This window comes from Globicephala melas, unplaced genomic scaffold (assembly GCF_963455315.2).
Source record: "Globicephala melas unplaced genomic scaffold, mGloMel1.2 SCAFFOLD_75, whole genome shotgun sequence".
In the NCBI taxonomy this organism is placed as follows: Eukaryota; Metazoa; Chordata; class Mammalia; order Artiodactyla; family Delphinidae; genus Globicephala; species Globicephala melas.
This window is the reverse complement of record NW_027207251.1, coordinates 424,290-568,468: the sequence shown is the minus strand read 5'-3', so window position 1 is coordinate 568,468 and position 144,179 is coordinate 424,290. Positions and strand designations below refer to the sequence as shown.

At 43.0% G+C, this 144,179-nt stretch overlaps 2 long non-coding RNA genes and 1 pseudogene across 4 annotated transcripts; all 3 read right to left on the bottom strand.

Annotated features, from left to right (window-relative positions):
• Window positions 1-33,330: 33,330 nt before the first annotated feature.
• Window positions 33,331-86,844, bottom strand: LOC138842533 (uncharacterized). 3 transcript variants are annotated; one of them, XR_011377184.1, is made up of 4 exons: window positions 86,674-86,844; window positions 36,884-36,970; window positions 36,486-36,620; window positions 33,331-33,787 (listed from the first exon to the last, which is right to left on the bottom strand). It is a non-coding gene; the product is annotated as an uncharacterized lncRNA (long non-coding RNA). The 3 variants fall into 3 exon arrangements; XR_011377182.1 differs by lacking the exon at window positions 36,486-36,620; XR_011377183.1 differs by lacking the exon at window positions 33,331-33,787 and having other exon boundaries at window positions 36,058-36,620.
• LOC132595325 (NOP protein chaperone 1 pseudogene) lies at window positions 63,258-64,078 on the bottom strand (annotated as a pseudogene).
• On the bottom strand, window positions 65,667-86,663 carry LOC138842534 (uncharacterized). The gene is made up of 3 exons (XR_011377185.1): window positions 86,285-86,663; window positions 66,518-66,654; window positions 65,667-65,842 (listed from the first exon to the last, which is right to left on the bottom strand). It is a non-coding gene; the product is annotated as an uncharacterized lncRNA (long non-coding RNA).
• Window positions 86,845-144,179: the final 57,335 nt, after the last annotated feature.

Here is a 144,179-nt window from a genome sequence, read left to right as displayed (position 1 = left end):
GGCCGTCAGGTAAATCTGAGACTGAAAAGCAAGAGGAAGAGAGACAGAGGAGGAGATGAGAATCGGTGATGGGGAGAAGCAGGGGCGTCCACGTTCAATTCCAGGCTGAGAGTCTGGGTTAGTCTCCAGAGATGCTAAGGACCACCAGGGTCTGGCCCCACTGGCCTTGTCACCTGGTGTAGGGACTGGGGACAGCCAAACCCCCATGGACACTCTCAGAGAAATCAGGGAGGTGGGAGGGCACCCCTGAGAGCCAGATGGAAAATGGTCATGCTGTGAAATAATAAGATGCCCTTTCAGAAAAGTGAAGACTGTCCCCTTTGTTCTCAAAGACTTGCAAATACTCTGTGTCCATCTGGAGGCATGCTGAAACCTTCAGCCTTTGAGGGCAGTAATGGGAGTGCATCTGGGCTCAAAACGATCCAGCACTCACTCTCTGAGGGTGCTGAGGATGACCCGTGTCCACCCCTCGGGTGCTGTGGGGCCTGAAATCCCCTGATCATCGAGGACGGGAGGGGCTGCACAGAGACTCCCCTGGACCACCGGGGGCTTGGCTGCTGGGCTACAGTCCTTTATCAGATACATGGTTTGCAAACATCTTGGGCCATTTTGGATGGTGGATTATCTTATTCCTTGCTCCTTTTATACACAACTGTTTTTCACTTTGAGGAAGTCCAATTCATCTATTTTGTCTTTTGTTCCTTGTGCTTTTGGTAGATCTAACAAAACATGACCAAATCCAAGGTCATGAAGATTTATTCTCATGTTTTCTTCTAAGAGTTTTATAATTTTGGTACTTGCATCTGGGCCTTTGGTCCATTTTGCGTTGATTCTTTATATGGGGTGGGGGGAGGTAAGGGTCCAACTTTCCTCTTCTGCATGTGGGTATCCAGTTGTTCCAGAACCTGTGCTCACTGTTTGGGAAAAAATACCTGCAAATGACGTGACCAACAAGGGCTTAATTCTAAAATATACAAACACCTCATACAACTCAAAAAAGAAAAAACATCAAAAAATAGGCAGAAGGTCTAAATAGACATTTCTCCAAAGACATACAGATAGCCAAGAGGCACCTGAAAAGACGTTCCACATCACTAATTATTAGAGAATGCAAATCAAAACTACAGTGAGTTATCACCTCGTAGTGGTCAGAATGGCCATCATTAAAATGTCTAGAAATAAATGCTGGAAGGGGTGTGGAGAAAAGGGCACCCTCCTACACTACTGGTGGGAATGTAAATTGATGCAGCCACTATGGAATACAGTATGGAGGTTCCTCAAAAACTAAAAATAGAATTACCATATGAACCAGCAATCCCACTCCTGGGCACACATCCAGACAAAACTATAATTCGAAAAGATACGTGCACCCCAGCTTTCACAGCAGCACTCTTCACGATAGCCAAGACACGGAAGCAACCTGAATGTCCCTCAACAGATGAATGGATATAGAAGATGTGGTACATATATACAATGGAATATTACTCAGCCATAAAACAGAATGAAATAATGCCATTTGCAGCTACATGGATGGACCTAGAGATTATCATACAAAGTGAAGTAAGTCAGACAGAGAACAACAAATACCATATAATATCACTTATATGTGGATTATAAAATGAGACCCAAATGAATCTAACTACAGAACAAAAACACACTCACAAATATAGAAAACAGACTTGTGGTTGTCAAGGGGAAGACAGGGGAGAGGGATGGATTGGGAGTTTGGGATTAGTAGATGCAAATTATTATATATAGGATGGATAGACAAGGTCTTCCTGCACAGTACAGGGAAATGTATTCAATACCCTGTAATTAACCATAATGGAAAAGAATATGAAAAATATGTGTATATGTATGTATGTATATATGAATCACTTTACTGTACAGTAGAAATTAACACAACATTGTAGGTCAACTATACTTCAGTATTAATTAGTTTGAAGGCACTTTTATAAATCAGGTCTTATTTTTCCTGTCCTTTCATCCTGGGACAAATGTATAACAGAAACTAACCTGGATTACTCCGGGATGAACTCACATCACACAGAGCTTTAATTGTTGAACAAACCATGAATACGAGTTACACCATGGGATGTCCTGACCCGATATGAAGTTTGTAAACCTTGTATCAAGCCTGCAGAATCCAGTAAATTTGGAAATTCAAACTGAAATGAAGCCACCTACCCCATGACTCCTCCACAACTAGTTAAACAACATCAATTGGAAACCATATACAATCAAATGAATGTAGACAAACAACTATAGCCTTCCTTTTTTTGCCTTTTAGATGAAGACGGTATTTAAGGTGATGTCTTGGGCCGTTTCAGGGTGTTACTCAATTTCCTGGGTATCTGCCATGCACACAGGAGGTACACATGTTACTTAACTTGTTTGTGCAACTATATAAAGGTAGTTAATACCACAAAACTGTATGCGTAAAGTGAATTAAATGCTAAAGTCGTGTTTTGTATTTTTAATGACAATGAAAAAAAAGTGCAGCACTGATATTTGTTACAAAAATGAACATTAAAAACATTCTTACTGAAAAAAGCCATACAGAAAAGGCCACCTAGATCCCATACTCATCTTGTCTGCTTCAAATCCATCAAGGATGTCCAAATGAGGGAGAAACGCAGTAATGGTTCCAGAAAAAGAAAACTGGATCAGGATGGAAAAAGACATTTTCATACAGTTGGGACAGTAGGTGAAAGTTGAAGTGGGGCTGAGTATTAAATTATAATGTGGACATCAGGATTTCTTCATTTAGGGGTTATGTGCTGGTTCCTTGGGCAAAACACACTGAGCATTTTGTGTGAAGTGGCAAACGTGAGTACTTTTTCCCATTATTGCAACTTTTCGGTACATTTTAAATTACTGGAAACTAAATTACTTTTCTAGACAACCATGTCAATATCATGCCAGAAAATCAGAGAAGGGAGACATCAAATTTTGTGATAGAGGCCAAGACTTACCCAGACCACGTTCAACCAAAGTTGTGATACTTATTTCCCTTGTAGGAGTCCGCATGGTATGAAGAGGCACCGTGGGAAGAGTACATTAGTAGCTACCATCTCTTGGGTCCTGTGGGTTACCTGGGGTGCAGCAGAAACTGTGAGATTTTAGTATTGCAATTTTTCACATTACTTCAAAAAATATGCTAAAAAATAAATTCAGTAAAGTTGCAAAATATGGAATCAATATACACAAGTCAGTTTTGTTTCTATACACTAATAATGAACCACCAGCAAGAAAAATTAAGAAAACAATCCCATTTACAATTCCATCAAAAAGAACGAACTATTTAGCAATAAATTTAACCAAGGACATGAAAGACCTATACTCAGAAAACTATAAAGCATTGATAAAGAAACTGAAGACACAATCGAAAACAGTATTCCATGCTCATGCATCAGAAAAATTACTATTATTAAAATGTTTGGGAGAGAGGGAAGATGGCGGAAGACTAAGACTCGGAGATCACCTTCCTCCCCACAGATACACCAGAAATACATGTACACGTGGAACAACTCCTACAGAACATCTACTGAATGCTGACAGAAGACCTCAGACCTCCCGAAAGGCAAGAAACTCCCCACGTACCTGGGTAGGACAAAGAAAAAAAAAAAAGAATAAACAGAGACAAAAGAATAGGGATGGATCCTGCACCAGTGGGAGGGAGCTGTGAAGGGGGAAAGGTTTCCACACTCTAGGAAGCCCCTTCTCGGGTGGAGACTGTGGGTGGCAGAGGGAGAAAGCTTCAGGGCCGCGGAGAAGAGAGCAGCCACAGGGGTGCGGAGGGCAAAGTGGAAAGATTTACGCACAGAGGATCAGTACCGCCCGGGAATCACCAGCCCGAGAGGCTTGTCTGCTCCCCTGCCGGGGTGGGCGGGGCTGGGAGCGGAGGCTCGGGCTTTGGTCGGAACGCAGGGAGAGGACTGGGGTTGGTGGCCTGAACACAGCCTGCAGGGGTTTAGTGTGCCACGGCTGGCCGGGAAGGAGTCCGGGGAAAAGTCTGGACCTGCCGAAGAGACAAGAGACATTTTCTTCGTTCTTTGTTTCCTGGTGCGTGAGGAGAGAGGATTCAGAGCGCTGCTTAAAGGAGCTGCAGAGACGGGCGCGAGCCGCGGCTAACAGCGTGGACCCCAGAGACGGGCATGAGATGCTAAGGCTTTTGCTGCCGCCAGCAAGAAGCCTGTGTGCGAGCACAGGTCACTATCCACACCCCCTTCCGGGGAGCCTGTGCAGCCCGCCACTGCCAGGGTCCCAGGATCCAGGGACAACTTCCCCGGGAGAACTCACGGTGCTCCTCAGGCTGGTGCAACGTCATGGTGGCCTCTGCCGCCACAGGCCTGCCCCGCACTCTGTGACCCTCCCTTCCCCGCGGCCTGAGTGAGCCTAGCCCCCCAATCACCAGCTCCTTTAACCTCGTCCTGTCTGAGCGAAGAACAGATGCCCTCTGGCGACCTACACGCAGAGGCGGGGCCAAATCCAAAGCTAAGCCCCGGGAGCTGTGCGAACAAAGAAGAGAAAGGGAAATCTCTCCCAGCAGTCTCAGAAGCAGCGGATTAAAGCTCCATGATCAACTTGATGTACCCTGCATCTGTGGAATAATTGAATAAATGACGAATCATCCCAAATTGAGGAGGTGGAGTTTGAGAGCAAAATTTATGATTTTTTCCCCTTTTCCTCTTTTTGTGTGTATGTGTATGCTTCTGTGTGAGATTTTGTCTGCATAGCTTTGTTTTCACCTTTTGTCCCAGGGTTCTATCTGTCCTTTTTGTTTGTTTTTTCTACTTAAAAATTTTTTTTCTTAATTATTATTTTTTACTTTAATAACTATTACATTTTACCTTACTTTATTTTATTTTCTATTGTCCTCTTTCTTTCTTTCTTTCTACTTCTTCTCCCTTTTATTCTGAGCCGTGTGGATGAAAGACTCTTGGTGCTGCAGCCAGGAGTCAGTGCTGTGCCTCTGAGGTGGGAGAGCCAACTTCAGGACACTGGTCCACAAGAGATCTCCCAGCTCCACGTAATATCAAACGGTGAAAATCTCCCAGAGATCTCCATCTCAAAACCAACACCCAGCTTCACTCAACGACCAGCAAGCTACAGCTGGACACCCTATGCAAAACAACTAGCAAGACAGGAACACAACCCCACCCATTAGCAGAGATGCTGCCTAAAATCATAAGTCCACAGACACCCCAAAACACACCACCAGACGTGGACCTGCCCACTGGAAACACAAGACCCAGGCTCATTCACCAGAACACAGGCACTAGTCCCCTCCACCAGGAAGCCTACACAACCCACTGAACCAACTTTAGCCACTTGGGACAGACACCAAAAACAATGGGAACTACGAACCTGCAGGCTGCAAAATGAAGACCCCAAACACAGTAAGATAAGCAAAATGAGAAGACAGAAAAACACACAGCAGATGAAGGAGCAAGATAAAAACCCACCAGACCTAGCAAATGAAGAGAAAATAGGCAGTTTACCTGAAAAAGAATTCAGAATAATGATAGTAAAGATGATCCAAAATCATGGAAATAGAATAGAGAAAATGCAAGAAACATTTAACAAGGACCTAGAAGAACTAAAGAGGAAACAAACAACGATGAACAACACAATAAATGAAATTACAAATACTCTAGATGGGATCAATAGAAGAATAACTGGGGCAGAAGAACGGATAAGTGACTTGAAAGATAAAATAGTGGAAATAACTACTGCAGAGCAGAATAAAGAAAAAAGAATGAAAAGAACTGAGGACAGTCTCAGAGACCTCTGGGACAACATTAGACACACCAACATTTGAATTATAGGGGTTCCAGAAGAAGAAGAGAAAAAAGAAAGGGACTGAGAAAATATTTGAAGAGATTACAGTTGAAAACTTCCCTAATATGGGAAAGGAAATAATTAATCAAGTCCAGGAAGCACAGAGTCCCATACAGAATAAATTCAAGGAGAAACACACCAAGACACATATTAATCAAACCGTCAAAAATTAAATACAAAGAGAACATATTAAAAGCAGCAAGGGAAAAACAACAAATAACACACAAGGGAATCCCCATAAGGTTAACAGCTGATCTTTCAGCAAAAACTCTGAAAGCCAGAAGGGACTGGCAGAACATATTTAAAGTGATGAAGGAGAAAAACCTACAACCATGATTACTCTACCCAGCAAGGATCTCATTCAGATTTGATGGAGAAATTAAAACCCTTACAGACAAGCAAAAGCTGAGAGAGTTCAGCACCACCAAACCAGCTTTACAGCAAATGCTAAAGGATCCTCTCTAGGCCTGAAACAAAAGAGAAGGAAAAGACCAATAATAACAAACACAAAACAATTAAGAAAATGGGAATAGGAACATACATATCGATAATTACCTTAAATGTAAATGGATTAAATGCACCCACCAAAAGACACAGAATGGATGAATGGATACAAAAACAAGACCCATATAAATGCTGTCTACAAGACACCCACTTCACACCTAGAGACACATACAGACAGAAAGTGAGGGGATGGAAAAAGATATTCCATGCAAATGGAAACCAAGAAAGAAAAGAAAGCTGGAGTAGCAATTCTCATATCAGACAAAATAGACTTTAAAATAAAGACTATTAGAAGAGACAAAGAAGGACACTACATAATGATCAAGGGATCGATCCAAGAAGAAGATATAACAATTTTAAATATTTATGCACCCAACATAGGAGCACCTCAATACAGAAGGCAAATACTAACAGCCATAAAACGGGAAATTGACAGTAACACATTCATAGTAGGGGACTTTAACACCCCACTTTCACCCATGGACAGATCATCCAAAATGAAAATAAATAAGGAAACACAAGCTTTAAATGATACATTAAACAAGATGGATTTAATTGATATTTATAGGACACTCCATCCAAAAACAACAGAATATACATTTTTCTCAAGTGCTCATGGAACATTCTCCAGGATAGATCATATCTTAGGTCACAAATCAAGCCTTGGTAAACTTAAGAAAACTGAAACTGTATCAAGTATCTTTTCCAACCACAAAACCATGAGACTAGATATCAATTACAGTAAAAGATCTGTGAAAAATACAAACACATGGAGGCTAAACAATACACTACTTAATGATGAAGTGATCACTGAAGAAATCAAACAGGAAATCAAAAAATACCTAGAAACAAATGACAATGGAGACACAACGACCCAAAACCTATGGGATGCAGCAAAAGCAGTTCTAAGGGGGAAGTTTATAGCAATACAAGCCCATCTTAAGAAGCAGGAAACATCTTGAATAAACAACCTAAACTTGCACCTCAAGCAATTAGAGAAAGAAGAACAAAAAAAACCCCAAGTTAGCCGAAGGAAAGAAATCATAAAAATCAGATCCGAAATAAATGAAAAAGAAATGAAGGAAACAATAGCAAAGATCAATAAAACTAAAAGCTGGTTCTTTGAGAAGATAAAATAGATAAATCATTAGCCAGACTCATCAAGAAAAAAAGGGAGAAGACTCAAATCAATAGAATTAGAAATGAAAAAGGAGAAGTAACAACTGACACTGCAGAAATACAAAAGATCATGAGACATTACTACAAGCAACTCTATGCCAATAAAATGGACAATCTGGAAGAAATGGACAAATTCTTAGAAATGCACAACCTGCCAAGACTGAATCAGGAAGAAACAGAAAATATGAACAGACCAATCACAAGCACTGAAATTGAAAATGTGATTAAAAATCTTCCAACAAACAAAAGCCCAGGACCAGACGGCTTCACAGGCGAATTCTATCAAACATTAAGAGAAGAGCTAACACCTATCCTTCTCAAACTCTTCAAAATATAGCAGAGGGAGGAACACTCCCAAATGCCTTCTATGAGGCCACCATCACACTGATACCAAAACCAGACAAGGATGTCACAAAGAAAGGAAACTACAGGCCAATATCACTGATGAACATAGATGCAAAAATCCTCAACAAAATACTAGCAAACAGAATCCAACAGCACAATAAAAGGATCATACACCATGATGAAGTGGGGTTTATTCCAGGAATGCAAGGATTCTTCAATATATGTAAATCAATCAATGTGATACACCATATTAACTAATTGAAGTAGAAAAACCATATGGTCATCTCAATAGATGCAGACAAAGCTTTCGACAAAATTCAACACCGATTTATGATAAAAAGCCTGCAGAAAGTAGGCATAGAGAGAACTTTCCTCAACATAATAAAGTCCATATATGACAAACCCACAGCCAACGTCGTCCTCAATGGTGAAAAACTGAAAGCATTTCCACTAAGATCAGGAACAAGACAAGGTTGCCCACTCTCACCACTCTTATTCAACATAGTTTTGGAAGTTTTAGCCACTGCAATCAGAGAAGAAAAAGAAATAAAAGGAATCCAAATCGGAAAAGAAGTAAAGCTGTCACTGTTTGCAGATGACATGATACTATCCACAGACAATCCTAAAGATGCTACCAGAAAACCACTAGAGCTAATCAATGAATTTGGTAAAGTAGCAGGATACAAAATTAATGCACAGAAGTCTCTGGCATTCCTATACACTAATGATGAAAACATCTGAAAGTGAAATCAAGAAAACACTCCCATTTACCATTGCAACAAAAAGAATAAAATATCTAGGAATAAACCTAAGGAGACAAAAGACCTCTATGCAGAAAATTATAAGACACTGATGAAAGAAATTAAGGATGATACAAAGAGATGGAGAGATATACCATGTTCTTGGATTGGAAGAATCAACATTGTGAAAATGACTCTACTACCCAAAGCAATCTACAGATTCAATGCAATCCCTATCAAACTACCACGCATTTTTCACAAAACTAGAACAAAAAATTTCACAATTTGTATGGAAACACAAAAGACCCCGAATAGCCAAAGCAATCTTGAGAACGAAAAACGGAGCTGGAGGAATCAGGCTCCCTGACTTCAGACTATACTACAAAGCTACAGTAATCAAGACAGTATGGTACTGGCACAAAAACAGAAAGATAGAGCAATGGAAAAGGATAGAAAGCCCAGAGATAAACCCACGCACATATGGTCACCTTATCTTTGATAAAGGAGGCAGGAATGTACTGTGGAGAAAGGACAGCCTCTTCAATAAGTGGTGCTGGGAAAACTGGACAGGTACATGTAAAAGTATGAGATTACATCACTCCCTAACACCATACACAAAAATAAGCTCAAAATGGATGAAAGACCTAAATGTAAGGCCAGAAACTATCAAACTCTTAGAGGAAAACATAGGCAGGACACTCTATGACATAAATCACAGCAAGATCCTTTTTGACCCACCTCCTAGAGAAATGGAAATAAAAACAAAAATAAACAAATGGGGCCTAATGAAACTGCAAAGCTTTGGCACAGCAAAGAAAACCATAAACAAGACCAAAAGACAACTCTCGGAATGGGAGAAAATATTTGCAAATGAAGCAACTGACAAAGGATTAATCTCCAAAATTTACAAGCAACTCATGCAGCTCAATAACAAAAAAACAAACAACCCAATCCAAAAATGGGCAGAAGACCTAAATAGACATTTCTCCAAAGAAGATATACAGACTGCCAACAAACACATGAAAGAATGCTCAACATCATTAATCATTAGAGAAATGCAAATCAAAACTAGAATGATGTACCATCTCACACCAGCCAGAATGGCCATCACCAACATATCTAGAAACAATAAATGCTGGAGAGGGTGTGGAGAAAAGGGAACACTCTTGCACTGCCAGTGGGAATGTGATTTGGTACAGCCACTATGGAGAACAGTATGGAGGTTCCTTAAAAAACTACAAATAGAACTACCATATGACCCAGCAATCCCACTACTGGGCATATACCCTGAGAAAACCATAATTCAAAGAGTTATGTACCAAAATGTTCATTGCAGCTCTATTTTCAATAGCCAGGAGATGGAAACAACCTAATTGTCCATCATCGGATATATGGATAAAGAAGATGTGGCACATATATACAATGGAATATTACTCAACCATAAAAAGAAATGAAATTCAGCGATTTGTAATGAGGTGGATGGACCTAGAGTCTGTCATACAGAGTGCACTAAGTCAGAAGGAGAAAGACAAATACCGTATGCTGACACATATATATGGAACTTAAGGAAAAATAATGTCATGAAGAACCTAGGGGTAAGACAAGAATAAAGACACAGACCTACTAGAGAATGGACTTGAGGATATGGGGAGGGGGAAGGGTAAGCTGTGACAAAGTGAGAGAGTGGCATGGACATATATACACTACCAAGCGTAAAATAGATAGCTAGTGGGAAGAAGCTGCATAGCACAGGGAGATCAGCTCGGTGCTTTGTGACCACCTGGAGGGGTGGGATAGGGAGGGTGGGAGGGAGGGAGACGCAAGAGGGAAGAGATATGGGAACATATGTATATGTATAACTGATTCACTTTGTTATAAAGCAGAAACTAACACATCATTGTAAAGCAATTATACTCCAATAAAGGTGTAAAAAAAAATGTTTATTCTACCTAAAGCCATCAACAGACAGTGCCAGGAAAACTAGACACCAGTCTCCAAAGAACGGCACTGGTCACCATCTACACTGCACATAAATCTAACTAAAGTTCACAGTATTCCACATTAAACCCTTTCTCTCCTGAATCCCCTGAAGATGCACCCCACCCACCCAGCAGTCAGCTGCACAGGAAGATTCTCCACACTTGCTCATTTTTTCCTCTTGTGGAGTCTCCTCACCAGTGGTTCCTGAGAAAACCCAGCTCCTGTCAGTGTGGACAATGCCTCATGGTCCAGAAACCTAGGCCCTGACAGGAGACAAAGCTCCTGTCTGCTTGTCACAGAGCAAAGTCTGTGGGCAGGGTGCACCTGTGCCCCTAGGGTCACACAGGTGGGTTCGGCACCCCCTGTGGGATGTGAGAAAAGTGCCAGGGGTGCCACACTCACAAACCCAGAGGCCTTGTCTGGGAGGCAGTTCTGCTGTATATGCTAAGTTTGGAAATCCAAACTGAAATGGAGCCAAGTATCTCACTGTATCTTCTCAAAAGATGGTTAAGGAGCAATTAATTACAAACCATAGGTAATTAAATGAATGTAGACACAAACTTTACGACTTAACCCAAAATTCACTCAAAATACCCACAGACAAATTTTAATTACCAAACTATAAAAATCCTAGGGAAAAAAAAAAGGTAATCTACATGACTTTGGGTCTGGTGACCTTATTCAGAAAACCGGAAGAGAAACCACAAACTGCAAGAAACTATTTCCAAAACACATATCTGATAAAGGATTTGTACTCAAATTATGCCAACAATGCCATTAAAATCTGGTAAAGATTGAAACACACACCTGGCCCAAGAAGATAAACAGGCAGTAAATAAGCATACAAGAAGAAACTCAAGATGCTGGTGGAATGCATGTACAACCAACTTTGAAAGACAGTTTGACAGATTTTTCCAAATCAAAAAGTCTCACCTTAGGATCCAAGAAGTGTACCTCTTGTATTTAGACAACTGCTTTGAAAAACTGTGTTCAAACCAAAACTAGCATCAAGCAATGCACAGCAGCTCTATTCATAACGGCTAAAAACTTAAAGATAGCAGTATGTTCTTCTGTAGATGAATTCATAAGCAAATTAGGGCACATACATGTCAAGGGGAGCAGAATACACCACCCCAAAATATGCCCATTTGACAAGAGGATTATTTTGGACTGATTAATTTAAGAAACAGCAGACCCAGGAGAATCTTTCAAAACTAAGCAGAAAATGCCCTTTTAGGAGGTAAATTTACATTTATTAAGGATATCTCCATTCGTAAGGGTATGTCCCTCTCTGGACCAGGAATTGAATGATGACTAAATACCAAGAAAAGCTTGTTGGGACTTCCCTGCTGGTCCAGTGGTTAAGACTCCATGCTCCCAATGCATGGGACCAGGGTTCAATCCCTGCTCAGGGAACTAGATTCCGCATACTGCAATTAAGAGCCCGCATGCTGCAACTAAAGATTTCACAGGCTGCAACTAAGACCCGGTGCAGCCAAATAAATAAATGTTAAAAAAAAAAGCTTGTCAATGAAATAGGCCTGGATGTAAACCTGTGTAACAACCATACCCTTGTTTACTGGGCTTTGCCTAATAACATCCCTTAAATGGCTGCCTCCATTCCCTAACATCTTTTTTTGTTCTCAGCAGAAGCATTTAAGGTAACGGCTTGGGCCATTTCAGGGAGTGACTCAGTTTTCCTGGGTATCTTTCAAGTATACAGGAGGTACGCATGGTATATATTAAACTTCTGATTGTTTTCTCCAGTTCTTCTCTTTTTCATTACAAGGGGGATCTCTATAAAGAACACAGAAGTGTAGAGGGAAAATTATTTTTCCTCTCATATACATGCAGTGCGATAGTATTCAGAGATATAAAGGAATGGATCATCAACCCGTGCCAAAAAAAAAAAAAAAAAAGATGCATCTAACACTTACATTGCTAAGTGAAAGAATCCAGTCTGAAGTGCTACACACTGTATGACCTCCTTTATATGACATTCTAGAAAAGGCAAAACTGACACGGTAAACAGTTTACGGAATATGTGGTTGAAATAGTCCATATGATACTTTAGTGGTGAATACCTGTCACTATGCATTTGGCTACACCCACAGATTTTTACAACCCAACAAGTAAGTTACAATCTATTCAAACTTAGCTACTTAGGATATGGGAGTGTCAAAGACTGGGATACAGAATGTAACAAAGAAGCTAACTGATTCAGAAATGTATGAAAAAACTCACTGTTGGTAGTGGGACAAATGGGCTGACCTAAGTTAACTTTGGAAATGTACAGAATCTGTAGGCCAAAGACAAAATGTGCCGTACACACACAGGGGACTCTATGTTCTTTCCCAGGAGGGGCAGCAGCTAACAGTACTGAAACTACGATATCAGTCATCAAATGGAAAAAGCACTGAATTTCATAAATGACAAATGGTAGAAGCCAGGTTTCTTACCACTGGAGTTGGATGTTACAGTCAAACAAAGGGAGAAGGTTACAATATCCATGTCATAACAGATCCCCTTGGAGATATCAGTATAAACTATCTTTAGCCTACACATAGTTCCACATGGAAACCTTTATAATTCTGTGTATATGCATAGGCTGGGATACATGCGTATATTTCGATGTACTGTCAGCTGAGCATATTTAGCTCCCACATGTAAGTTTTTAATACCATTCTCTAATAAAATGAACAAGGGCTCTTTGAAGAAAGGGCTGCTGCTAGGACTGAGACAGTAAATCTATGAAGCAGGATAATCTTAAAATATCAGAAAGTAAAGAAGTACCAAAAATTTTTTAAACCCACAAAAGAAAAAATATGTAAAATGAAAACAAGAGCAAATGGAAGAAGCTCTCAACAGCCAAAGCAAGAATTAACTAAGCAGTCTAATAATGTAGTGCTGGATTATAACCAAAAGATTACAATAATTATTCACGTGTCCAAACTGGTATAAATAAATTACATAGTTTTTGATGAATGGTGTTAAACAGAAATCTCCTATGCAGAAAGCTTCTAAACAATGTATATAGCCACTCAGCTGTCCATCAAGGATGTGAAGCTAACCCCTCTCTCCTCAAGTGTGGCTTCTGCATTATGACTGCCTCCTACAGACACACAGGATGGACATGGGAAAAAATTAACCTCACTGTGGGAAAACCTGACAAACATTACCTCAGCTAGGTGGCCAAAATTAAGAATATAAGGGAGAAGTTCCCTTAAGAGCCTGTCCTCTTGATATATAGTGAAGAGGAAGCACTTCACATCTGTGGTCTGCTTTTTCAAAGCCAAGTCTAACCACGACAAAACCACCAAGCAAATCCCAGTGCCCGGCAGTCTATACAATACCTGAGCAACCCTCCTCCATGCTGTCAAGGTCATGGAAACAAGGAGAATCTGAGCAACTGTCAGAGCCCAGAAGAGACTAAACAGACATGATGACCCCATGTCCTCTGAGACCCTGGAACAAGGAAAGGTATAACAAAGGGAACGTGAATAGGGACTTCAGTTAATAGTAAAGTATCAGTATTTTGTTCATTATTTGTCATGATTCTGTAGAAAATTAGACAGGAAAAATTAAACGTCAAATAAGAGAAACCTACAGTAACAAACTGGAAATCTAGAGGGAAAGGGGGATTTCTTTGTAAAAACGCATTACCAAAATGGACCCTAAATGAAGGAAAACACAAAAAGACCAATTAACAACTGAGGAACCTCTTCCCCTACTGGCTATCCTATCACTGTTCCAGGCTTTCCCTCTCCCGGGACAGGGAAGGAGCAGGGACAGAGCTGTTTGCCAGCTCCCCTAGTATATGACCCCACCCAGTGTCTTCACCTACCCCAGCCATGCCTACCCAGTGAGGACACCTGAGGAAGGGTCAGGGCTTATTGACTCAGATGTATAAACGAGGACTTTTTCTTTTCCCACTGACTGGACACACTTACGGAAGTAAAATAAATTAGTATTTATTGTAAGGGTAGAAATACATTAATACTTGCAAGTGGCAAGTTGAAGAATGGGTTTGGACCTGGCAGGACAAGGGGCTCACACTGTCTCAGTGTGACCTTGTTTCTCTCCAAACCTTTGTCCCGCTCAGTGCCTTTGGGGGACCCCATTCACAGGCACAGGCTCTCTCACTGCACTTGGGCCAACAGCAGTTCTAGGCTGACAACCACTCACCATCCATTTTCCGAGAAAGAGTTTCTCCTTTTCTTGGATTCCAAGAAACTCATGGTTTTAAATGCCTTTGGTCTTGCTTGGGCTGCATTCTCATCCTTGACCCATCACCAGAAGATGGAAAATGGGACTGGCTAGATGTGGGTTGTAAACCCATCTTCGGGTTGGGTGGAACATGGGGTCATCCTTCTGCAACTGTTCGGACTGGAAGCAGGTGACATGTAATTCCCAAAGGAAAACTGAGGCACCTGGGCCTGAGAACAGATGCTGGCTGGGAGAAAGCAACAGATTCTATGTCAATGACAGCTCACTGCACAGCACAGAATCTGACACAAAAGGAAGAAAGGGGTTCACTTAGGGTCAGGGGCTGCAGCGACTCATCCATTGCTCTTACTGTCCCTCCCAAGACTGCAAGAAGTTCTTTCACTTGCTGAAAAGTCAGGATCATTGGTGGTGGTAAACTCAAGTCTCTTTCCTTGGGCTACAGGTCCTCATATCTCAGAGGCTGGCCCAGAACAGTCCATGTGCCCTCAGAAGACACACACACCTCATTCCTGCCCCTGAGAGGAGGGAGCCCTGAGTTATGTCATCTCCCTGGCCATATTAATTGCCCATCCCTGAAAAACAATACTGCTCCTTTTCCAGTTTCTTCTCTCTCCTTTACTAAGAGGAAGAAACCAAATGCTAGGGTGGTAAGGACACTTGTGCAATGAAGTAACGGGAGGCTCGAGAATTATTCCATACCATGGAACCCAAAATTGGCAGCCTTTCCAGAGGCCACATGGATGCATATGGCTCTCCAAGACAATGGCAGTGGCAGTGTAAACCTCACACTGGGAGGTCCAGTTGCTCCCATATCTTTGATTCTTAATGAATATGCATGTGAAAAGTTACTAACGACCGAAAGGACAGAGGATTGCAGGGCCATGGTCTGCTGCATGGGTGTTGTGTCAGGGCCACACTCCAATGTCTACAGGATTACTACCTCTCTTGGCACCCTATGAGGCCGTGAGCGGGAGGCCTTTTTCTCAGCCACATGCATGTTGGTAGTTGAAACTTTTCAAAGGAATGTCTACACTGCCCAGGTAACTCTTAAATTGCCCGGCATCATGGTCAGCTCCGTAGCTGTACATGAGGGCCTGACAGTGCCCAGGCTGGACTGAGCTAGAGGACCACAGATGCCTGCCTGGATAGTCAGAGGTCGAGGGTTGTCCTGCCTGAGACTTGATTATCTATTCATGCCCACTCAAATGGGACAAAGGATGCCTCCAGTGCCAGGAGGGCCCCAGCAGCCCTCAAGAAGGCAGCATCTGGGGGCTGGAAGGTCACTGCACCCAGTCCTGTATAAATCCACACATGTCCACTGAGTGCCCTCCTGTCTGGGCTGTGCTGAAACCTGGGGCTGCCCAGGCAGAGTAGGGCCAGCATCACCCTTCCCAGGTAGGAGGGCAGAAGGAAACCACGCATGATTTCTGACACCCTCCCCAATCCTTGACAGAGGTTGAGTTGGATAAGAAACAGTCCGAGACAAGAACAGATATTTCATTCTTCTCTCAGAGCCCAGGACTGGGGGAAGGCAGGCCAGAAAAACAGTTATTCACCTCAGCTCCCTGACTCCTGTTTGACCCTGGGCAAGTCCTATCCATTCTGGAGGCTTCACAGAGAAGGAGAGGGGAGGGCAATGAGGGCCAATTGTGCTTAAACCTAACTCTAACCTTGACCCTAAGAACCCTAACCTCTAACCGTAACCCCCTAACAACCCTAGCCCCAGACCCCTAGACCCTCACCACTGACCTTTAAACTCTAATCCCTGACCCTTTAACCAAAACCCTCTACCATGACTCTCCAACGATGACCCATAACCCTAAACCGTGACCACTGAACCCTCACACTGACTCAGCCCCAGGCCTAAAGCCTAGCCTAGTGGGCGCCGAGGGATGACTGAATGAACTCCCAAATAAACCAAGGAATTAAATCTTCCTGACCATGAATTTAGCAATGGTTTCTTAGGTTTGACAGTAAAGCATAAAAAATGAAAGAAAAAAATAGATACATTGGATTTCCTCAAAATTACAAACCTTTGTGCATCAAACGAGGCTATCCAGAAAGTAAAAAGACAGCCCACAGAACGGAAGACAATATTGGCACATTATATATCTCATAAGGCTCTTTACCTAGAACGTACCCAGGACTTTTCCAACTCATCAACAAAATGACAAACAACACAATTTTTGAAACAGACAAATAACTTGCATGGACTGCTCACCAGGCAAGACATACAAATCATCAACAAGGACATGAAAAGATGTCAAACGTCAGGAGTCATGATGAAAATGCAAATTAAAGCCACAGTGTGATGCCCCTTCACACACACTAGAATAAAAATAAATTTTAAAATAAATTTTAAAATATGTAAATAAAAATAACAAATGTTGGCAAAAATACAGAGAAATTGGAACCCTTAAAAGTTACTTGTGGATATGTACAATGGTGCAGTCTATGTGTACAAACCTTTAGCATTTACTCAAAAATATAAAATATAATTAACATGTGGTTCAACAACTCCACTCTTAGTTATATACCAAAAAAAATGGAAAACAGGCGTTCAAACAAAAACTTGTACACCAGTTATTCATAGCAACACTGTTCACAATAGCCCAGGGTAGGAAGGATTTAAATGTCCATCAGCAGGTAAACGGATAAGCAAAATAAGGTAGATCCATAAGCTGCATTATTCTGTCATATAAAGGAATAAAGTAAAATTATACAGCCGCTGTGTAAAACTGTATGGTGGCTCCTCAAAAACATGGAAAATGTATGATCCCTTCATTCCACTCCAGGCTGTACACCCAGAATATTAGAAAGCAAGGACTGGAACAGATATCTGTACCCCATATTCATAGCAACATTATTCACAATAGCCAAAAGGTGGAAGCAACACAACACATCCTTCAACAGATGAATGGATAAGTACAGTGTAGTATATATGCAATGGAATATGATTCAACCTTTAAAACTAAGGTAATTCTCACACATGCTACAATGTGGATGAACCTTGAAGTCATTATGCTAAGTGAAACCAGCCAGACACGAAAAGGACAAACGTTCTATGATTCCACTAGTATGAGGTATGCAGATAAGTCAAATCCAAAGACAAAGTAGAATAAGGTTGCCAGGGGTTGAGGTTAGTTAGCGTTTAATGGCTACGGTTTCACATGGGGAAAATAAAGTTCTGGAGATGGATGGTGAGGATATTTTTAAAACAATGTGAATGTACTCAAGGCCATAGAACTGGATACTTACAAATGGTTTAAATAGGGCTCTCCCCATGGCACAGTGGTTAAGAATCCGCCTGCCAATTGCAGGACACACGGGTTCAAGCACTGGTCCTGGAAGATTCTGCATGCCGCAGAGCAACTAAGCTCGCGAGCCACAGCTACTGAGCCCTCGTGCCACAACTACTGAAACCCGTGCGCCTAGAGCCCATGCTCCGTAACGAGAAAAGCCACTGCAATGAGAAGCCTTCACACGGCAACGAAAAGTAGCCCCCGCTTGCCGCAACTAGAGAAAGTCTCCGTGCAGCAGCAAAGACCCGACACAGCCAAAAAATAGAAAATAAAATAAAATATTTTTTAAAAAAGGTTTTAAAAAATGGTTTAAATGACAAATGTTATGTGTTTTTAATCACAATGGAAAAAATGAATGAAATAATTATCAATGTTACAATGTGGATAAACAGTGAAAACATCCTAAGTGAAAGAAGCCATACAGAAAACCCACCCAGATCATGCTCATCTTGTACACTTTCAATCCAGCCAGGTTTTTAAAGTGAGGAAAAGCCCCAGTGATGGTTCCAAGAAGAGAAAACTGGATTCGAATAGAAAAATACATTTCCACAAAGCTGGGGCAGCTGGTGAAAGTTGAAGCGGGTCTGTGGATAGGATTATAATGTGGAAACCTTAATTATTCCTCACTTTGGGGTTATGTGCTGGTTCCCTGGGAGAGTGGCCCTCCCACTCTCACAGGGTAAAACAAACTGGAGTATTTTGTGAAGGTGGAAAACTTTATACTGTTATTTAAAGTCTTTTATACACTTGAAATTTACTAGAAAATAAAGTACTTATCTAAACAACCATGTCATACCATGCCAGAAATACAGACATCACACTCTGTTATAGAGGCCGAGCCCTACCCAGATCCAGTTCACCCACAGTGGGGATGTTAATCACCCTTGTAGGAGTCCACATACTACAAGAGGCACCATGGGAAGATTACATTCAGAGCCACTATGTCTTGGGTGCTGTGGATGCCTGGATGTAGATGAAACAGTGGGATTTCTGAAATCTAGTTTTTCACATTCAACCACCAAAAAATTGTTACAACTGAAAAATGAATTCAGTAAAGCTGCAGGATACAAAAAGAAAAAAAGAAAAATCAATGCACAAAAATCATTTGTGATTCTATACACTGATAATGAACCATCAGAAAAAGAATTTTAAAAAAAATCCCACTTACAGTTGCATCCAAAAAGATAACTAGGAGTAAATTTAACCAAGGACGTGAGGGACCGGCACACTGAAAACTGGAAGACACTGATAGAGGACACTGAACAGACGAAAATAAATGGAGGGGCTTCCCTGGTGGCGCAGTGGTTGAGAGTCCGCCTGCAGATGCAGGGGACGCAGCTTCAAGCCTCGGTCCGGGAAGATCCCACATGCCGCAGAGGGGCTTGGGCCCTGAGCCATGGCCGCTGAGTCTGCGCTCTGCAACAGGAGAGGCTACAAGAGTGAGAGGCCCACATACCGCAAAAAGAAAAAAATAGGGCTTCCCTGGTGGGGCAGTGGTTGAGAGTCCGCCTGCCGATGCAGGGGACATGGGTTCGTGGCCCAGTCCGGGAGGATCCCACATGCCGCGGAGCAGGTGGGCCTTTGAGCCATGGCCACTGAGCTGGCGCGTCCGGAGTCTGTGCTCCACAACGGGAGAGGCCACAACGGTGAGAGGCCCACGTACCGCAAATAGAAAAAAAAAGAATAATACAGTGAAAATATGAAAAATTATAAGGTGGGACTTCCCTGGCCGCCCAGGGGTTGGGCCTCTGAGCTCCCACTGCAGGGGGCGTGGGTTCGATAATTGGTTGGGGAACTAAGATCCCGCATCATGCATGCTACATGGTGTGACCCAAATTTTTGTTTAATTTAAAACAAATATACAGTCTAGCCAAATTAATGTACACATTCAATGCAATCCTTCCCAAAAGTCCAATGACATGTTCCATAGAAACAGAACAAATAATCTTAAGTTGTGTGTGGAACCACAAAGGACCCAGAAGAGCCAAAGCGACCCTGAGGAAGGAGAACGGGCTGGAGGCATCTCCTTCCCTGATTTCACACTACATTACGAAGCTACAGTCCCCAAAAAGTGTGGAATTGGCACAAAAACAGGCACACAGACCAGAGGAACAGAGCAGAGAACCCAGGAATCAACCTACAGGTATGTGGTCAGTTAATTCACAAGAAAGGAGCCAAGAACATACACCAGGGAAAGGGCAGTCCCCTCAATAAACGGTGCTGGGAAAACCAGATGTCCCACGGCAAAGAGCAACACTGCTCTCTGTCTACACCACACACAAAAGGGGCCAAAAACCCAGTTTTCCACATCAAGCCCTTCCTCTCCTGGGTCCTCTGAAGACAGACACCCTCAGCGGTCAGCCACGCACAGGAACCTTCTGCCCACTTTTGCTCACCTTCTCCCTCAGCGGCATCACCTCCCGGCAGGTCCTGAGGAGACCAGGCTCCTGTCAGCATGAACTGGACCCCACAGTGTCCCAAAGCTGAAGGCTCAGCGGGTCGTGAGGAGAACCGGCTTCTGTTAGCGTGGACTCGACCCCGGCTTGTCCCGAAGCCCGCCCACCAGCGTGGACTCAGCTCTGCGTCTTCCAGAAGCCAAAGCCCCAGCAGGTCCTGAGGAGACAGGGCTCCTCTCAGCATGAACGTGAACAGCATGATCTGAACAGACATCCCGCCAAAAAAGATATACAGACAATAAAAGTCATATAGAAACAAGCTCAAGGGCTTCTCTGGTGGCGCAGTAGTTGAGAGTCCACCTGCCGATGCGGGGGGCACGGGTTCATGCCCCAGTCCGGGATGATCCCACATGCCGTGGAGCGGCTGGGCCCGTGAGACATGGCCACTGAGCCTGCGCGTCCAGAGCCTGTGTTCCGCAATGGGAGATGCCACAACAGTGAGAGGCCCGCATACAGCAAAAAAAAAAAAAGAAAGAAAGAAAGAAAGAAACAAGCTCAACATCATATACCATTAGGGAATTACAAATTAAAATCATGAGCAATCACAGCACACCTATTAGGACTGCTAAGCTCCAAAAATATGACAATACCAATTGCTAGAGGGTGAGGAACAAAAGGAACTCTCCCTCATAGCTGGGGGCATGCATGTGCAGCCACCTTGTAAGACAATTTGGCAGTTTTTTCCAAAGCCAAACAAGTCTCATGTTGGGATCCAACTTCCAGTATTTAGGCAACTGCTTTGAAAATCTATGTCCAAATGCAAAAAAGGATGCAATTATGCACAGCAGCACTTCCATAATGGCTAAAAACTTGAAGAAATCAGGATATCCTTCAAAAGATGAATGCATAAGCAAATTGGGTTACATCCATGTCAACGTGAGTAAAATAAGGCACCCCAAAATATGTCTCTCTGGCATAAGCATTATTGGTCTGCTTTAAAAAAAAAACAAAAACGGGCTTCCCTGGTGGCTCAGTGGTTAAGAGTCCACCTGCTGATTCAGGGGACACAGGTTCGAGCCCTGGTCTGGGAAGATACCACATGCCGCAGATCAACTAAGCCTGTGAGCCACAACTACTGAGCCTGTGCTCTACAGCCTGCGAGCCACAACTACTGAGCCCGTGTGCCACAACTACTGAAGCCCACACGCCTACAGCCTGTGCTCCGCGATAAGAAAAGCCACCACAATGAGAAGCCCACGTACCGCAATGAAGAGTAGCCCCTGCTCGCCACAACCAGAGAAAAGCCTGCACGCACAACGAAGACCCAATGCAGCCAAAAATAATAAAATTTTTAAAAACTCTCAGAAAACTGAGATTGCCGTTTTATGAAGGACATTTACAACAGAAATCTCCATTTATAAGGGTATGTCCCTCTTTGCACCAAAAATAGAAGGATAATTAAATATTAAGTAACTTTTTTCAATGGGGAAGTCCTGACTTAAATGTGCAAACAGTCATACCCTTGTTTACTGTGCTTTGCATGATAACCTGCCATAACTTGCCTTCCCCCCTTCCCCAGCATCTTTCTTCTGTTTTTAGCTGAAGACAGTATTTAAGGGGATGGTTTCGGTCATTTCAGGGCGTGACTCAGTTTTCCGTGGTATCCCCCCTGTATCCAGAAGGTATACATGTTATTAAACTTCGGTTTTTCTCCTGGTAATCTGTCTTTTATTACAGGGGCGGGGGGGGGGACCTCAACCAAGAACTTAGAAAAGTAGAGGGAAAATTGTTTTTCCTCTGATACACGTGCAGTGGAATACTACTCAGCAGAAAGGAATGCACCACCAACCTATGGAAAGACATCGATAAATCTTCAGTATATACTGCTAAGTGAAAGACTCCAGTCTGCGGAGGCTGCACACAGTATGACCCCATTGATGACATTCTGGGAAAGGCAAAGCTACGTAGATGATAAGCAGATCATGGGGTGGGGGGTTTGAAGCAGTCCATGTGATACTCTAGGGTGGATACCTGTCACTATGCATTTGTCTAAGCCCACAGATGTGCATAGCCCAAGGGGCCAATCATAATCTATTCAAACTTAATTATTTAGAATGTAGGAGTGTTGCAGGATGGAATACATAATGTCACAGAATCTAAGTGTATTAGAAATATATGGAAGCAACTCACTGTAGGGGATGGGATAAAAGGTGCTGACCTAAGTCACCTTTGGAAATGAATGGAATCTGTAGACTAAAGGCAAAATGGACCGTATATAAACAGTGGGCTTTATTCTACGAAGTTCTTTCCAGGCTGTAGTAGCTAACAATTCTGAAACCTCTGCACATGTAACCTGGAAAGGAGAAATGCACAGATAAATGGCAGATGGTGGGAGCCAGGGAGCCAGCCACAGCCTTGCTGTGGGAGTGGGAAGTTACAGATAAGCAAGGGGAGAGCCTCTGCCCTCGTAATCCTGGACCTGGGCTTCCTGGGAGGATGTTGACTGGCGGGGGAAACACACAGATCTTCATGCTTGGAAGACCCTGCAGACATAGGAATTTCCCACCCCATCTTTCCACCCATACCTGCTGGAAACATTCAGCCCTCCATAATCAGTCAATTGCAGCGTTTAAGACATTCTCACCCCCAGGCAGATAAAGGAGCATGAGGGTCTTGCTTACCCCTAAGCTGTCCCAGAATCCAGGCCCTGTGGGTGGAGCCAGGTTGGGGGTTCCTGGGCCTCTGACCAGCAGGTGAGAGGAGGGAGGAAGACCGGTCCTGAGGACAGAGGTTCCCTCAAGTCTGTGAGCCCAGGAGCCCCGATGAGATTCATTCGCAGTGCGGACGTGGGCGGGGCCTGCAGTGGTTCTCTGTTCCCCCTGGGCCCTTTGATGAAGCCATGGCAGCAGTGGGCCCAGACGTCTCCTGGCGGTGTCTCAAACTCTGACACAGCGGTTTTACAAAGGGACAGGAGAATGGAGCTGAGCCCCTGACGGCCACTCCTTTGTGGCTCTGAGTTGCTTCCACCAGGACCGCAGTCACCTGCACGTAGTCTGCTGTGACCTACCTGCCCCCATTGGCCTTTCCTCTCCCTCCCTGTGATGATTCCCGTGACATTTCCAGCCTGGACCCCTCTCCCAGGCCAGACGCCTCTGTCCAGCCACTGCACCCCCATCTCACCTTGGAGGCTAACAGGCCCCTCAGAGGACTGGGCCCACAGCTCCCCACACCCAGGAGCAGCCCCACCTTCCCAGGTTGCCGAGCCCAGGCACCGGCTGTAACCAAGCTGTGCCCTACGGGGCCTTCCCAGGACAGACACAGCCCCCACATCCTCTGCTGTAGCTCCTCTCTGAAGTACCTGGATAACAGGGCCTGATGCACGCTTCCTCTACCACCAAGTGGAAGAACTTAACTACTTGATGATCATGAACAGGTAGCTCCGGAGCTTCTGGCGCCTAAGAATTTATAATGTTAACCGCCTGTTACCTCACCATCAACCAGAGAATTGTGCACCAGCTGATCACATACCCTGCGACGCCCCTCCTTCACCTGGCCTTTCATATTGCTTTACTGAAATCCTTCAGGGAGCTTGGGGTTTTGGAGCACAAGCCACCTGGCCTCCTTGTATTGGCACTTTTACAATTAAAGCTGCACTTTCCTTCACCACACCCGGTGTCAGTAGACTGGCTTTACTGCACTCGGGCAAGGGGACCCAAGTTTTGTTCAGTAACACTGGGGCCTCCCAGCCTCCCACCCTCCTTATGCCCCAGAGACTGTCATCTGCTCCTCCAGTCTTGTTGCAGCAAAAGTAGAAATGAAGTTTTCCTTCCCCTGAGGACAAGTAAAACAAAGGGAACAGCGAACAGGCTAGAGAAGAAACATAACCTGGCCTGAAAGAGTTCATCGTTCCTTGTTTTACTTTGTCACTAATCTGTAATAACTACATTTGTACTTTACGAAGCTAACCTCACTCCCTGACACTATGTAATTTACATTCGGCACCCATCACCCCTGACTCTGTGAGTTACATCCCCTGACTCTCACTCCCTAACCTTATTATGTCCAGCACTTACATTCTATAAGCCCCTCATAACAAATCACCCCCTATAGCGTTTGCATTTCAGAAATGAGGTCACCGCCGATAAACCAGAGGCAAACGTATGCAATTACCAGACTGCTGGACCCCAATTACCATGCGGCCTGATGCCAGCTATGACTGTTTTGAAATAATGCAAAGGAAAGGAAGAATGCAAGACCTTCACTACTTTTATCCTCACCCTATACCCCGGACCACGAGAGCTCCACGTATAAAATTTTTCCTGATTCTCAAGGAGGGAGGGGGGTGGTGTCCAGTTCTTGAGGCGCTAGCCAGCTGTGTCTTCCCTTCTGCCTGGCAGAAACATAAAGCCATCTCTCTCTTCTTCCAAAATCCCTGTCTCCGTATTTCTGTTCGGCCTCGGTGCACAGGGAAGCCGAGATTTCGACAACAGTCTGTGGCCAGTTCCCACACTAATTCCCCTCTACGCCCACAGCCCTGGCCCAAGCCCGATCTGGTGCCTGGTTCCTCCATCAGGCCTGACAAAGCTCCCTGCCCGCACGGTGTGTCTCACATCCCACCCCAACCTGGTCTTTCTGAAGCATAAACGAGACTGACTCTCTCCCGCCTGTAATCCCCCAAATGTTTCCCCACTTTCGCTAGGGTATCTGCCGGGAGAGACATCTGCCAAGGCCCTGAGAGTCCCCAGCATCCCCACTAGGCTGCTGGCTCCTGAGTTCCCTGACAATGAGCACCTCAGCAGGCCGGGCGACACGGCAGGAAACCCCAGAACTGCTCACCTCAGGACTGCGCCGGCACTGCCACGACCTGATCAGAGACAGCAGAGAAGGGTTCCCCAGCTGGGACACAAACTCTCACGAGTGGCCTCTCCTTGAGCCATTACATCAACTCGTGTGACTTGACGGAAGGAAGGACTGAAGCACACTTGGTTCCTAAGGAGGATGGTACAGGCTCAGTCACGTCCCTCCAAATTCACATGCTGAATCCCTAACTCCCAGGACCCCAGGATGTGGCTGTATTTGGAGATGGGATTTTTAAAGAGGTGATCAAGGTAAAAATGAGGTCACTAGGGTGGATCCTAATCCAACAGGATTGATGTCCTACAAGAAGAGATTAGGACACAGATAGGCACAGGAGGAGACCATGTGAGGACCTGGGGAGAAGATGGCTGTCTAAGCACCAAGGAGAGAGACCTCAGGAGAAGCCAGCGTGCACACACCTTGATCTCCGACAGCATCCAGGACTGGGAGATAGGTCTGTTACCCAAGCTGCCCTGTCTGTGCTATTTGTTACGGCGGTCCTGAGCAGACTCACACGCAGGGTTAACTCAGGGCTCAGACTGGACACAGCCCACTCTCCATCCCCCTGTACGTGGGTTACAGGAACCCCAGGAATTGAGGAGGGGGCCCCTGAGGGGAGGCACAAGATAGAAGATGCTAGGCATTAACATGGCTGCATTCATGTTAAACGTGCCTGAAGTCCAATCCCACGAGATGGTTTTCTCCTGTATGTACATCGGCACCTTCAGTCTGAACTGCAGATCTTTGGCTTCACCAGCTCCACTGAGAGCATTAGCTTCACCTGCTGTGGACCGTGTCCTATAGGATTTCCAGAACCACAAAGCACTGAAGCTTCACAGGACCCAGTGTCTGTGGGCTACCTTCCAGGTGACCGTCACAACAGGGCCGTGCAGCTGCCCATCAGAACCCATTTCCCTTTTTCCTGTTCACAGCTACCCTGCACCTCCCAGCATTCCCATCCTTTCCACCTGGGGCGTAGTGTCTCCTGTTATCAAGGGAAACAGTTGAAGTTGGTGAGGGCCTTGGCCAGCCTGCATCCTACGACAGAGGGCATGAAGCCCAGTTGGTCACCCCACCCTGCTGGTTGGAGACCTCACCTGGAAGCAGGGAGGAGAAACAAGGGGGCCAGAGCCTGGGACCTGACACTCACATGCCCTGGACTCTCACAAGAAGGGGACAGACACATCTTGAGCTACAGCCCAGTTTTGGGAGACACTTTGTTCCAGCAACAAACTTTACCTTAAAACCCAATGTGCTTTACAAACCCCTCCCCAGCTGTCACAGAAAGTCAGGCTTCATCTCATCACACTTTTCTCAAACCCCAGCTCACGCTGAAACCACCTCTCAGGGGATGGTGCTTCAGAGAAGCCCCTTTAAAAGATCCCTGGAGTTCAGCTCTCCCAGCCCTGCCTTCAGTTTAAGGGAGAAGTTTCCTTGACAAACCTTCTCAGTTTCCTGGACAAGCAAGCTTCACAATCTCCCAAACTCTTCTCCTTCAAACATTCCTATTCTAGGCTGGATGAGCCTAAAGAGACAGTGCTGTCATCACGTGCCAGAAACCGATTCCCCCAAGCCTGTATTTATTGTTTACATGATGCTATTGATGATGAAATCCCAGAAGAGCCAGCTTTCCAATATAACCATTTCTGGACTCGGCACTGGGTCCCTTTCCACGGACAGAGTGGAGTGGCTGTTTCCACGTGCCCCGTGGTAGAAGAGCTCACCTAATGCAGCCAGGACTTCATTCTTTCCAGGTGATTCCAGGGTCCTCACTCTGCCCAGACCCCACCCACATGGCTGCTGTCTGTGCCAGTCTATACGGGACCTTGGCAATCTCCTAAAATGAGGGTTATTTTATACACAGGCAATGGGTTGAATGCTGGCCCCGAAAGATGTGCCCCCCGCTGAACACATGAACAGGACCATATCTTGGAACAGGGTCTTTCTATATGTAGTTAAGTATCTCGAGTTGAGGTCATCTTGGGTTAGGGTGACCCTCAATCCAATTGAGAGAGTCCTTATGAGACACAAAAAGGAGAAACACAGACACAGAGGAGAAGCCACGTGAAGACAAAGGCAGAGACGGGAGGGATGCAGCCACAAGCCTGGGAATGCCTGGAGCCCCCAAAAGCTGGAAAAGGCAGGAAGAACCCTATCCTGGAGCCTTTGGAGAGACTTCTGTCCTGCAACACCTTGATCTCAGATGTCTGGTCTCCAGGACTGGGGGAGGATGAATTCCTGCTGTTTTCAACCACCCAGCTTGTGGTCATTTCTTACAGAAGCCACAGAATGGTCACACAGACCCTGCTCTGTAGGATCCTGGAGTGCGGGTCTCATTAAAGGCCCACAGAGGCTGGATTACAGAACCCTTAGGGTCAGCATTGGGCCTCAGAAATCCTAAAGCAGTGACTGGACACCAGAATGTTGAAGGGTCAGTCGGAAGCCCAACCCTAAGTGTGCCGGCTGCACACGGCCTCCCCAGGGTTTTACGCCTGTACCTGTTGGGGATAAGTATTTCCATCCTGATTCAGGACTTCTGATGTCACCCCTCATGTTGCTAATCAAGAACCCACTAGTTATACAGAGGAAAACCCTATCAGGGCACTTGCTCCAGTGGTAAACAATTCTGAAGTTGGTCAAAGGTGGGGAATCGTCTCCCATGCAGCCAGCAGCTCCCCCGCAAGGAGTGTCCTCATCGCAAGGCTGGGGGACGGTGCCAAGGCGTCTGTGAGTAAACGTGAGCTGAGCCCCAGGCCAGCTGCTGCTGAACTGTTCCCACCCTTCCCAGGTAAAACACCTGAATGTGTGCAAGGACTTGAAAGCCTAGAGGAAAGGGCTTGCAGTCACACCAGCCACAGCACGCAGGCTGAGTTGGTGCCTGCAGGCCAGCCAGGATGGTCCTGGCCCCCGGCGCTCTTCTGGAAGATTTCCATTTCCCTGCCTGAGGTACCCCTCCTGTCCCGGCCCCCACTGTGTTTTTCCTTCCTCACCTCTGCCCGGGGAGAAATTCCAGCAGAAGGTATGGGTGACACATCCTCTTCTTTAGCAGGTGGCAGCCCGGCAACTCCTGCAGAAAGTCCAGCAGAGACCCACTCACACCAGGCCACCCATAGAGCCGTGGCCCCTCACTCCCTCCCAGCAGCCCAGCACCGAGACTACTGACAGGGCAGAGAATATGGCGTCAGTCACAGCTGCAGGGGCTCTTGCTGCCTGGAGCGGTGTTTATATTGACCTCAACGCAGGCACACCTGGGGAGGGGTGGCCGGCAGGGTCAGGCTGCCCAGGTCAGCCAATCCTCACCCCTCAGGGTCTCACAGTTGCATTCTAGCCAAATTCTAGCTCTCACATTCCTGCCCCAGTGCACCTGGGGTCGGGGGCAGCAGACCCAGGCTCTGTTCCAGCAGAAGCTCCCTTTCTGTGAACAGGTCTTCCCCCACTCCCATTATCCTCACTGGAGACTCAGGAGGCCACAGCATCGGGGCACCTCCAGCACCAGGACGCCACCCTAGGGAATCTCTCAAGAGCAAGGACCAGGCCTGCAGGTGGAGAGGAGGAGGGAGCCGGCCTCTTCAGGATCCCCGGGGCTAGGAAACCTCCTACGCAGGAGGGCCTTGGACTCAGCTTAACTACCACCCAGGGTCTCCTACCCCTCCCCTGGTAGGGGGCCCTTCGGATTCCAGGGCCCCAAAATCCTCCCCACCGACTTCTGACCCCAACTGCAGAGTCGGGGACCCCCTCTGCGGCTTCTTTTTTCTAGCTCCCAGAATTCCCTGAATCTGTTATACCCAGGGTTTATTATGGTGAATGATGCAAGTTAAAATCAGCGAGGACAGGGAATGAGGAGGGTCCAGCTTCCTCGGCTGTGGCAGCCCAGGGAAGCCCACCTGAGTCCTGTAATGCAGGGTTTATTGGGGTCTGTCACATCAATGTGGGGACCACCATGTGCCTGACCTTGGCCTCCAGCCCCCGGGGGACTCAGGAAGTCCCACCATGTATCACGCCGTCAGCACAGACCAGCCTGGAGCGAGGCCCATGGAACAGCTCTGAAAGGAGGAAGATGGGGCAAGGACAGCTCGCTGGCTGCAGAGAAGGTGCTTATGACTGGCTGTGGCCCCCAGCCAGGCTGATAGCAGGCCTGAGAGCCTCAAAGAGGGGAAAGAAAAGAGAGAGAGGATGGAGGAGAACAGTGGGGGAGGGTTAAATTCACCTCCTGGTGTCAAAACACAAGTGTCACAGCAGAGACTGGGGAGGAGAGGGGGTCAGGTGGGAGGAGCCGGTGAAGAAATACCTGGAGGACGCTTCCTCCCCTCTCCACTCCAGACGGGGCGCACGGGGCGGGCGACAGTGTTTGCATCCACTCCCCTCACTAAGAATGTGCGCTTCAAGCTGGTCTTGAGAACACACCTCATTCTTCACTGTGACTGCAGGTTGGGTCTTCTCTGCCCACCTCCCCCTCACATTTCCCTTTGCCCTGAAGTCTTCATTTTTTCAGGCAAACAGTCTGGCTCAGTGGGCAGAGCTGAGCACCTTGGAGGCAAATCCTGACTCACAGGTGTAATATATATTCATATTAATAGCTTATTTATATTTATTAATTTAATTTATTATAATAAAATAATACTATATAAATATATGTACATATAATGTAAATAAAATGTTAAATATGATATACTAATATTATTTTAATATATCAACACTATATGTTCATATTAATCATACATAGGCTGATTTAGTTAGTGACATCCTTAGCAAGAAGAAAAGTGAAGCCTATAGAAAGCAGAAGATCTGAGAACTTTGAAGATCTTTGAGAGAACTCCATGCCCACGATGTAAATGGAGAGAAGTATGTGAAGGGCTTCTGGCCAGGGCTGCTCACAGAGCTTTTCTAGGCACCCTGTTTACTGGGTCAAGAGTGAATAATGGAGCCCCAGATGTCTGGATGAAAGCAGGAGCCTAGGGTCCAGGGACCAGCCCCCCTGGACAATGTCTGTCCTTCTTTCACCATATTGCAGTGGCCCAGCCCGACCGCGCATCACCTCCTCACTTACACTCCTGTGAACAAACGTTACCACTTCTCCTACACAATGAAGTGTGCGTGTTGCAGAAGAATTGGCACCTTCAAAATAGTGACAAACATCTTAAAACTATAGAGAGAGAGAGAAGGAGAGATAGATGGACAAATAGGAAAGCATGCCACAGTTGTAGACTATAATTTAAATTTTATGAAAGTAGAAAGTAATGTTAAAACTCTGTGGCTCTCAGGCTTCCCTGGTGGCGCAGTGGTTGAGAGTCCGCCTACCGATGCAGGGGATACGGGTTCGTGCCCCGGTCTGGGAAGATCCCACATGCCGTGGAGCGGCTAGGCCCCTGAGCCATGGTCGCTGAGCCTGTGCGTCCGGAGCCTGTGCTCCACAACGGGAGAGGCCAGAACAGTGAGAAGCCCGCCTACCGCAAAAAAAAAAAAAAAAAAAAAAAAAAAAAAAAAAAAAGAACTCTTTAGCTCTCAGCTTTTATTTTTACCAATGCCTTCATTAAATAATTTATCAGTCATCTAAGTACAGTAGATTCTAAATCATAAAATAGGATTTTAATTTTGAAGTACTTTCGTTTTCTACATTATCAGAATGTACCTTCAAATCATCCAATGTCTTCTTAACCAAAGCAAACATTTGTTGCATATTCAAAGACCCTGTCAGAATGTTCCCAGGATGGTAAGGAGAAGTTTCCTGGAACATCGTCTGCCCTTCCCCTGTTACCAGAAGTAAGAGTGTTTATTAGTTTTGAGAGAGCTTGGTGAACTGGTTCAGCTCCTACACATGCAGAAATTGCTTGTTGACCAACATTCTCCACTAGGTTCAGCCTCCACTTGAATGTGCCCTAAATCCCAAGCCACTAAGCAGGCCAAGAGCCTCGCTGTCCCATTACCCTCTCTGTTTCCACCCACCAGAGTCATGGGCCCACGGGATGCAGAATAGACTGGACTCTCTAGGCCGCTCGTCTCCTCCTACCCTTCCCCACTCACAGGCCCAGAGAAACCAAGCTTCTTGCCCTGATTTAAGGAGGAAGGAGATCCAGCAACAGTGCCAGAAGAGGCACGTGGGAGGGGCCCTTACACTCCCAGAGGACCGTGGACTCGTCATGTAGGTTTGAGTGGAACATGGTAGCTGGAAGAGACTCAGGACATGACACCTATGGGACTTCACCTGCTGTACAGACTCAGAAAACATCTGTGGGCTGTGCGAACTGAGTAACGGTGGGGGCACTTGGATGGACTGGAAGTAGAGGGGAGGGTTTTCCCTGTTGCAAAACACAGGCTGTGGTCTTTCTGGGCTGGAAATGTTGATAGCTCAGCACCTAATGGAGGGTGTTGGTTGGAGGTGTCCTGGTAGTAGAGTTTCTTAGGGAGGTGAGAGGAGATTCTGGGAGGATGTAAAACACCTCCGAGAGCCTTGGGCCACACACACAGCCTTCTGACCCCAGCGGTGGAAGGTAGCAATTTCTTATATTTAAAGCTGTCCCAGGTCAGGACAGCCGATTTCCCAGGGCCTGAACAGTGGGGAATACAGGTGGACGTTCCTAACGATGAGCAGTGTCCCTGAGCAGAGGACAGACAAGGGTTCCAGAGCAACCAGAACACAGGCTATTGAGTCAGCAAGACAGTCACGAAGTGGGTGAGGCAGACACCATGCTGGAACTCACAGCAATCTTTGCCATTGAATAAACCCCCACAATGGAGTGAAGTGTTGGAAGAGGGAAGGGAAGATAGGGGACTGTGCGGGGCAGGCACACAGGTGAGTGTGCATGGAACACATAGCACATCTTAGTTCCTTGGAGGGTTTTCATTGAGAAAATAAGGACAGGTCCATGAGGCAGCCCTGAAATATGGATGGTCTAGAAAGTCACTTTTTTTTTTCTTGTCAAGATTTACCTCTTCCGGGTGGAAAGAGAAAAAGAGAAAGAAAGGAAGGAAGGAAGAAAAGAATGACAAGAGATGTCCCTAAGGGTTCACTGGTTCTCCTCCATAGGGGCCTGGCCGTGACCTCAGCAGAATATGCCCTCAGGAGACCAGCACTGTACCTCATGTGACCCCAGGGTGACTGCAGGTCGCAGGACACTGCTTCCTTGTCCCAAGCACAACAACTTGCCTGGGGGCAGCTTCCCTCCTCACTAGAGTCTCTCCGTGTCCGGACTTCGTTTTGCCACAATGAGGGACACTAATAGTGGGGTCATGGTCATGTTGGATGATGTTGGGGATTCCAAGGAAGGGCAGCATGGCTGGGCTTGTGTCCTCTGGGCCTACTGGCAGCTCCAGGTGAGTGGGGTAAGTTGGGGCCAGGCAGGGAAGCAGTACTCAATGTTAGCCAACTGTAGACTTTAAATGGTTAAAATGGAAAATATATGTTTTACAATTAAAAAAAAACCTCCAAAAACCCTGGCATGTGAATGTACATAAAACCTTATGGCTTAAAAAGAAAAATTCTTAGGCCAAACGAAGGAGTACATTACTGATACATTCTAAAGCATGAGCCTCAAAAGCATGATATTCAGTATAAGAAGCCAGACATAAAGGGCACATATTGTATGATTCCAGTCACATGAAATATTGAGAATAGGCATATCCGTGGAGACAGAAAGCACATTTGTGGTGGCCGTGGCCTGAGCATAGGTGGAATAGAAGAGACTAATGGGGATGGGGTTTCTTTTTGAGGTGATTAAATGTTCTGTTATTAGTGCCAGTGGTTGCACAACTTTGTGAATAGATTATAAGTCACTAAATTCTACACTTTTCAAAGAGTGAATTTTATAGTATGTGAATTATGTCTCAACTTAAAAAATGGTGATTAATAAATGTGATTTTTAAAATAACACGGGGAATATTATCATGAGTTTTATTTGCTTCCTGCCATCCTAAGCTCTATAGATATGAAAAAAGACACACACACACCCCAAATGAGAACAAGCACTATTTACTGAGAACTTGTCTATAGAGCATGGGAGTCAGCCACCACCACTCACACCCGGCTGAGACTCAGGGCACATAAGAGTGGGGACACTTTCTGGGGGCACAAAAAGGAAGGCATGTGCTCCCCAGAGCTTGTGATGTGAGGAGGCTGGAGACAAGTTGATAGGAAGAGGGTCGTCCTAAGTGATTACTTAAGGGAACATATTTGGCTTTCCCCGCATTTGGTTCTACATGGAAAGGACTGAAAATGATGAAGCTGTGAGTCACTGACCAAGTCCTGACCCTTGGGGTGCATTGTTGCGGTGGTTGGAGTCTGATTTTCCACATTGGCTGCTGCAGGGTGTGGGGCAGGGCCTTGTGGCTGGAGGGAGAGGTTCCCAGGCTTCCAGGTGGTTTTAGAAAATTCTGCATCCCAAAACCCTTCTTCATCATCTTCAATCAATCAGATACTCTGTGGATAGAGAAACTTGAATCAATGTCTTTAAAATTAACTGCAGACAGAATTGTCAATGACTAATGTACAATATAATGACATACTAAAAGACAAATATTAATAGAGGAATCAAACAGAATTTTATAAATTCCTTCCAAACAATGAATATGGTCAATTAAAATCACACACTCATGAACTGCAGTATTTGGTAGTACGTATCTGTGTGAAAAGAATTTTCAAATATGAAACGTATAAACCATGCAAAATCTCCTTATAAGTCAGCATTAACAATTGAAATTTTGATGATAGGAATCTGTAATAAGTTAAATGGCATCCCCCTTGCCAAAGAATTCCATTTTTCTCATTAGCAGACTTGTATCGCAAAAAAATGTACTAAATATATTTTAAATTTCATAAACACTTTGTGAAAAAAGCTGCAAACGATAGTAATTATTACAGTAATGTGGGTTTACTGTAAATCTTAGGATTTCTTATTTCACTAATGTTCACATTGGAGTGACTTTCACAACAAAAAGAATTTCAATTCATTAAAGTTTCTTCTTGCCCCAATACCGAAATCTGGCCATCTGGTCGACCTTGCCGCTGCAGACGTCAAGTGACGTGCAACTGCTGTGAACTTCAACAGGAAGTATCCAGATCGCACACGGGCGAAGGCGCACCACCACGACCCTGACACCCGTCCTCGACCCAGGCCACCATCGGTCTCATTTCTCGCCCTGGGAGGTCCTCCCCTGCGCCCGCTCGTCTATAGGTCGTTTACGGTCTGCAGAGCTTCTTCAGAGAAGCTACCGACAACCGCGCCGACCCAGGACCGCGGCCTGGCTCGTATTTCCTCCCGACCATCACGGATGCCCCGGGCGGGCCCTGTTTCACAAAGAGAAACGGCTACGACCAACGACCACGGAAGCCTAGGAAGAACTGCCGGCCCTCCATGAGCGCCCTACACGCTTGCCCTCGACAGTCCGCGGTGAGGGGACCTGAACATGTTGGAAACGCAAGCGCCACGCTGACGAGGCGACCAGAGTGGGGAAGGGAGCTCCCCGCGTAGACGTTGGTTCAATCTGCCGGGTGGATCCCGTCTGTTGACAAGCATCCCATGCCCCTGCCTCAGGGCGATACCAGCCCCCGTGACCGCATCGCGTGGAACCCGGAGAAACTGAAGTGGCCCCTGTTGAGCAGCCCCAACGCCAAGGCTGCAACAGTATGGACCTGGGCCCCCAAGTCGGCGAGGAGGCACCGACGAATCGTGACACACGGTGTACGACGCTGTTCACAGACAACCTCTCCTGGCCACACGTAACAGGACGTGAGGTCTCCGCGGGCCAAGGGGCACCAGGGAATGCTGGTCGACCGGCGCAGACCTCATCCACAACCTGCAAGAGAGCTCAGCCTCGGCCCCACAACATACATCTCTCCACATTCAATCTCTGGTGAGAACAGAAGGCGCCCACCACTCCGCAGCACCGGCATGGTCGCCGCCAGCGTCGCCGGCCTCCCGGAGCTCTGGCCCGCGCCTGGAGGGCGAGTCACATCCCTCGCGAAGGTCGCCAAAGCTCAGGAGGGAAGGGACAATATAAAAGCGGCCGCCAGATGGCTCCCGACAACGGGCTTGAACGTCAGCGCGATGGATTTTGATCGCTGGACGGCGACGGATCAGCTCCGACCGCCCAAACGCTAGAGTTCGTCTCGGCCCGTCCGCCTAGGAGCTACCGGCCCCCAGCAGCGGACGGGGCTGGGAAGATTTGGGCAGGAGGATGCCGCGAAGGAGATGCGCTCCTCACGCTAATGTGGAGAATTCTGCAGTCAGAACCCTGCCTCTGGACACTTGGGTTCCCTTAGTGCCCAGCCTCTTACCTCCTTATCAGGAGACCTTAGCAATTCACTTGGTTGCTCCAATTATCTCTGCCCACCCTACACCTGTGCAGCTCTTCTCTCCATGAGCCTAGAGCTGATTTCCCAAGGAAGACAGCCCCATGCCATTGCAGGTAGGAGCCAAGGAGACAACTGAACATTTGCATCTGGACCTATGAGAGAAATTTTATGTATCCAACGCAGGAAGATACAAGACTGAGAGGGTCTTATAACTTTAGCACCACATGAGCATAGCTTTCATGAAACAGTGATGCACACTCGGCAAGTCCAGGGGTGTCCTGAAGAAGAAACACACACACACACGCACACACACAAGCACACACACACACACACATCCCCGGGTCTAATAGGAAAACTTAACAGGGCTGGCAATGGTGGGATCAGAAAGCCCATTGTTCCCACTTCTGGGGTTCCCTGGGCTAGAATCCCAGCTCATTCAGGCAGATCCTGGTTGTTTTACTGATGGATCTGTGTGGGAGTGAGGTCTTGGAGCTCCACAGACTGTCATTTGCTGTCCAGTGCTCTACACTTCGTTTTGTGTACTATGCCCCTTCTCGTCCATACACAGTCATAATTAAGAAAATAAGAATCTGCAGGCATTGAATTCAACTTTCTAATTTGAATGAAGGTTAAGAACACAAAGGAACAGAGTTATGTGAATAATTTTGCTAAGGAACTTACCTTTATCTTTTTGAAGCTATCAAAATGTTAATGAGTAGTCTGTAAAAGGTTAATCTTTTTAAAATTAGAAAAAATAAATGATCCTTTATTGCTGTCTCTCACCAAACCCCACTCACCCCAGCACCTATAACATAGGACTCACCTGATGAAACGTCTGCTCCCCACTGGCCTAGAGATTTCTGTTCTGAGTCATTCTCTATCCCCTGTGTTCACCGCATTCCTAAGTCCACTGCAGCCAGTAACATGATGAAGGAAGCCACTGAACCCAAGGGATGACCTTTCAAAAAAGAGAAGGAAAAAACCTCTCCTGTCTTCTGTGTGGTCACAGCCTTAATGGAGGCTGGAGCAAGTGAAAGTAAATGTTCGGAAAGAGAGTGTTTCTACATTGGTCCCTGACCTGCCATATCCCTAACAGGGTGGTGAACATAACTGGCGTTAATATTTCCTGGGTGCACTTAGAAGACCCGGACCCAAAGTAGAAACCTGACCATTTGGCAAAAGATGGATAAATACAGGAATCAAAGTAAGTTTTCTACTCACCTGTTGTTTCATTATCAGGAACTCTGCCACCATCTGCCCTCCTCTGCATCCTTATGCAGGGACAATGCGGAAATCAAGCAGATAAATCTGAGGAAAGAGAAAGCAGCCATGAGAACCCAGCCTTTCAGAGTATTGTTAGATATATCAGGCATCAATCCCCAACCACTCAGTTGGGAGTGACCCCTCCCACCTTACCCACAGGCATGCGCAGACAGAAGGAACGCTTTTTCCTCCCATGGTCAAGAACAGGGCTGCATTGGCTACTCGGCGTGTGGAGAGGATATAATATCCCCATTTTGCAGAAAACAATGCAAATTATGGGGTGTTATACTTTGATTCCACTTACTGTTCAGTTATTATTTTATTAATATTCAGTTCCTAGGATTAACACTTATTCCCAGGTAACCCTTACATGATCTCCTGGAGAGTCCTGTCTCCACATCAAGGACACCTCTTGCAAAGTTCTCATTTAATAATTCTTGGTGAAAGGCACCGTCATTTGTTCTCCAAAACCCATTCCAGGACTTTAGCGCCCCACCTTCCCTGTTGCGCCCCCCCACCACATTGGATACCCTTGCCCTCAGTCACCTTGGTTCCTCCCCATGTGGAAATCAGCAACATCAGAGACTCAACCTTAGCTCTGCCCTCCATGTCCTTGGACATGTGGCCAGGAGATTTTCTATCAATTTAATGGAGGATGGAACAATCTGAGGACCCATGTCTTTTGACATTACATGTCAAACACTAACCTGGGCTTCAATGAAAAGGTAATTGATTAAACATACCTCATGGATATAGTGTTTGAAACATAAAGAAGACCTAAATCTTAATCAGAAAGCTATGACAAGTGAGGGTTTACCAGATAGAAAATCTGTGTGAATTCAGCAAAGTAACATTACCTGTGAATGTAACTAACATGGGGAGATTTTCAATGAAGACCATCACTGAGGAAGCCGCCTAGAAGTCACATGTAGAGAAATGACTGAATGATTATTATGTGAGTAATTTTTAACAGCCTCTCTTTCCTTGTCAATAGCAGGGATTTCATGCTGGAGAAGAGCCCACTGAATGCAATGAATATGAGGACATGTCACATACAACAACCTTAACTCCACGTGTGTTACACTTTCAGCCCGAATGGAAGAGACTTCAGCCGTTATTCGTCACTGAATTAACATAAGCTAATTATACTAGAGGGAAACCATGCAGATCTCAGAATGTGGAAGGTTTTTAGTCACCCTCCAACCTTAGACAACATGAGAGAGTGCACTCTGGAGTGACTCTTGCAAATGTGCTGAACGTGGGAAATAATTCAGCTGAAGCCTCGCATTTATACACCAACAGCTCACACTAGAGAAGACGAACCTTATCAAGGTAATGCAGAGACAGAGCTGACTTTTATTCACACCAATAAACTCACACGGGAGAGAAGCCCTATGTTTGGAATGACTGTGGAAGAGCTTTCAGTGACCATCCAACGCTTCAATAACATGAGCACATTCACACAGGAGAGAAACCACAAGGAATATCATTTATGTGAGAAAACACTTAGTCATAGCCATAACCTTAGTCATGGGGGAGAATTCACACTAATGAGAAAGCCTACAAATGCAATGAATGTGGAAAAGCCTTTAAACGCAGCTCTCATGCTTATACACACTAGAAAACTCACAGGAGAGCCACCCTATGTCTGGAATCCATGTGGTGCAGCCTTTACCCAGAGCTCCCACTTTTATAAACACCAGAGAATTCATACCGGGTAGACACCCTGTGTTTGTAATCAGTGATATTGAGCCTTCAGCCAGAAATTATCCCTTTTAAACCACAGGAAAGTCATGTGGAGAGAAACCCTGACCCTGTAATCATGGTGGAAGAGCCTTCAGTTGGAGCTCCAGCCTCAGAATACACAGAGAACTCAGAGTGGGCTGCATCCCTGACACAGTAGAGAAGACATCCCAAGATTTACTACGAGGAGAGCCCTCTTGGGGTAAACCATCTAATCACTGCTGTAGAAGAAATCCGATGAAATGAATGCTAGAGTTCCATTAGTCATGGAGTCTTTAGACATGAGAGGGTTCACACTGAAAAAATAGTCTCAGTGTAATGAAGGAAAGACATTATTCAGTGATTCCTTATTCCTGACTGAACAAGAAAGTGCTCACACTGAGGAGATGCCAATTCTAAAGACAATGTGGAAAATCTTTCACTTGCTATTCATCAGAAAACTCATACTGGGAAAATAGTCTATAAAGAATGTGTTAGCATGCAATTGAGCCAATAATTCAGTCCTTCAGCAATTGTCTTATTATTAAATATACAATATAAATATATAGATGGTGAAAGGTCTTGAGAAGTGCTGCAAGCAATATTCAGTATCAAGTAAGAAGAAACGAAGCAAACCTGCTTCAGTAGATCAGGATTTGCAAATACATAAACACTACTGAGTGGGTATGTGTCATTCAAAATCATGAAATATTGTGATAAGTAAGAATGAACGCATTTTCTGTTAATACTCTGTCACTGTTGATCAGTTAGACACTTTCTGACTTTATAAAATTATAATCATAATTACAAAGACTGGGATCAATCAGGAAACAACGATGAATGTTAACTGAAAATGTAAAACATAGTATGATGTGTGTTAACTCGTACATTAGGGTCCAAATATCCTTATATGCATTCCGGATGAATGGCTTCTAGAATAAATACACACATACTTTGTGATTAACCTCTGCTGCTTCAATTAATTCTATTACTTAACGTTCACTTACTATTTCTCGTATGACTTTAAAAAATGTATACATTAATTATATTTAAAGAAAGGTGAATAACTGTGGGTACATGGACAGGAAGAACTCAAGAATTCAGAGTCAGATGGTGGTTTAATCCCTACATAGCATTTTGTAGCCAAGGGTTTCTTTGTTTGTTTTGTCCAAGAAGAACAGATAGATATCTTCAGGACTGAGAAAGATCTGTGAAAGATCTTTGCAGACATGAAAAGAGTTCTACTTTAAAAATGTATTAGAACAATGAGTGGTGCATATACTAAATCATGTAAACACAAAGGAGATCCCTCACAGAGCCATTGGTAAGTCTACCTTTAAAGCTTTACTCTTTGATGTAGAAAAATGGTATTAAAAAAAGTTCCGGGAGAAAGATCACCGTAGAGACAATGTCTATTTTGTCAATTAAACCTTCAAGAAGGCTAGCTAGAGAGAGCGTAGAGGCTGCACGATGAGTTCTGGACCTTTTTCAGTTCAATTTCTTTTTCTTTGTTGGCCAAAACATTCGTTATAACCCTGAGGTCCATTGAAATCTAATGGGTTGAGAAATGGTATTCTAGGGCCTATAAAGCCCATCATGGGGACTTTCCTAGCATTCCAGAGGTTAAGACTTCACCTTCCAATGCAGGGAGTGTGGGTTCGATCCCTGGTCGGGGAGTTAAGATCTCACATGCCTTGCAGCCAAAAAACCAAAACATAAAACAGTAACAATATTGTAAAAAATTGAATAAAAATCTTTTAAAATGGTATTTAAATAAAAATAAAAATCTTTTAAAATGAAAAAAATACTTTAAAAAAATTCCTTTAAAAAACCCATCATGTTAGCTGCAACATTACTGTGTGTACGTGCATCTGAGTGCACACACACACACACCCATGCAAGGAAGTGACACTGTAACAACCATCTGATCAAAAGGGAAAATGCCATTTAGGAATTATTAGCATAAAGGATTCATGCAGGAGAAAAATAAGCTAAATCACCCTGTTCATTCATTTATAAACTTTTCAATTATTAAATATTTAAAGAGAACTTCCAACATTTCAGAACCTGGATTGTTATGATGATTAAACTGTAAATAGCAGAATGCCTTTCTCTTCATAGAACTTTATATTCTAATGCAGGTAATAAGAATCATTTGCCAAATGAAATTTCTGACGTTAAAAAAAAGACATGTTCATACATTGTATAGTCACAAAATATCACTACTGGTCTACAATAAAAAGTTGGCACTTCATAAAATAAAACTGACATTTAAAACAGTCTCAATTCTGGAACTTTGAAAAGTTATATATTTTTAGAAAGACTGGTCAGTAAAAATATTTTACAAAATTCTCAATTTTGGAAAACCTTCTCTACGTGAATTGAGGAGAGCAAAGCTAGATTTCCTGTCTTAAGATCCAGGTTTGCTCTTCTCTATATTCCAAAATAAGTATTTTTTAAATTGTTACAATTCAAAACTATACGTTTGAAAATCAGTAACGATTTTTATAAGGATAAAAATTCCCTGTACGTGCCTGTTAAAATTCCTTTCATTATCCATTTTATTCAAAATTCAACCGGATACCATTTTAAACGTTAACAGACAAGAGGATTGCTATCTTGCTCTTTATATTGGGCTCTTAATTTCTTTCTAATTTTTTTGAAAACCCAAAGCAATCCAAAATAACACATTATTATCATAAAATCTAGAATTTCCCAGTGTGTTCTGTAGTGTATATAGTCCCAATGCGATTATATACACTATTGGTAAATTTGAACTTAAATGTATTCCTAAATACAAAATAAAAATCTAAAAATGCATTTACCTATATGTTTCATTATGCAATAATGCCATTTTAAGAAAGAAATGGCTTACCAGATGCAAGAATACCTGGAAGTTGCATAATCTGTTTTTATATTTAATAACAGAAAATAAGGTAAGAAGTGATTTTTTTGTTGTTATACATTTTTATATTCTTATGTAAATTACATATTCATTGTTTCATCAATGTGATTGTTTTCTGGTTTATTTTACTCCAGTGTGAATTATAGTGCATTTACTCTTGATAGTTTTCTATTAGAAAATGATTCTTGATGAAATTCTCCGTGATCAATTAACTTTGGTAAACACTGTCACAGGCAAGAGATGTCGCCAAACCAAAATTTAAAGTAAATACTTTTATGGCTTACAATGTTCTATTTTGAGGCTCAGAAATATCTAGCAGTTTATGCAGTTGATGTTAATTTGTGTGGGTGCTAGGTTTTAGTTACACTAATTTGTGATTATTTCTGAGATGAAAATAAAAATATCTGCAGGTGGATTCCCTTCCTCAGTACAGGAATAATTGTGAATTAGTGTTTATTCTAACTGAGATTACTGAGAGTAATTTAACATATTTACATCTACCTAAAGTTTGTTTCCAGGGAGAAAATTCGCTAAAAGTTTAACTGTTTTAAAAGTATAAATCCCAGCATATGAGTTTCAAAAAACATTTTTTCCCCGCTTTTCTGGAGCAGGGGTTGGCAAACTTGTGTAAAGGACCAGAGAGTAAATATTTTAGATTCGTCATAGGATGTCTGTTATTTCTACTCATCTCAGTCATTGTAGCCAAAAAGCAGCTACAGTAACACGTAAATAAAGGAGTATAAATGTGTTTCAATAAAACATTATTTATCGACAAGGAAATTTGAATGCTATATAATTTTTGTGGGTTGCAAATAATGTTTTTATGAATTATTTTCAGCCATTTAAATATATAAAAACCACTCTTAGCTTGCAGTTCCTACCAGCACAAGCTGGGTGTGGAATTTGGCCGATGGGATGTAGGATGCAATGGCCTGTTCTCTCGAGTTACAGTGCAAACATCCCTCCTTGGAGACCAGCATTTCAAAACGAATTGATTGTACTAGCCCTCCCCCAGAAAATATGAAAACTACAATCAAAACAAAAAACAAGTTACCAAAATCTGCCCAAGATGGGAGGGGACTTATTCTTCCCCCAGGGTGCCCCCCCTGCTCATGTATGGTCCCCTCCTGTTGGCGTCACCATCCACCAGCAGTGAGTGAGACTGTCCTGACCCTGTGCTCTCTGTCCGGCCGCATGCATGGGACCAAAGAGTTCCGAGCAATAGTTATTTGCTGGGCACAGATCCTCATTCATCAATTCACCACTTTCTGTGGCTCCCAGAGGGACAGAAAGCCGCCTTTCCAGCCCCACCCCTGGCTTGGAGTCCAGCCGCTACGGGTCCACCTTCTCTGAGGGCTAATGGCCAGAGTCTGACAGCTGTTGTGGGTTCTGTGCACCCAAAAGTGGTTGCGGCAGTGACCTGCTTTTCAACCTCACGGCCAACACCAGCGGATGACTCTGACAGTTCAAGCCACCAAATATATTATTTTGGTAGGGGACAGAATATCTTCTACAAAACATTTATAAAGAACATTTCTGTTGCCCAGGATGGGAAATCTGGGTCTTTTCACACCAGAGAAAAAGATCAAACAAGTAGCACGCGGGGTGCACTGTGTAGTTGACCCCCGCGCTGTTGTTCCAATGCTGACCCTGCGCGCAACGTGCAGCCAGAGAAGCGACCCGGCGCTGCGTCCTTGGGCTCTTAAGCTACAGACCGGGAAGCACGTGGAGCCAGAAGTAGAAGCGGCCCGGTGTCCCGGGACGGGCCAGGAAAACCCGACGGCGCCTCTGGCGTCAGTGTCAGCTCGGCCTGCAGGTCCGGGAAGGAGCGACCGCGGGTCGGGCAGAGCACACGACAGAGCTCCGGGCTGGGGCGGCGATTGCGGCTGGGTCCATCCCCGCACGAGCTCCCGCCCCCCTCGCTGACGTCACAGGTGCTGGATGCGTGGCGGGAGACCTGGAGGCGGCGAGGAGAGGAACGTAACGGCCTGCAGGCCCAGGAGATTGTCCCGCTCCTCTGCGCTCAGGGGAAGCGGCAGTCATGGGAGCACCACGGGCGGTAGAGCGGGTCCTCGGCCCGGCAGAGGGCTTCTCACCGGCCGAGATCAGCCTCCCGTGGCCGGAACCGCACCTGCTTCCCTCCCTAGGCGCACATCCCAGCCCGCTGTCTCTCCCGTCGCCGAGGGAACTTGGGGTCGGAGGACGGAGAGAAGGGGCGCGATCCCAGCATATCCTCTGGCACCCGGAGGCTGCCTTGTCCTCCGCAGACGGGGGCCTGTCCCTGAGCTTGGCGGCGGGGCCCAGGGCCTCAGACGCGCCGGTGCCCTGGCCCTTCCCCAAGCAGAGGACCCGGTGCTCATTTTGAAATGTATAGTCATTCCAAATTACTCTGTTGTGTAACAAGAAGTAACATAGTGTTGTAGATCAGTTATATTTCAACAGCCAACCAACAAGCAAACAAACTCATCCAATAACAGTCCAATTTGTGGTCCACAGAGGCAGGGCGTGGGAAAGGGTGGGACTGGATGAAGGTGGCCCAAACTGCAAGCGTCCAGCCGAAAGAGAGATGAAGTACCAGGGATGCAATATAGCACATGATAAAGATAATAAATACTTCTGTCTCCTACACATAAAACTGGTTAAGAGAATAAATTATAAGTGTTCCCATCACAAGAAAAACACATTTTTCTATTTCGCTAATTTTGTATCTATATGAGATGATGAATGTTCACTAAATTTAGTGTGATAATCATTTCGTAACATATGTAAGTCAAATCATTATACACTGTAAAGTTGCTCTGTGCTCTATGTCAGTAATATCTCAGTAAAACTGGAAGAAGATAAATGAATAAATAAAATGATGCTGCATTGAATCTCGATTAAAATGGATGCTAAATGGAATTTTAGTGGGCATGTGCAGCAATTTTTTTATTCTAATAAATACCTTTATTGATTTTCAAAAGTGTATTTTGTAATTGAACAGTTAATTTAAAATACTTCTTTCATAATATTTTGAACAATTATCTTGGCTGTTAGAAATGGAAATCTATCTTTAATCTTCCCAAATCTTGCAGAATAGCTTTTCAAAGGTTCAGAATTTTGTAAAATATTTTTTTAAAGCCCAGTCTTTTTGACAATGTTTGGCCTTCCAAAGTTCTATCATGACACTGTTATAATCTCAATTTTATTTTTTAAAGTGGCAACCTTTCTTTGTAAATAGTAGCAAACATTTTGTAGTTACACAATTTGCAAACCCTTATGTATGTTTGATTTTCAATATCAGAAATTTTATATTGCAGTGTATTTGAATTGACTGTGTTAGAATGTAGAGTTCTACGAAGATAGGAACATTGTATTATTTACAATTTAGTCCTCATAACAAGCCAAGTTCTGAAATCCTGGAAGCTTTCAGTAAATATTTGTTAATAATTGAAAATTTGATAAATTAATGACTAAGGTATCTTGGATGCTCTCTCTCCTGATGACACATTTATACCATTGATTCCAGACTCACATTTTCTCTTTAGGTTCAAATGGATGCTATATGCTCTCTCCCTTGCTTGCACGTTTGTGTGTGTGTGTGTGCATGTACACAGACAGGAGCACAGACACACAAATGTTGCAGACAACATCCCATGCTTTATAGACCCCTACAATACCATGCTTTCACCCATTAGACATCCGTGGACTTTAGGGTTATAATGAATGTTTTTAGGCCAACAAAGTAAAAGCAATGTATCTGAAGAGGAGCCAGACCTTATCAGGAAGCCCCTACCTTCTCCAAATCTGAAAATGGAGCTCTCCATGTCTGCAATGATTTATCTTATTTTATCTTACCTTATTTTATTTATTGGGGGTATAGTTGCTTTACAATATTGTGTTTCTGGAATGATCTTCCACCTTCTTGATTCTGACATATCTATCTGTTCTAGGTGGGGGAAAAACATTTTGGATAAAAAATTCTGTTGCAGGAATAAATCCCTACCTGACTGAATTCTTGGAATTTTCATGGCCGGGTCCACAAATTCTCTAGGACTAGGACTCTTGTGAAAAATTTAGTGTATTTGTAATTCAATTTTAAGTCATAAGAGGCACATTAATAGAAAAAATAAATAGAATAGAATAATTGAGGCACCAGATTTGACAGTGTTTTGAGACAGAGGCCTTCACCTTGTGAGTTCATCAGTGTGAATAAAAGTTAAGATTCTGCTGAAGTCTGTCCCACATTTATCACACTAAGCGTTCTCTCTAGTGTGAGTTTTTGGTGTATTTAAATATGAGGCTCCAGCTAAACTATCCGCCACGTTTATAACATATATAGGGGTTCACTACAGGGTGAGTTTTCTCATGTCATCTAAGGTTACAGCATTGTCTACAAACCTTCCCACATTGATGAGACCTGCATGGTTTCACTCCAGTATAAATTATCTTATGTTAGTTCAATGATGAATAAAGGCTGAAGGCGCATCCAAATTGATTGCAAGCATAGGGTTTCTGTCCTGTGAGAGGTCACTCATATGGCGTGATAGTTGAGTTCTTTGTGAAATCTCCTCATATTTGTTACATTCAGTGGGCTCTTCTCCAGTGTGAAGTCTCTGCTATTGATAAGGAAAGGAAAGACTGTTAAAAGTTTGCTCACATAAAATTCATTTCTTTAGTTCTCTACACATGAATTCTAGTCTGCTCCCTCAGTGATGGTCTCCACTAACTACCCACCCCACCATGTTACTGATATTCACATAGAGTCTCACTTTGCTGAATTCACATAGATTTTTCTGTTTTGTAGCCTCTCACTGCCATCGTTTTCTGATTAAGTTTTCGGTCTTCTTTATTTTTCAAACACTATATACCTGAGCTACATTTAAGCAACTGCCCTTTTGAAACTCAAGGTACTTTTTTTTTGGGGGGGGAAATGGTTCCAAATGCAAACTATTCAAAAGCCTCTGCCGGGCCAGCGTTAAAGTCCACTTTCAGTCAGATGGTTGAGCTGAATTCCTCTTACCCTTATATCATGTCTCTAATGTGGACAGTGGGGTTTATCCCCATAAACTTACTATTGGCCTTCAGATAAATGGCTTCTTCCTGAAGCTACTGTCTGTGAACATTTTTAAAATGTTGATCTTTAACACAGAGAAAAAGTATGAAATGGAGCAATATATAAGAAATTGGAAACATATTATAGGATATTGACAATTAGAATATATCTTGAAGGGTAAAACAAATGAAAAATAAAATGGGTGGGATGTTGGCGAGATAAAGATGAGGAAAAGCACCAAAAGGGAGGGACTGAAACAATCGGTGCTGCGTTGACGTTTAGCACCAGTAGCCACAGAGCCATCCTTTCCTCTAAGGCCAAGGAATATGCAGAAGGTTAGATTAATAAGATTGATACGTTCACAGAATTGTGACACCATCGGAGGGATTTTTCCACATTTACTTCAACAAGATTCCAGAGACATTTCACTCAAAGAAACCTGCAATTGACATTATCCCAGTTCTGGATGAAGTTCACAGTCACATGTCTTGAAAGTCACTGATTCCTAAAAACATGCAGGACATTCTGGTTCAGGCTGCCCACTTTCCCCAAATGTTCAGAGGTGATGGTCGAGGGTGACAGTACTGAGAAAAGGCAGCTGTGTGTATCAAAAGCTCAAACCTGTTTGACATCAAATCCAATGTTCTTCTGGGCTGACTTGGCATATGCCTTTCAGGTGCATCACAGAGATGGGCACACTCTGAATACAGAGTGACTTTCATGGTAAAGGAGCATCACATGAGGGGTGATATGAAATAACCTGCACAGTCCACAAAAGAATGTTAATTGTGAGCTGACTGGCAATTAAAAAATGTGTACTTGGGAATTCATAAATATCCCTGCTCCCCACTACTTTCAGTTAAATCTACAGACTTAGCACAAGACAGGCAATTTACATGTTCCGCCACTTATCAGCAGTGACTACAGGCAAAGTATTCCCCAATACAAACCTCACTGTTCTCATGTGGGAAATACTTTAATAACCTTTCAAGAGAGTTGAGTGATTAAATGAGCTGACATGACACGTTTGAACATAACAAAACCCAATAAATAAAAGCTACAGGTGAATGAGTCATTAAAAAGTCAGAGAGCCTTGATGCAATGTCCACCATTTTGTGTGAGTGAACAGACTGTATATACAACTTGGGGTCCGCAGTTGCTGCCTACCTAACCTCGACACAGACCATGCATTCATCACCAGATATGAGGACAGACGGGCTCAACTTTTCAAGCCAGCGGTCCCGGGGTTGCCAAACTGTAAGATGATCCCCAACTGACCTTTCCTGTGGGTTGAGGTCCCTCTTTCCCTCCTCGTTTCCTGGGACCTCACCACTTTGACTATCATGGTCTCTCCTGTAGCTTCCTCCTGTCTTCCCTGCTCAGAGACTAATCGGAGACTCTCGATGGTTCAGGTCCCTCCAGGGCTTCACATATGGCCACAGTTTTCTAAGTGTTCCTCTACCTACTATATCCTACTCAATGCACCAATTAAGGAAAAAATGCTTTCTGTATAGTGCTTCCAGTTTCTGAACAAAGGTTCCTAAACAGGGGGAAAATGGCTGGTTTGGAACAAGAATGAAAGGGCATATTTTGTTGTGACTTTTTAGAGTTTTCAAAATAGTCAATTGTATTCTCAGAAAACAGATTAAAAATTGGAAAAACAAAGAAAAAAAGCAAACTTGGCTCCACTGTCCTCTCTGGGCCAGTCCTACTGAAGGGCTTCTTCTCTTTCTCCTGCACCCTCAGCCCAGAACAGCCCTCTAGCTAGCATCTCTGACCCTGGATGTATAGATCTCACCTGTCCACACACCTCCTCCCCTTCCAGACCCTGAACTTCTGCTCTTGCTCATCCTTCCACTTGTGTCCATCACATGACAGAGCTCACTGCATCGCAGACTCGCTTATGGAGTGAGTCACACCCCCGTCAAACCCATGGCTGAGCAGAGGGAAATACAACGTCTCATGTGCCCACTTTACCATCACAGCCTTCATGGAGTCTGGAGCACGTCGGTATAAATGTTGGAAAGGAGATGGTTGCTGTATTAGCCCTTGCCCTACTCCACAATACTCACAGAGATGCCAGATGACAGGACTAGTGCTCAGAGCCTTGACTCGCACCAGGATACACTTAGAGCACTCAGTCCAAGTGGTGACACCTTTTTATCCACCAGAAAGAGAGTTACCAAAGCAGGAGAAACAGCAAGTCCCCACTCACCTGGAGACACATTGCCAAGAACTCAGCTGCTAGTATTCTCTCTCAGAGACACTGTTTACTCTAAGCAGGAAAATCCAAGGAAAGAGAAGAAAGCCATGAGACTTGAATCCTATCTAGAGTTTTCAGACCTAAGACTCATGAACCCATAAATCTTTACCTGGGAGTGAACAACCACCCCACCTACAAATGTGAACTGGTCTATGAGAAAAGAGGAGTAATCTTGTTTCCCACAGTCAAACTAAGAAGGCTTTGGCTACTGCTTCTCATAAGGGAAATATTAGTATCCCAAATTTATTTATTAGGAAATAAAAATCAAAGAGTTTTTAAAGGTAATTAACCCATGATATTCCAAGTTATTAGTCAGTTTCCTCCCTCGCCCCAAATGCTAGGAGAACCTCCAGTGCACTGACCCCACTCTCCTAACATGTGTGCCAACCGTCTTCATTTTTATTCCAAATTAATCAAATCAAGTAATTTCAACATATAGTTATGAAGACCAACAATTTCCATATTCCTCTTTCCATATTCCTTCCAAATTCATCACATTTGCTGGTCAAGATTCCAATCTTGGAGGGCTCCAAGTACCTGCTTCTTCCATGACTGAATCTAACTAGGATATTAAATCTGGTGGGGTTCACAAATCTCCCAACATCTTTCAAATATCCCTGGCCATTGTACTATATCTAGATGATTAAGTCTTATTCTATGCCTCACAAATATTTCAGACATTCTCCATATCTTTTGACTTTTAATCGTTCTCAGTACTTTCGCCACTTTCCACAAAAGGGACCACCTTCTACTAGACACATTAATCAGATAATTTGAGGAAATTCTTCAGCTCACTGTCACAAAATCTACAAATATTCCTCACGGTTTATTCCCAAGCCCATAGTAAAAATTGAAGAATCATCTCTTCCTTGGCCAAGCTCAATATCTCCAATTGTATTTTTTTCTCTCCTGCCTCCCTGGAAACTTCATGTAATTGATTATAATTTAATTATTATTTACCTTGGTATTAAAATACAAATGCTATAAAACCCTAAAAATATCTTCCTTGAATGTTTGATATCATCAAACAACACCAGTCCTTATATAAAGCCACACAAAACCCACAGCCTGATGGGCTGTTTGTAGGTTAAACATATTTATATAAAGACTAATCCTCCAGCTGCAATTCTCTTCCCAGAACTGGCCACAATTCACAAAACAGTGAGACCTCCGGCCAAGGCATCAAGACTGCTTTTGGAGGTTTTTAGAATATTAGCAAATTAAAGGAATCTCTTATACTTTCCTTACATGTATCTAAGTGGTTAACGTGTCAAGAAGGAAAAGTTTGTGTTAGGGAAGTTGTTCCTTGATTAGATTTATCCTGATTGGCGTCCAGATTAAAGGAGTTCTTTATGATTATAAAATATATGAGGTTATCAGATCTATTAACAGGAGCCCACAGACAATTCTATGCCTGATTCTATAGAAAGAGACTAAAACTTTGAACTCAGGAGTGTGGTTGTTGCATACTTAAGTAAAGACACAAACACAGTTTTCCCACACATTTTGTTTCTGGTGATTACTAAATAAAATTTTCCCCAGGACGAATCAAAGTCATTTATTATTCAAAGAATTATTAATTTAAAGATAGTTATTTAATTTGATTAAAGAACATTGGTCACAGGCCATCTGAGAGTAGATTAGATTACTGTGTACATGGAATTTCTGTGCATTTACAATCCTTATGTAATAGTCAAGAGAAACTTGCTTTATGACTCTACGGTTTACTTTTCTGCAATTGGTGCAGAGAGGAAAACAGGAAAAAAAGAAAAGAAAAAATAAAGATGAGTAGAGATATCGCGAAATACTACGTGTGTTGCCTGTACGTTCTATTCAAGACAACAGAGAGAGGAGAGTTACTTAGCTAGTAATTTAAAGAAGGAATCTCTGAGGCACTGACATTTAACCTGAAAGTGAAGCAGTATAAGTGTAGCTGGAACTATATATGTGTATATCAGGGAGGAGATGAACAGAGACGAGAGCGCTCATTGTAGAGATAAAATCGATGCTTGGTTCTGTTTGTGTTGTTCTGGGACGTTGTGTCAATGACTGAGCCCCAAATAATTAGTGGAGCCGCTATCTGAAACTGCAGAAGAGAGGAGTAATAGTTTCTATTTGGGGAGGAAGTCCTGGCTTCTGTCTGATATACATTTCATTGTAGGTGTCTGCTTCCCATGCAATTATGGATGAGACCTCATAAATGAAATCTAGCATTCGTTTTTACGCATTATTATCATAGTGGTAACAGCCATAGACTGAATAATTATAACAGTTTTCGAAGATGGTGTATATAGTAAAAAGAGAGAAGAGGGTTACAATGGAGTCTTGAGATGTTGAAATAGTATTGTTTGAGGAGAACCGTGCAGAGTACACTGGCAGGAACTGACTAGTTTAAAGGCAGTGGGGAGTTTGTGATGTCAGAGGACCTTGGAAATATAAATTTCCTGACGGAGGTCATAGTCCAATTCTGCTTGGGTTCAAGTAAAATACTGAGAAACATTCATTGGATTTAATCACGGAGAGATAACTATAATGTTATAAAGGTTTATGTATACGCAAGTCAACAGTAACAGGGAGATCAACCCTAGTAAATCAAACTGTGGGAGGGGCGCCCAGAGATTGTCACTAATCCTGTACTGCTCTTTCAGTTTACTTTGGAAAGAGGAAATTCATTGGGCAGGAAGTAGAGATAAATTGGTTCAGAGATTTTGTTTCAAGAATGAAGAAACTGAGGGGCTTCCCTGGTGGCTCAGTGGTTGAGAGTCCGCCTGCTGATGCAGGGGACACAGGTTCGTGCCCCGGTCCGAGAAGATCCCACATGCCGCGGAGTGGCTGGGCCCGTGAGCCATGGCCGCTGAGCCTGCGCATCCGGAGCCTGTGCTCCGCAACGGGAGAGGCCACAGCAGTTAGAGGCCCGTGTACCGCAAAAAAAAAAAAAAAAAAAAAAAAAGAATGAAGAAACTGAAAAAGATGAAAGGGAATGGACTGGGAAGAGATGGGTGTTAGCTGGTAGAAGAGCTTCAGTTTACAATTAATAATAAAATATCCTCCAGAGAGCAGGAGGGAAGGGGATACATTTGAGAAAAATGGGCTTATCCAGGAGTAGAAATGACTTTCAGTTTAAACAGGAGCGGCATCGCCAATGGGTGAAGATTCAGGAATAGGTGTTGACTTCATGACAGTGAGCTGACACATTTCTTCGAATATTCTACTTCATCTGCATGGTAGGAGGTGAACACACTGTTGAAAGTGAGGGAAGGTGAGAATTTCAGGGATTCAAAAAAACAAGGGGAACATTCGAAGTGCGTGCAAAGCATGGGAGAATGGTTTATGATCACGTCCTGGTAGGATGCAGATATTTATAAAACTCATTGGGAGATACGTATGATAGATGCAGCCACAGGAAGCGGAGTCTTTTTGTCATCTCTGATTGGGGTCTTGATCATCAGCTGTGCTGAGAGGTCAGAGGGACCTGAGAATTGTTCCATAAAACTCAGGAGACATGGGAATGATCGGGAGGCTGGGTCAATGCACTGGAGGATTCCTGTGTTGGGAGAACCTAAGCACGGTAGTCATTGTGTGAACAGACTGGAGGGGAAGTGTTATGATAACAGGGAGGATTCCAACCACTGATTTGATAGGCGACATATCCAGGTGAAATTTGAATCTGGGATCCACACCTCAACACCAGCATATTTAGGAATTTGAGATTCAGAAACAGCCTGAGCTACGTTTGAATTCTAGCTCTGTCATTTTCTAGCTGCATGATCTTCTCACATAAGCAAAATTTCAGAACCTAGCTTATGTTACTTGTTAATAGGTAACTAATCTATAAGTAACAGGGTTGTACGAAAGATAAATGAGCAAACGTAGGTAAACCTCAATCACAGGGTCTCAAAAGGAATGTTTTATCTTTTCAGGATCTCAGGATCAAAGGGCTGTGATCCACCCCTCTTCCTGACACATTATCAGTATTTGTCTATGCAGTAGTTAATGATTAACATTGACTTAGGTAGCACTTGACAGTTGACACATACTTTCCTATAGAAAAATTATGAAGTGAAGAATGTTTCTCCCCATGACATTTAGTAGGACAGAACTCCACCTACTCTTTCACTAATGTATCTGAAGGTGTCGACTAAATTTCACCCCAAATTAAACTTCACTCTATATTTGATGAGCGTGTCTGCCATGTGTGGATTGTGGTACCCAACAGTGGGCTTATGATGTGCGTACTCCTGCTGCTTTCCTGTGCAAGGGGTTTTTAGCCCTGATTTGTGTGACAAGACCTTCCAACAAGACATGAGTCCCTGGATTGTTTTCCCCACCATGAAGTAGATCCAAAGTGGCCTGGCCACATGGTCCAAGGCCATGGAGGGCAGCAATAGGGTTGAGGCCCTCATGTTGCCTGATTCCCACATGGGGAGGAACCAAGGTGACTAAGGGCAAGGGCATCCGGGGTGTGGGGAGAGGGCACAGCAGGGAGGGTGGGGCCTCTGAAGCACTGGGGCGGGTGTTGGAGAAAAAATCCTGGTGCGTTTGATCAAGAATTATTTCATGAAACATTTGAGAGTGGTGTTCTTTCTGTGGAGTCAACATTCCCCAACTGATCATTGTGCGGGTTTCCTGCAGTTTGGTGTAACTCCTAGGAAATGAACATTAATGAAATAACTCTGAAAAAGTAGCTCTAATAAAAGTACAACACCCAAGAATTTTCATGTTTTATGTGTAAATGAAAATATTACTGTCTTGATTATGTGCAGTAGCCTACACTGCCTTATTGTTGACCCTGGAGAGAGGGGGTTCACCATATCTACACATGCCTGGGGGTTAGGTGGTAGAGCTCATTCCCAGGTGAGTGGCTGGGGATTCATGCCTGGAATGCCTAACAATGCTTTAAATGCCTGGATTCTCTTGGTTGCTTTCCCTTTCCTCATCTTTACCTGCTCAGTTTTTCATCTGACCCTGCATAAGTATGCAGAGGCGGACAAGTGTTGGCTGAGTTCCTTACAATGAAACAACAGGTGAGAAGAGACTTATTTTTATTCTTGAATTGGTCCCTCTTTTGCCAAATGGTCAGGTTTCTCCTTTTGGCCTGGATCTTCTAAGTGCACCCATGAAATACTAATGCCAGTTATGTTCACCACCCTGTTAGGGAGACTGATGTGGAAATAATCTCCTTCCGTCATTCACACCCACTTGTTCCAGACTCCATTAAGGCTGTGACTTCACAGAAGACATGGGAGAGATTTTCACTAAAAACAATAAATACAGCCCTTAGCCTCAGTAAAGAAAAATTCCCTAATTACCATGTGAATGACAACAGCCTTAGGTGTGTGGTGAACACAGGTGATAGTAATGAGAGAAACAAGTTTGCAGACCCAGGGTGGGGGTGGGGGAGTGGGGGGTGGAGCAGATATGAAAGGTGCTGGTGTGGAGGTGGATGCTGGACAATAAAGAGTAATGAGGAATTGTTTACTATTTCTAATTTTTTAAATATTAAGCTTTTTATAGACTATATTTGAACATTTTTAAGTCTACGAAAGGAGATAAATAAAATTTCCTTCCTTCACAATAACTCAATTATCCTATGTGTACTTTTCTTTTTAAAGAGTTTCCTATTTATTTATTTATTATTTATTTTTGGCTGTGTTGGGTCTTTGTTGCTGAGCACGGGCTTTCTCTACTTGCAGTGAGTGGGGGCTACTCTTCTTTGAGGGGCACGGATTCCTCATTGCCGTGTCTTCTCTTATTGCTGAGCACGGGCTCCAGGCGCGCATGCTCAGTAGTTGTGGTTCACGGTCTTGGCCATTCCGCGGCACGTGGGATCCTCCCAGACCAGAGATCAAACCCATGTTTCCTGCATTGGCAGGTGGACTCTCAACCACTGTGCCACCAGGGAGGTCACTCCCTATGTGTTCTTCACCTTTGCTCAAACTTGAAAATTGAATGTAACATATGCAGATTATTTTCTTAATTGTAAGTGTGCATTGAGGAGAAAGTGTATGATAGACAGAATGAAATGTAGGGCACTGGACAGCAAATGACAGATTAGGGAGCTCCAAGCCCTCACTCCCCGCCAGTAACATCAATACAGCCACCAGGGTTTGTCAGCACAGGGGACCCAAGAAGTGGCAACAATGATTTCTTTTCTGCTCCCACCACTCTCTGACCTGGCAGGAGTACAGATTACCTGACGATATGTGTGTGTGCGTGTGCGTTTCTTTTTTCTTGGTGCCACAGCTGGACTTGCTGATTGAGCCTGCGTGTTTTAAGAAAGCAATGGCCATGTTGCGCTAACAATACAGTGGACCCTCCGTCGCTCTTGTGTCTTTGGGAGTTGAGTGCACACAAAATTTGTATGATGGATCCAGGCGCGAACTTCCAGTTGTCCTCTTGGCTCATACCTGCTATGTCAGGGGAATGTCCTTCCCTTGGGAAATCAGCTCAAAGCTTTTGGAGAGAAAGGCTGCACAGGTGTAGGTTGGGACCAGCAACCCTTGGCATGGACGACTGGGCAAACCAAGTGAATTACTAAGAGTTCCTGATATGAGGAAAGAGGCTGAGGACATAGGGAGGCCAGGCCTGCAGAGTGTAAGTTCTTCTTGCCTGTAGGTAGCTCTGGGTGTGGGTGGAGGAGAGATATTGAGGGGCTGAGATGCCAGCTGCCTGTCCCAGGACTGCAGAAGGAGGGGGCAGAAAAGCAGGAAGTGTGGCTCATGTTTGTTTCTGACACACTCATTCTTCTGGTTCTTGACTCCAGGCTGTAAGGAGGAATTTACTCTTGTTTTGCAAAGTTGCTTTACCTATTCCAATCCTCTACTTTTCCATTTACTCTTTTCAAAAGATATATATAAACTCGCTATTTTCATTAAACAGCTGGTCATCAACATTTTTTCCAAGTCAATACCTATACATCTAGCTCATTTTTTTAAAAAAATCAATAAACCAAAGCACAAAGTGATATTACTGTATTGTCTGAATGTACTTGAAATTTACTTACCTGGTCCCTCTCATTGGCTGTTTTCTAAATGTTCTGTTCTTAAGTAATACTGATATCAATATTCTTAGTACACATGTATTTGCACAAATGTTCCCACCTACCCACTTCTTGTCATTTGACTTTGGAATATGTAAAGATCAATTAGGTGGTCAAGTTATCAATCGTTTCCTTTATGGTTTCTGGGCCCTGGTTTTTATGTTTTAGTAACATCTCCACTCTGCAATTACAGAATAAAATGTCGTCCGTGTTTTCTATTGGTACGTTCATGGTTTCAGCTTACAGTTCACGCAGTCCATCCCCCTGCAGAATTTTCCTTGTTTACAGCGGCCGGCGGCCCAGGAATAGCGTGAAGAGCGCGTCTCCTTCGCGGCAGCCTCCCGGCACCATCCTCCCAGCTCCTCGTCTCCCGTCTGCTGCCGGGGTCGCGCCGTGTCGTGCCGAGCCGGGCGCTAGCTCCGAGGCGGACTCCCCGAGACGAGCTCGGGCGTTTGGGCGGCCGGCACTGCACCCTCGCCTTTCGGCGATCGGGATCCGGCCCGGGGACGTTCGAGCCGGTGGTCGGGCGCCACCTGGCGGCCGCTTTTATATCGTCCCTTGTCTCCGGAGCTTCGGCGATCTTCGCGAGAGCTGACATTCGGACGCCGGGCGCGAGGCAGCGTTCCGGGAGCCCGGCTATGCGTGTGGCGACTGTCCCGGTGGTCCCGGGGCATGGGCTCCTCCTGCGTTCGCTGGAGATTGGGTGTGTAGGTTTACGAGGATGTGAGCGTTGCCTCGCTCCCTAGTGTGGTGTGAGGGCTGCCTGGCTTGGTCGACCAGCAACCGCCCGTGCCCCTCTGGCCACGGAAACTGAGCGGACTCGACCCTACCTGGGCCGCCCGCCGCGTTGTGTAGGGAGAGGGTCTTGCGAGCCCTCCGGAGGGCCTGAGGCTTGATGGTCCGCTTTTCTGAGTCAATTTAGGGGCGTTCATTTTCTACCACTTGGGTCCACCAGCGTCCCACTCCGGACGTGGTGAACGCACCGGGCACGGGCGCTGAGGCTGCTGGAGGGCCCGATGAGCATGTTGGATGGCGCGCTTGGGTCCCGGTCTCCGGCGCATGGGCGCTTGCTGCTCTCGCGGGATTTGGACGGGCAGACATTCGTAGTGTGAGGACGGCGCTGTGCTCCCTAGAAGTTCTTGAGTGGTGGGTCTGGGCGGTTCGACCGGCACTCCCTTGTGTCCCTCGCGCGTGAAACGCCCACATTGAAGCACGTGGTCAAGAGAGGGTATCCATCCCCGGAGTCGTCCGTGTGGCCCGGTGGTCGTACTTCCGCTTGCCAAGTGTCGCCTGAGAGGTTCAAAGTCTCCTACGGACGTGGACGCCGCCAAGTTTCCCCCGGCCTTCTCTCTTGATCCCGTTCGCCCTTTTTCCCAAATATGTTTTTCTCCGCAGTGTGTAGGGCCCGAATGGCGTAAGGAGGAGGCACTGGAAGTGCGACCTCGGCCTTCACGTCCTCCTTCCCACGGGACCGCCACGCCCCGTCCAATAGGACGCCCAGTGCTGCTTCTTGGCCGCCTTGGGAAAACGGTGCGTCCCGGTCCCGTCGCCGTGGTGGAGCTCCTCCCCTGCGGCCACTTTCTCCGAAAACCGCAAGAAGTGGTCATGGGGCTCCGCAGACGGTATTCCCCTGCAAGCCGAGCTGCGTCTACGGGGGAGCGCCCGGCGTCCCCACTTCTGTTGGCCTCGTCGGCGAAGCGCTTGTGTGCATCAGGTCCTCTCACCACAGGTGAAAGCAAGGACAGTCGAGGCGAGAGGGGAGGGCGCTCCAGGCGCAGCCACGGTTCCGCCTGTGGCTTGGTGGTTGGAGAAGCCTAACAAATGGGGAAATGGGAAGGTGCCTGGGGCGTCTGGTGATGGTCGTGAGGAGGCATGAGGCGATGCGCGGTCCTGCGTGGGCGCGGTTGTCAGAGGCTCCTCGTGAGAATCTCGTACCGGAATTGCCTCTGAACGAGCGTGTGGACGAAGAGACAACCCGTGGAGAAAAATGGGACCTGTGGTGGGCCAGAGGGGATGAGTTCGGACGGGTGGAGGCGCATCTTCTCTTCCGTGCCATCCAGATCTATCCCGGTGGTTTTTCCTCCATTTGGTTGTTACCTGGCGTCTGCTGCTGCAAGGAAAACTAGATGACCATACAGCGTTGTCGTGGCAAGAAACAATTTCAGTGACTTGAGAATTTGTTTTGAGATCCACTAGTGTAGACACTGGTGAAGTGAGAAATTCCGAGATCTACAGAACTGAAAATTACTATTGTTACTCAACAGCATTGTAATTACCATTGTTTGTAATTAGTGATAAAACAGTAAAGTTGAGTCACACAGAAGCTGACTAATTCGGGATGATCAAAGAGGGGTTTTCAGTATTTCTAAATCCTGCTAAATGGGCAGAGAGCAAGGTGGAGACAGCAGGTATGTGCCAGCTAAGGCTGTGCCAGGTAAGGTTGTAACCTGTGTGAGAATAAAGAGAGGTGCTGAGCAGATTATGGAGGGTTTCTGAATGGTACAAGAGGCTGGAAAGCATTCTTAAAGATATGTGGGGGGATAGATCTGATAAGTTGCAGTTTACAGAAAGAGAAAGGCTCATTGCTAGTCTCCACAGAAGGATTCAGCAACAGAGTATCTTATCAAATGCTCTGTTAAAAACACTGCAGTTTATAAATCCTTTAGAAACATACCTTACACATTTGCTAGCAGCAGAATTATGCATTGCTGCATTGTTTGTAATATAAACAGATTATTGAATATCAGCGTGCATCCCAACGTGGATTGGCAAAGTGCATTATAGTACGTCATCCATTCAGTGCACTGTCGTGCAGGAAACGATGTCTTGATAGAGGATAATTTGCAAGATACTGTCAAATGAATAAAAGCAAGCTATAACAACACCGTGCCTAGTATTCTATTTGTGTTTTTAATTAGGGTGCCAAGGAGAAATGTATATTCATATTTGCTTGTATGCACATAAAGACACTCTGGAAGTTTGCAGTGGGAAACCAGATGCATGGCTACCTGTGGAGGGCAGGGGCTCCTGGGCAAAGAGGGGGAGGCAGTGCAGGGCACAATGTAATGCAATTTTCAGGACCTTCAACCATGTACATGTATTACAACCTCTCTAGAAATCCAAGAAATTGAATTTTTTAAACCTCCAAGGATTAAAATGCATTTACTATTTCTACCAACTGAGTACATGTCAAGTTTGTTTCACCATGGAGCTATGCCTTCTCTAAAGTGTCTACTCAAGACTTCCATGGTGATTTTGACTATTTTCCCTTACTTTGGAAGCAGACAAAGAAAACCAGGGGAATCAACGGATGTGTAGTTCATCAGCCCGTGCAGTGGCTCCCCTGCGTTTTTCTTTCAAATAGTTTATACACTGTTTTTTGGTGCTATTTTCATAAGTTTTATTTGCAAGATAGAGGAGAAATAAAGCTGTATTAGGGTTTTCCTAGGGTTGCCAGAACAAGATAGTGCAGACTGGGAGGCTTAATTTTCTCACAGCTCTGGAGGCTTTGAGTTCAAGATCAAGGTGTCTACAGGTTCAGTTTCTTCTGAGGCCTCTCTCCCTTGCTTGCAGGTGGCTGCATTCTTGCTGCATCCTCAGATGGACTTAACTCTATGAGCTGAGTGTGCATGGCTGTGTCTTAATCTTCTCATAGGGGCACAGCTCTGGGTTAGGGCTCACCCTTGTGACCCATTTTAACTTCATCATCTCTCCTAAGGCCCTATTCCCAAATGCAGTCACATTCTGAGATACAAGAGTCTGGACTTCAATATGTGAACTTATAGGGTTTCAGTTCAGACCTTAAGGGAAACTGCTCCCCGTTGGTTGAAGCAGAAATCTCAGAGGAGAGAGGAGTCTTCCCACATGGCCTAGAACTTCCTGACACAGCCAAGTCGTGACCCATAAGCCTGATTCCGTGGTTTTGCATGTCTCTGTGACACAGAGTGGAGGTCAGGGAATGACTAAGGAATTATGTCCTCAGTACATTGTCACTAAATATTTCTGCCTTTTGGAGGCCAGATGTTCACAAAAGTAAAGAAGTTATGTTCTGCTCAGCAAGTTTCGGCCTTGGAAGTACACAACACACTGAGGAATCAGCCTAAGTGTCTCCCATATCCTGATCAGGCCACGGACACAGGAGCAGGAGACAGCCATTAGAGGCCACAGCCTTGCTGGGAAGCAGGTGCATCACCAGTTTAGCTCAATCAGATCTGTGTTCTAGGTGCTGAGCTTGAGGAAGGTGTCAGTCCTGGGACACTGTGGACACGATGCAGAAAAATTACCTTAAACCCTGAGTCATACTTAAATAGAAAAACTGTGAGATATTAATTCTTATTGCCTCCACTGAGCTATAAACTTGGTGAAGGTGGTTATGTTATACGTTTCACCTCTTAGTCTCCAGAAAATTCCACATGCTGGAATCCTGGAGACTCTCAATAAATATTTGTTACTTTAATGAGTGGTGTGTGAGAGAGCTACCTGCTTTTTCTTGAAGACGCTTGTCCTATGATAATTTACAAAATCCAGAACACTTGGGAGATATGTTCTCCCTTAAGTATCTGATGGATACTGTGGACCCTCCACCTAGTAATGCACATGCACAGACACAAACACATTGCTGCAGTCGGCCTCAAGTGTTCTATTTCCCTCTTTCCAAGCTCATAGACCAACCCTTTAGCCTTCTATATATATGGGCTTTATACTCGTTTTGTGTGTGTGGGTGTGTGCGTACATCAAGAAAGAAAAAGTTAATGGATTTGAAGGGAGAGAACACGTCATGTAACTCCTGCCCTCTCTCAAGCCAATCCGACAGCAGATAAACTTAGGACATAGGCATTCTTCACGGGGACCATCTCTTTTCCCCAGGTCTTTATTTTTATTTTTAACATCTTTATTGGAGTATTATTGCTTTACACTGGTGTGTTAATTTCTGCTTTTATAACAAAGTGAATCAGCTCTATAGCCTGGTCCTTATTGATCAGCACGATTCTCATTGGAGGAAGAATGGAACTCGGGAGGGGAACCAAGTCCCTCTGACTTCCCTGGCTCAGGGTGCAGAGGGTGGGAGGGGTGCCCCAGCCCCTGCCCCTGCTCCCTGCCTCTGGTTACTCCCTGAAATGTAGGGGCCACATCCTCAGCTGCAGAAGCAGAAAAGCCACTCCTCTTTTTGCTTAGTGTTCTCATGCAATATCTCTTCCAATATTTTCACTTTCAGTATATGAATGTCCTTACTTCTGAGTGAGGCTCTTGTAGACAACATATAGTTGAACCCTTTTTATGTCTAGCTTGTCCATCTTTGTTTTTTTAATGTTATTAAATATTCACCTATATTTTAGTATGAAACTTATAATTTTATTTCTTTATATTTAAATCTTTAAGACCTACATAATTTATCTTAGTATCCAAATTGGTTTAAAAACAGCCACCCCTGACTCTGTATATTAAATAATTCAACCATTTTACACTTAAAACGACATCCCTATCACATATTAAATGTTTGTTTTTCCTTTTCCTCCTATGTCATAAGAATGTCCAGAGGAACTGAATTTAGTTGACTTCTTTAACTGTATAGACTACGTAGGTGTATTATATGAGAAGGCCATAGCAGGAGAGAAATATAATTCTACACACTAGTATGTATTCTAGACTGACTAGTCTCTTTGACCATCAGACTATTTCTACTTGGCTTTGTATTTCCAGTGAAGTTACACTTTCATATCTGCATGGATAGCATGGCTTAAAATGCCCTGTACATCCTCAATATACCTGTAAATTCATTTATCAACATCATTCAGTGCCTACTGTGTACATGCACCAAGCTAAGGAGTGAACCAGACAAATACAACTCTTCCCACAATGTGGCACGAATATTATCTGGTAGAAGACAATCCTTAAATATTCACACCAATAATCCATCACAGCTGTGTTTGGTGCTACAAAGTATACCCTTTGCAGCTGAGAAGTCTCGTTTCCAGATCCGTTCACTTCTGCATACTTTGAGTGCACAGCCGATTTCCAATTCCCAATGAAAAATACCAGAAGGAACTTGGAGAATTATCTTCAGAGTATTTACAAGATGTTATAAGCTAATGAGAGGAGTAGGAAAAAATAATTAAAACAAACCCCTAAAATATTAGGCAACAAAGTCTCATGAGCTCAATTCACTTGGAGACAGTCCTTTAAACTCTCAGGTCTATATCCTGAGCAAAGCCAGGCCCATGGCAGATGAGGTCCCAAACAAGTTAAATAAGATCAAGAATGTGGCAGAAAGGCAACTCCAATGCAGGATCATTTTGCCTTTTGAAAGGGAAAACCTGTTACTACCTCTTTATGTACTGTGCCCTATTTTCCTGGGGTGTTCTTATTCTCTACAATTAATAGGTTTCAAAACTGTGGGCAACTGGAAGGAATAATTTTATTAGCTGAAACAAACAAAAAATTCCTTTATGAGAAAAAGAAAACCCAAAAAAACCACAAAATTTTCCAACCAGCAAATTTTACATGCATTGAGAGGCTACAGAGTCACTGACAGCGATTAAACTACAGAGCACCAGTTTTCCAGCTCAAACTGGAAAGGATTTGTTTTTTTTTAATTAAAGTAGATATGTCTGGGCTTCCCTGGTGGCGCAGTGATTGAGAGTCCGCCTGCCGATGCAGGGGACACGGGTTCGTGCCCTGGTCCGGGAGGATCCCACATGCCGCGGAGCGGCTGGGCCTGTGGGCCATGGCTGCTGAGCCTGCGCGTCCGGAGCCTGTGCTCCGCAATGGGAGAGGCCACAGCAGTGAGAGGCCCGCGTACCGCAAAAAAAAAAAAAAAAAAAAAAAAGTAGATATGTCTGAGGGCATCTAAATATAATTCTTTTCTTTGTAAAAACGTTTTTCCTCGGGGTGGGATAGGGAGGGTGGAAGGGAGACGCAAGAGGGAGGGGACATGGGCACACATGTATACATACATATAGCTGATTCACTCTGTTACAGACCAGAAACCAACACAACATTGTGAAGAAACTATACTCCAATAAAGATGTTTTTAAAAAAAAAGTTCTCCCTCAATGAACCCATTTTGATGGTAAAAAATAAATATGACTTTATAATAACCTAAAAAGAAACCCAACCTAAGTTTTTGTTTTGTTTTGTTTTTTCAGTACGCGGGCCTCTCACTGATGTGGCCTCTCCCGTTGCGGAGCACAGGCTCCGGATGCGCAGGCTCAGCGGCCATGGCTCACGGGCCCAGCCACTCCGTGCATATGGGATCCTCCTGGACCGGAGCATGAACCCGTGTCCCCTGCATTGGCAGGCGGACTCTCAACCACTGCACCACCAGGGAAGCCCCAAGAGGCCAATTTAAAACAAAAACAAATGGGTAACTTGTATTTTTACTTTAAAATAAGTTTGAGATTTCTGAAGTCTATGCTGATGAAAGAGGATGCCAACAAATTCACTCATCACCATACATAAAGTTAAGCTTTCTAAACTAAACCTCTTTAGCATGAGATCAAAAACAGTCTGCTCTTAGAAGAGTCCCCAAATGCTATCTCTTCCAACTCTTTAAAAGCTAGCTTCTGTTTCTCCAAGAAGCAAAATACATTCATTTTTGCAAACAAACACCATAGGTATCCGAAATGCAAAATAACCAGCAAGCCACATTCTTTTCCACAGAATTAGCGGGAACTATCACCTGTTTCTCAGATTGTTTATGTCCCTGTTTTCTTTTTTTCACTGGCAGGACGGTCCAGAACCTCTATTTTGCCTTTTCCATCTTTTGAATGAGGAAGCTTAATTGTATCGATGGTGACTTCACCTTCAGAAGAGGTGCTATCATCTTCATCCTCAAATTCTGAACTGTCCTCTGAACTGTCTTGTGAATTCTCTTGTGAACTGTCATCTTCTTTTGAATCAGACTGATTCATCTCAAACAAGATCATATACATTTGCATAACTTTTCCGAGAGTGTCAATATTTTCAATATTGAAATGACCAGGTGGTGCAGTTGATATTCCTTTCCTTAGCTTTTTGTTTGCCTGAGCCATCTGTGGGAGAAAGCTCTGTACCTGGTCCAATAGGGGACTCCTCTCTATCCGAACTGTTTGAAGAGTGGAATTCTTTCTGGAATTACGCTTGGAGTTGATGAGCAACCTGTCCCATATACCTCCGTGGCCGCCCCTGCCCTCCATCAGCAGCTCTCTAGACACCAAGACCCTGGAGCTGTCCCGGGAAAATGACGAACAGCTCGCATCAGGCTGGGATTTGCCTTGGGCCTCCCTGCTGCTCGCCTGTCTTCAGAGCAGCCCCTCCAGGCCCAGATGCCGGAAAAAGGCTGGGGACATCTTTGTTTTTTAACTGATGAGTTTAAGACATATATATATATATATATATATATATATATATATATATATATATATATAAATTACTGATATGGAATGACATTTAATTGCCAATTTGTTTTCTGTAATGTCATATAGCTTTTCTGTCCCACATTTTCTCACATACTGACATCCTTTGTTCTTACTTTTTGTACTCATTTTCAAAATTAATTTCTTTGGCTGTGCCACGTCTTAGTTGTGGCATGGGGGACCTTTGATCTTCTTTGCAGCATGCAAACTCTTAGTTGTGGCATGTGGGATTTAGTTCCCTGACCAGGGATTGAGCCCAGGCCCTCTGCATTGACAGCGCGGAGTCTTCGCCACTGGACCACCAGGATAGTCCACTGACTTGACTTACTTTTAATTTCCTTCTGTGTATATTCCATAGATAATCAATTTGTGGATACCATGGAGGTTACATATAAAATCCTATCAAACTAGCTTAAACTGATATCAACATAATTTTAATCACACGCAAAATCTCTATTACATCTCCAATTACATTACACATTAATTACATGTTATTAATGTCACAAGTCACATATGTATACATTGTTTTCTGTTAATGTAGATGTACGAATTCGTTATTTGGGGATACTATAACAAAATGCCACAGCTTGGGTAGCTTATAAACAGAAGTTTATTTCTCACTGTTCTGGAGGCTGAAGTGTGAGATCAAGGTGGTTAGGTAAAGGTCTTTTTCTGAGTCATAGACTTTTCATTATATCATCACCTGGAGGAAGGGGCTAGAGAGCTCTCTGAGGTCTCTTTTAAAAGCACACAAGAGACTTCCCTGATAGGCCAGTGGTTAAGAATCCATCTTCCAATGCAGGGGACATGAGTTCGAACTTTGGTCAGAGAACTAAGATCACACATGCCAATGGGCAACTAAGCCCATGCACCACAACTATTGAGCCTGTATGCTGGCTCTACAGCCTGTCTGCCACAACTAGAGAGCCTGTGTGCTGCAACTACCGAGCCCCCATATCACAGCTAGATATGAAGCCTGTGCGTCACAACAAAGATCCCACATGCTGCAACTAAGAGCGAATGTAGCCAAATAAGTAAATGAATACATATTTTAAAATAAAAGCACACACATTATATTCATGGTGGCTCTGCCCTCATAACCTAAGCACCCCCCAAAGACCCTATATCCTAATACCAACACATTTGGAGGTTGTATTTTTAACATATGAATTTTGGGGGAAACAATCATGCAATAGCAATAAATTGATAATTATTTTAATATTTTGGTTTAAAAAATATCCTAGAATAATAAAAAGTATAGCCAAAAGTCAAAATTATAGTGTTTTCTCTATTTGTCCATTTATTTACCTTTATCAGAGACATATATATTTTCATATGGCCTCAAGTTACTGGTGTCCTTTCATTTGAACTTGAAGTACTCACTTTAGCATTTCTTGAAAGATCGGTATTATGGTACTGAACTCCTTCAGGTTTTGTCTGAGACTGTCTCTCATTTTCCTCATTTTTGAAGAATAATATTGTAAGATATAGAATTGTTGGTAGGTAGTTCCAGCCATGCTTTAAGCATATCATTTCACTCTCTTCTGGCCTGCAAAATTTCTGATGAGAAAGCAACTGATAATCTTACTGACAATCACAATTAAGTGGATCATAATAATTGTCACATATAACTTTGTTTATATATATTTCTTAATGCTAACCTATTTACAAAAGTACTTATTGTTACAAAATTTTGTATTTATCATTCTAAGATTACTTAACAAATCTATATTTTTATTCTACTTATTTATAAAATAAGAGGTTATTAGCCAAAATTATGAATTTATAGCTGAAATGTGTGGTAAAACATTCTTGATAAGCATTTTTCCATGTCTGAGAATTTTGATATGAACTCAGGTTTTCAGTTTGATTTTAGCATTGATAGATCCAGTGTGAGAATTCAATGTTGACTAAGGAATTAAAAATCCCTCTCCTTCAGAGCCCTTAAAAAGGGCTCTCCTTCATTCATTACAGTAAAAGTGTGTTCTATGCTGTGAAAACTCATGTGTATGTAAGTCAATTGAATGATATTCTCCAGTTAAAATGATCTCCATGTCAGTTACATACACATAGTATGTAAATCTTCTGCAATGGACATCCCCCCTTTGTAGCATTTCTACTAGCTATCATCAAAATTCAGTCTAATTTAGTCCATAAAGTGAACACTTTATGCTGGTCTAGTGTTTACACTGCACTGTAACTGAGTTCTATGAGTCTGCTGAATTCCTAACTTACCTCATTCCCAGGTTTCACATGTGGATGACCAGGGTTCACACCTGAAGAAATTTACTATTTTCTTACAGCTACATTGTTCCACCAGGAAAATAACTTGCCTGGATATCATTTCTTGCTTTTCATGGTCACAGTTTTTGCTTGAAATTAGACAAAAATAATAATTAAATTAAATAAATTATTAAGAAACGACACATGTGACATTTGGGGATTAAATTGTTGAAAAGTACATTACATGGGGAAACAACATGAATTTGAGGAATACACCAGTGAATAGAAACATGGTTTAGAAAAATGTTAATAGATGTTCAGTGTTTAGGTAAAAGAAAAATAAAATAAATTCAGACGCTACAGGGAATATGAGAGGAAAAATTATTAAAGAGACCGTGGCAAAGACAAAAACATGAAATTTTAACTCCCACGTGGACAGGAATTTTGCTTCTCTGAGGTGAAAAGTACAGGGGGAAACGTGAAGAGAAATTGATGTGTGATGCATAATGACAGAATCTGGATAATTTGACTCAATAGCTTCACATACATTTCTAAAAATATCCTTTAGTCGAGCCAACCTCCAGTTGACATTCCAAGTGTCCTGCTCCCTCCCCACACAGAGCACATGTGTCTGGAGCTGACTTGGACCCCAGCCTGGGGAAACCCTCCTCTTCCCTCCACACCTACTCTTCTTGCTCCAACTGGGAAATTATATCTGTTTTGCAGAGCGGATGCCCTGGTACGTGTGGGAAATGCTAGATGGATTTAAAGTTCTGTGCTGAGAACAGTGCATGCAATGCAAGCGCAGGACAACATGCCAAGGCTCAAGTGTGGGGGCATCAATGGCAGCCCAAGTTCGAGCACCCTGAAGGGGGGAAACACTGAAGGTTGTCACCCGACACTTCACTCAAAGACAGTAAAAGTCTCTGGCTGCTGCTGTTCTTGCCCAAGAGGAAAGACAGTCTGCAGGCTGCCTAGATGTCTCAGCCAGGAAGGAAGCAACGTTTTCATAATATGGTTAACACTGTTTTCTAACAGAATCCAATAAACATAAAACCCATGAGATTATTACTTGGAGTTCATGTAGAAAGGGGGATACAAGCTGTTATATGTTTTTTGCTGTGTTCAAACCTCATAGTAGTCCCCCGAGCAGAAGAATTACTTAGCAACATAAAGTCACTTGTCTGTTAGATAAAATAGCCCATATCTGTGTCCAGCATTATTCTGCGTGTTGGTGGCAGACTAGTAAGGAGTACGTGCGATTGTGGTAATGGAGACTGTATCTCCATGCAGGGACAAATGTGCTGTGATAAGTAAAGGAACACATTCGTTCCAGGTTGCTCTAAGTGCTACAGAAGCATGAGTCAGGGGCAAGAGTGCAGCAGCATATGTGGAAGCTGCAGCGCCTATCTCAATAAGACATGCATAAAGAAGTAAATAAATATTGAGAGACGCACCCAGAAGATGAAACAACGGGCGTCCTCCAGGATCACATCTGTGTACATCTTTGTCTGCAATATGTCCAGCAGTTCCTACTCTTTATGAGTGAGTTCTACAAACACGTCCTCAAACGTCACTGATCTCTAAAGCCCCGTCAATGGCTTCTCTGTGCTGATAGGACATGTGCCTTTCATACATATTCAGAAATATATATACTGTGAACAAATGTTACTAAAGGAAACGTATGAGGTGTTGTGTAAAATAACCTATCAATTTCCCAAGAAAGTGGTAATCCAACTTCCAGATAGGTTATTATAAAAATTTTTCGTGCAAATTCATAAGTAATATTCTCCTCCCAATTCCAAGTAAGTCTGTAGGTTCACCAAAAGGCAATCAATAGCCCTGATCTGCCACTTTGTCAACTGACAGGCAGTGGGAGTAGAGATAGAGGTGAAGCTCCATGTACATTTTACCTGCTTTTTTCACGTATTGAACGTGTACCTGGAGTCCTGCTTTTCTTTCCCGGGTTAGAGCTGCAAACACCAGTCGTCAGAACTCATGAGATTTGCTGGCTCCATGTGTCGGGAAAGCCCAGGATCATCTTTTCTCTTCTACATAGTTCTCTCCTCTGGGCTTGGAATATGAGACTTAAGTCAGCCCACGCCCTCCCATGGATTTCTTTTACCTGCTGCTGTTTAGTTTTGCTCTATTTATACCTTCACTATGCAAACCTACAACTTTGGCTGCTAACCTAGGACTCTGACTCCAAAATACCCCAGGAAACTTGTCATTCAATTAGGGAAGTCTATAATCCTTCAGCCCTTAAGTTTATTAGTATTATGATTGGTAGTAGTACAACTAATATCTTTAAGATTGTAATCACTATTGATATTATTATTTATCACTATTGTTGTTATTGCATTTCTTAAGTTTCTCTGCTCATGAATGTATCTAATTTACTGAAGAGTATTGTGGAGGGTTTTCAACAGACTTACATACACATGGTGCTTCCTGGTTCCTGCTGTACTTATGGGTACTTGTGGGTCAGAGAGCCTCCTGACATATTCAGACATACCCAGTGGAGGAAGAGACAGCTGTTACTGGTAAGTGAACCCCAGGGAGGACACTCTTGACTTTATTGAGCCTCTAGAACAATGTTTAAGTCCTCTTAAGTGACCAGAAAGTGGTGCCAGTGCAAGAGCCCTGGAAAACACCCTTGTCCTGCCAGACTCAGCACGGGATTTTCCACCTCAACTCTGTGCCAGGAACGACTATCATGTCTCCTGGGAAGGCTGGAGAGGGTGTCGCTCCTGGAGTCCAGTCCTCCAAATTAGAAAAGTCAGCAAAGGGGCTGACATTGTGACAAGTGAGGAGTAAGGAGAGTATCTTTGGCATGCCTGAACCTGGGGACATGTTTTAAATTCACTCAGGGGTCCAGGAAAAGCTGGTGCAGCACTGGCAGACATAGAGATGGGGAAGTGCCTGCTCAAGTAACCATTTCTTTTTCTAAGTCTCCCAGGGAGCCCCTGCACTGTTTGTGCCAATATATCATCCTCCCTGCTGACCCAGGATCACCTGCTTGTTTTCTCCTCTCAGAACAAATTTCTTTGTGCAAACCTAGCATTCTGACTCTAAAATATCCCAGAGGACATCTGATATAGGTACCCTGAAATTCACTTAGAGGAGTCTGTACGCAAATCTGCAATCTTTCTATGTTTACTTTTCTCTTTAACAGTAGTAATGGTAATATCATCATAATTCTCACTATTATTGTTTTTAGTCCATTTTATTACCTTTATTAATATGCATCATCTTGTGGTTGTTTCTACATAACATTGAGTAGACCTGCTCTATGCTAAAGATTGTCTGATTTACTGCAGATCACTATGGAGGGTTTCCCAACATACAAAATACATACACCTAGTTACTCCTGAGCTCCCAGAGCACTTAGCTGGGTGCCCTCGACACAAGGTCTCTATGAAGCTGAGGCTGAGGTCTCAGCTGTCGCTCTACAGGGGAGGATTTGCTCCCAGACTCACTGAGATGGGTACTGGCAGGATGCAGTCTGAGCTGAGAGCCTAGTGCCTCTGTCTGGAGGCCTGGGACTTCCCTGTGTTCTCTCCTATGTGGGCCTCTCCATATGGCAGATAGTAACACCCATGCAGGTTTCCCCAGGTCCAGGGATAAGAGAGAGAGACAGACAGAAACAGAGAGAGAACACAGGATGCAGCAAGTGAGATGTAAGTGACAGAGGTTCTGTCAATGAATCTTAACACTGACCTCCCCTGATTTGCTATATTCTGTTGGTCAGAAGCCAGTCACTAGCTACTTAGTACTTGCACAAAGAGTTTCCTCGCTGCATGTGGATCACAGTCTGTGGCTGGGAACACCCAGGAAGGCATGTTCAGTCGTCTCCCCCAGAACTGGGAAAAGTGGCTGCATTTTAGAAATAACTGAAAGTGATGAAAGTCCAGCCTCACTCATCAGAAGAGAAGTGAAAAGAAGACAATGGGTTACGTGTCATTTCTCATCCACTAAAGCAGCAAAACAAAAGCTCCCCAAACTCCTGAAGCTTGAACACTTGGTGTGAATGAGACACAGGACCACTCATTCCTCAGTGGTAGGAGGGGCACCGACTCTTCCTGGAGGATGATGGCTGCCACATCCCCAGATGCCACCCACTTGATTAAGGAGGTTACTTCTAGAAAACAAAGGTGCAGTGGTCAGTGGTGTGTATGAAGAGTCCACGTAGGTGGTGTTGTCTGTCTTATTTCTAAGAGCCCTGCATGGACACCTGCTTCCAGAGGGGAGCTGGTTCCACTGACAGTGAGAACAGGCTGCAGCTGTTTAAAATGACAGTGTCCATACTACCCAAAGCAGTCTACAGGTTTAATGTGATCACTATCAAATTACACATGACATTTTTTCACAGAACTAGAACAAATAAACCTAAAATGTATATGGAACCATAAAAGACCCAGAATTGCCAAAGCAATCCTGAGGAAAAAGCACAAAGCAGGAGGCATAACCTTCCCAGACTTCAGACAATGCTACAATGCTAATCAAAATAGCCTGGTATTGGAACAAAAACAGACATATGGGTCAATGGAACAGAATAGAGAGCCCAGAAATAAACCCACAGACCCGTGGTCAATTCATCTCTGATGAAGTATAGACAATGGGGGAAAAGACAGTCTCTTCAGCAAGAGGTGTTGGAAAAGTTGGTTCATGCAAATCAATAAAGTTAGAACACTCTCCCACCATACACAAAAATAAACTCAAAATGGCTTAAAGGCTTAAATATAACACATAACACCATAAAACTCCTAAAAGGGAACATAGGCAAAACATTCTCTGATATAAAGTGTACCAGTGTTTTCTTAGGTCAGTCTCCCAAGGCAATAGAAATAAAAGCAAAAATAAACAAATGGGACCCACTCAAACTTATAACTTTACTCACAGCAAAAGAAACCATAAACAAAATGAAAAGACAACATACCGACTAGGAGAAAATATTTCCAAATGATGCGACCAACAAGGGCTTAATTTCCAAAATATACAAACAGCTCATACAACTCAATAACAAAAAACTGAACAAACCAATCAAAAAATGGGCAGAAGACTGAAACAGACATTTCTCCCAAGAAGGCATACAGATGGCCAATAGGCACACGAAAGGTTGCCCATCATCACTAATTATTAGAGAAATGCAAATTAAAACTACAATGAGGTACCACCTCACACCAGTCAGAATGGCCATCATCAAAACTCTGCAAATAACAAACGCAGGAGGGGGTGTGGAGAAAAGGGAACCCTCCTACACTGTTGGTGGGAATATAAAATGACACAGCCACTATGGAGAACAGTATGGAGGTTCCTAAAAATAGAGTTGCCATATGATCCTGCAATCCCACTCCTGGGCATATATCCAGAGAGAACCATAATTCGAAAAGATACATGCACCCCAATGTTCATAGAAACACTGTTTCTAATAGCTAAGACATGGAAGCAACTTAAATGTCCATCAACAGATGAATGGATACAGAAGATGTGGTACATATATACAATGGAATATTACTCAGCCATAAAAGAATGAAATAATGCCATTTGCAGCAACATGGATGCAACTAGAGATTAGCATACTAAGTGAAGTAAGCCATAAAGAGAAAGACAAATGCTATATGGTATTACTTATATGTGAAATCTAAAATATGACACAAATGAACCTATCTAAGAAACAAAACAAGACTCACAGACATAGAGAACAGACTTGTGGTTACCAAGTGGGAGGGGGTTGGGGAAGGATGCACTGAGAGTTTGGGGATAGTAGCTGCAAACTATTGCATATAGAATGGATAAAAATCAATGTCCTACTGTATAGCACAGGGAACAGGATATTCAATATCCTGAGATCAACCATAATGGAAAAGAATATAAAACAGATGTATATATGTGTATAACTGAGACACTTTGCTATACAGCAAAAATTAATACATTGTAACTCAACTATATTTCAATTAAACAAAAAAAATCAATTGATGTGAACAACACTAAAGGCCAAATGATCCTAAGAGTCATATACAGAGCATTCTATCCAACATAGGCTGAATACACAGTCTTCTCAAGTGCAGAAAAAATATTTTCTAGAAAAGATCACATGATCGACCACATATCAAATCTTAGTAAACTCAGGAAGACTTAAATTATACCAAGTATATTGTCTGAGCATATTATTAAACTAGAAATCAATAACAGGATGAAAACTGGAACACTAATGAATACAAAAAAATTGATCAACACTCTCCTGACCAACTAATTTATCAAAGAATAAATTTAAGAAGAAATAAGACAGTATTTTGAGACAAACTGAAATGGAAACACAGTATACTAAAAGCTATGGGATGCAGCTAAAGGAGCGTTAAGAGAGAGGTTTATTGCAACAAATGCCTACCTTACGAATTAAGAAATATCTCGAATCAAAAACCTAACTCTTCTGTTCAAGGACCTGGACAAACAACAAACTGAGCCTAAAATTAGCGAAGCAAGAAAATTATAAAGATTACAGCAGAAATCAATGTCATAGAGAAGAGGAAAACAACAGAAAAGATAAGTGATACTAAGAGTTGGTTCATTAAAAGATAAAATTTTGAACCTTTTGCTAGACTAACCAAGGAAAAGGAGAGAAGACCCAAATCAACAAAATTTTAAATAAAAGAGAAGATATTACAACTCTACTACAGCGATAAGAAGGATAACATGTTACTTTGAACAACTACATGCTAACAAACTGGGAAACCTAGATAAATGGGAAAAAATCTTAGAAACATACAACCTACCAAAAGTGAATTAGGAAGAAAGAGAAAATCTAAATGAAGCAATTAGTAGTATGGAAATTAAATCAGTAATCAAAACTCTTCAAATGAAGAAAAACTCAAGATCAAATGGCTTCACTGGTAAATTTTACCAAATATTTAATGCATTAATGCCAATCCTAAAAGTCTTCAAAAAAGAAAGAAAAAAAATGGATGAGGAGGGAAATCTCCCACTCATTTTATGAGGCCAACATTACTTTGATATAATAATCTGAAATGGACACTGCCAATTACAGGCCAATAACACTGATGAATATAGGTTTAAAAATTCTGAATAAATACTAGCAAATCAAATAAATGGGATGCATCATATTAATAGAACAAAGGGAAAATATAATATCAATAGGCACAGAAAAAGCATTTGTTAAGTTAGGTATAAAATGAATGTAACTCAACATAATAAAGGCTAAATATCGGGACTTCCCTGGTGGTGCAGTGGTTAAGAATCTGCCAGGAAATGCAGGGGACATGGGTTCAATCCCTGGTCCGGGAAGATCCCACATGCCTAGGAGCAACTAAGCCCATGCACCACAACTACTAAGCCTGTGCTCTAGAGCCCGTGAGCCACAACTACTGAGGCTGTTTGCCACAACTACTGAAGCCCATATGCCTAGAGCGCATGCTCTGCAACAAGAGAAGCCACTGCAATGAGAAACCCACGCACCACAACGAAGAGTAGCCACCACCTACTGCAACTAGAGAAAGCCTGCATGCAGCAACAAAGACCCAATGCAGCCAAAAGTAAATAATTTTTTTAAAAGGCCAAATATGACAAGGTCACAGTTCAAAGCACACTCAAGAGTGAAAGTGTGAAACTTTTTCTCTAATATCAGAAACAAAACAAGGGAGTCCACTCTCACCACTCATTCAGCATAGAAATGGAAGTCCTAGCCAGGGCAATCAGTCAAGGAAGAGAAATAAAAGGCATCAAAATTGGAAATTAAGAGGTAAAAATGTGTCTATATTAAGATAACATGATTTTATATATAGAAACTCTGAAAAACTTCACCAAAAACCTGTTAAAACTAATCAACATAATCAGTAAAGTTGCAGAATAAAAACATAAAATGCAAAAATCAGTCATATTTCTATATACTAACAATGATCTGAAAAAAGGAAACCATTCTATTTATAAGAGCATCCAAACTAATAAAACAATAAGGAATAAATTTATCTAAGGAGATGAAAGATATCTACAATACAAGCTACAATACACTGATGAAAAAATTTGGAAAAGACAGAAATAAACGTAAAGTTATCCCTTGTTCATGATTGGAAGAATTAATATTTTTAAAATGTCCATACCACCCAAAGCCATCTATGGATATAATGCAATTCCTATCAAAATCCAATAGCATTTTTTAAAGTAGAAAAAAACAACAGAGAAATATATGAGGAATCACAAAAGAACTTGCATATGCAATGTGACCATGAAAAAGAACAGCAAACCTGGAGGTATCACATTGCATGATATCAAACTGTATTATAAAGCTATAGTAATGTAAATAGTATGGTACTGTCATGTAGAAAGGCATACACAACAATGGAATAGAACTGAGAATCCAGATATAAACCCATGCATATAAGGTCAACTAATATTTGATAAGACAGTCAGGAACACTCGGTGGAGAGACAGTCTCTTCATTAAACAGTGCTTGAAAAACTGCATAGTTATATGCAAAAGAATAAAACTAGACTCCTGTCTAACACCACTCATGACAATTAAATAGAAATAAGATAAGGTAAAGACAACTGTAAGACGGGAGGCTTTTCTTCCTGGAGGAAAACAGTAAAAATCTTTTTAACACAGGTCTTTAATATTATTTTTGATGATACCTTAAGCACAAGCAACAATTTAAAAAACTAACACGGAACAATATCAAACTAAAAATCTGCTACAAAACAAGATAAAATAAATAAATAACGAAAAGAGCCTATGTAATCAAAAATAATATTTGCAAACCTTACACCAAATAAGGGGTTGATATCCAAAATACATCATAGAACTCAGTAGCACAAAATAAATTAAGCCAATTAAAACCTGTTGCAAAGACCCCAACGGACATTTTTTCAAAGAAGATATGTGAATGTACAACAAATACATGAAAATGTGTTCAACGTCATTACAAATCAGGGAAATTAAATCTAAACCACAATGAGATATCACCTCAGGATTGTTAGAATGGAATTCATCAAAGAGACAAGATATCTGCTAGCAAATGCTAGCAAAGATGTGGAGAAAATGGATGATTTGTGTGCTTTTGGTTGTCTTATAAATTAGTTCAGCCTCTATGGAAAACACTAGAGGAGGCCCTCAAAATTTAATATGACTACCATATGGTCCAGCATTTTCATCTATAGGAATATATTGAAAGAATTAAAAACACTATGTTGAAGAGATATCTGCACTTCCATGTTCATAGCAACAGTGTTTACAATAGCCAAGACATTGGAAAAACGTGTGTCTATCAACAAATGAGTGGATATAAAACCTTGTGGTATATTTAGAAAATGGAGTAACATTCAGCCATAAGAAAGAAGGAAATATTGCCATTGGTGACAATATGGATGGACCTTGAGGGCGTTACACTAAGTGAGAGAAGTCAGACCAAGCTTATATGTGAAAAACACACACACACACACACACACACAAAACTCATAGAAAAATATCAGATTTTTGGTTACCAGAGGAGGGAGGTGAGAAGAGGCAGAATTTGATGAAGTCCAAAAGTACCAACTTGCAGTTATAGGATAAATAAGTATTGAGAATATTATATACAACATGATGAATAGAGTTAACAGTGCCATATGGTATATTTGAAAGCTGTTAAGCAAGTAGATCTTAACAGTTCTCATCACAGGAAAATATATTTTCCTTATTTTTCTTTTTTTGCATCTATATAAGATGATGTATGTTAACTAATCTTACTGCAATAACAATTTCACAATATATGGAAGTGAAATCATTATAATGTGCATTTTCAACTTAAATAGTACTGTGTTCAATTATATCTCAATAAAACTGGAGGGAAAATTACAACAGCTTTACGATAATGTCTTTGAAATTTAAAAACAATCTTAAAAGGAAATTGAAACACAACTTGCTAAAACTTATGGGCTGCAAGAAAAACAGTAATAAGAGAGTTTATTGAAACAAATGCCTACAATAAGAAAAAGAAAGATCACAAGTAAACAACCTTACTTCTCATGGGACTAGCAAACAAAGGAAAAACCACTAAGCTCACAAGTAGCAGAGCAATGAAATAATATGAGAACAGAAATAAAACAGAGACCATGCAAACAATAGAAAACATCAATGCAAGAGGTGGTTTTTGAAATGAAAACAAAATTAACCTTTTAGCTATACTAATGAAGAATAAAAGAGAATACTCAAATAAAATCAGAAATGAAAAAGGAGACATTACAACTGATGCAACAAAAATACCACAGCTCATGAGAGGTGACCATCAACACATATATACCGTCAAGTTTGATACCCTAGAAGAAATGAATTCCTAGCAACATAAAAAATACCAAAACTGAATTATGAGGAAATAGACAAACCAAACAGGCCAATGATGAGTGAAAAGATTGTATCAGTAATAAAAGATTTACAAAAAACAAACAAACAAACAAACAAAAGAACAGGCTAGGACCAGATGGAAATTTTCCAATTTCCATTGGGAAATTCAACCAAACATTTAAATCGAATTAAAACAACTCCATGTCAAAGTTTTCTAAAAAAACTTTGAGGTACATTCCCAAACTCGTTTGATGAGTCCAGCATTATCCTTATACCAAAGCTAGATAAGAACATTACAAGAAAAAAAAACTGTCAAATATTACTAATATAGATGCAAAAATTCTCAGTGAAATACTAGCAAACAAAATTCAACAGTATATTGAAAGGATCATACACCATGATCAAGTGGAATTTATCCCCAGAATGCAAGGGTAATTCAACCTATGTAATTCAAACATGTGATGCACCACATTGAGAATGAAATATGAAAATCAGATGGTTATCTCAATAGATACAGAAAGAGAATATGAAATAAAGAACATTCCATGATAAAAAATACTCAACAAATTGCTATATGTAGAATGTACCTCAACACAATAAAAGTCATATTGAACAAATTCACAGCAGACATTAAAATCAATGGTGAAAGCTTGAAAGGTTTTCTGCTAAAAATATAAACAAAATAAGTTTTGTGCACTCTCACCACTCCTTTTCAGCATAATACTGGAAGTCATAGCCAGAGCGGTTAGGCAAGAAAACTAAATAAAAGAAATACAAATTGAAAAGGATGAAGTAAAGCTATTTCTGTTTGCATTTAATATAATCTTATATAGAGAAAATCCCAAAGATTCCAAAAAAATTTATTACTAATTATAGACAAATTCAGTCAAGTTGCAAGATACAAAATCAACATGTGAAGAGCAATTGTACTTCTATATACTAACAACAATTTGAAAAAGAAATGTAAAAAGCAATCATATTTAAAATGGCTTCAGAAATAAATAAAACATTTAGGAATAAATTAAACCAAGTAAGTAAAATATCCATACACTGAAAATGACAAAACACTGGTGAAAAAATTGAAGATACAAATAAATGAAGAACATTTCCATGGTTATGAAACAGAAGAATATTGTAAAAATATCTATACTACCCAAAGCTGTCTATACATTCAGTGCAATCTCTATCAATATTCCAATGATTTTTTCACAGAAAGAGAAAACAACCCTAAAATTTGTATGGAACCACAAAACACCACTAATAGCCAAATCAACCTGGTCAAAGAGGAACAAATCTAATGGCATCACAATTCCTAACTTCAAACTTTATTACAAAGCTATAGTAATCAAAACAATAGATTCTGGCAAAAAATAGCGACTTAATCCAATGAAACAGAATCAAGAGCACTGAAATAAAACCAGTCATTTACTGTTAACAAATATTTGACAAGGGAGCCAAGGAGATGCAGTAGGGGAAATACAGTCTCTTCGATAAATGGTGTTGGAAATAAACTGGATAACAACCTACAGAAGAATACAATTGGACCCCTTTCTTGTACCACTCACAAAAATTAACTCAAATTGGACTGAAGACTTAAATATAAAACCTAAAGCTGTAAAACTACTTGAAGAAAGCATAAAGAACAAGTTCCTCAATATAGTTTTGGCAAATATTTTTCGGATATAATACCAAATATGGGAGCCACAAAAGCAAAAAAAAAAAAAAAAAAAAGTGGAACAGCAAACAAACAAACGAAAAACTTTGCATAGCAAAATGAACAATCAGCAAACTAAAAAGCATCTATAGAACTGGAGAACATATGTGCAAACCATTTTTTTGATAAGGGGCTAATATTCAAAATATATAAGAAGTAACATAAAATAATAGCAGCCAAAAATTAAATAAAAAATGGGCTAAAGGACTTGAAAAGACATTTTCCCCAAAAAAAGACATACAGATGGCCAACAGGTACATGAACAGATGCTCAACATCAATAATCATCAAAACCACAATGATACATCAGCTCACACCTGTTAGAATGGCTATTCTAAAAATGAGAAGAAAAAACAAATGTTTGTGAGAATGTGAAGAAAAGGCAACTTGTGTGCATATTTGGTGGAAATGTAAACTGGTACAGTCTAATGAATGTAAAAGAATTCAATTGGACCCCTATCTCACACTACTCACAAAAATTAACTCAAAAGAGATTAAAGACAAACATGTATGACTTGAAACCATAAAACACCTAAAAAAATCCTGGGGGAAAATCTCCTTGACCTTGGTCTTGGGAATAGTGATTTTTTGGTTATGACCCCAAAGGACAGGCAACAAAGCAAAAGCAAAAATAGACTGGGACTAAGAAAACCTAAAAAACCTTCTGCACAGAAAAAAATAAAACCACACACAAAAGCAAAACAAAACAAAAAACAACTGGTTAAAAATGGAGAAAGGATCTGAATAGATATATTTTCCAAAGAAGACATACAAATGTCCAACAGATATATGAAAAAGTGTTCAATGTCTTTAATCATCAGGGAAATGAAAATCAAAATCACGAGATCATCTCACTCTTGTTAGAATGCCTACAGCCAAAACACAACAGATTACAAGTGTTTGAAAGAACATGGAGGAAAGAAAATCCTTGTGCATTGTTGGTAGAGATGTAAATTAATACAGCCACTATGAAAAACAGTATAGAGGTTCCCCCCAAAATTATAAGTAGTATCCAGTTTTCCCAGTACCATTTGTTGAAGAGACTATCCTGCCCAGTGAGTGTGCTTTATTCCCATCTCAAATATTATTTACTTATACACTGGGGTTTACTTCTGGGCTCTCTATTCTGTTCCTTTAGTCTATGTGTGTATTTTAGTGCCAATATCATAGTGTCGTGTAACTAAAGGATTGTAATATTGTTTCTTTTTGTTTAAAATAAATTTATTTATTTATTCACTTATCTTTGGTTGTACTGGGTCTTTGTTGTTGCGCGTGGGCTTTCTCTAGTTTCAGCGAGCGGGTACTACTCTTCTGTGTGGTGTACGGGCTTCTCATTGTTGTGGCTTCTCTTGTTGCAGAGCATGTGGTTTAGGCACGTGGGCTTCAGTAGTTGTGGCACGTGGGTTAAGTAGTTGTGGTTCGTGGTGTCTAGAGCACAGTCTCAGTAATTGTGGTGCACTGGCTTAGTTGCTCCGTGGTATGTGGGATCCTCCCAGACCAGGGCTTGAAATTGTGTCCCCTGTATTGGCAGGCGGATTCCTAACCACTGCACCACCAAGGAAGCCCCTGTAATATAATTTTAAATCAGGAAGTGCGATGACTCCCAATTTGTTCTTTCTCAGGATTGCTCTGGTTATTTGCGGTCTCTGCGGTCACGTACAAAATTTTAAAATTGATTTCTCTATATCTGTAAACGATGCTGTTGGAATTCTGATAGAGATTACGTCGAACCTATAGAAGCCTTTGGGTAGTATGGACATTTTAACAACAATAATTCTTCTGATCACAGAACACAGTACTGTATATCTTTCCACTTGTTTTGTCTTCTTCAATTTTTTTTGATCAAAGTCTTGTAGTTTTCAAAGGACAAATTTCTCATTTCCTTCGTTAAGTTTATTTCTAAATATTTATTCGTTTTAATGCAATTTTGAATGGGGAAAGGATAGTGTCTTCACCAAATTCTGTTGGGAAAACTGGAAAACCACATACAGAAAAATGAAACTGGACACGTATCTTATACCACTCACAAATATTAATTTGAAGACTGAAACATAAGACCAGACACTATAAAAGTCCAAAAGAAAACACAAAGAAGAATCTACTTAACACTGGTTTGGGCAATAATTTTGGGATATGATCCCAAAAGCATAAGCCAGAAAAGTAAAAACCAACAGATGGGATTATATCAAACTAAAAAGCTTTATATATATATATATATATATATATATATATATATATATATATATATAGTCTACATAGAGATTAGGAGAGAATATCTGCAAATCATACGTTGCATCAAAGAGTATAAACTTCCACTTTTAAGGTGAGTAAGTTCTGGGAACTTTAACATACATTATGGTGGCCATAGCTAACAATGCTGTATTATATATTTGAAAGTTGCTAAGGGAGTAGATCTCAAAAATTTTACCACACAAAAAAGTTAATGATGTGAGTTTATGGAAGAATCCTTATTGTGGTAATCATTTCACACTATATATCTGTATCAAATCACCACACTGTACATCTTAAACTTATACAGTGCTGTATATCAATTATGTCTCAATAAGTTTGGAGGAGAAAAAAAAAGAATTTCAAGATGGATACAAGAACATAGGCATTTCTGAGTGAAGAACCTTGTGTCATATCCATGTAGCTGGCCCCAGGTCTACCTGCAAAACCACAACGAAAATCTGACCACTGGTCCCCATCACCAGGGCTAACAACGTGCCTGAGCTCCCACCTTGGTTACTACAGCAGTCTCCTAATTGGCGCCCCAATTCTGCTTTTGCCCCTTCAGTCAGTTGGTAGGACAGCAGCCAGAGGAAGTCAGATGATAGCCCTCCTCTGCTTACAACCATTCACTTGTCCTTTATTTCACACAGAGTAAAAGCCAATGCCCTTTAAATGGCCGACAATCTGTTGACAACACCAAGGGCTCTATCCCTTGCTCACTTAACTTCAACCACCCAGCATTCCCAACTTTCCTCAAACAAGCCAGCCATGTTCCTTCTTTACAGCATTTTACCTTGCTCTCCCCTCTGCCTGGAATCTGCTTTTGCCACCTATGCACACTATGTATGCCCTCCCTCATATCTTTTAAGTCTTATTCACAGGTATTTACTGAGCAAGACTATGTGCTGGACAGTATTCAAGGCACAGGTGTTTGGACCCAGCATCTCTCTGATCCTTCTGAGATGGAGCATCATTTCATAAACTTACTGGCTATTTTTTCTGGAAAAAACAGATACATAAATATGGGAGTGTAGGAATCGCTCAGGCAAAATCCCAAATAATAGATACAGATGTTTAACTATCAGAAAGGTGGAGCATAACTTCCCAACTCCCTAAATGTGTCCTGCACGGAGTGACATCCTTCCAAACGGTACACACTGAATGGAAGGGAGTAAAGATTGATGTTACAGTGAGGAACTTGACAAAGTCTACCTCAGCCAGGTGATCAAGGGCAACATCAACAGTAGTAAGTCATTTGCAGAGCATGTGCCCTTGATATGAAGTGAAACACATAACCCCAGGCTAATCACGAGGGAAACAACAGGTAAATCCCAATTCGAGACTGTCAAGGTCATCAAAAACAAGAAATGTCTCAGAAACTATAACAACTAACAGTGTCCTAAAGAGAAATGGCAGCTAAATGGAATGAGGGTGAGATATCCTGAATGCAATCCTAGAAGAGAAAAAGGTAAGTCTACGAAAATTTGAAAAAAGTGTGGGTTATAGTTAATAATCAGGTGTCAACACTAGTTCATTAATTGTAAAAATGTACCCTAATGACATGAAACCGTAATAAGAGAGGAAACTGAGTCTGGGCTACTTGTGAAATCCTGCACTATTCTTGCAAATTTTCTATAAATCTGAAACAATTTTAAAATGAAAATGTATTAAACAAATTTTTATTTTTTTCTAACACATATTATTTTTAAATTGTCCTACCAGTAATTACTATTAATTTCCCGTCACCTAGTTGTACTGTTTCATCTTGTTAAATAGAATTTATAACAGAGAGAAGGAAATTACCCATGATAGTAGAAAATTTCCAATAACACCAATTTTACATATTTTATGTTAAATTAAGAATGCACATGTGTATAATCATTTATTATATATTATGTTATTTGGGAGTTTTTTTTCTTTTGGCTGCTGTCATTTTACTGGTATGGCTGTATCCTGAGTCACTTTCTAAGAAGTCACTCACCAGAGATGTCTGTCAGGACTCAGAAGTGAGTCTACATGTCACTTCATGGCTGAACATATTCAAACAGCCCATTTATAAAATAAAAATAAAATAACTAATAATTCATTGTGACTGGTTCATTTATTCCAAGAATGCTTTTAAAAAATTTTGTTTCCATGCTTACATTTCATACTAATGGAACAAAAAATCAAATTATGTGCCAACTCAAATATTACATTAGAATAATGAGAACTGAGTTGTGACCACAAAAATTCAATGTTTCATCCTGATATTTTCTAATCAGAAGTGTTTTTTAAAATATTCAGGGCTTCCCTTGTGGCACAGTGGTTGGGAGTCTGCCTGCCGATGCAGGGGACACATGTTCGTGCCCCGGTCCGGGAGGATCCCACATGCAAGGAGCGGCTGGACCGGAGAGCCATGGCCGCTGAGCATGCTCTTCCGGAGGCTGTGCTCCGCAACGGGAGAGGCCACAGCAGTGGGAGGCCCGCGTACCGCAAAAAGAAAAAAAAGAAATTCAAACTCAGTTCCTAGGGGATAGCTGAAAGTGACAATATCAGAAAGCCCAAATAGCACACAAACTTGTAAGTGATTGTAGATGTTGCCATATAATGTGCCAGAAATAAATTACCTCTTAGAAATTACATAAAATTACTTGAAGCTCAAACCCTGGAATGCTTCCCAATTTTGTCAGACTTACATGTTATTATAATGTCTATATCCATTTAGCTCATGAGGTAGGTAAAGATAAAAAGTGATCTGTTCTTATGTGTTTAATACAGTTTAAAAAAGTATCTAATGCTCCTAAGAAATCAGGTTAGATCTGGAATACAGATGAAAATATGAAATGAAAGTACTTTGCTTTGTACAAGAGCAGTAGCCCATCATGTACAAATATGTCAGATGACAATGTACCTTCATGTTAAAAAAGAAAAAAATGCCATCACTGCAAAAGAAAGCTTTATTGATTGTACTGAAGTAAAAGGAAAAACTAGATATGATATACCTCAGCTAATTACGAGTATATTGGGAAAAGATAATGTTGACATAAAAATGCTCATGCTCACAGATATTATACAGGTGTAACTGTGGCACATGTACGAAGACGTAGAAGCCATGTTCCTCCACTGAGAGTGACGATGCCAAAATTGTGACCTGATCATTTCTTAACCTTAATGGACAAAATTTCTGCTCCCACAATTTAACATATGACCTTTAAAATACTGTATAATGAGACGATGTGATATTTAATGTCTGTTCTAAGTAGTACTTTAAACACACATAAGTCTATCCAATTGTCAGTCAGAAAGATCAGATACAATCAGCTATCATTCTATGCAAATGAATGGCATGTAGCAAATATTCATATATGTGTGCACCTATATAAAACATGTTAGCATATATGAATAAAAGCAACTAAGTTATATTAATATTGAATGTAAAATCATATTAGCAAATGCACTGTGGTGAAATAAGAAGCATCTGGGTATAAATAGATTACAAATTTTTATGCAGTTGTCACAATGGGATAATATTGTGAGCAAAGTGGAAATTGTAAAGAAAGTCGTCCAAGAAAAACATCTTGACTATAGGAAAAATCGCATGTTTATTATAAGGCCTCTCCCCTTGTTTACAACCAATGTCAGAAAGTAACCTTGAACTAGGTTAGGAGAATAAAAACTTTAACAAGACATAGGAATACTCTTTCTGTTGTAGAAAATAAACCAAAATAAAAAGTAAATGAATAAGCTACGAAGATTCTACAGATAGAAATATCAATTCTTATGGGAAAGAGGCTGAAAATAAATAAGATTATAGATATCCTAATTTCATCTTTTGAATGGAGCTATACAACATTAAGTTAAAAACCTTCATATTCTCTATTAGCAGAAAATTTATTTGCTATGAATGTATTTAATTTACAAAAAGCAGCCCCTGTCTTACCTTTTAAGTATTCTGTTGAAGTTTTAAGTTTTAATATATTTCATCTTAAATGATCTTATGAAGTATGCAATGGTTGGTATTTTAAAAATCGTCACTGTGCCTGGAACTTTTAAAAGTGATTCACGATTTTTTAAATTACATTCTTATAAAAATTTGGTATTGACATGAATATTATGACTTTTAATAATACTAGTCACATTGGAATATTGCAGAAGATTTTTCAATGAGCTTATGTGTATAAATATTTAAGACTGTCACTGTATTATGAGAAAATTACAAACACAACAATATTTTGACTTGAAAATGAGAAAAAAGCTAAGAACTACATCTTAAATATTGCTCATTGTGGGGCTTCCCTGGTGGTGCAGTGGTTAAGAATCCACCCCCCAATGCAGAGGACACGGGTTTGAGCCCGGGTCAGGGTAGATCCTACATACAGCGGAACAACTATGTCCGTGAGCCACAACTACTGAGCCTGCGCTCTAGAGCCTGCGAGCCACAACTACTGAAGCCCACGCACCTAGAGTCCGTGCTCTGCAACAAGAGAAGCCACCACAATGAGAAGCCGCGCGCCACAACAAAGAGTGGCCCCCGCTCGCCACAACTACAGAAAGCCCATGCAACAACGAAGACCCAATGCACTCAAAAATAAAATAAGTTAAATAAATTTAAAAAAGAATTATTTGTAAAAATAAATAAATAATAAATATTGGTGACGTAAAGAAAATAGCACAACATGAAACTTGTGAGTTAAGTTTTATTGGGGGAAAAATAAAGACTATATCCTGGGAGACAGAATCTCAGATAGCTCCAAGAAACTGTTCCAAAGAGGCAGGGGGAAGGTCAGTGTATATGTAATTTTGGTGAAGGGGGAGTACACGCAATCGAGCACATATAATTTTTACAGAAGGTTTCTGCTCATCTCATGCAGGCTCCGGCTAGTGACGTCACCATGAAGGATTTCATGCTTCTCTAGACACGAGGAGATACAAGAACTGGGCTCATAAAATCAGCTCCTGAAAGTATCTAACTCTCTGAAGAGCTGTCCTGCCAGCTTCCCCCGAGCACAGAGCACGTCATTTCCGCTCTCCACCCTGAACTCCTTTCAGGGGGTGTTGAAGGTCAGCGGCTGCAGCAGCTGCACCAGCACCTGATTTAATCCTTATCGAGGTAGATGGCAAGTGCCGATCCATAGGTGACAATACGCTCCAAATAATTTTATTCCTTTAAGACGGAAAAGTAAAATACAATAAATTCTGATTCTGCCATGTTTAAACTATAAAACTTAACATAGTGTGTTTTACTACACTGTTGTTTTTACTTTTTTTTTTTTTTTTTTTCGCGCTACGCGGGCCTCTCACGTTTGTGGCCTCTCCCGTTGCGGAGCACAGGCTCCGGACGCGCAGGTTTAGGGCCATGGCTCACGGGCCCAGCCGCTCCGCGGCATGTGGGATCTTCCCGGACTGGGGCACGAACCCGTGTCCCCTGCGTCGGCAGGCGGACTCTCAACCACCGCGCCACCAGGGAAGCCCTGATTTTTTACTCTTTCAATACGTTTTCAACTAGATCCACGTTACCTGCACATCATCCGTGTATAGTCTGTTAGTTAAGGTCTTTGAACAAAGGAATAAGTGGATAATTCCGTGCGGTTGAGAACAAGGGGCGGAAACATTTCTCTTGGCTGCTAAAAAATAGGGACATTTTTACAACCTTCCGGGGGCGTCTGAGGAAACGCAGCAGAGTCTGTCCGCGACGGTGAACTCTCCTGGTCGCCGGCGCCCCAGCTCCTTCCCCGCGGCCCGAGGGTCCGGGGCTCAGCCGCGCCGCCCGCGAGGACACGCCTTGGGCGGAGCTCCTCCCGCCAACCGCCCCGCGTCCGGAACAGACGCCCCGCCGGGAACAGCCTCCACGCCGCCGGCCCCTCGGAGACCGGATCCGAGGGACAACAAGCGACATCGAACGTTACCTGAGAAGGTGGGGATACACCGCGAGGGGCGGCCGGAAAGAAGACGCGGAGCGTCGAGGAACGGGCACAGCCCCTTTGCACCGGCCGGGGCACGGGCGGGGAACGTTTTCCTCCCGCAGACCAGCCAGCCCCACACGCGGGGCCGCAACCGCCATGGCGCCTCCACTCCGTCCTCAGGGAAGACCGCCCATCAAGTCCGGGTGCAGTTGAGCATGCGCCCCATCGCCTGTGAAATAGTGGCTTCGTGCCCCCCCTGCAGGCCCTTGGGGGAAGTGTAGGATGCTCGAAATAATTGGAGAACATGGGGCCCCTCCCAGCCAGGATGCTAAGTTACTCAAAATCTCAGTGCCCCAGCCTCTCTGCTGATGGCACTGGTGATGCTCTGATCCAGCCATGCCCGCTCTCTTGCCTGGGATGTGCCCCACTCTTTGGAGTCATGTCATCTGGTTTTTAGGTCATCCCCCCAAAAATGATAATAACCTCTATTCTATACTACAATGACAGTATCCATTTCAGGTCCCTAGAAAAGAGCCACCAATTTCCACCATCAGATTCTCCACTGGATCTTCAACCTGTTAGACACAGAGGACAGCTGCTCTGCTTGGAATAAAATTCTCTATAGTAATATACAGGGTTGATCACAATCACAAATAACTGAAACAGAAGATGAGAGTAGAAAATCTATGGACTTTTCCTCATTTGAGAATAGGAGTCCACAGTTAATTCCAAGAAATCGTTAGCTATCTGAAGCAGTGGAATACAGCTGACATACCTTGGAGCTTGTCAGGGAGGGAATCAAACTGTGTTTTCCCTCATTTAGCAAATCCTCAAAAAATAAGGAAACAAGAAAAAACATTCTGCTTATGACCACCTTTATTCAATTATATTTTTATGCACAAGAAAGTAATGTAAAATACGTTAAATATAAAATATCAGAAAACAAAATGATAGTGTATTTAAGATACACATTTCTAATATCCAAAATAATTTACAAAATTCAAAATCAGTTCCTTAAATAAACAAACTCATGAATTACATTTTAAAACTTATCCTTTCAGAACTTCACGTGGGATTTTCTGTTTTCAGACTTTGGAAAGCAATTTTTCCTTTAAAAATTTCTTCAGAACATACTTTTGTTACAGACTTTAAAATTAGCTGCTTAACAGATATACATGAAAATATCAGTTGTTTGAACCTTTCATAAACTTACACTCACATCATATAACAGCTCAACAAAGGCTTTGAAATAGCAAATGATTCTGCTTGTTGATTTTCTTCCAATAAGAGATTCAGGGACCCAGCAACCTTCGATTTGTGGATTGTCCAACAACAACATGTGCTTTCAACTACGGGTATGTTCCTTGGGTTTATTCCACTCAGTTGTAAAGGGAAAATGTATGGCAAATCAGGGAGCGTGTTTCCAGGGCCTGAGCCTCTACAAAGAAAATATCACTTCCATCCCCAATTTACTGGCTGGGAACCACTCCACTGTGAATGATATTTGTGCTTAGGGCTCCAGAGAATGTGGACCTTTTAGACACAGCAGGTGGGGGCATCAGACAGAGCTCACCTTTGAGGAGATCCCTTCTTCCAGTGTTCATGCTGGTGCAGGGAAGTGGGGTACAGGCGCCCTGTCTCTTGCTTGTGCTAGGACATAGACAGGTATTCTGGTCACTCCTGCTACATGTCCGCCTGCATCTGCCCATGTTAGGAGGCCTGTGTACCTGTGCCTGCCTGAGCTCACTCACGCCAACAACCCATGTACTGTTGCTGGAGCCTGAGGACCTGTCTGGTTGTGCACGTGCCTATGCATCTCTGCATCGAAACCCTCTTTATATAATTTGAAAACCGAAGCCCAGAAAGAGTCAGGGACTTGTCTAGGACACCATATGTGAGCAGAGACCGGAATAAAAGTGAGGAATCCAGCTCCCTAAGCCAATACTCAGTCCCTCCCATCATGCTTGGTTTGAAATAAGAGCCCTTAAGATCCTGGTGAATTCCTGCCAACTCGGCTCAGTTTGGGCCATTACTCTCTCCGCATCTCCATGCAGACATATATATGTACAAATAGAAATAGGGTTAACATCTGGGGATGATGCGAGGGTGGTTAAGGAAGAGAAAACAATATGTAAGTGTTGAGGAGAGCAAGAAAATGTTGGAGACAGCTCTGCCATGGAGCAAGGGCGTCCACCCCCCTGGCAGTGTGTCCAGAGGTCTAAAGAATGAGGGGGATTCTCCAAGTTCCCATAGTCCTGCCTGGGCGTGGGCCATCTCCCTCGTGTTCTCCAGCGGACAGGGCCTGGGGTCTTACAGTCCACCATTCTGATCTTCTAGACCCAGGCTGAGCACACACCCCATTCCCCAGTGTAGACAGTGCTGCAGGGGAGAAGGGCTTTCTTTCTCTACAAATCGTGTGCTTGCCGTGGCGGATTGCAAGTGTTCTGCATGCTTGGAAAGACTGCTGAGAAACTTGGTTCTCCACCACTGACCACTGTGTTCTGAGAGTTTGGCAAAATGCTTTCCACTTCACGGAGGTCCTGCAGAGGAGGGATTAGCTGGGAAACAAGGCCTTGTGAGCACAAGGAGGCACAGCCTCAGACCCAGAGACAGGGTTCTAGGAAGAAGACCAGTCTTAGTTGGGGCCTCGTGGTCCTCATTTGGATGGGGGGATATCATTGTTTTGGCTGAAGTCATCCCTGACGAGCAAAGAGACACCACAGTGATGGACAAAACGGTGGGGAAAAGGAAGCTTCTGGGGCCACTTTCACTGCACTGCCCTGGAGCCTGTATGTTCTACTCTATGCCCCTGTGACTCTGAAGAGCTTCTGTGTGAGGACACCCAAATAAAGGTACCAGTTTTTGAGGGGTGTGCAGGCCCAGGACCACAGTTGTAGTGCTGGTCACCTAGGAGCAGACAGGCTTTTGCATCACTGATACCCACTGAGGGCCACGTAGAGGGCTTTGTGGTCCCCCCTGTTACACATACAACTTTAAACTCTTGTCAGTAGCATTCACCTCCATAGTCCAGCTGGTTAAAAGGGAGGAGGGCGCCAAGATAGTCACACATATTCCTTCAGCAACTACGCACCATGCACTCCTTCTCTGCCAGGTGCCCTTGTGTGGGGCCAAAGTGACCAAGAGTTCCCTAGTTTCCAGGAGGTCACAGCCTGGAGCAGAGATGGGCAAAAGTACAGGAGCAAGACATATGAAAGAAAAGAGCCAATGTGAGACTGGAAATAAAGACTGTGCTCTGAGGGAGGTTTGGGGAGTCCCTGGGTAGGAGGGTCTCAGAGGCCTCACTGGAGTGACAGTTACGGGGACCAGAATGACAACAGCAAACCAACCCTCACACATCTGGGAGCAGCATGTCAGGGAGAAGTCACCACTGCTGCAGAAACCTGTGGGCAGAGGTGAGTGGACCAAAGATGTTAGAAAGTGATGAGTAGAACTGGAGAAAAAACTGCGGGGGTTAGGGGGAGTCAGGAAGTCAGGGCCATATCCTGGGGTCTGCTAGACTGTTAGGTTTCTGTTTCTTTCTAAAATTTACCCCAAACCTTGCATTTAAAATTACATATATTTAATAGCTCGCAATTTTTGTGGGTAATAAATACGGGCAGAGCTTAATGGACTCCTCTGCATCAAGGTGTCTCACAGGCTGGGGCTGCAGCCTCAACTGAGACTCAAGTGACAGAGGATTTGGTCCCAACTTTACTCACAGGTTTCAGGATGCAGGTTGGATTTGGAGTTTAAGTTCCGTTCTATGTGTTGACTTGGGCAATGCCTCGATTCTCTCCTTTGTGAGGCTCTTTATATGACAGCTCAAAACATCTGTGCTTGATTCCTCAATTCACGGATAAGAGAGAGAGAAGTGGAAAATTAGAGAGGGAATAAAAGGAAGGTGAGCGATTTTTGAAATTAAAGTGTACGCATGACATTCCATCACTTCGGCTAAAATCTACTGATTGGGGTATTTGCTAACCACTTAGTAGTTACACAGGGGTATGTATAGCAAAGAAGGGGTCACTGGGTGCCATGTGGAGGCTGCCCACCACACAGGCCAATTTGAGTCACTTGAGTCTCATTCAAGTTATAACAGGAAACTCAACAGTTTTACTCCAAAGGGTGACAATGTGTGAATTTCCATTAATTTCAACTCCCTCATGCTGCTGACCTAAAAATGAGGCCAAAAGGGGAAGTGACAGTTCCAATATCACCTTCCTGAGACTCAGACGTCTTTTGAGTTATTTTATGCTGTGTCCCACCCCTTCTTGTAATTTTCCAGTCTCTCCTTTGTGCCTTAGACACACGTGACACTAGCCACAGCTGTTATAGATATTATCTCAATGCACATGGTGATGCTCCTAGAAAGGACATTCTAGCCCGATCTCCACTGTGCAGGTTGGAAGACTGAGGAACAGCTGAGAGGAGCAGGGTGTTTTCCAGGACACAGAACTGGTGAGAAAAGGGACTGATTTCAGTTCTAGCTCCTGAAATTTAGGACCCTAGTTACATTTCCAGACAGCTGTGGCCAGGGTTGTGTCACCTCATTGTGTACAAAAAAGAGGATGACATGGGGGGGTGGAGCAGTTAACAGCATAGAAGCGGATTTGGGTAGATTTGATTGAAAGGAGGATCCCAGGTAATAAAATCTTGAATAAGTGACCTCACTTCCTTGGTGAGAGGTCCCAACAGAACTTAACCACTGGTAACAAGGCAACCACATTATAGGGAGAGCCCCCCAAGAGCTCACTTGACGGGAGACTCTCAAGAGAACAATCTATTCTCCTGTTGTTCCCCACTTTTCAGAGGCTCTGGGCTGAGGGACTTTTTGGTTGCTGTGGACATTGCTCAGCCCTCATCACCGATACCTCTGGCCATTTGGCAGGAGGCACTGAAAGGTAACAGAGGGCAGCCCAGCATTGTTTGTGTGTGAAGGGTGTGGTGGGGCCAGGGGATGAGGGGTACATCCTTCCAGGGCAGGAGCAGGTTGTCAGGTGTCAGCAGCCTGGGGGGTCTGTCATGCCCAAACTCCAGTTCATGGCTGGCCTGATGAGAGGTGAGGGCTCGAGACCAAGATCATCTGCACACATGTTAAACCTGATCCCTAGAGCTTTCATCTGCTCTCTCCCCTGGCTGGGGGACTGGGGGATTTGACAGATGCCTCTCTGTTCCTGAACTGAGGAATAGAAATTCTCATGGGGACTCTCGCTGTGGCAATGTTCAGGTAGACTCCTGATCACTCCTGGCCCACCTACCAGACAGTTCTTTGCACAGTTCCATCCAGAGATCTTTGTGGAGCTGGTCAATGGGTTCAACTCTTCCACGTTTCGAGGCAAGGGGCAGGCTGCCAACAACATCAAATTCTGGTCTTCAGTCAGAACAGGTGCAGAGGAGTCTCAAATCCCAAGACTTACAGGTGATCAGAGTTGGCCTAGAACCCAAACATGAATCTGGTAAGTGCCTGGGGTCCTCTGAGGAATGTGGTTTTCCAGGGCCTTCTGCTCCACATGAAGAGCAGACCAAGCCTCAGGCAGCTTAGAGGGAATGTCATGCAGCCCGTGCTTTGGGCAGTTCCCTGTTTGACCTGCATGATCTTGAGTACTTGTTTGTAATTCCCAACCGTCTATTTTCTCATGTCTACAGTGGTGTTTACTGATGACTAAATGGGATGATGCACTTAAAACAGGGAGGTGCTGGTGTTCCTCAGATAACAGAATGCTTTGAAGGCGTCAACGGTCTATTACCCCCTCTGCTTAAATTGTACTTTTAAACATAGAAACATTTTCGGGGTGGACACTCAGGTCCTCCTCTTGCACCAGTTCGTGAGATACTAGGAGTTTCTGGTCTGAACTCCAGATCCTGATCCTACTGGTGATTTATGGTGTTGCCATTGTGTATATGTCCTTCCTTGTCTACACGGTGTGAAAAGAGACAACCCTGTCCCCAGAAGATGCCTGAATAATGCTGCCCCTCAAAACAGGCACAAGGAAGAATCAGAGAGATTCCCTGGTGCCAGCTTTCCCAGGTAGAAACATCACCTACACCACGCTGTTCCTGTACTCCAATCAGGCCTTCACTACTGCCCAGCAGGTCCTGCATGATCAGTTTCATGGGTGAGGGCTGCCCCAGCCACAGCATGGTGGGGAGTGCCCCACCTTTTTCTGTGTGTCTTTGGAATGTCTCCGCACCTCTCTGAGCTTCACTTTGCTCTTCTCACAAGTACGTGGATAAAAGTATGAACCTCCTAGTGTTACTGTAGCAAGTCACGGTAGATGTTTGCCTGGTGGCTGGCTCTGAAGAGAAGGCTGCTGGCCATGCTGTGTGTCTTCACATATATATTTCTCTCTCCCCAGTGAAGAAACTCTCTGCCTCATCCAGCACCGGCCTGTGGTCTTTGTGAGTTTGGAAAAGCACATGAAAATCACCCTGATTTCCTATTTGCAAAGAAGCTTTGTGTTTGCATCCATCTGGTTCTGGACCTAGTCCTTGGTGTGGACAGATTAGGAATTTCTGGTAGCAGGCAGAGGAGCTCAAGGTCCACCCAGATACCTGGGATGGTTCTGGTTGGCATTCACTCATTCAGCAATATAGATTAAGTACCCAGTACATGCAGGCATTTTCCTAGACACTAAATTTAAAGAATAAAACAGACACAATCCCTGGGGCTAAATTATAAACTGAGTTTCAGATCATCTCTCTAGACATCTTAAGTAGTCATGTCCAGACTGCATTAGAAGTGATGCCCTCATGGCTGCCTCTGGATATGGGTGCTCCTCCCACATTACAACACAAATATGAACCACAGGACCAACTAAAACTCTGAGTGGTCTTGGGCTCACAGGCTCCTCTGTCGACCCAAATACCACTGTGCTAGGCCTCAGCACAGAGTGGGAGTCTGGAGGCTGTGCTGGGCAAGGACAGGCAGAACACTGGAGCTCACACACCTTTCAGTTCCCATAGGAATGCTTATGTCTGGAGGTTTACCCCAAAGAAGCAAATGAGTCAGAAAGCTATGGATAGGGTCCCAACCTCCCTGGGAATCAGAGGGGTTGAGTTGGTCCCCGAGAGATTCATCCCCTCCATAGCCCCATCTCACTCCACCTGCCCTCCCTACATCTACCTCCTCTGGCACCCATAACTGGCGACCAGAAGAGGTGAGGTGAGCAACATGTTCACAAAGCTCTCTCAAGTTCAGTCCTGATGCTCATGTGCATGAAGGGTGGAGTATGCTGTGCCCATGACCTTGGAGAGAAGAGTGTCAGTAAGAAGACCAGACTCACACAATCTCTGTCGGGCTCAGGCCTTCCAGTACAAGGATAACCACAGTGGGGTTGGAAGTGGGCTGAGGCCATCATCTGGGTCCAAGAGCCAAAGGAGGGTGCTTCCGTTGCACAGCATTGAGTGAGGCAGGCATCCGGCTCTGTTCCACACGTGACCCCCCACGCTCTGTCTCTCATCTTAGGCACCTGGTTGTGTTAGTACCTGCAGCTCACCTGGCAGCCCCTGCTCTGCCCCTTTTTTAGGCTAAAGTTGGCCTATATGCAGGTCAGTTTGCCTGCCTCAGACATGAAACACCATGCCCCATTTTCCTGGTCCAGAAGGAGATTTTAGAGTCCACAGAGACAAAGCCAGAGGGTAAGAGGGACTGCAGGCAGGGAAGATTCTCTGCGTTAGGGTTTAGGGGCTGGGTATTCCTTTTAAAGACAGTAGATGTTTCTGTTTGGGGGAAGGCACAGGGAGTCAGTTACGTGGGTGAACCTTTCTCTTTATCCTGCTCTAGTGCCAGCTCCAAGGTTCTTGCTTGCTGAAGGGTCAGAAGATGGGTCAACGCAGTGCTAGAGACAGCTGCACCAGGACCATTGGCTCTGATGGGCGTGCGGAGTAGGTGGGCGCTCATGGTGGGCCTGGGGCCCCACACCTGCCTTTCCATGGTCTGGACTCCTATGATCAGGGTGCAGATCCCCAGCTCCACCACTTATCAACCACGTAACCTGGGCAAATTCACTTTCCACCTGAGATCAGTAGAGATGGACGATGAGAGGACTTCCCACACAGTGGCTGTGCAGATTAAAAGAGGTAGAACAGGCAGAACATCAGGCAGAGCCTGGTCCATTGCTTGGGGGAGGAGAGCTCACTGTGTGCAGCCAGGTACCCGGGTCAGCCCCCAATCTGCCCAGAGACTCAGCAGCCTCAACACCTATTACACACCTGAAGTGCACTTAACCTCAAGGGACAGAAACAGACAAAGCCCCTGGTTGTAGCTGTACAGAGGAATGTGCATTTGAACAAGGAATTAGAGCAGAAGGGTGACCGGGGTGGGTGGAAGATGCTCCCTTGGTTTGGGCAGAATTGAGCTGCCTTGTGGAGCTGGCAGTTAGTGGAGATGGGCAGGCTGGGCTACATCCTCCACTTCTGAGCTCCCACTGTCAGTGACGCCCCTGTCTGGTATGCAAAGATGGTGTGTGGCAGACCCATGTGACGTTCCCCCTGCTCTCCAGGACGTGTTCAAGAAGGTGGCTCCCGCTCAGTGCCTGGGCTCCATCTGGTCCCAGAAAACACATTTGGAAATGAGCACATGGCACCAACCATCCATGCCACTGTCACCCAGTTCAACAGTGTGGCCAAGTGCGTCATCACCACCTGCCTCGGAGATCTGGGCATGATGGCCCAGGAGAGGGCCTGGGTGGTGAAGCACTGTATGAAAGTGGCCAGGGTCTGCCATTGGAGGTCCAGCAGAGTAGCTCTCCAGAGTCCTGGAACTGCCACTTCCAATGTAAGAGATTTTAGGATTGAAGTCTGTGGTCTAAACCCCTGGACCATCCCTATGAGGCAGGGGATAGATGGGTCCCAGGGTGAACAGCTGGAGTTTCTGCCCTGTGGACAGATACTCCAAAATATCAGGAGTGAGAGAGGAGGCTGGGCCCTGCCCAGATAAGAGATAAAAGAGCACATATTCCTCATTCTCGAAGTCAAGGAAACCTTCCCAAATACACACATGCAGAAAGGCTCATTGAAGGTCAAAAAGGGAGGGTGAGGGTTAGGGTTAGGGTTAGGGTTAGGGTTAGGGTTAGGGTTAGGGTTAGGGTTTGTGATGTCTGCGTACATCCGTGTTGCTCCCAACCTCCAGGAGAGTTGGAAAATATGAGAATGTACGACCAACGGGACACACGGAGGAGGAGGCCAGGCACGGACACACTCTCCTGTTCACACAAAACAGCCCCGTGGTCCCCGTTACCCGAGGGGAACCACGGCGTGCTGGTCGACCCATCCAGTATACACAAACCTTCCCAGAGCTCAGCGCCAGCCTCAGAAGCTATAGACCTGCTCGGCCAATCTCTGGCGACAACATGAACTGCCCACCTCCCGGCGCCACCGAAACAGTCGCCGCCAGCGTCGCCGGTCTCCCGGAACACTGCCTCGGGCACGGCGGCTGAGTCCCAGCCCTCGCAATGGGCACTGAAGCTCCGGATGGAAGGGACGGTCGCAAAGCGTCCGGGAAAGTCTGAGGCATGGATCCCGATTGCCGGCCGGCGAGGGTACAGCGCGGGCCGCCCAAATGCCCGATTTCGTCCCGGGGCGTCCGTCTCGGCGCTAGCTCCTGTATCAGTACCGCGGGAAGCGACCCCGGCCACAGAAGAAGAGGGCGGGGGACTGGGAAGAGGTCGCCGGGAGGCTGCCGCGGAGAAGCGCTCCCCACGCGATTCCCGGCCGGGCGGGCGTACTAGCGGCCCACAGCGCTCGGGCGGGTCCCTGCTCCTGGGAGCACTTAGGGATTTTGCGGGGACTTGGGCTGCGTGGACTCTAAAACTGAAGCCATGAAAGTACACGTAGAAAACATGTATGAATGATTTTTATTCTGTGGTTTCAAAATGGAGTCCTTGTAAAGCATTTTTTTTGCATGTTTTTTAAAAGTGCAAAAATCATCCAAGAAATGAATGATAAACTTGACCACAAATTCATCTTTACATATTCCACAAGAAAAGTCCAATGATAAGAAACCGGTGTGTGAGCAACATTTGTGCAAATACATGTGTAATAAGATTACTGATATCAGAAATATTTAATATAAAAACGGAACATTCAGTAAACATAGCCATTAAGAGGGATCAGGTAAGGAAATTCTAGTATGTCTACACAATGCAATATTATTAATTTGTATTTAGTTTTTGATATTTTTAAATGAAGTAAATCTATAGGTGTAAAGATGTTGACTTGGAAAGATGTTGATGATGGACTGTTCAATGGAAATAGCAAGTTGTAGGACTTCCACTGGTGCTAAAAATAAAAATTAAGGCATACACACACAAACACACAGGAGAGACTATAGCATCCATGTGATCCTACGGGAAAATGTGACTCTGGAATCAACCACATAAATGTGTCATTCAGGAGAAAGATCATCTAAATCACCTTATTCATTCCTTAATCAAATTTTCATTTATTAACAACTATTTTCTGAGAACCCCAATATTTCAGAATTTGAACTGGTATGAGGACTGAAGGGTAAATAATACTATGGCCTTACTTTCATAGACTTCTTCTTCTTAATACAGTAAATTAAATTACCCTGCAAAATAAAACTACTGATATTAAAAATTAAATGTAAATAAGGGTTTGCCCATTGTATAATTCCAAAATTTTGCTACTAGTTTACAAAGAAAAGTTGGCACTTTAAAAAATAAAGTTGACATTTAAAACATTGTCAGTTCTGGATCCTTGACTAGGCTGTATATTTTCAGAAAGGCTGGGTTATTAAAAATATTGTCTAATATTCTGAACTTCTGTAAAGTTGCACTGCAAGATTTAGAAAGAGTAAAGCTAGATTTCTTTTCCTAAGAGCCAGGTTTCCTGTTTACTGGATCATGAAATAAGTATTTTTTAAAATTAATTGTTTGGATTCGAAAATAAAGTTTTGAAAATCAATAATGGCTTTTATTAGAATAGAAAATCTGCTGCACATGTGCCTTAAAATTCATTTATCTGCCATTTTATTTGAACATCCATGGGCCACCATTTTCAAGAATACTGTACAAGAGGATCTCTATTTAAATCATTATTTTGGGCTCCTAATTTTCTCTTAGCTTAATTTTAGAGAATCCAAAACACTCCAAATAACACAGTATTGTCATATAGACATATCCTGAAATGTGCTATAAGCTATATACATTATTGATAAATTTGAAATGAAATGTATTGATAAATACATAATAAAAAAACAAAATGTATTTTGTTTCTGTTATTATTATGCAAGAATGCACTTTTAAGAAAGAAATGTTATATGACATGCAAGAATCTCTGGAAGTTGCATGAAAATGCTTTTGTATTTAATAACCGAAAATTATGTAGTCCTAGACTTTGGTTATTTTTCTTAAGTTTTCAGTAGCATATTAAATTATGTATTCATTATTTCATCAATGTGACCATTTTTAGAGTTTACTTTACTCCCAAGTGTAAATTAGAACTCATTAACTCCTGATAGTTTTCTATCAATAAAGTATTCTTTTCTAAAAAATATAAATAAATTTATTTATTTTAAAAAAAGAATCCTATAATGAAAGAAATTTCTCTTCTAAAAAGCAGTGATGTACAGGGTTAAGAGTTCTTGTGCAATGTGCAGATAAAATAAAAATGAAGTTCGTTGCTATTGTCATCCTTAGTGCAATTTCACTACTCAGGTTTTTTTCAGTATACCTGGAAAATTAAATCTGTGATCACACTTAAAGTCATATCTTTTTTAAAAAAATACATCTTTATTAGAGTATACTTACTTCGCAATACTGTGCTAGTTTCTGTTGCACAACAAAGCGAGTCAGCCATATGCATACACATATCCCCATTTCCCCTCCCTCTTGAGGCTCCCTCCCATCCTCCCTATCCCACCCCTCTAGGTCATCACAAACATCTAGCCGATCTCCGTGTGCTATGCTGCTGCATCCCACCAGCCAACTGTTTTACATTTGGTAGTGTAAATACGTCGATGCTACGTTCACTTTGCCCCCCAGCCTGTGTCATCAAGTCCATTCTCTATATCTACCTATTTATTCATGCCCTGCAACTATGTTCATCAGTACCTTTTTTGTTTTTTCAGATTCCATATATATGCGTTAGCATACGGTATTTTTTTTCCTCTCTCTGACTTACTTCAGTCTATATGACAGACTATGTGCATCCACCTCACTACAAATAACTCAATTTCGTTTCTTTTTATGGCTGAGTAATATTCCATTGTATATATATGCCACATCTGCCATATCCACTCATCTGTCGATGGACATTTAGATTGCTTACATGTCCTGGCTATTGTAAATATCACTGCAATGAACATTGTGGTGCATGTCTCTTTTTGAATTATGGTTTTCTCAGGGTATATGTTCAGTAGTGGGATTGCTGGATCATATGGTAGTTCTATTTTTATTTTTTTAAGGAACCTCTATACTGTTTTCCATAGTGGTTGTATCAATTTACATTCCCACCAACAGTGTGGGAGGGTTCCCTTTTCACCACACCCTTTCCAGAATTTATTGTTTCTAGCTTTTTTGATAATGGCCATTCTGATTGGCATAAGGTGATACCTCATTGTAGTTTTGATTTGCATTTCTCTAATAATTTGTGATGTTGAACATCTTTTCATTTGCCTCTTGGCCATCTGTATGTCTTCCTTGGTGAAATGTCTGTTTAGGTCTTCTGCCCATTTTTTAATTGCATTGTTTGCTTTTTTTGATATTGAGCTCCATGAGCTGTTTGTGTATTTTGGAGACTAACCCTTTGTCTGTTGCTTTATTTGCAAATATTTTCTCCCATTCTGCGGATTGTCTTTTTGTCTTGTTTATGGTTTCATTTGCTGTGCAAAAGTTTTAAGTTTAATTAAATCCGATTTGTTTATTTTTGTTTTTATTTCTGTTACTCTAGTAGGTGGGTCAAAAAAGATGTTGCTGTGGTTTATGTCAAAGAGTGTTTTTCCTACATTTTCCTCTAAGTGTTTTATAGTGTCTGGTCTTACATTTTTAAGTCTTTAAACCATTTGGAGTTTATTTTTGTGTATGTTGTTAGGGAGTATTCTAATTTCATTCTTTTACATTTGCCTGTCTAGTTTTCCCAGCACCAATTATTGAAGAGGCTGTCTTTTCCCCATTGTATGTTCTTGCTCCCTTTGTCATAAATTAGGTGCCCATATGTTTGTGGGTATCTGTACCATCCTGTACCATGGATCTATATTTCTGTTTTTGTGCAAATACCATACTGTCTTGATTATTGTAGCTTTGTGGTATAGTTTGAGGTCAGGGAGCATGATTCCTCCAGCTCTGTTTTTCTTTCTCAAGATTGCTTTGGCTATTCAGGGTCTTTTTTTCTTTCTATACGAATTGCAATTTTTTTTGTTCTAATTCTGTGAAGAATGCCATTGGTACTTTGATAGGGATTGCATTGAATCTGTACATTGCTTTGGGTAGTATAGTCATTTTCAGAGTATTGATTCTTCCAATCCAAGAATATGGTATATTTTCCATCTGTTTATGTCACCTTTGATTTCTTTCATCAGTGTTTTATAGTTTTCTGAGTACAAGTCTTTCACCTTCTTAGGCAGGTTTATTCCTAGGTATTTTATTCTTTTTGTTGCAATGGTAAATGGGAGTGTTTCCTGAATTTTCATTTCTGATTTTTTGTTTTTGATGTATAGGATTGCCAGAGATTTCTGTGCATTAATTTTGTATCCTGCAACCATACCAAATACAATGATTAGTTCTAGTAGTTTTCTGGTGACATCTTTAGGATTTTCTATGTGTAGTATCATGTTATAGGCAAATAGTGAAAATTCTACTTCTTCTTTTCCAATTTGGATTCATTTTATTTCTTTTTCTTCTCTCATTGCCATAGTTAGGACTCCCAAAACTATGTTGAATAAGAGTGGTGAGAGTGGACATCCTTGTCTTATTCCTGATCCTGGTAGAAATGCTTTCAGTATTTCACCATTGAGTATGAGGCTTGTGGTGGGTTTGTCATATATGGCCTTTATTATGGTGAGGTAGCTTCCCTCTATGCTCATTTCCTGGAGAGTTTTTATCATAAATCAGTTTTGAATTTTTTCAAAAGCTTTTTCTGCATCGATTGAGATGATTGTATGGTATTTATTCCTTAATTTCTTAATGTGGCGTATCAGATTGTTTTATTTGCGTATATTGAAGAATCCCTGGGACAAATCCCACTTGATCATGGTGTCTGATCCTTTTAACGTGCTGTTGGATTCTGTATGCTAGTATTTTGTTGAGGATTTTTGCATCTATGTTCATCAGTGATATTGCCCTGTATTTTCTTTCTTTGTGATATCTTTTCTGGTTTTGTTTGGTATCAGGGTGATGGTGGTTTCATACAGTGAATTTGGGAGTGTTTCTCCCTCTGCAATTTTTTGGAAGAGTTTGAGAAAGATCGGTGTTAGCTCTCCTTTAAATAGTATTCGATAGAATTCAATAGAATTTGATAGAATTTCCCTGTGAAGCCAGCTGGTCCTTGACTTTTGCTTGTTGGAAGATTTTTTTAATATAAATATGCTGGGGCTTACACTGAAGGAATGGAAGGGACCCACTCGTGCTTCCCATCCCTACTCTCAGAGGTCAGGGGACCTCACCTGGGGGTCCATCAGGCTTCCAGTGCTCGATTGGGTAGGGCAAACGCCATCCTCTCCTCACCTCTCCTCCCCCATTCCTGGAGGGCACCTACGGCCTACCTCTCCTGATATCCCTGGCCTCCCTCTTATGCCCCCAGGACCCATACAGCCTGGATGGGGCTTTGGAAGGGGGGAAACAGGCTTAGGAGCTCAGCAAGCTCTCTTGCCCAAGTGGGTCAGGCGATCGCCCTCCACTCCTCTCTTGCTTTTCCCGGAGAGTCCCTCCCACCTGCCTCTCCTGATATCCCCATCCTCAGGGGCACCGATCTTATCTGGCTTACACTTCTCCTCCCCCTTAAGTTCCTGTATGTCCTACCAGTTCACTCTGGGGTTCCTCTCGTCTCCTTGGGGTTCTGAGTTCCCCACCAGCGGCTGGAAGGCACCTTAGTTGTGGGGAGACACTAACTCTGCATCTTCCCACACTGCCATCTTGAATCCTCCCCCTTATTCTTTTAAAATATGTACATATTCAATGAACTCTGGCAAACACTGCCACAGTCCAAAGAGATGTCTCCAAACTAAAGTTCAAACTAAATAGATTTGTGGGTTTTGATGCCCCGTTTTTGATACTCAGAAAATACCTGGTAGTTTTTATAGTTGAAGCTCATCCAGATGGAAGCTCTATTTCAGTAAAAGGGGTTTGTGATTTTATTCTTGGATCAGGGAAAGCAGCAAGTGGATTCCCTCCACAGAGCAGTAAAAATTGTACCTTTTGTGTCTTAGTGTTTATTCTAACCAAGATTACTGAGAATAATATAACCAGTTTTATATTTACCAAAAAAAAGGTTTATTTCACATGGCAAAATTTCCTACGTTTATGGGCTCTTTAGGTAAAACTCCAACATGTAGTGTTAAAAAATACTACTTTCCTAACCCAGGTCTGGCACAATGTTCTAAAGGGCAGATAGTAAATCTTTTAGGCTTTGTCACATGACCTGTGTTGCATCTACTCAATTCTGTTATTGCAGCAGGAAAGCAGTCACAGATATAAGGTAAATGAGTGAGCGTGGCTGTGCTCCAAAAAAACTTTATTTATTTATAGAAACTGAAATTTGACGGTCATATAATTCTCATGTCTCACAATTTTTTGTTTTAATATCTTAACATTTAAGTTATAAAAACATTTCTTAACTTGCAGGTTCTATCAGCACAGGCTTGGGCAGAATTTGGCGAACGGGATGCAGGATGCCATGACCTGATCTATAGAGCCACAGTGGAACTGACAATTTTTAGAGGTCAACATTCTAAAATAAACTGATTGCATTTGACACAGGCCAAAAAATATTAAAACAAAACAAATACCAAATTACCAAAGGCTCCCCATCGAATCCTCCTGAAGATGCCCCAGCCCCCCATGCATGGCCTCCTCATCTCGGCATACCCAGCCACCGGCAGTGAGTGAAACTCTCCTGTCCCTGTGCCCCATGGCCTGCTGCATGCAGAGCCCCCAATAGTTCCGAGCAGCAGCTACTTGCTGGGTACAGTTCCTCATCCGTCAAGTCACCAGTACGTACAGTGTCTCCCAGAGGGACATAAAGCTGCCTTTCCCGCCCCACCCCTGGACGTGGAGTCCGGCCACTGAGTCCTGCTTCTCTGATGGCTAATGGCCAGTGGAGCGTGGCAGCTGTTTTGTGCTCTCTGCACACAAATGTGGCTGAGGCTGTGACCAGCTCTTGAGACTCACAGCCAAAGCTTAAGGATGACTGGCATTTCGATTCATGAACCGCCTTGTTTTGGCAGGGGACCGAACGCCTTCTACAAAATAATTTTATAGAACCGTTATTACCAGGATGGAAACCTGGGCCCGTTCACACCAGAGACAAAGGTCAGAGAAGGGACACGCGGGATGCGGCGTGGACTTGGTGCCCCAGACAGCGGAGGGGCCAGAGCGTCCCATCCTCCTGCTCCCTGGGCAACTGGTCCGCAGGCAGATGGAGCGGGAAGTGGCAGCGTCCCTGCGCCCCCAGACTTAGACGGGAGGCCGGGATCAAAGGCTCGTGCTGTTGCTGGGCTGGCAGGTCATGGAAGGAGCGCGGTAAGAGCTCGGGAAGCAGCTCCTTCTGACCGGGCTGAGGCCGCGCCTTCCCGGGACGGGGATCTACCGTGGGTTTGGGGCCTTGGATGTGATTCGCTGGCCTCGCTGGCCTCCGCGCAGGGGACCCGGGGAGGCAACTCCAGGGCGCCTGGTGTCAGGTGTCCGCGGAGTCTCCGAAGGGCAGGTCCCGGGGCTTCCAGACTCGCGGCTGCACCCCAGGGTCCCCTTACGTCCCCGGACCTGGACATGTGGGGACAGCGCAGCCAGGCACCGACCCCTCTGGATCGGAGCATGTGGGGCGTTGAAGGGACCCCGCGCGACACCGACTGTTTCTCCGCCCGAGGAAGCAGTCAAACTGTCCGCCCCGTGGCCCCAGAGCGTGGAGCCCTCCCTCTCATCCTTCCTTCCTCCCCCAAACTCGGGGGGCACGGACTCCCGTTCCAGGTACCCCACCAGACCCCATGCTCGGGTCCTGAGATGCTTTTGGAAGGAGGCCCCCCGCGCTCTCCGCCAACCGTCGGGGCAGAAACGTGAGCTCCGGAGGGTCTGGGTGAGTTCTGGTCTGAGAAGTGAAGGCCACCTGGGGACACATGCTCTAGGCCATGGGCACCTGCCAGGAGCGCGTCCCTGCTCTCTGCCCTTGTTCCACCCTGTGTGCCCTCAAATCAAAGTGGGTTCACCGTTCTTCACTCAAGGCCTTTGTTTTTTCCTGTACTTCTCCTTGAGCTCAATGGTCGGGAAGTCACTCTGTGGTCCAAACACTATGTTGCGTTGTGTTTTGTGTTGAATGGACTCTACATCAGGACACCAGGGTGAGACTAGGTTTTAAAGAGGGTGGGTTACTTGCGCAAAAAACTGAAGTGAGCAGCGTCAACATCTCAGGGGCACCCACACCCACAGCTGCACCCTGCCCACCCAGCCCCCACCCCAATGTCTTGGGTTCCTCCTGCCTAAACTCCCCAGCGGGCCTAGCTGTGCATTGGATTCTGTACCTGTGTTTCCCAGGGTCCACTCCTGGCTCACCCATGGCTGTGCACACCCCACCTGGCCTCCACCATCTCGTCCTCCACGAAGCTGCCCTAACAGGCTGTCACCCATATAGTGTGCACGCCTTGCTTCTTGCTGGTGATAAACTAACAAAGCATTATTCTGTATCCATCTATTATGACCCACGCTGATTACCCTCATTGTTTGATTATCTGTAACTCATATTTTAGTACTTAGTTTTATTCTAAAGTGTTGTGAAGAAAATTTTCAATTATGTAAAATAATGTTCTTTCAAGTGATGAAGAAGGGTAGTGTGGCCAACAGAAACATGGCCCCTCAAGTTGTCCAGGCCCTAATCCCCAGTATGAAGATGTAAAGTCACCTGGCAAAAGACACTTGTGTAGGGTGGTTAAGTTAAGCATCTTGAGCTGCGGAGAACCTCCTGGGTTATTTGTTTGGGTGCACTGTGATCACATAGGTCCCCGGAAGTGAAAGAGAGAGTTAAGAGGGTCACAGGTGCAGGAGATGGGAGGACGTGACTGAGGCGGGAGTGAAGTGGGTGCTGGGGCCACAAGCAAGGAGTGTGGCGGCTTCTAGAACCTGGTGAAGGAATAGACATTCCTCCAGAGCCTCCAGAAGGAACACAGCACCGTTCACACCTGATGTCCGCACAGTGACACCCATTTTGGACATCTGATTCCAGGACTGTAAGAGAAGGTACTTGTGTAATTTGTTATATCAGCAATAAGAAACAAATACAGGTAGGGAAGTGTATCTTTTTTTTTTTTAAGCAGGTTTATTATAACACTGGTTAGTGAAATTTCCTTGTATTGCCGGTTTGAATGAGGAGGGGTGACACTGAAAATGTGTCCTCAAGAAAATCATTTCAGAAGTCCCTCTACTGCGAGGAAAGAGTGGATCAAGGCCAGGGGAGCCTCAGGGCACCAAGGGGAGCAGCTGTGTGCCCAGCACCTGACTGAAGAGGTCTGAGAGCCTCTGAGTGGGACAGGGAGATGCGGAGAGGCTTTCCTGAGGTCTCTGCATCTGCACTTAACCAGAAGCTGAGCACCGGGCGTCCATATGGAAGCAGGGACGATGGCTTACTGTCCTTACTTCTAAAGCAGTGATGACAATACTATCACGTCATATAGCTGTGTGGAGAATTACATGAAGTAATGTGTGTATTAGCACATATCTCAGGGCTTGTAGCAATCCCCGATAAGCCCTATGAATGATTTGAGATAAATATGTTACTTGTCTAAATGGGCCAAAGGGTGGTCAGTCTTAGCATTGGATTCTGGTCCTGCTTTGGACCCTTCTCCTTGCTCCTGACTTGTTTCTACTTCTCCATCCCCCTTGATCCTCACGGACATAATGACTTCCAGCTGAAACTCCACTTTCCCTTGTATGTGGTTGGAGGGTGGGCAGGAAGCACCCTTCTTCTGTGCCTACCTGAACCCTTAATTTCAGGATCTTATTTAATCCCCATAACAAAGCACTGAGGCAACACAAATATTCTCCTGATTTTCGAGAACACAGAACTGAAATTTGGTGCTCTACTAACTTGGCCAGGATCACAGAGTGAATGAGTGAGTGACCAAGATTTAACTCCAGGCAAGTGTGATTCCTGGGCCCTCACAACCACAGGAAATTCACCTCCTGTGCTACTCAGAGCTCAGTGATTGTACTGGTGTTTCTTTTGAAGTAGTCTTCAAATTCTGGTAACAGATTTCTCTTATTACCAAAATACTTTATATTTATTGTAGCAACCTTTAAAAATATTGAGAATCACGAAACGAGCTATTTAAATTCACCTGTAACTCACAACCCAAAAAATCTACCTGTAAGAGAGGATCTCTCATTTTCCATTTTCTTTCCATTTTAAATATTTGCCTGATATAGAAGTTACTAGATTTGCTTCACGAAAATTCTTATTGTTCAGCATTTAAGATTATTTCTCATTTTAGAGTAAGCATTCTGATAGTTAAAATATTATACCTAATTATGTGTTTGTTATAATTTCCCAGAAATGAGCACAGAAATTTCTATGTCAAACAGAAACCATTTTAAAGGCTTTTGATTTGCATATACTGCAAAAGGGCCAAGCAGAAAAAAATCGAAGAGATGCAGATCGTAATGGATGAAAGCTAGAATCTTTGTTAGCGGGTAAGATATTATATAAAAAGATTCTTTTCTCTTCAGAGAAAGGAAAATATTTCAGTCTAAATTTATACAGATAGGTTGTTTTCCTTTCCTGTTTTCTAGTAACCTTTTGTATTTCTTCATTTGAATTTTCCCACTTATGTATCTTGCCAATTTTTCTCCTACAATGTTTATACTATTATATATTTGTAGGAATTATTTATCAGGACTATCAGACATCCGTTAACCATGTTATAAATAACATTTTGACTTTGTAGTTCTCCTCTTATTTCTTGACCTATAAGACTTGAACAATGTTGTGTAGTAAAACCCTTTAAGCTGTTTCTATGTAGTTTGGCAATCAGGATAATGCTTATGTATCATTTTCTTGCAGTTGCCATATCAGGTACCACAGCCTGCTGGGGGTGGAGGCCCTTAAAGAACAGAAATATATTTCCTCAAAGTTCTGGAGGCTGGATGTCCAAGGTCAAAATGTCATGCGTTGTGGTTTCTCCTGAGTCCTCTCCTCTAGCTTTGCAGATGGTGGCCTCCGCAGTGTGTCCTCACATTGTTTTCCTGTGGTGCACACAGCCCTGTGTCCTTTGTTGGGACGAATTTCCTCTTCTTACAGGGACCAGGGACGGAGACAGATTGGATTAGGGTCACCCTAACAGCCTTATTTTAATTGGTTCACCTCTTTAAAGGCCCATCTGCAAGTCCATCCACATTCTGACATACTGGGGGTTAGAGCTTCAACCTATGAATTTGGGGGACACAGTTCAGTTCATAACAGTTTATAAATGTCTTCCTTGCCTCAAGATCATAGAAATATTTTTATTTTCTTCTTGGAGTTTACTATATCAAATTTTGTATATAAATGCCACTTGTAATTTATTTTGTCATGTGATATATTATTTATTGAGAAATATGTAAAGAAACTGCATAAGTAATATAATGTATAGTAAAAAGTACTCATATTCTCCCCACCCACTTATAAAAAATAAAACATTCTAATTCTTCTGTGCCTCTCAACTCTCTGACATTCCCTGGCTTTCATTAGAGAGACTCACATGCATATGAATTCCTAAACAACTCTTTGGCTTTTCCTCCTTTAGTCCTTTATATAAGTAAAATCACAGTGATTATCTGTTTGGAAAGTAATTTTTATTTTGTTTCCAGTGTTGTTTTCTGAGATTTATCCATGTTGCTGCATGCACGTGATTTATTTCTGTTATTTAATAGTCTATACTTTAAATATACCAAAATCTATCTAATCTATTTGGAATGAATATTTGAATATTTCCTAATATTATTATTATGGAACTGGTTCACATGTGTCTGCTGTGTGTCTTGGGTAACAATTGATAAGACTTCAGAAATGTACTCAACTAGCTGTACAATATAATCACAGCTGATATTCCTATTAAACTAGAATGACACTTCCTGTTATGCCACATGTGAGACAATGTTGTTATTGCCATTTATAAACCTTTGCCCAACTGTGGAATGTGGAAAAGTGTTTAACTGTGATTTTAGTATGCATTTAATTTATTACCAATGAGAGTGACCATCTCTGAAAATCTTCACTGGACATCCATATTTTACCTTCTCTGAAATTCCTGTCAATGTCTTTTTGACATCATTTATTGTTGATTTCTAAAAGTTGTTTATAATGATTGCACCTATCACTTAATTCATGTCTTCCTTCTTTTTATGTTGCATTTTAATGATCAGTTCTTAATCATAACATGATAGTATTTATCAATCTTCTTCTTTAATGTCTTCCACTTTGTGTGAATTTTTAAGAAGTTCTTCATTTCCCTGATATCATAAGAATATTCCTTATGTAGGTGCCTAAAGATTTTGGTTTTTGTCTTTCACTTTGAATTTCAATTTACCTGGAGTTGATATGTCTGCATTGTTTCTGAAGGAAAGTAGCTCATCCTGCAGCGAAGCCTGTGGGGAGAAGATGCCACCCCACCCTCTCTTCCCATCTCCCTTCACCTACAGCCCGCACTTGGGATTAAGATCCCATCTCTGGAGGCTGTAGGAGCTACAAGAAAAGGTAGAACAGGACAAGGGGACAGAGAGAATGGGACTGATATTTTCCATGGGTGGTGTGGAATCTTTCTCTAAAGAGGGGACATTTGAGTAAAGGCTATGAAGACAGAGAAGGAAAGAGCCATTTATTGCTGGAGTAGTAGCAAGTTTCATCAAGCCACAGAAGAAAATGGAAAATTCTCTGCGACAGAGGGTGCTCAGAGGTTTCTAAGATGGTGCAGTGGCCGGTGTGGTCAGAGCGTGTGCATGTGCATGAGGAGGAGAGGACGCCAGAATCCTGGTTCATTTTCACAAGCTCTGCCCTTCAGGTTACCCCATCCCCTACCTGATGGGGAACCTTCCTGTTTTTCAGGGAAAAACTGGAATGTCCTTGTGACTCCTACACAAAGCAAGGACCTCCACTGCATTGTGATGGTCCTTTACTTTCTATCACACCATGAAAGGATGAGTTTGTTACAGAGAAAATTTGGGATGGAGGGGTGTTTGTTGGTTGGTTTGGTTTGATTTGGTATTCTTAGTTATAAGAATGGTCAGTCCTCAGTAAATATTGAATAATGAACAAATGAGTGCAAAGGCGTGATGGAATCAATTTCTTCTGACCTCATCTTGGCCTGGTAGGAAGCTGGTGTAATAGGTTTAGAGCTACTGCTAAACAAAGTCTAGTAATGGCTACTTCTGCTTTTCACCATGATGAAGGGTCTGGTAAATGAATATCAGGTCACAGCCTCCTGCTGTGTTCCCTTAGTGAGAATTGGTTCCCTAGAGGCCCAGGATGCCAAGAGAAGACCAGACCCCAGGAGAAGAACAGCCTTCAGCGCAGATAGAAAGAAAATTTGAAAACTGGGTCTCGAGTGGGGACCAAAGGCAGCGATGGCACCGCAAGAGGAAAGCAAGTGAAGAAAGAGAAGCAACAGGCAGAAGGGGCGGAGTACAGACCACCTGGGGATGGGGTGGTTGAAGGAGTCACAGCAGAAGAGGTGAGAAGTGGAGAGGACGGGAGAGGGGCCCTCGGACAGCAGAGGTCAGGCCAGGGTCCCGCAGGGGACGCTGCAGCCTCAGCCCGCCTGCCGCCCACCAGTCACGAAGGGGAAAGCACTTGTGCAGCAGGACAGCATATGACTTAGTAATACTACAGCCCTTGTGAATGAAATCCACAACTAATGCCATTGCTTCAAAAATCTCACATAAATACTTACTTTTACTTTGTTTTTTGACTTTTTTTGTATAAAGACCTAAGTTTTGACTGAACTCGTGCTCCACCTGATAACTCATCATAAAATTACAGACAGACCTGGGGTGTCTCTCAGCTCTGCCTCGTGGGAGCTGTGACTCAGGGCATGTCTCTCACACACACACACACCCACGTCTCAGTGCCCTTATGTGTAAAATTGACATGATAATATTGTCTTGATGATTAAATAAGAAATTGCCTGTAAAAGTCCACAGTGTCTTGGCCATGGTAGGCTTACAGTGTCATCTTATTATGGATTTTATATTTCCAGTGTGAAATTAGAGACACTTTACAAAGGGCATCCTGATGACTAGACTGGGTACAGAGATGGATTTTCTTTATCTCACGGGAAGAATACCTACAACAGTAGCTTCACTGGGTCTTCATTTTTCTCCATCTTGGCCTGCACTCTTGGTCTTGCCTAGTTCCCCTCTCCTTCCCTCTTTCAGACGTTGTCAATGTTGTTCTCTCTTCAGTGTTGAGTTTTGTTTCCAGTTGTGGCCAGAGTGAAATGGCAGTCATCTACCAGAGGAACACCTGACGAAGATGAACACAGATGCATGCTAGCTGTCTTGTAAACAGGGGGGTTTCAGTGCTTACTTGTAGTTAATGACATGCCTAAGACCATTTAAAAATCAGAATAGAGTAACTATGCTTCAGGCATCCATATAGAGTTGAGTGGCCATTGTCGATGTGGCTTTACATACATCCCTGCATCACTGAGAACTTGAATTTTTGGAGGTGTATCAAACTCAAGGCCACCACTATCCATTTTCCAAACAATGTCTGCCAGCAGCTGCCAGTTGCAACCCTGGAATTTCAAAATTACCCTCCTTCAAAACTATATATTTATTTTGAACCCAAACCAATCCTTGCTTAACAAGCCTCTTAATTCTTGGCAACTTCAGTCCTACTTCTGGACAAAGCATTTATGTAACCTTGCAGGATTTTGGATTTATACACTTTCCCCATTCTGTAGTCTGCGGGAACACAGTTCAAGTGTTCCTTGGATGTGTGTCTTCTGGGCTGCAGTCCTAACAAACCCCAAATAAAAGCCTCTTTGTTTCAAGCAGGACACTGTTCTGGGAATTTGCGGTCAACACAGGGTTGCTTTTCTCTCTGCTTCCTGTGTCTTTGTCATCATTCCCCACGAGGCCAAATTTCACACTCCGTTTCTTCCCAGGACCTATGCTGACCCTTCATTGATGAAAACGTGCTTCAGCGGATCAATTTACCCTTAACATGTAGCTATTTTACAGATCTTTTCTTACACATACTTATACTTATGTAATTTGATGCTCTATATCTTGGCAAATCAGTTGACAACTTTTCAAAGGGTTAAAAAACAAAATTCAACAGAGCAAATGTTAAACATCCTATTGTCTTTATTCAGTGATTCTTGAATCTGGCACCATCCGGTCTAGCAGACAAAAAGGAGTTCCAAGAGCTAAAGAAGACAAGAGGTTTTACAGGTGGAAGGGAGCAGAGACAAGAAAGTTACACTAGGCAGCTAGGTGGTTCCTAATTGCAAGGTTCCTTTCTTGTAGTGGATGGGAGGGGCCTTTTGGGCAGATGACCTAACTAGTGCTGATCAGGAGATTCCTAATTGGATGGTTCAAGGTTCCATTTCTGGGAGACAAAAAATCTCTTCCTGGTTGACCTATAAGTCACATAATTGATACACATACTCTCTCTCTCTTCTCATTGCAGTGAAGTGTCCCTACTTCCATCCATAAGCTCTCTGAAATTGCTCATCTCTACCCATTTAGCAGCGTGAGTGACATGCCTAGGTTGAGCCCACCTCTTGCACAACTGCCAGACATTTGCAGGAGGAATCCATATTCTCACCAGAGAGATCAGAATAAAAAGCTCATCCACTTACTGATGGTGAATCCTTGGTAGTCTCATCCTTAGCTAAATCTGCTTACTATTGTTGATTTTGCACATTTGTGCTTCCTGGTTTAAAATGTTTTCTTCTGTGATGAATTGATTATTAAGTGTTCCATATACTTCACCATGTGCAGGATTTTCACTTTGGTCTTGTCCTAATGATCAAGAGATGAGAAGATTAAACAAGCCTGCCTGATTTATTAAAGATTGATTCTATACAAGTTTTCTTATTATATCTCAGCCACATAACTGAAAACAAACACAGCGAAATAAAACCACAGCTCTGGCATCACTGTTCTTGTAGTTCTATACTTAAAAATAAATCTTGTCATCAGAGCTTTCTTTCATCTATAGTTGCCGTATTTGGAATGTTTATTACCATGGTGATGGGCTGCTTTGGCTGTTTATACCAGAAGGGTCATGGCTGGAGGTTAGTCTTTTTGATCACAGTCTCAAAAGACACCCATGTTATCCTGAAAAATTGTATCCCATCTGTACCTGTAAATATCTGATTTCCCTTGGTGACTAGGTTTATACACCAGTTGTATGGGTTTGGTTTAACATCAACCTTCTAACAATAAATAAATCCATTTTTGTGTGATGTCAAATTAGGTTGCTCTAAATTGTGAAACTGATTAATCCCTTGATCAATTCCCAAAGTAATGCTTTCCACTCTGTAAGTGCTCTCAGGACATGACCTGATCCATTGTTGGTTGAGGATGTTTTTACATAACATGGAAGATAATGCACAATTGAAGGGATGACCTTGTGAAAGCAACTTTGTATTTGCTTACATCCCTCAGATATTACAACCATGAGAAGCCAAACTCATAGAAATAGAGAAAAGAATGGTGGTTTCCAGGTTAGGGTAAAGAGGGAGGGAGTGGTAAAAGGGAACAAGAATTCAACCATAAGATGGCTAACGTCTGAGGATCTAATGTAAACCACGGTGACTATGGTCAATAACACTGTTTTTGGAAGTGAAATTTGCAAGAGGTTGAAACCTAAATGTTCTCTGACACACACACAAAAATAAATATGTGAGGCGACGGATGTGTTAATTCACTAGGCGGGGGGGGGACATCTTTTCACATTTATACATATTTTAGATAAATACAGTTTGTCTAAAGTACAGTTCGAATATCTTACAGTTTGAATATCTTACAGTTTGAATATCTTACAATTTTATGTCAATTTTATGTCAATTCCACCTCAATAAATCTGAATTTTATTTTATTTTATTTATTTATTTATTTTGCGGTACACGGGCCTCTCACTGCTGTGGCCTCTCCCGTTGCGGACTACAGGCTCCGGAGGCGCAGGCTCAGCGGCCATGGCTCACGGGCCCAGCCGCTCCGTGGCATGTGGGATCTTCCTGGACCAGAGTACGAGCCCGCATCCCCTGCATCGGCAGGTGGACTCTCAACCATTGCGCCACAAGGGAAGCCCTAAATCTGAAATTTTAAAATAGATATTGTTGCCGAACCAGGTTCACTTGCCTGACGCACAGCAAGCCAAACACTGAGACGCCAAGTTTGCAGCAGGGAAGGGTTTATTCATGAAGCAGCCAAGTGAGGAGATAGGAGAACAAATCTCAGATCCACCTCCCTGAAGATGAGGGCTCAGGATATTTACAGGATAAAGAAGCAGGGCGACTTTATGCATGAGGAAAGGTGATTGGCGGTGGGGAAAAGGTGAGGTCATCAGTGTTCTCCCCAGGTATATCTGGATCACAGGCTTCTATGAGATGCATGTTCATAAATGGAGGCAGTCAGCATAATCTGAGATTGGAGGTTTAGGCCCTCTGACATCAAATGGTCACTCATCAGATCCCTGGGCAGACCCAGTTGTAGGGGTGGTGGGTCCCAACCAATCTATTTTGGATTGCACTGAACAGGAACCAACTCGAAATTCCTGGAAAACAACTTAAACCTCCCAGTTACTATAATGACCCATAGTTGGAGGCGTTATCTACAGCGGTGGTTAAAGTGTTTTGTTGTATATTACCTGGGTTACGTGAAGCTTGGAGTGTATGGAATTAAAGAGAGACAGGGAAAATACAACTAAAGTGTGTTCAATCAGCAGAGGCAGTTCTTCAACACGCTATTCCCTTATCCGTTGTTCTGTAACACAAGCTCAAGGATTTCTCTTAGTCACTACTTTCTGTTAACCCAGAAAGGGACATGGTTTCAGTATTACATCCAGGAAAAATGGAAGGTTGATAGTGTCTAGCTCCATAACACTTAGGATTATAGGAACTCAGTCAAACATCACACGATACAAAAAGTCTGCCTTGCTGACAGTATCGGAGCAAGCTTTAGTTATTACTCATTTCTGAATTACCATGTTTACCTGCATTGTTGACTTAGTGCATGAGTTACAAAGAGCTGCACACTGGAAACTTCCTAGAGCGTTTGATCCTATTCTCCCAAAGTAAAATGCTGCATTTGGAGATTACCCTTTGTGGGGACTCCTTTGATTTTTTGTATATTAGATTTTAAACAGACATAGAGAGATATCATGAAATAATTTTCTCTATTTTTCCTTTTATTATTTTCTTCAATATAACCCTCTCTTTAGTTAGTAAGAGGTACCCATGTTGCCTCAAAAACGATTAGGTTTTTATCACAAGAATGCAAAGAGAAAGAATGGTCCGATGTTCCACTTTTATATTTTCAAAGTAAGCTATTTAAGTCCAGACTGGAAATAGTTGTTTTGAAAAGTAATCCCTTTCATTTGGAAGAGGTGAAATTCACTGAATGAAGACAAGGCCCTAGAAAATAAGAATGAGGACACTCTGATAGAAGAGCAGCACAGTGATAACCTGCCCAGCAATAGGAGGTAAGAGGAGGAGAATGACACAGAGCACCCTGTCTCAGGAGAGGAGACAAGATTCATTCTGTCTGAGAGAGGAAAATAGGGTGGACAGAGGGCTGCTCTTGGAGGGTTTGTGGTTTCAGGGATGAGGGGACCTGGCTGGTTTACTGATGGGGGATGAGAATCGTCGTGGCGAGAAATCATCCCTCATCAGCAGGGTGTGGGCATCAGGAAACCCCACTGAGACCCGTAGACCCTCTGCTGCCAATGACTGAGCACCGGCCACCATTGCTCAGGGGCACATTGGCTGTCCTGGTCTTTGAGGTTTCCAGTGGCCCTGGGTAACTGCTGTGCTCGTGTCTCCTGGACCATCCAGCAGAAGCCCTGACCATCCCTTCCCTGATCCTCTTTGAACCCTAACTGAAAATTCTCCCTTTTCAGTGACCTGGAGTGTTATAAACATTCCAGTGGTTTGCAAAGTCAGACACAAGATGGAAGAAGAAGGAAAAAACTGGAATAAAATGTCATTAACAATTTTTTTGAACTCAAATTGTTTTAAAGAACAGAATCTGTTTTCTGAGGGGACGGGAAGTCCACTGTGGCAGGTGAGGCCCAATGGCGGCTGGGCACTCAGCAGAAGGACTCTCTGAAGGAGGGCATGGGATCCTATGAAGGCTGGAAAGAGAGTCCATGGCTGACGGTGGGAAGTGAAAGCGAGAAGTGAGAGCTGCTGGGACAGGATAGGGCTCTGCTCCCCTCTGGGCACCTCTTCCCTTCCAGGCAGCTGCTGTGCACAGACGTCGGGCTTCAGGATAAAGACTGTTGGGGTAGCGAGGCTTGGCGGTAGGTGTAGCCGGGGAGGGGTTCCACGGGTTTCTCCCAGCATTAGTGGCAGCTGCTCATGTCCTAATCCTGTCAGGTCACCTGTGGTGCTTCTGCAGGAGGGACATTCTGCCTGAACTGATGGCTGAGGCCTGAGCCCTCTTATGGAGACTGGGGAGAGGGCTGGTCTGTGCTGGGAAGAAGCAGACCCTTCTGGGAAACTAAGAAAACTGGGGATAGGCGGGGCATGAAGAAATGATTCTATTCCACACCCTTTGGGACGGGGAGAGGGTCACCTAAGGGACAGAATGCATCTGGATGGGCTCACAAGTTTACTCGGGAAGGATGTCATGAAAATAATTTTTATGTTTAGTCTTTAAACTAAACGGGAGTGTCTGGGTTGTTGGGTCTGAGAAAGAGCCCCAGATATGAGTCACTTGGGGTCCAGGTTTGTGCTTGAGTTGCTGCTGAGCCTGTGGGGATCGCCCTGTGTGGACAATCCCTTATTAACCCGGCACAACACATGCAATGTGCCTGCAAACAGGCAGGGGGACACTTGACACTCAGGAGGCATCAGGTTAATGAAGGAAGAGCCCCCAGTGCCTGTCTTTGGCTGAGAGTGGACAGTGGTGACACTCATCCAAGTGCAAATACGTACATCCTGTGACACAGTACTTTGGTGTCGCTTCTCTGTACTGTACTCTATCTTAACTTCTTTCTTTAGATTTTAGTTTTTGTTAAACAGAAATATGGAGATTAAGGAAAAACAGGGATAAGTGGGGTAGGTACAGTTGGTCCATGCTCCACTTTCTGAAAAAAGAAATCAAACTAGGCCAGTGCCTGAGATGACATTTGGAATACCTGTTATAACCACCATTAAATATGTAGCTTCCATGAACTGAAAGTGACCTCCATCCCACATGTGCACGTTATGGCTGGTGGTCTGGCTCGTGTGGGACCCAGGTAATGGCAACAGGAAGAGCAGGAATGGAATCATGAGAGTGGATGACCACGTGGATCTCTTTGTTCCAACACCATGAACCTCCGAGGACTTTGTGAATAGGTTCCATTTTGATTGCCATTGCTGGCCTGAGAGAGAGTGTGAACTGTAGTTTATGGATGGGTGAGTGGACATGTGAAAGACAAGTTCAAGGGCAACTCTAACAGAAGTATCATTTATGTACAGATCCAGGAAAGAAACCAGATATTTCAGACTCTTTCAGAAGCCTGTATTAGCCACTTGGATGCCTGATATATTAGGGCTGCTCCCCTGACTTTAAACCCAGCTTCACCCACCCTCATATCTTGGCATTTATAAGTGAGGAGGTGGTAAGAGACATGTGGGTGGTGACTTCAATTGTTATTTAGAGAGTGGCCTGTATGGCTGCCATGGTTAGGTGCAGCTACGCAGTACAGATCATTTTTCTTCCTAATATGTCTTCTGATTCCTTTTTACTATACTGGTTTCCACAAGCCTAGTATTTCGCAGCATACGGTGTTTTACCACAAGCCTCCAAAGATCACCTCTTTCAGAGGGACCTCCTGCTTCTGCACCATTGCTGCTGCTCTGAGACTGTCCCCTGCCTCATGGCCCTTTCCAAGCACTTTCCTTTTGGCGCTTTCACAGCTCATGCTCAGACCTGCAAATGTCACTTTTTCTCACTCTCTCATGGTTAATTCTCTGACCATCACATAAGAGACCTCTTCTCACTATTTCCCACTCATGGCAGCCTACAGCTGCTGAGTGGGAAGCCCTCTGATGGTGTCTGTCAATAACCACCATCAGCACCCAGCACACTGGCTTCCTTTCCTTCCGGTCTCTACCTGACACTCAGATCTGCTGGGGGCTCCGGATGTTGAGCAGGGAAGTGCACTGTTTGTGCATAGACACTGGGAGGGTACATGCTTCCCTTTTGGATTTAAAAAAATGTAATATGAAGTGATTCTAATAACTAGCCACTATACATCTTCATATACAGAATTTCAGACTTCTTCAAAGTAAATCTACATCAGTGGTACAGCTTAATCCAAAAGGGAAGTTAAGTGGTACCCCTTTCCAATCCACTCCCAGATTAAAGATGTTTTGATCAAAATCAAGACAAGAACACTCTTGTTCCTTTACCAAAAAATGTCTGTGCATCTGATGCACAGCAAAGCAAAGCATGAGACACTGATATTTGCAGCAATGAAAGGCTTTGTTCACAAGCCAGCCAAGAGAGACAACGAGAGAACAAGTCTCAGATCTCCCTCCTTGAAGGCCAGGGACTTGAGATATTTGTGGGATAAAGGACCTGGGTGGCCTTAGGCCTGGAGAAAGGCGACTGGAAGTAGGGAAAAGTGAGGTAATTAGTGTTCTGCAGAGATATATCTGAGCAACGTGCTTCCTTGTGGGAGGTACGTTCAAATGTGGAGGCACTTAGCATGGTCTGAGGGTGGAATTTCTGGTCCTCTGACCTGAAACGGTCATTCATGGGACACCTGCACATGCCCAGGTTTGGGGGCAGTGGTCCCAACAAGTCTTATCCAGCTCAAACTTGAGTTAGACAAAGCTGACTCCAAGTTCCTGAAAATAACTGGGGCCACATCTTTCATCTCGGTGTGCATCTTGGAGGGTATGCAAATTGCCACAAAATAGTTAAAGTGAGCTTGCTCAGTGAAGGCAGGCTACAAGCAGAGGGGTGACACAAGATCAAGAAATCTGCTGGGCGCCAGTTTCTGTTAACCACACAGGGCTCAGTTTCAATCCTTTTCTAGCAAGTGAAGACAAACTGTAATAAGCTCATCATGGTGTGATTCCCCTCACTTGGATTGCTTCCCTTTCAGTCTTTTGTTTTCCCTGATCTTTGGTGTCACTCAGGGCTGACATGATGAACAGGATCCCTGCACCTAAAACTCCTGGCCAGATGTTCGAGGGGCAGAGGACAGGTGTGATTGTGTGGACAGCCTAGGTCATCCTGGTGGCTGAGGGGAGACTCGATTGCTTCCCTAGATTCATCTCTCTGCACTCCTTGCCTCAGAGCACTGGGACATATGGGGACACGATCTAAGGTGAGCATAATATAAAGGGGCTCAGGGAGAGTTCACTTGACCTTTCATGCAGACCTTATGGCAGAGAGGAGACAGGAGCCTTGTAGCTTTTCTGCTCAATTAGGCAGATTCTACCAGGGTGGACGTTTCCCTGGAATTCATGGTAATGGCAAGTGTCTGAATCATAGATTTAAAATTTCGAGTTCTTCCCTTTCTTGAATACTGATTATTTGTTGGAAGTAAGAGAATATGAAAAATTATTTTACACATCCCTGGATATCACACACATCCCCAAAGCAAAATTTATTGCTGAGCCTAAAAATGGGCTGAAGCAAAACTAGACTCATTAATCGTGATCACCCTTTCCATTGTTCTGCCATAGATTTCCTGCTTCAGGCTCTCTCCTAGCAGGAGCCGTAGTGATATAATAATATAAATGATGTAATTTCACACACATGGATTTTTCTGCTCTAGAATAAACAATCATGTTTTAATCTATTCATAACCAAATTTGTTCTGAAGGGGAATTAACAACGGTCGGTTTTGTGTATATTTACATCTTTACTTATAAGCCTCCTGTGATAGGAAGTCTCTTGACTCTGCAATGTTAGCAGCCACGTGGCTCTCGTCCCCACTGTACTGCAAGCTCTTTGTGGGCACATGGATATGTATCATCTTTGCGTTCCTCATGTTATCTGGGTTGGAACTTCACCATATGCACAAACAGGAAGAGGAATTTCTAAGGCCAGTTCAGCTGAGAGATGAAGATAAGAAATACTGGATCATGCACCAACCTGCATCACTGGAATCAGAGGAAGTGGGTTAAGGAGATGGCATGGAAGTAGAGAAAGAGGACCTGGAGAATGACCCAAACCCTCCTGAGGGCAGGAGGGTCAGTGAGCGAAATCCCTTTTGTTGGAAATCTTTACATGCTCCTGGGGCAAGTCATCTGTGCAAAGGGACCATGAAAGACCACTCGCAGAGCTGGTGAATGGTCACTTACCAGATGCGTAAACAAGAAAGTCAATATTTATTGCCCACACTGGACATTTTTGATAAATAAAGCTGTATATTTTGCTTTAGTGGCAGGGTTTTACCAAGGCAGAGCTGTAAGGTATATAAGAATATCATTTTTGAGGTAGTTTTACTTCACTTATATTGTTTGTTACATAATAATAGTAGCTACCCAGGTTATTGTAGGCTATCTCGTCGCCCCCAGCTCTGACTTTCTCTTCTTCTGTGACACAGGACACATTAACTTAACCTCTCAAAGTCTGAATTTCCTCATTTTAAAGCAATGGTGGTATGACCTAATCCACAGGGCTATAGAGAAGATTAGAGGAGATCATGGATATGAGATATTTACCATGTGGCCTAGAAGGGTAATTTCTCTACACACACAGACCACTATCATTATAGAAAAAAAAAAACATTAGGAAGAGGCAAAATGGTGGAATTTTGGAGAGATAGTTTCAGACCTGGATTCTAGGACCACAGATAATTCTTAAGAATTTTTCCTTCAAAATATCATTTAATTCCCTCCTGCAAAACTGCATTATTTTTCCTAATAATATTCCAACACACTCATAACCACTCTGCTTTCTTCCTCTCTATCCTGATTCAATATACCCCTCACATGGTTATGAGGCTGCTCTTCTGAACCACGAGGTTGACCATACTGCCCCCCTATTGCAGACACTGAGGCCCAGAGAACAGTCTGATGCTCGTTGGCTGTCTAGGGCTCCCTGTCTCTCAGGCTTCTCATGACCACCCTGCTTACCCGGGGACTCACTGTGACCAATTATTCCATTGTGCAGAATTCTTTCCACAATGACTCTCTTCTCAAGAGATTCATTCTGCCTTTCACACTCCCTCCATTCCTCTACAGTGTCCCTTACTCATCAAGTCTCAATTAAACTATAACTTCTTTTTTTAAAAAACTATCACTTCTTCCAACACTTTCATCACCTCCCTTGACCCTTGACAAAATTAATCACTGTCCTCTGTGCTTCATTTCATAGCCTATTCTACATTGTGTTACTGGTATTTGTCTTTCCCCTACTAGGGTGTGAATTCCTTCATAATCAAAACCATTTTATATTATATTGACCTTAGAATTTCTCAGTGACCAACAAAAAATTCTTGCTTATGCTCAGGCAAAAATTACTTGAATTGAAACTTAACCTCCGTGGAATTCAGATTTTTTTTCCCCAAACCATAAAGTGAAGATGTTGATCTAATTTCACTTTGAAATTAAAAGATATTCTAAATAAATAATGTCCCAAGCATTATAAATTGTGAAATGATTTTAGGGATAAAAAAAGGCAAAGTAAAATAATTCAAAGCTAGTTACTATAGATGTAGCAGAACGCTTTCCAGGGGACAGGGGCTCTCAAGTGGGGTGAATGGCGGCTCTGAATTAAGTTTTGCCTAAATGCCACATCCTAGCCCTGTGTCCACAATGAGGATTCAGACTGTCCTTGCATAGTTGATGACTCTGTAGACAGGAAGTGAACAAAAGAAGCATGGTTGCTGAGACTCTGATAGAGTCCCCCATAGGAAATGAGTGCGATTTCATGGAACAGTCCTGGGAACAAGGCCAAAGCCCAGAGGTGTTCAGTGGCTCTAGACAAACCTGATGGCAGTTAATTGACATGAGGCTGACCCAAACAATCTAAATGTGAAGTGGGAATAAAGCTATCAGTAATGCCGGGGGACCCTCTAATAAAGGCAAAAAAAGGCAAGGGGAAATATTTTTAGTTCAGCAGGAAAAGGAAAGTCCTGGAGCCTTGTCATTTTGTGAGACACGACACAGAGAAACATCGTGGACCTAGTGACAATGTGGAAGTGAGCGTGATGTTCAAATAAGAGCCGGGAAGAAACTAGGGAGCGATTTAGAGGACGCGGTGGCCCGTGTGGTCAGTGCAGAAACTGGAGTTCCAGATATAGATGATGTCGGTGGTAAACGAAGCAGCAGGAGCTGAACCAGCAGCTCTGAGCAGCCTCCCTGTGTGACAGGCTCACCAGCCCCAGAGGCACGTGAGGCAGCAGGAGGAATTGCTGGGGAGGTGGGTCTGGAGCAGCGTGACAGGAGCAGTGAGAACAATGTCCGGAAAGGAGAGGGGACCTCAAGTGTCAGGGCAGAGTTCAGCCCCCAGGCAAGGGCTCCCTGGAAGATTGCTCCGGACGGGAGAAGCATGGCGCTGACAAAGCGGAAACGAGCATCGACCAAGGCTGGAGGGACAGTCAAGTCAGAGCAGGTCGTGGGTAGACAATGAAAGTGGTTAAGGTGTGGTGTAAGAGCCCATCTCCGAGAATCCTAAGGGATGCTGGCGAGGGTAAGGACCCACGCACCATGAGAGCTGAGAGCCTCTGCTGGGCATGGCCAGTGCACTTGAGAGCTGGGAGGATCAATAAAATCTTAGTTTTTTATTACTTTATTATTGCAGAGGTAAGGCCCAGACAATCTTCAGATTACAATCATAAACAAAATATTTTTGAATAAAATTTGTCTAGTTTTACACATTTCCTCTGGGTAATTCAATTAATGCATCAAAAATAAATATATTTATTAAAGTTGTTTTTTTCTCATACAATTGGCATTAAAACATGCAAACTGATCTTTCTACTTTTAGCCTGAGTCTCCAAGGTGTTCTTTCAGTTAGTGACAACAATGTATATTTTGAGTCTCTTTATTAAAATTTTGGGAGAAATTAGAACATCTAAAAAAGTATTTAGTATTTAAGCTCCACCAATTTAGACTTTCTTCCAATGCACAGGCAAGGGCTGTGGTTCTCAGCTCGACGTGCAATTTAAAAATCTCAGGCAAATTTTTACATATGTGGCCATCCAGTCCCACTGCCGCAGATTCTGCTCTACATTCTATGTCTGTGAGGTGGAGTCCTCTGTGACGTATGTTTTACGTCTCCCTTGGTGATTCTAATGGGAAGACAAAGACAATTATCACTAAGCTTGGGGGCCACAGGGTAAGAAAAGTGCAGAGGATCTCAATTTTAGAAACTACATTTCTCACCTGTGCTCTGCACGTTCCCATCTCCTAAACATAAACGCACAGGTGCACACACCTCTCTGGTCCCCACCAAGCATCCTTTCTTCAGACTTTACTGTATTTGAGCGTCTGCATTCCAACAACAATGCTAGATTCCGAAGGTTTTCTCTTACTTCTCTCTCCTCTCATCCTCTGCTAGGTTCCTCCCCTGGTGTCCCCTCCCAATTTCTACCAGAGACCAGGATTGTGGCCACTCTACTCGGAATGCCACTCCGTGTCTAACGTGGGACCTGCCCAGATAAGATCTTAAATACTAGTTGAATTGAGGCTATTTGTGGTGTCTTACTAGCTGCTTTTTCTGCATGCTGGGAGGGCAAGGTTCTCATTTTCTGATTCGCTCTTTCACCAACCCCTCAGGTTTCAGACTCGGAGTGTTGTGTGTTCTTGCGTATGGGCAGATATATCTTCCATATTCTTTTCCTTAATTTTGTTTCTCTGTCTCTCTTTTTTAGCAATAGAAAATAAGCGTTCAAACAGACACACGAGAATAATATCATGAAAATCAGAGGACCCATTATCCACAGATCCTTGATAACACCCCGCCCCATGGGGCTCCTGCTCATCTCTGCCGCGCACATTGTGACTCTCTCCCCATCGCTCCCTGCATCTGATGATGCCAACCTCCTCTCAGACCCTAGAACACACCGGGCTCTTTCCAACTCCTGCTCCTGTCGTTAATGCCTGGAATACTCTTTATCCTGCTCATCACCTGCACATTCTACAAGTCTCACACTGATCTCATTCCCTAGAGGGGACCTTACCGACACCTTCTCATGGGGAAGGGAGGCTAATTACCTGAAGATGAAGCTCAGAAATCCTCTCTGGCCTATGAGGTGACAGCTGTGCAGATCCTCCCTCCACCTCAGTGTCTGACAGCTGTTATTTATTTATTTATTCATTTATATTTAATGACAATGTTTTCTGACAATGTTTGGATTATAAATTGATGTCAGTTGAAGGGATTAAAGAAAAGACATGCAAGCACTGTGTGAGGATATTGGTGCCTACAGGCACACAGGCTATGAACAGAGGAACACAGTGAAAGTGTAAGTTTTAACTTTTTTATATTATCCTTAGACTTCTAAAAATCTCAAACATAAGGAGTTCTGTCACCCCTCAATATAATTTTCAGGTATATCAATAATCAAAAGGAAACAACCAAAGTAAATATTGTCAATATTTATGATTGAAGTACAAGCAATATTTTGAATGGAAAACAGAAGTTGGCCACTAATTGATGTTCTGTTCTTTCTTTATAGTAATTGAAAATTCTCCTTGGGAACATTGATTGACAAGATGAGGAAGAGAAATCTCATAAACTTCTTATAAAGGCTTGGGTTACCCTCATTTATAAATAATGACACCCAGAAGAGAATTAGGGTTTTTAATGTTAAAACGACAAATAATAACCACATTATAAATTAGTTAATAAAATGGTTAATAAATCAGTTAATAAACTGGTTTATCTTTTTAATATATTCATTCTACTTTAATGAGCATAATTTATAATTGCCTGTGACATCCTATAAATGAAGTTATATACTTTCAGTCAACTTGTAAGATAGAATAGAAAAGTGTATGGTGCACAAAGAGGTTGAAAAAATGAAAATATATAATGAAAATTCAACTTTGTTGTTATAGCATCTAGACGAGAGGAAAAAAAGAAATCAGTAAGTATATAGAAGATCTGAGTGACACTATTCATCTTGAAGTAATGAACATTTATAGTTTTCCACTTAATAATTGCAGAATAAAATATTTTTTTCTAGTAAACATGGAAAATTTACCAAGATATTCTGCCTAACAAAACACGCTCATTAAATATGAAAATAATAAAAATATTACCAATTATGTTAAGCGAATTAAACAAGATCTTGCATGTAAGGGCTCAGGTGGGCACAGAAGGCTGCTTCCCACCCACCACTCTAACCACAGACAAGGGAACACAGAGTTTCAGCTGGAAGTCATTAGGCCATTGTGGATCGAGGGGGATGGAGAGGTAGAAACAGACCGTGAGAGATGAAAAGGGTCCAAAGCAGGACCAGAATCCAGCACTAAGAGTGACCACCCTGGGGCCTATTTAGACAATTGACACAATTATCTCCAATCATTCATTGGGGTTACTGTGTTTGCCGCATGATCTTAGATAAGTGCTAATAAATACATCATCTCATGTAACTCTCCAAACAGCTCTATGACATAGTAGTATGGTCATCTCTGCTTTAGAAGTAAGGAAAGTGAGGCTAGAGTTGGTTAGGTGGCCTGTCCAACGTCACACAAATAGGAAGGGGTAGAGCTAGGGCGGGAATGTTTGTGTAATTCAGGACCAGCTTGTGCATTTCCTAGCAGCATCCTCATGTCTAAATGGATGAGTCACAACTCACACAAGCACCTTTAATTCAGGTTTGGGGTAGGAACTGTGAAAAGTCTCCCACATATTTTGCTTAATCTTTTGAAAAAGAAAAGAATATATAGGGCTTCCTTGGTGGCTCAGTGGTTAAGAATCTGCCTGCCAATGCAGGGGACATGGGATCCAGCTCTGGTCTGGGAAGATCCCATGTGCCGTGGAGCAACTAAGCCCGTGGACCACACCTACTGAGCCCGTGCACCATAACTACTGAGCTCGTGAGCCACAAGTGCTGAAGCGCGAGAGCCTAGAGCCCTTGCTCTGCAACAGGAGAAGCCGCCTCAATGAGAAGCCCGCGTACCACAACAAAGACCCAACGCAGCCAAAAATAAAATAAATAAGAAAATAAATAATAATAAAAATATATATATATAAAAGATTGTTATAGCATTAAATAAAACACAGCTGTCACTTTCTATCAAGTGTAATGAGGAAGAGGAAGAAACAAAACTGAAACATTTTAATAATTAATTAGTTAATTAACTAATTCCCATGGTTCTCTCTCTTTCTCTCTCTCTCTCTCTCTCTCTCTCTCTCTCTATATATATATATTTTTTTTTTTTTTGTCTGCATTGGGTCCTCTCTGCAGCACGTGTGCCTCTCACTGCAGCAGCTTCTCCCGTTGCAGAGCTCTGGCTCTAGGTGCACCGGTCTCCACAGCTGTGGCTCACGGGCTCAGCTGCTCTTCAGCATGTGAGATCCTCCCGGACCAGGGATCGAACCCACGTCCCCTGCACTGGCAGGTGGACTCCCAACCACTGGGCCACCAGGGAAGTCCTGGTTCACTTCTATTCACCCCTCAGCTTCTGGGAGCTGTTCTCAGCTGCTGGTTAAGGTGCGAATGCACAGACCTCAGGAAGGCCTCGTTTTTCAGCAGAGATGCCCACAGAGGCTCTAAGCAAGGCCCACAGTCCCTCCCTGTTTGGCCCCTTGAACTTCCTCTTCTCACAGGCCCCCTGCCATCAGGAGGATCCACAGCATCTGCCCACATCTCCCCCTCCCTCTTAGGACGGTGGCTCCTACATTGATTTCCTAAGCAACATTATCAGCGGGACACTTCCTCATTCTAACACCCAGATACAAGGACATTCCGCTAACAGAGTTATATATTGTTTTTAAAAAGATCCACTTAGGGCTTCCCTGGTGGTGCAGTGGTTAAGAATCCACCTGCCAATGAAGGGGACATGGGCTCGAGCCCTTGTCCGAGAAGATCCCACATGCCACAGAGCAACAAAGCCCGCGTGACACAACTATTGAAGCCCATGCGCCTATAATCTGTGCTCCGTAGCAAGAGAAGCCACCGCAATGAGAAGCCCGCATGCAGCAACGAAGACCCGGCACAACCAAAAGTAAAATAAATAAATAAATAAATAAATAAATAAATAAATAAATAAATAAAATTATAAAAATAAAAATGATACACTTAAATACCTGTATTAGTTTTCTGTTGTTGATGTAACAAATTACCAAAAGTTCCTTCTCTTACATTTCTGGAGGTTAGCAATCCAAAATAGATCTGACTGTGCTAGCTTTAAAGTGTCAGCAGGTCTCTTCCTTCTGGAGGATCTGTTGCAGTGTCTGTTCCCTGCCTTCACCGGCTTGTAGAGGCCACATGATTTCCTCGCTTTCTGGCCCCGCCGGCAATCACAGCACTTCCACCTCTGCCCCAGTCCTCACACCTCCTTCTCTGGCTGTGACTCTCTGTCCTTCCTCTTTCATAGCTGAAGACCTTTGTGATTGCTTTGCACCCACAAAACTTATCCAGGAGACCCTCTCCAAGTCAAGATTCTTAACTTAATCACACCCACACAAGTTCCTTTAGCTGTGTGAGGTAATATATTTGTATGTTGGGGAATTAGACCATAGGCTTTCTGAGGAGCCATTATTCTGTTGACCAAACTACCCTTTCTGCACAACTTGAAAAAAATTGTTTTACACTGATGGATGAAATTTTCATATATTAAGGTATGGGGGAGTCATTCTGGCTTATACATGACTTGAACTTTATTCTATCCTAAAAAGCCTGTTTGTAGCCTATTCAACATGCACTGCACATCTGCTATTAAGCATTAAAGATAAAAATGCATTTAAAAATCAAATGGAACAACTATGGTTTAGGCTTTCGAAATGGACCGGGCGGCCACTGTAGACAACGTTTCAAACACATTCTTTTATTAGTGAAAACTTGAGTTTTCTGACCTGTATTGTTAGCGAACACAAGTTCATGTGCCTGATGCAGAGTGAGACCAGGGTTTATTGCAGAGCCATGCAAAGGAGAATGGGAGGGCTCATGCTCAAAACAATCCAAACTCCCTGAAGGGTTTCAGTTAAGCATGTGTAAGGGCAAGCTTAAGGAAGGGTGAGGTTGGTTGTTGGCGCAGGAATCCTTTGTCCACGAAGGTCAGGTCACGATGTTCCTGTAAACCTCCAACAAAAGAAATGTTATTCTCTGTTCTGCAACTTTTTATCTTTTTATGAATGGGAAAGTGTTATACTCTTAAAGGTCAGAGGATTGAGATGGGCTATCCTGTATATTTCAGGCTATAGGCAACTTTTTTAACTTGAAGCAAAAACAATAGGTTGTATAGTTTAAAGTAAAAAAAAAAAAAAAACAGATCTAATATGAAGTCAGGTTGTTCTTCCCTGTTAGAGTATCAGACTCAAGGACATCAACAGCCATTCTCAAAACTGTATCTGCTGGCAGCTGCCACGTGTAACTTTAATGTCTCCAGGTCTCCCCTTGTAACTATGTAACAATTTCAAACACCAATCAATCCTTTCTTAATAGGCACCCTTACCTCTTGCCAGCTCCAGTTATAATCGTTTTCATAAATTTTTATTTTATATTGCCTTATAGTTGATTAAAAATATTGTATTACTTTCAGATGGACAGCAAAGTGATTCTGTTATGCATATACATGTATCTATTTTTTTCACATTTCTTTCCCCATTTAGCTTATTACAGAATATAGAGCAGAGTTCCCTGTGCTATGCAGTAAGTCCTTGTTGGTGATCTTTTTAAATATAGCAGTGTGTATGTATCTATCCCAACTTCCCAATCTGTACCCCCCAACACTTCCCCTCTGGTAACCATAAGTTCATTTTCTAAGTTTGTGAGTCTGTTTCTGTTTTGTAAATACATTTATTTGTATCATTTTTGGCTGTACCAATTTACATTCCCACCAAGAGTGTAGGAGGATTCCCTTTTCTTCACACAGTCTCCTGTATTTATTGTTTGAACATATTTTGATGCTGGCCATTCTGACTGGTGTGAGGTGATGTCTCATTGCAGTTTTGATTTACATTTCACTAATAATTAGCTATGTTGAACATCTTTTCAGGTGTCTCTTTGTCACCTGTATGTCTTCTTTGGAGAAATGTCTATTTAGGTGTTCTGCCCATCTTTTCATTAGGTGGTTTGTTTTTTTGATATTGAGCCGTATGAGCTGTTTATAAATTTTGGAGGCTAATCCCTAGTCAGTTACATCATTTGCAAATATTTTCTCCCATTCTGTGGGTTGTCTTTTCATTTTGTTTATGGTTTCCTTTGCTGTGCACAAGCTTTTCTGTTTAATTAGCTCCCTTTTGTTTATTTTTGTTTTTATTTCTATTACACTAGGAGATGGATAGTAAAAGATATTGCTTTGATTTATGTCAGAGTGTTCTGTCTATATTTTCCTCTAAGAGTTTTATAGTATCCAATCTTACATTTAGGTCTTTAATCCATTTTTAGTTTATTTTTGTGTATGGTGTTAGAGAACATTGTAATTTCATATTTTTTTACATGTAGCTATTCAGTTCTCTAAGTACCAATTTATTGAAGAGACTGTCTTTCCTTCATCTTATAATCTTGCCTCCTTTGTCATAGATTAATTGACCATAGGTGGGTGGGTTTATTTCTGGGCTTTCTAGCCTGTTCCACTGTTCTATATTTCTGTTTTTGTGCCAGTACCATACTGTTTTGATGATTGTAGCATACAGTGAAGTCAAGGAGCCTGATTCCTCGAGCTCTGTTTTTCTTTCTCAAGATTGCTTTCACTATTCAGGGTCTTTTCTATTTCTATACAAATTTTAAGATTTTTTGCTCTAGTTCTGTGAAAAATGCCACTGATAACTTGATAGGGATTGTATTGAAGCTGTAGATTGCCTTGGGTAGTATAGTCATTTTAACAACGTTGATTCTTCCAATCGAAGACCATGGTATATCTTTCCATCTGTTTGTGTCACCTTCGATTTCTTTCATCACTGTCTTATAGTTTTTGGAGTACAGGGCTTTTGGGTCCTTAGGTAGGTTTATTCCTAGAAAAGCCTAAAGACGCTACAAGAAAACCACTAGAGCTCATCAATGAATTCTGTAAATTTGCAGGATACAAAATTGAAACATGGAAATCTGCGTTTCTATACACTATACACTAACAATGAAAGGTCAGAAAGCGAAATGAAAGAAACAAATCCATTTACCATCACATCAAAATACATACATATATATATATATATACATATAATTCTTGACAATCAACTTATGTCATTTTGAGGTTTTTGCCTTTATAAGCCTCCCCAATCTTGTTGTCTGACTGAACACATTTCAGGTCCTTCTAGAATGTATCTCTCCTGAGCTATAGACCTCAGTTTGGTTCAAATAAAATTATTTTCTATTCCTAGTATACATTGATTTAGTGAATATTTATATTGACAGCAGAATTAAAGAGTTTCTTTATAACATTTCAGAATATAATGAACAGCTAAAATATGAGTTACAGATACTAAAGCCCGCTTTCATTTAGTGCACAGAGGCTGCTACAAAGGCGGGGGACAGGGACATGTTCTGGGCACAGCAAGGAGGGCCTCGACAGCTCTCTGATCCTCCCAGGCGCTCCGAAGCCCATTGCGCCGCGCCTGCTGGGGGTGGGGACAGCAGTTCAAACATCATGGAGACCCTGGGGACATGACTATGAGTTGGGAGGTCCCCAGACCTGCACCCTTCAGAGACCATCTCCGTCGATGACACTCCATGCCCTGGAACTGCCAACCTGAGGTCCTCTTCTTATGGAGTAAGTGATCATGTGACTGCGGTGCAGAAAGCCCAACTGTGACAGCAGGTGTTGTAATCAAAGTAAGGGTTTATTTAGAGATCTCCAAGCAAGGGAGTGGGAGACAAGCCACAGATACACTCCAATTTGGCTTTTGAGTTAGCGGTTTTTTTAAAGGGAAGAAAAAAGAGGCTGCCATTAATCATCATCATTTGACATGTCTGTGACTCTTTTTTTTCCTTTTTTAACAAATCGAAGTATAGTTGACTTATTGATACAATATTGTGTTACTTTCTGGTGTATACCAAATTGATTCAGTTATATATATATATATATATATATATATATATATACATATATATATATTATTTTCCATTATATGTTATTACAATATATTTAATATAGTTTCCTGTGCTATGCAGTAAATCCTCGTTTGTTACCTTTTTTATGAACAGAATTGTGTAACTGTTAATCCCATATTATATGTGACATTTGTTCATCATAACTTCAGAAGTCAGGCTGTCTCTGGTTTATGATTCTCAGACCAGGTGTTCCCCGGCTCAGGGGTCTTTGAGCTCATCTTGCCCTGGAGAAACAACCTGAGTTTGGAGTGAACGATGACATCTACAACAGCAACTGGTACACTGATGATGTTCACAACAGAAGTGTAGTCACCTGACTCTGCTTGATGAGTGTTCAGTTAGCACAGGATTGAGGTCAGAGGTGACAAAGAAAAGGAAGAAAGTTTTGGATAGAGAGATCATCTGTAAACTCAGTGAGGGAACTCTGTTTTAGGGGGACTTGGATTCACCCTGCAGGATGTGGGAGGACAGCACCTCACTTCTGGTGCCTGGTCCCATCAGCTCCTGGACGGACCCCTGCCACTGAAGAGACCCCTCTTGGGAAAGTAGGAGCTGCTGGGACAGCGGACACTGAGCCCCTCTCTCCTCTGGCCCATCTCAGGGCTCCGAGTTCCCTCAGGAGCGGAGGCGGAGGCGGAGGCCCAGGGGGGAGCGAGTGGCCAGAGGGTGGAAGAGGAGCCCAGCTCAGCAACGGTCCGAGTACAGGAAACTGGTACGGGTTTGATCCCGTGAGGGACAAGCCTGGGGCCGGAAGGCCTTCGACGAGGAGCGCGGTGCCGCCGGCCCACTCCCCACCACTGCCACCCTGCCTGTGGGCAGAGGCCTCCGGGAAGCTCCGGACAGGGAGCCGGGCCCTCCTTTCCCGCCGCTTCTCCAGCTCCCGGCCGGGCCCCTGCAACGGAGCTCTTAGTACCTGAAGCGCTTACCCCGCCCGGAAGCCCGGGGAGCGGAGTAGAGAGGCCACGGCCGGGGGCCCTGGGCTCCGCACGCACCGAGGGGCTCCTCCCAGACCCGCCGGCCCAGCTGCAGGAAGAGCCGGTGGATCCACAGCCGCCTTCTCACCACCGGAGGTTCTCATCTTGTCGCAGGAAGAATTCAGAGACAACAGGGAGAAGGAGAAGGCACAGCGAGGACTTCTGGGGCACAGAGGGCCGACGGGGGTGAGCAGCGGCGCTGAGCCTCTTGGACAGGCTGCTTACACGGGACGGGACGGGGCGTGAAATTGAAGGGGTGGAGTATTGATTGGGGAGGTTGGAGCTTGGGGTCGCACTTCCTGATTTTCACCCCAGCTCCATCTTTCTGAGGGGAGAAGGGAGTTTCCTCCTTATTTAGCTTTGATGGGAAGTTTCCCGGCCCTGGTGCATGATGGGAACTTCTCATCTCCAAGACTAATTTTATTGTAATGAGGGCATAATGAGCAAAATGTTACATTTAGAGGCCTGAGATTCCAGTTTTCCCACCTTCCTTTGCCTCCAGGACACTTTTCACCCCAAAATGTATGGTTTTCTGTATGTCCAGAAGTTCCTGCTTTTCTTTGTCTGCCTACAGACCCCTGTTGTTTAGGAGATGTATGGTTTCCTGCCATCTGGCCCCACCCCCTTTCTCTGCTCCCGGCTAGCTCTTTGCCTGCTGGAGCAGCCAGAGGTGCCGCCCTGGGCTCTGGGCTAAGGTTGGGGGGCAGGTGTGCTTACACTTCTCACTCTGCTGGCTTCCAGGCTGAGGCCAGAGAACTGGAGCGGGACGCGCTGGGCCCCTGTGCTGTGTGTTCTGAGCCTACGGCTGGCACTTGTCAACAAAACAAGAGCCAACTACACATGCCCAGGCCGGCCCTTTTTTTTATCCTTCATCTCTGATGTGAAAGAGCCCAGATTCTGCCCCCAGCCTGTGCTGTAGGACTTGCAAGCTAAAAATGATGTTTGTATTTTTAAATGTTCAAAAAAATTTAAATATTTTGCAACATTTGAGAATTATATGACATTCGCATTTTAGTGTTTATAATGTTTCATTGGAGCACGGCTCTTTTTTCACCTTTTATCTGTGCTGCTTTCCTGCTACAATGGCAAACTTGATGGATAAAGCAGAGGTCGTATGACAAATTTTAAGATATTCATTCTCTGGCCCTTTAGAAAAGTATGGCAACTCCTTCTCTAGAAAGTAGTATTTTCTTACCACTATATGCTGAGGGTTATACTTAATAAGCAGGTAAACTTTTGGTGAATTTTGCCCCTTGAAATAAACCTTGGGTAGCTGTAAAACTGATGACATTACTCTAAGGAATCTCATAATAAATCTAGCCACCAAATGTGCAATTATTACTAGGCTGAGAAGGGAATTCATGTGCTGACTTCTCTCATCCAAGAAATCACCACAAATTAGCATAACTGGAATACAGCTCCCATCTGAATTAGCATCAACTGCAGAAACTGCCAAGCATTTCCAATCCTATGATTGGGGCAGAGTAAACCATAAAACTAGTTTGACCTTTGGTTTAGAGAAGCTCTTTTAACTGTAGCAGCGTTTGCCAAAGTTTATTGAACATGAAAATCAAAAAATAATAATAATTTATTGATAGAAAACTGTCAGGATTTAATAAGATCCATTTACACTCAGAGGAAAGAAAGCTACAAAAATGGTCACATTGATGACACAATTACTGTATAATTTACATATGCTTATGAAAATTTTATAAAAGTAAAAATAACTAATTAGAATCATACTATTTTTTATCATTAAATAAAAAGCATTTTCATGCAAATTCCTGGTATACTCTTGCATTTGGTGCACTGTTTCTTAAAATGCATTCCTGCATAATGAGAACACATAGATAAAGACAGTTTATAGTTTTCTTTTGTATTTATAAGTACATTTTAATTGAAATTTATCAATAGTGTATATAGCCTATAATACATTCTGGGAAATGCTGATTTATCTGGTAATAACGAGTTATTGTGAATTGTTTTGAATTATCTAAAATTAAATTAGAATAAAATTAGGACCCCAATAAAATAATCAAAATAGATATCATTTTGTCAAATATCATTTAAAATGGAAACACATTAAATCTCAAATAAAATAGTTGGTAAATGGAATTTTAAGAGTCTTGTAGAGAAATTTTTCTATTCTTATAAAAGATACTGATTTTCAAAAACACAGTTTAGAATTCAAACAATTAAATTTAAAAGTAGTTATTTTACAATGTAGTTAACAGTAAACCTTGCTCTTAGGAAAGGAAATCTAACTTTCCTCTACTTGCGTCTTGCAGAATAGCTTTCCAAGCGTTCAGAATTCTGTAAAACATTTGTAATAACCCAATCATTCTGAAAATATATAATCTTTCAGAGTCCTATAATTGACAATGTTATAAACATGGATTTTATTTTACCAAGTGCAAATTATCATTGTAGACTAGTTGCAAACATCTTATAATTGTACAATATATCAACACTTGACAGAAACCTCTGGAGGGTAGCCATACCCATGGATCTCTGGGGGCTGGGCATTGTCTCTCTGTGAATGATTGTACATGCCCCTGTTGTTTGAACACATTCTGAAAGTGGGACTCGTACCATGTCTGCAATCATCTTCCACCTTCATACATAGTCATGGAGATATCGACTGGTTTTTGGTGGAAAAACAAAAATGAACCTATGCCTGCCTCTGAATTCTTGGAATGTTCCTGTCCAGATACACACAGTTCTTCAGGACTAGCACTCTTGTTAAGATTAAATTAATTCTCTTTTCAGTTATGAGGAAAATATTAAATGACATTTAACAGCAATAGAATTAATCGAAGAATCAGAGTTTAATCACAAATCATGTGTTTATTCTCGTGGCCATTCATCCTTGACATATGCATACATATTTGAACACTAATATAACAGTTAACATCATTTGTGTTCTACTTGTTAGTTACCATTCTAAGTTAGTTCCTGATTAACCCCAGTGTTTCTAAGTATATTTACAACTTCATAAAGACAGAAAGTCACTAACTGATCAATAATGAATGTATTGAAGGAAAACTGGCCCATTCTTACTGAGTACAAGGTTTCATTGTTTTGAGAAACACACGCTCGCTCAGTAGTGCTTACATATGTCCAAGCACTGACCCACTGAACTGCGGATGCTTTATTGCTTGTTGCTTGTTACCAAAGTTTGCATTCAACATTTCTCAAGATACTTCACCATCTACACATTTCTGCTATTTGTAATACACTTTCCCACAGTTGATATGGTAGAGAATATTTTTTCCTGGATCTCAGCACTCATGTTTTTGTGTAGTCATTAGCAGTTGTTTCTGTTCTGAAATGTGCAGTGAGCATCTCTGGATTGGCCGGAGGTGACCAGCTGAGAGACTATAGCAGCTCACTTAACTCCTCCGTCACTGAGAGGCCTGGACGAATGGGACCTTAAGGTCCCTTGAGTTCATTCTTCAGCACATTTCCTGAGAATTGTACACACTGGGGACCCATTATGAACAAGACACAAGGGACCCTGCTGTCACGTTGCTGGACGGAGTACACAGACTCCTGTAAATGAAAGTCTAAGAAAAATAACTTTGAAGAGCTCTACCAAGAAAACAAAACTGGCGATGACCGAAGCCCAGAGCGCCCGGGCTGCTGCTGCCGGAACAGCAGGCCAGTCTCACCAGAGCGGGGCGTTCTCTGCTGCTGACTCAGCCTCTTTCATTACAGATGCCATTTAAGATGTGATGGGCAAAGAGAAAGCACTAATATGCAATGGGATGGGGAGGGGCCAGTGTTAGACGAGGGGGGCCCTGAGGCTTTTCTGAGGAGCTAACATCTAAGCCTCCATCCAGGTGAGCAGAAGCCACCAGCCCTTTGCAGGTCTAGGGCAAGCGTATCCTAGGCAGAGGGAAGAGCAAGGTCAGTAAGTTGGAGATGGGTCCAAAGCCGAATGGTGAGAAAACACTGTGGCTCCATTGTCCTGAGTGAGGGGCATAAATGATGGCGTATGTGGGGGGAGGGAGGGGTGGGCCGAGTCAGGGCCTGGCTCAGGCTGGGAGTCTGTGGTCTGAGATTTGCTGCTGATGTGAACGTTCCTCTACATTCCTAGTGCACATTAGATGTCCTGTGCCCACAAAGGGGGAAGACAGAGGGTCCAGAAATCATATTGGGCTGGATGCAGTAGGCGAGGCACCAGCAAGATCACAGGGTCTGAAATCAGCAGGGCTTTTCTGACATCACTGAGCCAATTTCTAACACAGGAGACTGAAGGCCAAGTTCAGCAGTCTTGCTCAGCATGAGCGAAAATGAATTCATTTATAAATTTGCAGAACTATTGTCTCAAAGAAAAACTTCATGTTTCTGAAGGTCACATAGAAAGTCTACAAGGGAACCAGACCTTAGAATTTCTACTTCTGTGTAAGACAGTCACCAGGAAATTGCTTGGACAGTTTAAGGAACGTGTAGCTTTAAAACAAAGAAAGAAAAGATGGAAAAGTAAGAAGAGTTCAGGGGTGAAGGGGCTCATTCTAAGCCAGCAGGCAGTGTCTGGTGGTAGGCAGCCGCGCAGAGCTGCACACTCCTTGCCCTGTTTCCAGGATCATTCGTATTGTGCTTTATCTGCACACTTACAAACACAATTCAGCTGAAGTAACTCTTACTGACTCAGCTATCTCCCACTTGACGTTCTCAGCTCACGGGCATGTGGTGTCTGCAAGAATCCCATCCTCCAGAGAAGGCCCAGGGTCTCCACCTGACACATGTGTCCCCTGTCCCATCATTTCACCAGTGTCATGTGACCTCCTGGCTTGCCTCTGCACATCATGTTCCTGGCGGGATCCCTTTTAAGGCGGGGGAATCATTCATTTCAGCCATCACCTAAGGATCAATATCCTTTCACCTGCAATTTTACTCCTATATTCTTTGAAAGAGCATTTCAACAAATTCTCGATTTGAACAGGCATGTTTTGTATTTATTGATTTTTATGCATCCTTCAGTGTATCCTATGCTCTGTCTTCTGCCCTTGGCCTGTCGTGAAACACCTGTCTGAGTTTATCAATGACATCTAATCTTCCTTCCTGTTACCTCTTTTCCATTCTTCTCCACCCTTCTGTGACACATGTCACTACAGTCACATGCTCATTACCATGATATTCGGTCCTTCCTTTGGGATGTTTATTATGCCTTCCTGCTTCTCTGATGCATCGTGGTCCAGTGTGTGCTCTGCCCATCACTCCCAGCAGCCTCCCCCCTCGCTCTTCCCTTTGGAGCCCCTGCCTCCCAGTTCAACCATCATTACTGGACACCAGCTCCCAGTAATTTGCAACCTGACTTAACCTGTCCCCGAATCTGGGCTCTGTAGCATGTTCCCCTGAATAATTACCATGCATGAAACCTCATTCCTCTCCCTCTTCTTCTCCTCAGCTACAACCCCTGTGGATGCCCCATCTCTCCTGGGCTCCCAGGCTCCATGGTTCAGAATCATCCATGATCCCTTTCTCTATACACCGGAGGTTATCTGACATGTGGAGTCCAGCTCTAATGGAGTGAGATGAGCAATGATGGGCAGAGGGCAAGGTAGAGACAGGAGGTATGTACCAGGTCAGGCTGTGATTGGGTGAGAATAAAGGGCAGTGCTCAGAAGAAGAGCAGATTATGGAGGTTTTCTGAAGGTAGACAAGATTGGGGAATATTTTTAAACACAGGTGGAGATGAGGTCTGATAGGTTACAGTTTAAAGAAAGCAGAAGTCTCATTGCTAGTTTCCTCAGAAGGATTCAGCAACTCACTATCTTTGCATAGTAACATTTTATCAAGTGTTCTTTCAGTTAGATAAAGTCCAGGTTACACATCCCTTAGAAACTTATCCTATAAATTTTCTAGCAGTGGAAAACCATAGGCCAACGTTATGCATGGCAACATAGTTTGGAATACCAAAAGATCAGTAAATATTGGCGTTTATTCCCATGTGGATTGGTGAAGTGAGCTGGTGCTGTTCTTTGTGTTTTGTCTAAATCTCCTTCTGAGCCATCGCACAAAGCCTAGCCGAATGTATGAAGCAGAGGTGCGGTGTGACACGTCTTCTCCTGTTACCAAACACAAGTTCCTGTGCTCGATGCCCAGTGAGGCCAAGGAAGTGGAATGCCAGTGTTTGTAGCAGAGAAAGGTGTATTGCAGGGTCACGCAAGGAGATGGGTGGCTTGTGCCCAACAAAAGCCCAAACTCCCCAAAGGCTTTCAGTGAAACATTTTGAAAGGCCAGGTGAGGGGGTCGAGGTTGGTTGTTGCAAACTTCTTGGTGCAGGAAAATCCTTTGTCCACGAAGTTCAGGTCACGGTGTTCCTGTAAACCTCCAACAAAGAAATGTTGTCTGTTCTGCAACTTTTATCTCTTTATGGATGAAAAGTGTTATCCCCTTAAAGGTTAGAGCCTTGAGAATGAGCTATGCTGCCTATATCAGGCTAGAGGCAACATTCTTAACTCAAAGCGAAGGCAATAGAACACAGAGGTTAAAACATCCACTGTGGAATGAAATTCGTTCTTCCCTATGATGACACTCCTTACAACATGTCTGATCGCCGTGCAGCTGGGACAGAGTATGCCCGAGCGTCCACCTTGCTTCCCACCAGTGTGGCTGTGATGGGACCAGAGGTCTGAATGGGGAGGTAAGTAGGGACGCCTTAGTCTTCTGTTACCTCCCAGCCAAGGAGCTCTTAATCTGAGGGGATTAGCGAGCCCAGGGAGCCTGGGGCCTCCCTGAAATCACGTATAAAATGTGTTTGTGCACAGACTTTTGTTCATATAAGATTAAATGCTCTGGGTGCAGCCTCTCCAGAATATTTTATCAACATTTCTAGTCTGTAGTTATTCTTGTGAATTGTACCAGGACACACAGCTACAGTAATTTCAACACATACTTTGTTAACTGTACCGAATAGAAGTAAGCTTTCGAGGATTGGGGGAGACTGGTCGTTGAAAACGTGTAAAAGCATTCTGTGAAGTACTTCAAATTGAGAGCATTCGAGCCTGCACTATGAGTGTTACCAAATATTTTAATAAATAGTAGTTTGTTTCCCACTTGTGAGCTGCTAGGTTAAGTCTTTTGTTTGTTTCTCTTTTAGTTTCTTTTTCTACATAAGAAATCCGAACTTATCAAGTCTGTCTGTCTGAACAGGATACAGGAGAAAAAAATTCAGGGCTGGTCTCAAGTATATTTTTAGATGGCAGGGCCTGTTTCTGTGGTTAATTGTAAATATTTCATAGATATGATTTTAGATGGCTTTGTGCTCTTCTAAAACTACCCATCCAAGCTAATTTGCCTGTACTTAATGCACTAATGTATATAAATATTTATGCTTCCGTGGCAAGTGTGGCCAGCTGCTTAAAAACCAAACAAACAAAACAGTAGGGAACTGAAGGATTTGTTTTTTTTGTTTTTTGTTTTTTTTAATGGAGTAAAGTTGTCACTTGTTGTCTAATCTGTAGAAATGTCCAGTGTATATAGTCTGAACCTTGTCTACTGAGAGCCAGAGTAACTAGGATATCAAGGTAAATTAGTCTCACACGTCTTTCTAATTATACTGTATTTACACTGAGTTAGGTAGTAATATTTATATTCTGTCCCCAGAATGCCAAATCTCTGGTTGCAAAATATAAGAAATTTGCAAATTATTTAAAATTGTGGGTGATGTAGAAAACAATATAAGGCCATCCCTTGCTTTCTGTAGATCCAGATTATCCAGGAATAAAATGCCCTTAGGGATCCGGAGCGGAAATGTTCCTTGACTCTCTCACTCTTGGTCAGGACCGAACCCCAGGGCGACCTGAGCTGCGGCTGCCAGCACGGATGCTCGGCTGCTCAGCGCCGCGGGGGCGTTGCCTGCTGCCCGCTCGGCCTCATTTATTTTATATGGCATTGGACACATGGCAGAAAAAGAGAAATCTCTAAATTGGCAGAAGCTACCAGGTATGAAAAACGGTGTTTTTTAATGTTGGTGTGGGTTGTTTTTCATGTAGCAATTCCTGAGAAAACAGGCCCAAACAAGCTTTTTTTGTTTGTTTCTTTGTTGTTGTTGGTTTTTTTTGCGGTACGCTGGCCTCTCACTGTTGTGACCTCTCTCGTTGCGGAGCACAGGCTCTGGACGCTCAGGCTCAGCGTCCGTGGCTCACGGGCCCAGCCGCTCCGCGGCATGTGGGATCTTCCCGGACCGGGGCACGAACCCGTGTCCCCTGCATCGGCAGGCAGACTCTCAACCACTGCCCCACCAGGGAAGTCCCCAAACAAGTTTTGAGACTAAAATGTACCTTTTCTTCCACTGAGAGACCCTAATAGCCAAACTAATAAACTCATCTGTCTTTTCTATGAGCCTGACATAAATTCTGACTTGCCTTGGGCAACTAACTGATTTCCGGCTGACTTCAGCCCAGCGAGTGCTCAAGAAATGTTCTAGTGACTAGAGTAGAAAACAGTGTGCAGCCAGGGTTTCGTTAATTGTGCTTCGTGTGTGTTCTGTTTTTAATCCTTACATAAAGATCTATTCTCATCCACAGAATAAACCTACCTGTTGCTTGACTCCGAAATGCATTGGCTAGGCTTTACGACAAGCTAGTTTTATAATGCCACATGCACAGTTACTGTTGCTGTGTTTTAATACAAGCAGTGCACATTTTAGTTCAAATTTACCCTACTTTAGGGAAATAATTCCCTTGTGGTCTCATGGTTAGGACTCGTGCTTTCACTGCCAAGGACCCTGGGGGAGTAAGACCCCAGCGTATAGCCATGTTGCAGGGCCCAAACCACCCCCCCGAAAAAAAAAACAAATACATTTCCCTTTCATCCCTGTCAAGATGTGTGATGTTTATTTCTATAATTTCCCCAACCTTTAAATATTTTTTTTCAAATCTACATTTACACACAAATAACGTAGATTCATTTTCAGTTCTGTTAAATAAATAATTCCTGTTGCTTTGCAACTTGCTGTTCTCATGTAACAGTAAGACTTTGAATTACCACCATTTCCTTTTTTCTTTCTTTTGGTTTTTCCATTGCTGTATAATAACAGTGCAAAAAAGCTTTCCAGAATCAGGTAACGCTGCTATAAGCATATCCAGTTTCATATTTTATTTCTATCCCTCACTTATTATGCTGATCACTATGTAAATAATTGTGTCTAATTTTTTGTGTATAAATTTTATTTAAAGTTAATAAATCCCAGTCACCAAGGATTTTTTGTGGTGCCTTTACACAGTCTATTTTTGTTTCAAATTCCTTACAACTTTCAGGCGAAAACTTCACTGTAAAATTTAGGTTGAACTTTAGGCTGTATCTGGTGCACCTAATTCTGTTATTAAACTTGGTGGTGATGGGAGTTCCCTGGTGGCCTAGGGGTTAGGATTCTGGGCTTTCACTGTGGTGACTGGGTTCAACCCCTGGTTGGGATCCCAAAAGCCATGCAGCACAGCCAAAAATAAAATTCTTGTGGTGATAACCAGTTTTCAGATGAATTAAATAAAAATATCCAGCACATTAATGATAAAACACAGTATTACAAATGAGTTCATAACATGGGCTTTTGCAGACATAGGACCAGTGGCTGCTGCTGTGTGTCTGAGAATAAGGAGCCTCCCTTCCCCCAAGAAAGAAGCATCTTCTAACTGACATCACGAATGGGTGACAGGGGCTGTGGCTCAGCATGGATGAAGGGAGAGAACAAAGTCAGCCAGTAAACGTGCCCCTGAAACTGACCCCTTGCCCGCTCAGTCCTGTTCCAGACGCTCAAGGGCAGGGCGACCTCAGCTGAGATGGGCCCTGAACTGGCTCTTAAAGCTTCAGACCCTTGTTGCTTCATCTTCCCAAACAATCCCCAAACCGTAAGGGATTTTCTAACTTTAGGACAATGCCTGTAAATTAGTAAATGTTTCCCCAAAGATTGGAGATATTTTTTATTTAGTTTGATTACAAGTCTTTTAGAACTAATTTTATGGCCAACATCCTCTTTTTCCTTTGCTGCCATCCCCAACACAGCTTTTAAATCTGTTCACAAATAATTCACAGGAAACTGAGGTTGGCATTGAAAACGTTACGTTGTGCACATTTGGGGGCTTGTGCGTTTTCATTGTAGGTTTTACAATACATTGGCTTTGGTCACCGGGTTCCTGAGAGGTTGGGCCCAGGCCTGAAGGCAGCTCCCAGACCCCAGCCCTGGATGCATCATACTTTGAGATGCGGCCTATGTGGTTCAGCCTCTGTGGCCTGGGGAAAATTCTACTACACAGAACAGTATTTCTAAGAAGGCTTGCTGTTTCTGTTATTTTAAACAAAACGTTTCTCTGAGGCTTGTTTTGGCCCCTCTGGGTTCACACATTACAATGGCCAGTTCAAGTGCTCTGAGAGGGAAGAGGATCCTCATTCCAGAACCTGCAGGTTAATTCATACCCTCCCACACATAGCCACTCGTGAAGTTGTTCCAGGCAAAAATGAAAGCAAAATAACATTTTAGAAAACAAAATCCGGTTCCAAAAATTTTTGTTCAGCCTATTAAAATCCAAGATTTTATTTTCAATAACTATTATAGAAGCAGATTTTATTTTTTTCTTGAATACAAACACATAAGTTGCGAAAGTGGGACACTGCTACATGGAGTTGATTTCTTTTACTCTTACTTTATAGAACTGTTTTATTATGTCACTGATTTTGGTCACTCTCCCTGTGCTCTCAAGAATTTGTTGGCACAGGAACAATCTCCACTTTGCACCTGTTCACATTAAGCCCGTATCTGAGGAGACACTTTTTTTTTTTTAATATACAGCAGGTTCTTCTTAGTTACCTATTTTATACATATTAGTGTATATATATGTCAATCCCAATCTCCCAGTTCATCCCACCACCATCACCTCAGTCCCGCTTTCCCCCCTTGGTGTCCATACATTTGTTCTTACATCTATGTCTCTATTTCTGCCTTGCAAACTGATTCATCTGTACCATTTTTGTAGATTCCACATATATGCATTAATATACAATATTTGTTTTTCTCTTTCTGACTTACTTGAGTCTGTATGACAGTTTCTAGATCCATCTACACCTCTACAAATGACCCAGTTTCATTCCTTTTTATGGCTGAGTAATATTCCATTGTAAATATGTACCACACCTTCTTTATCCATTCGTCTGTCGATGGGCATTTAGTTTGCTTCCATGACCTGGCTATTGTCAATAGTGCTGCATTGAACTTTGGGGGGCATGCTGAGGAGACATCTTTTGAAAACACCTCCTCTATAGCATGGAGAAAACTCAGAAGTTACATTTTCAAGAGTTCAGTAACTGAGCATAGAAATTATATTTTCATCATGTGTTACTGACCCCTGATCCTTGAAACGTGGTAGAACTGAAATACCTTCATGGAGGTCATCTCCTCTTATTTCAAGACCCTGTTTAGAAGGTGTCTGACTCTGTATCAGTAAACCCCAGTGTGGTCTTTCTATCAATACTCCAGCTCCCTCACTGAAAATTCTTAGTGCAACTCACTCATATATATGAGTTAATTTTCATCGTGAAAACCTTGAGCCTTGCAGGGGCCCTGTGTTGGGGGCATCATTGAGAACAGTAGCTGGAGCTGTCCCATCACTGTGACCTTCCAGCCCCTGGACTGCCACCCAGGCTGGGCACTATGTGTTCTCCTTCTGGCCCACGAGGGCATCCTTGTTGCATCCCAAATCCCTCTCACATTGTCTCTCCCACTCCCACCCATCACAAGTTAGTTTCTCTGAAGGCAGAGGTTGAGATGGATCTGGACAAGCAGGACTGTGTATTAAATGTCAGCCTTTGTGGCAGGTAGGGAGGAAGCAGGATCAGGCAGACGGCAAATTTGAGCTGTGATTCAGCCCTGGGGAAGCCTTGCCCAGACCCCCGGGTTGGGGTGTGGGGTCTCTGAAGTGTGTGTGACCCTCACAGTTGTTCCAGGACCTGCACTGCACTTGGCCAGCCTGAGTGCAGTGGAGGACCAGCAGGTGAGAACACACATGAGGTAGGCGCAGGGGCTCCTCCAGCCACCACGATCCACCCGGACCTCCAGTCTGAGTGACACAGGCTCTAATTCGTACACCTTCCAGCTCTCAGTGTTCTGCTCATGTGTGATGCTAAAGAAGTGGTCAGTGATCAGTTGATCACCCTACCCTGAGTTTACCTACATCAGTTGCCTGTCTGGGTGCTGAAATACCAGCCCGGGGTGGATGTGGCAGAGCTGCCGCCACCGCCGCCTCCATAACATCTGAACTGCCTGGTCCCACCACTCACGCTGGGCCAGCTTCCTCACCTCACCTCTTACCATCACCATTTCGCTTAACAAAATGAGGTCTCTATTTGAATTTCTTCTGGCGTTTCTCATCGGTCTGGAAGATTATACACTAACATTTATAAAGCACTTGGACAGCTTTGACTAAATTATGTTATTTTGCATGTTTGTTTACATGTAGTCCCTGTTCAGTCTGCCGTCTTGAAACCAAATGGCAACTACTAAATTTCCCAATCTCCAATGTTTGAAAATCTGAGTAAAAATTAGAAACCTCTCATTGTAAACATATAGAAGATTGAGTGTATGGGAATATGCGCACCCAAATTATGTACTTATTTAGTCCTGTTAATTGATGTTTTTGCAGGCTATGACTTAAACTAACTCACTGCCTGTACTTAAGTGAGAAACGATTAACATCCTCCAGTCAGTGCCAGCACCCACACTCGGGGAGAGTCAGAAGTGCCCTTAGCTGTCCTGCACATCCGACCATCTGGAGGGGAGGAAACTGAGAGCAGGGAAGGAGAAGAAATCCCTGGAGGAAGCTTCCTCACCCCCACTCCAGACGGGGCGCACGGGGTGGGAGAGAAGTTTGGCATGCTCTCCCCTCACTAAGACTGTGTGGTTCATGCTGGTCTTCAGAACTCACTTCGTGCTTCACTTGAGGAATTCGGTTGTGGAGGCTTCACTGTGATTGCAGGTTGGGTCTTCTCTGCCCA